General features: G+C 53.3%; 2 protein-coding genes across 3 annotated transcripts; both read right to left on the bottom strand.

Annotated features, from left to right (window-relative positions):
• Positions 1-8,130: 8,130 nt before the first annotated feature.
• PTPRA (protein tyrosine phosphatase receptor type A) lies at positions 8,131-103,395 on the bottom strand. Its single transcript, XM_029062395.1, has 23 exons — positions 103,307-103,395; positions 54,549-54,620; positions 40,302-40,380; positions 37,404-37,766; positions 33,755-33,781; positions 28,416-28,500; positions 26,835-26,908; positions 25,923-26,059; positions 22,179-22,269; positions 20,526-20,602; positions 19,027-19,063; positions 17,477-17,574; positions 16,634-16,753; positions 15,308-15,474; positions 14,181-14,316; positions 13,458-13,607; positions 12,995-13,088; positions 12,764-12,840; positions 12,488-12,622; positions 12,175-12,300; positions 11,874-12,025; positions 9,002-9,137; positions 8,131-8,433 (listed from the first exon to the last, which is right to left on the bottom strand). Exons 3-23 carry the CDS (start codon positions 40,372-40,374, stop codon positions 8,359-8,361), a joined length of 2,430 nt encoding a protein of 809 aa, XP_028918228.1. The 5' UTR covers positions 40,375-40,380; positions 54,549-54,620; positions 103,307-103,395; the 3' UTR covers positions 8,131-8,358.
• Positions 103,396-107,242: 3,847 nt separating this feature from the next.
• On the bottom strand, positions 107,243-123,075 carry VPS16 (VPS16 core subunit of CORVET and HOPS complexes). 2 transcript variants are annotated; one of them, XM_029063417.2, is made up of 24 exons: positions 122,977-123,075; positions 121,233-121,321; positions 120,183-120,280; positions 119,823-119,951; positions 119,046-119,190; positions 117,098-117,213; positions 115,575-115,697; positions 114,231-114,286; positions 113,861-113,950; positions 113,615-113,709; positions 113,433-113,509; positions 112,952-113,083; positions 112,724-112,851; positions 112,573-112,608; positions 112,073-112,181; positions 111,808-111,942; positions 111,564-111,672; positions 110,801-110,898; positions 110,582-110,692; positions 109,985-110,062; positions 109,554-109,723; positions 108,741-108,837; positions 108,005-108,108; positions 107,243-107,575 (listed from the first exon to the last, which is right to left on the bottom strand). In XM_029063417.2, the coding sequence occupies exons 1-24, from the start codon at positions 123,027-123,029 to the stop codon at positions 107,443-107,445; spliced, it is 2,511 nt and encodes an 836-aa protein (XP_028919250.1). In that variant the 5' UTR covers positions 123,030-123,075; the 3' UTR covers positions 107,243-107,442. The 2 variants fall into 2 exon arrangements, with proteins under 2 accessions (XP_028919250.1, XP_028919252.1); XM_029063419.2 differs by lacking the exon at positions 121,233-121,321 and having other exon boundaries at positions 122,977-123,065.
• Between the last annotated feature and the right edge of the window lie 4,976 nt (positions 123,076-128,051).

The raw sequence follows: 128,051 nt of genomic DNA, 5'->3' as shown, positions 1-128,051 counted from the left end.
TCCAGGCCAGTGGCAGGACATGAGCGAGGGGTTGGGGCTAGATAGACGAGATCAATTTCCAGTGTGAAGTTTGGCATTGGAGTAGCAAAGTGTGCGGGCTGTGATGTAGTAGGAGAGGAGCGAGGTGAGGTAGGGGGGCGCAAGGGGATTGAGTGCTGTGCAGGAAATAGGTGCTTTTATTTGATGCGGAGGTGGGTGGGCAACCACCGGAGTTTCCGAAGGATGGGGGAAACGTGGCCTTAACGTTTTTGTAGAAAAACCATCTGGGCCGAAAAATGAAGTATTGACCTCCGTGGGGAGAGACAGGAAGCTGGCAGGTCAGTGAGGTCCAGGACACAGGGGGAAGACCATTGTTTTAAAACAACGATTAGACTGTAAGCCCGTCAAACGGCAGGGACTGTCTCTATCTGTTGCCGACTTGTTCATCCCAAGCGCTTAGTACAGTGCTCTGCACATAGTAAGCGCTCAATAAATACTATTGAATGAAATACTATTGAATGAACAATGAAAAACCTTTTTTTCCCCTCTAGGTTGTAAGCTCCTTGTGGGCAGGGATCCTATCTACCAATGTCATCGTATTGTACTCTCCCAAGTGCTCAGTACTGTGCTCTGCTCACAGGCAGCACTCAATAAATACCAGTTATTTATCGTCCAGAAAACTTTCACTTCAGTCACTTCAACCACCCCCAGCACACAGGGAAGCAGCGTGACCTAGTGGATAGAGCACGGGCCTGGGAAGCGGAAGGAGCTGGGTTCTAATTCCACCTCTGCCACTTGTCTGTTGTGTGACCTTGGGCAAGTCACTTCACTTCTCTCGGCTCCAGTTACCTCATCTATAAAATGGGGATAAAGACTCTGAGCCCCATGTGGGATGGGGACTCTGTCCACTCTGAATATCTTGTAACTACACCAGCACTTAGTACATGACACATAGCACTTAACAAATACTATTACCATTATTATTTATCATTATTATTATTTCAGAAGGGCTTTGAAGAAGGGGAAGAGCTGTGGTCTGTTGGCTCCAGGGGGTGAGAGTGTTTCAGGCTTGGAAGCAGGCATGGTTGAGAGGTTGGAGTTGGTAAAGGCGAGAATGAGAGCCAAGGAAGAGGTTCATTTGAGAAACATGAAGAATGTGAGTTGGGGCATAATGGGTGAAGATTGAATATGTAGGCGGGACTGAGCTTCCTCGGTGCTTTAATTTCCAGGAATTTTTGCTTAGGGCAGAGGGGCATGGTCAGCCGTTGGAGGTTTCAGAGAAGTGGGGTTATGTTGTAGGAAAAGGTTATGTTGTAGAAGTCTGAATCAGAGAAGGGAAGAGACCGGAGGCAGGGAGATCAGCGAGGAGGCCGATGTGGGAGCCAGGTTGAGATGCAACAAGTTCCCGGACCAGAGTGGTGGTTGTATGGGATGGGGAGGAAGGGGGGAGTTCTGAAGACCTTGGGGAGACAGGATGGACGAGATTTGGCAGCACACTGCCTACGGTAGCTGAAAGAAAGGGAGTGCAAGGATGATGCCAACGTGGTGGGCTCGAGACATGGGGAGGGATGGGGGTATCATCAACTGGGATAGAAAAAAGTAGGGGGCGAGTGGATTTGGGGCAAATACGAGGAATTAAAAAAATGAGGGGGAGGAGTAGATTTGGGTGTGAATGTGAGGAATTAGAAAAATTAAGGGGAGGAGTAGGTTCGGGAGCAAAGATGAGGAATTCAGTTTCTGGATCTATTGAGCTTGATTTGGACGTCCCAGCAGCACTTCAATCACAGCTGCTCAACTTCCCTCCTAAACCCGCTCCTCCTTCTAAACTTTCCTGTCAGCCCTCACCATCCTTCCTGTCGCAGAAGCTCCCGGCCTCCGTGCCCTCTTCAATTTCTCGCTGTCTTTCAGCACGGCATTTTTTTCCTCCAGTGTTTCTTTGACGTCTAAGTTCCACCCCCTCCCTACCCAGGTCAAAGCCCTTAACAGTTCACGATCAGACTACTGTATTATCCCTTATTTTCCAGCCTTTAGCCTCTCCCCTCCCTAGATCACCGTCCTAAAACCTTATTTGGCTTGCTTTTTTCCACTCCTTGAAACCTCCAACGGCTGCCCTTGCGGTCCACCTGATGCTCAGGGTTCTCCACCAGCTCTTCCGTGACACCACTTGTCACTTTGTGTTCCCTCACCCACACTGAGGCTTCCTCCCTCCCAAGCTCTCCTGTCATTTATTTCTTTATATTAACGTCTGCCTCCACCTCTAGACTACAAACTCATTGTGGGTAGGAAATGTATCTGTTTATTGTTAAAGGGTACTCTCCGAAGCGTGTAGGACAGTGCTTTGCACATAGTAAGTGCTCAATAAGTCCAGTTAAATGAATCAGTAATTTTACTGTCCTCCCTACTCCCTCCCCAATCCCTTGTTTAAGCCGTTCCCCTCGCCTGGAACGTTCGGCTCCTGCGAATCCCATCTGTAAAGCCTTGCCCCAGATTTTCTCTCTTCCAGGAAGACTTCCCTGATCAGTTATGACTGATAATGATGACAATTTGCTAATGGCTTACTATATACCAAGCACTGTACTGAGTGCTTAGATATTCAGATTGGATACAGTCCCTCTCGGGGGATACCAGTTCCTCCACACCAAGCCACGTTGAACCAGCAATCACAGTTAGCACTTTATGTACCTTCATCTCTCCTTGGTTTCCACCAACTGGGGGTGCAAAATGGGGGTTGGTTATCTGTACACTGTAAGCTAATTGTGGGCAGGCAGGAAATAGGCCTACCAATTCTCTTGTGTCGTCCTCTCCCAAGTGCTTAGTACAGTGCTCTGCTTGCAGTAAGCGCTCTATAAATACCCATGATGGATTGAATTTATTGATCAGTCAGTGGTGTTTATTGGTTAATATACGTGGCTTATTTATATATCTCATCTTACACCTAGTATTCCATCTTAATACCTGCGATGTCCTTGTTGTTTATGCCTGCCAGTCTCCCCATAAGAGTGCAGGTTTTTTGAGAAGAGAGCGATAAACAGCTCTTATGTCCATATCCATAATATATTATTTATATATCAGTGTCCTTCTCCCCCTCTGGATTGCAAGCTCACTGTGGGCAGGGAACATATCTGCCAATTCTGTTGAATTGTCCTCTCCCAAGTGCTTAGTTCAGTTCTCTGCACAGAGTAAGCACTCAGCACATACCACTGGTTGACTGATTGGCACTTAGATTTTTATCTATAGATCAGTGGTGTTGAATGTTGTATATATGCTGCTTATTTATATGTTTCATCTTATATATTCTTCCTTCATACCTGCTATGTCCTTATTCTTTGTGCCTGCTTGCCTTCCCAGTCAGATTGTACATTTTTTGAGCAGGGAATCAATCAATATATAGTATTTGAGTGGGAGAGTGCAATTCTGATCTGAGTTTCCTCTGGTTGTATTATATCTATCCCAGGGTTTGGCACCAAGTAAGCACATAAATTCCACAGTTGTGATTTTCATTACAAAAGAATCTAGGAGAGGAGACAGACATTGAAACAGAATCTGGCGGTGGGAAGTAAAAGCAGTGTAAAGTACATAAGTGCTCTGGAGAGGGTCTGGACAGGAATCATGCCTGCCGATTCTGTTATATTGTACTCTCCCAAGCACATTAGTACGTACTCGATCCCACTGATTGATCGATTGATTGTAGACCTGTTGTGGGCAGGGAACGTGTCTACGAACTCTGTTATGGTGTCCTTTCCCAAGCATTGTCTAGTGCTCTGCACACAGTAAATGCTCGATTAATTTGATTGATGGATTGAGCGCCCGAGTGTTCAGTGCTAATGTGGCAGTAGAGTCAGGGGAATGGTGGGGGGAGGGAATGAGAGACTGATCAGGGAAGGCCTCTTGGAGGAGATGTGGTCTTAGTAAGGCTTTGAAGTTGGAGAGAGCAGTGGTTTGCTGGATGTGAAGGGGGAGGGAGGTAGGGTTTTTATATATGTTAAGTGCTTACTTGGGTAGCAGCCTGATCTAGTGGAAAGAGTTCGAATCCCAGCTCTACCCACTTTCCTGCTGTGTGATCTTGAGCAAGTCACTCAACTTCTCTGCCTCAGTTTCTTCATCTGCAAAATGGGGATTCAGTACCTGTTCTCCCTTCTACTTAGACTGTAAACCCCATGTGGGACCTGATTATCTTCTATCTACCCCAGTACTTGGCATATGGTAAGTGCTTCACAAATACCACAGAGAACCATGATCATTTAATTTGTGACAGTGGAATAGAAAACTAAGGTGTGAAGAAGCAGTGTGGTGTGGTGGCTAGAGCCTAGGCCTGGAAGTCAGGAGGACCTGTCTTCTAATTAGGCCCTGCCTCTTGTCTGCTGGGTGACCTTGGCCATGTCATTTCACTTCTCTGAACCGCTGTTCCCTCATCTGTCAAATGGGGGTTAAGACCAGGAGCCCCATGTGGGACCTAATTAACTTGTGCCTACCCTAGTGCTTAGAACAGTGTCTGGCACATAGCAGTGCTTGACAAATGCCATTAAATTTTTTAAAAAAAGGCCAACTCTTCCTTCTCCTCCTTTCCCAATGAGTCTTGGGGAGTGGGAGAAATTGAGGCCCCCTTGGGGAGAGAGAGTGGCAGAGGAGACTGTCACATGGAGGGAGCCAGGTTTCAGGGATGGCAAAGAGGAGCAGTGACTGAGGCAGGAACAGGTTGAGGATGAAGGAGGGGGGTGAGTTTGTCCACTGGGGAGGGTGTCGTTCCACAGATCACATTTGGAGGGGGCTTGTGGAGTGGGGATGGGAGAGGGGAGGGCCCAAGGAGTGGGGATGCCCTCCCACTTCATGTATGCCAGACCACCATTCTCTCCACCTTCAAAGCATTACTGAGGTCACAACTCCTCCAAGAAGCCTTCCCCGATTAAGCCCTCTCTTCCCCAGCTCCCTGTCCATTCTGCGTCATCTGTGCACTTCAATCCGTGACCTTTGGGCATTTGATATTCGCCCCAACCCCACCGCACTTGTGTACATATCTTTTAATTATATATTATAAATGACTTAGTTATTCACATTAATGTCTGTCTCCCCCACTAGGCTGTAAGCTTTCTGTGGGTGGGGAATGTTTATCCTAAATTCTGTTGTAGTGTAGTCTTCTAAGCTCTTAGAACAGTACTCAGCACATAGTAAGCCCTCGTTAAGTACCATTAATTGATTGATAAATAGTATTGACCGATGGAGGACATCAAAGTAAATGGTAAACGCAGAGGCAGAGGACAGGTGATGATAACTCTTTCCTCTGACCACCCCCAAGCGTATAGTTTAGAGTATCCTTCTTCCTACTCCTCCCACTGCCCCTTGGACCACCAGGTCTTCTCTCTGACCCTCCCTCAGCTCCCACGTGTGTCGGTCGGGTCAGCATCAGCCCCCAGCGGCCGCCCCTGCGTCACTCGGCACCGGGCTTAAGCAACGTGGTCTAGTGGGTAGAGCACAGGCCTGGGAGTCACAAGACCCTGGGTTCTAATCTGTCCCTGTCACTTGTCAGCTCTGTGACTGTGGGCAAGTCACTTCACTTCTCTGGGCCTTCATTCCCTCCTTTGGAAAAAGGGGATGATGACTGCGAGACTCCTGTGGGACAGGGATTGGGTCCAACCCGATTAGCTTATATCTGCTCCAGTGCTGAAACAATACCACAATCATCAGCACACAGCAGGGTGCCTGGCACATAATAAGCACCACAGTTATTATTCTTCAGGCAGAATTGCTGCCCTTGCAGTTTCTCTTTGTTGTCCTACAACTCGTGGGGGCCAGACTGGGGCCCCTGGAGGAAGAGAGGAAGGGGCTTTGGAAAGGGCAGGCTCTGCAGCCTGTTGTTGGCTCTCTGTAGGCTAACGAGGATATTTTTTCTCTTCCTTTTAAACCTTGTCGGAGGCTTTCCCTGAACTGCCGTTAAGTCCTCTGGGTTAGGATAGACTTGCTTGTACCCATCCCAGCGCTTAGTACTGGGCCTGGCACACAGTGCGCATTTAGCAAATGCCATTATTACTATTATCCGGGGTTTCCAGGTATTAGGTTCTACATCTCTGCCTGTGGCTCCTCAGGATGCTCAAGGCAGGGCTCTTGGGAGGGACACTGTGATTTACTCTGAAACCCCCCCCTTTGGTCTCAGGACCGTGTAGCTCTTTCTGGGGGCTGGTCAGCTACCCTGACCTGCAGGTGGGGCTAGGGGCCAGTCTGAATTCAGGAGCACCGGGGCGGGTGTCGGGCACGGGGACTGTCGAGAGGAGTTATCCGCTCTCCAAGGTAACCCCCCCCCACCTCCGTGGCCTCATTTCCCCTAATTCCCTCATCTTCTCCATCCTCCTTCTCCCATCCCACCTCCCCAGGCCTCCCCAAAGCAGACCCGTGCCCAGCCCCAGAAGCCAGCAGGGGCCAGGTCCTCGAACCTACTCTGAGGGGATTAACACATGTGGTTGGGCTTTAGCGGAAGGGGGACCGGGGGAGCAGGGCATGGGCCCGGTTTAGAGGGAGCTTCCGGAAAAGGGGAAGTGACTCTGGCACTTGCTGCCCACCCCCATCATCCTAGGAAACCCAGGATGGATCAGGAGTGAGGTTCCATGGACGCCAACCTAAGGGCAGCTAGAGGAGAGCCCCACCCCGCCCCGCCCATCCTCAGTGCAACCCAGGGTAGACCAGCACCCCGCCCCCATCGTCAGGCCGCCTCCTCCCCTCCATTGGACTTCCTGGCTTTGCCTCCGGTGAAGCAGAGACCACCGTTAAGAGTAACGTCTCTGTCCTCTACCCACCTCCTGCTATAGGGCCTGGTCCAGCTGCCCAGGCTCGTTGGTTGAGAAATTCAGGACACGGTTCATGGCTGGAACACTGTCCCTGCCCTGGCCACACCCGGCCCAGTACCGCGGGCTGAGATCAGGGCTTGGGCTAATGTCTCCCCCGGGCAGTGGCCATGCTGTTACTGCAGAGAGTGTAGGCTCTGGTGCCCGTCCCAGCTCCCTGTTGCTCAGCTTTTGGCCCCCAGCCCGCCACCGCCCCTCGCCAAGCAGGGAGTTCCTTGTTCTGAAGGGTTGCTCGGTTACGGCCCCCAGAGTTTAGCTGACCACCCCCTCCGCTCCAGTGTAGCGACCGGAAGGAACCCAAGAGAAGTTTTAGCAGCAATTTTAGTCTTCGTTATGGATGCTTCGCAAAGTCCGGCAGCAACAACCGGGCGGGTCCAGCTGGCTTCTCCTCCACAGCTGAGACATCTGTTTCCCTTCAGTTCTCGCCTGACTTCGAGAAACGGTGATCGTGTGAGCCCGGGCCACGCCCCACCCTGGGGACTAGGGGATCCCCCATCTGTCACTGGCCAAGTACCCCACCCTCCCCAGAGCACGGGAGCCAGGAGGCTGGTTCTGGGGAGGGTGGGACAGCGGGGGACATTGGGAGGAGAAGAGGGTTAAAGCTGGGTTCCTTCCAGAAGACCGACTCCAGCCGTGTCCTCTGGAACAGCCGGACCCCAACTCATCTCCCCCTCCCTTTGAGGGAGCTGCTTGGTCCGCCTCTAGAGTTGCGGGAGTGGGAGAGTCATGGTCCATGGCCCACAGATGAGGGACAGATCTCCTGGGAGGCCCTGCCCTTGGTTCCTGGTGGCCAAGGTGGGCAAAAAGGGCTGTCCAGCTCCCTCCCCCATCCTAGGAGTGGCAGAAGGGTCACTCTTTCCCAGAGGACGCGGCCCACTGAGCGGGCGGTTGGGGGTGGAAGGGGCAGGTGGGAAAATTTGGCATCCCCTTGGGGCCAGGAGGAGAGGTCTCTCCACAATGCCGGCTCCCCGGGGGACCCCTGGGAGTCTCAATTCAATCTCTGCCGGCAAATAGTTTAGACTGCTGCCCCTCCCAGGCGAGAGAGACCCCTCCCTTCCCGGCCCAAAGCCTTTCTGTTGGCTGAGAATTCCCCCTGGGGTGGGGCCAACCAGGAGGAGGGTTGGCTTTGCTTCCCCCAGAGTGGAAAACAGGCCTGACATGCGTGCGTCCATGCGAGCTCTGAAAGACATTGTGGTTTTTTTTTGGTTGTTGTTCCTTGTTGACGGGTGGGTGGGGATCTTTTGGAGCTCTTCTCCCTTAGGGAAAAAAATTCCCCAATAAACCCCAGCCTGGAATCCCGTCCGGCAGACGCCCCAAATCCAAACACCACGCTATTTAATTCCCCAAGAAAACACTGGAAAAGGACTTGGCCGCTACCACTTTGCTACATAGAAAATCTCCAGCTAATTACGAAGCCTAGGGTACCCACGGGGTAAACGGGTTAGGGTATATATATATACACAGATCGGGGGGTATATTAACAAAGAGAATATTACAAAATAGCGAAGAAGGCCCCTGTTGCTGGCCGGCCCCGGGGCCTCTCTTCTCATTTGAAGTTGGCGTAGTCTGAGAAAGCGTCGATGTACTCCTGCACCACCTTGTAGCAGAATTCGTACTGTTCCTGCCGGGAGGGAGGGAGGGAGGGAGGAGACGTCAAACACGGGAGTTAATGGCAGGAGGGGCAGGAGCACTGGCCGATGAGAGACAGCGAGCGAGCAGGGCCATCTGCTTGGGGTCAGGGCCCAGCCTGCTCCGTACCCCGCCCGCCTCCTGGGACAGATGGCTGCCAAGGGACCACGGGTGGCTTACAAACACCCTGGCCTCGTCCCCGGGGCGGTGAGGGGAGGAGGCCGGGATGGAACTGGGTAGCCGGATGGGTTCTAGGACCGCTCCGCTGTCAGCGTCCGCCCCCGCCCCAGGCTGCTGGCACGGCTGCCTGCCAGGCCTTCTCCCGCCCCCCAGGTTATTTTGGTCGGTTCTGTCCCCGTGGACCCTCCCGCCAGCCATGAGACAGATCTCTTTTGTCTGTGGCCCGGGGTTCCGTCCCGATGCGAGTTTCCCCCGGGGGCCCCTGCCCCAGCTCCCCATCCACTGGGGGTTGGGGGGGGGGGGGGCTCAATTCCCCGAACCTGGGACCTGGCCCTTTCCTGTCTGCCCGGAGGAAGTCCACTCAAGCGGGGGGCGCCTACCAGTGTCTGGACCATATGTGGCCTCTGCAACCTTAGACTCTTGACGGTCTGAAAGACGTCCAGGATCCCCTCGGCTTTCACCCTCTCCAGCACGGTGCTCAGTGCACAGAATGTTCCTGTCCTTCCCGCTCCCGCGCTGACAGACACAGACAGACATGGATGGACAGCTGTGAGCTTTAGCAGCCACGGGGGCCCTGGAGAAGAACCTTCTCCACCTACACCCACCTCCCAACTGCCCCCTGGGTCCAACTTGGTTCTTGCCCAGCTCCCCTGGGCCCCTCCTTTCTCACTGGGGCTGAGGCCTTTCTGCCTAGAGCTCAGTTGCCTCCTCCTCGTCCTGGTTGGCATGGACCCAGGAGTGGGCTTCACGCGGCAGTGTCCCAAGCTTAAACGGAAGCAGGCATGGCAACGGGGGAAGAGCAGCTTGGTTTACTGCATAGAGCCTGGGCCCGAGAGTCAAAAGGACCTGGGTTCTAATCCCTCTCTACCACTTATCTGCTGAGAGACCAAGGGCAAGTCACTTCACTGGGCCTCAATGACTCCCTCTGTAAAATGGGGATGAAGACTGTGAGCTCCCCATGGGACAGGAGCTGTGTCCAGCCCGATTAGCTTCTATCTTACCCTAGTGCTTAGTAGAGTGCTTGGCACTTAGTAAGCGCTGAACAAATACCAAATTTATAATTAAAAGGCCCAGCGATTTGTCAGAAGAGGGAATATGCTCTCTCCGCAGGACCTCTCCGTAGAGGGTTTGGCACGGGGGTGCCATTCAACCACTAACATCACCTGAAGCAGTACCAATTCTAGTGTGGGAACTGGGCAAGGAGGAGGGGTCAAGGAAAGAAGGGGAAGAAGCCCCAGTGTTACAAGGAGTTCAACAATGGTGGCCAGAAAGGCTGGACTGGTGAGGAAGGAGGGAACCCGTGGAGGGCGGGCCCACAGGGGAGCCGCTCCAGGAAGTAGAGCGGGGTTCAGGGGTACCACAACTGCGGAGCCTTCCATTAGGGAACAAGAAGCGGGTCGGGGATGGGCAGCGGCTCGACCTCAAGCTTCCGCCGCACCACCCGTGTCGCCGTTGACACGTCCACCTGCCGTCCGACCACTGTTATCCTTTTGCCATCCTCGTGAGGGTTTGAGTTGTCATCGTGCGAGAAGCCTGCTGATCGGGAGAGCCTCGCTCTCCCAGGGAAGATGGGGGGAGACATCTACCACCCCCTCCACCCCATCCAGGTCCGGTCCACGGCTGGTGGGCCCAGGCCCGGAGAGCTGGGACGCCTGCGGGAGCTGTGTGCCGGCCGCCTTCCTGGCCACCCGTTCTCAGAACCGGGATGGACCGCCTTGCTGCTGCAGCTCCGCTCCTTGCTTTCCCTCCTGCAGAGACCCGGTCCAGACCCTAGTCTGCTTGCCCCAGGGAAGTGGGGCTTGGTCCTGGTCTGCTCGGGGGCCTGCCTGCTCTGTTGGCTCCACTGTCCATAATCATAATTATAGCACTTGTTAAGCACTTACTATGGGCCAACCACTGTTCTAAATGCTAGGGTAGATTCAAGCAAATCAGGTTGGATGCAGTCCCTGTCCCCCGTGGGGCTCATAGTCTCAATCCCCATTTTACAGATGAGGCTAACTGAGGCCTAGGGAAGTGAAGTGACTTGCCCAAGGTCAAACAGCAGACAAGTGGCTGATCTAGAAGTCCCCCGGCAGGTAGAAGTTGCCCGATCAAGGGGTGGGGGGCAACCGAGAGGTAATCTTCTTAGGACCGGCTACGGTGGGGCCTAGCGGATAGAGCCTGGGCTTGGGAGTCAGGAGGACTTGGTTCTGATCCCGGCTCTGCCACCTGTCTGCTTTGTGACCTTGGGTAAGTCACTTCACTTCTCTGCACCTCAGGTATCTCGCATGTAAAATGGGGATTGAGACTGTGAGCCTCAGATGGGACAGGGACTGTGTCCAACCCGATTTGCTGGTATCCACTCCACATGATGTAGTGGATAGAGCATGGACTTGGGAGTCAGAAGGTCATAGGTTCTAATCTAGGCTCCAGCACTTGTCTGCTGTGTGAAGTGACCTTGGGAAAGTCAGAGAAGCAGCGTGGCTCACTGGAAAGAGCACGGGCTTTGGAGTCAGAGGTCATGGGTTCGAACCCCAGCTCTGCCACTTGCCAGCTGTGTGACTTTGGGCAAGTCACTTAACTTCTCGGTGCCTCAGTTCCCTCATCTGTAAAATGGGGATTAAGACTGTGAGCCCCACGTGGGACAACCTGATTCCCCTGTGTCTACCCCAGCGCTTAGAACAGTGCTCGGCACATAGTAAGCGCTTAACAAATACCAACATTATTATTATTATTAAGTCACTTCACTTCTCTGCACCTCTGTTACCTCCTCTGTAAAATGGGGATTGTCACTGTGAGCCACACATGGGACGGACTGTGTCCAACCCGATTTGCTGGTATCCCCCCAGCGTTTAGAATAGTGCCTGGCACGTAGTAAGCACGTAACAAATACCACCATTATTATTAAATGCTTAAAAGATACCATGTATGTATATAAGGGGTTGGGCTCCTGTGGAACCAAAAAGCAGACAAATCCAGTTTGGGGCCCTGGGGCTGAGGGGTGGATTTTATCTTTTTGGGTGCTTGTGCTTTCTTGGTGGGTTTGGAGTGGGGTTCTTGGGCTTCTCCTCCCTCAAATGTGAGCGACCCGACGGGAAAGCATCCTGCTTCCCCCTGACTCCCCCTTTCTGCGTGAGCCCCCCTGCCCCCTCCGCCTCTCAGAAACAGAGTGCTCCAGGAGCAGTAGCGGCCACAGAGCAAGTGTCCGCTGAGGGGACCGGCGGCGAGGCCTTCCTCCCGACTTCCCCACCCCCTTAGCCCCTGCCACCTCACCTGCAGTGCACGGTAATGGGGTGGTTGCCCGACTGCTGCTGCTGCTTCTGCACCGCGGCGATGATGTTGATCATCCCCTTCCCGTCACTGGGGATGCCCACCTCCGGCCAGCCGTGGAAGTGGAACTGGCGCACCTGCCGGCTCTTGTTCTCCTAAGAGGGCGGCCAGAGACGTGGAGACAATTAGCCAGAGGAGCTGCGATGAGGAAGGAGCCGGGCCACCCGGATCCCCGCGCCTCCCCCCACACGCTCCGCCCCCGCTCACATCCCCCACATCCCATCCTCCTCCCCCCGGCCCCTACCCTGGTGTTAGTGACGAGCAGGTCGCGCACGGTGTAGCTCTCACACTCGTCCTCCTTCTTCAGCTCCATGGTGATGTCTCCACAGGCCATGGGGTTGTCGCAGGGCCAGTACTGGGCACACTTTTCCTGAGGCCAGATGGGGCGGAGGCGGGCAGTGAGGAGCCTGGCAATGCCAGAGTTAGTCCCGTCCCGCGGTAGCAAAACGCTGGAGCCGGGACGGGACCAACTGCCCTCCTGAGGTGGGCAGGACTTGGCGGCATGGCAACCGACGGCAGGCTAGTCTGGGCGTATTGGGGGATTGTCCCCCACTGACCTGGCCCCTCTCCTCCAGCTCAGTGAGCATGACGATGGAGCAGGATTTCCACTCCCAGATCATCCTCCAGAAGTCCTCGATGGTGTGCTGCAGTGGGCCCTGGCTGGCAATGTACGAGTCCTTCTGACGATAACCCTGCGGGGCCGGATCGGTGACAACCAGTCAGGGCCACCCCTGGAGCTGGCTAGGACCCGAAGAGGGGGCCTGGCACCCCGGGGTGGGGGAGGGAGAGGTGGCATGGGGGCACGATGCCCCCAGGGGCCAGGTACCACTTACGTCGATGAACGATGCGTTCACGTAGTCTGTGTTCTCCTCCCCCCTCTTCACTGGAATGATGACTCTGTTGAATTCGTCTGCCAGCGGCAGGAGCGGACAAACATGGCCCGTGAGCGGGCCCCAGCCCAAAGCTCACCCGGAAATTCGCCTCCTTCCCCGGGAACCTTCCCCTCCCCAATAACCAACCCCCTCCCGCGGTGTGCGTGAGTCGGAGCAGGAGGAGGCACGTACAGGGAATGATCTGCAGAACTCTGTTCTTCTTCATGTTGGCGGGCAGGTTCCCCGTCCGCATCTTCTCGTTCTGGATTTTGATGGAGGTCAACTTCTGCGTTTGGTGGGTGGGGGCAGGGAGAGCTCGGTTACACCCCGGGTGTCCCCAGCATCCCTCTCCCAGCTTGGACGGCGGGCACGAGCCTCGGCGGGCCCACGCAGGGGCGGATGTGAGCGAGGGAAAGATGCCCGGGACTTTTTCTTGCCCGGGAAAAGGCCACCAAGTTCAGGGAGGGGACGACAGCCAGTCGGGGAGGGAGGCTGGTGTGGTGGGTTCAGGTACTACCTCCCAAGTGCCAGGGAGCTCTGGGCGTGAATGTGGGTGAACCAGGGCCGGGCCAGGCATCTCCCTCTCTCCCGCAACCCCGACTGGTCTCTCCCCAGCGCGCCCCGCTCCCCCCGCAGGGCCCCTTTTCCCACGGACCTTAAACTCCTCTTCGAGGCCGTTGCTGCTGGTCCCGGGGACTCTGGTGTAGATCTTCTGCAGGTGACTCTCCAGCGAGGTCACCTCCAGCTCCGTGTCCCCGTACAGGTAGTGCTCCAGCAGGGCTTGGTAGATGAACACGTACTGCATCTACAACAGGCGGCAGGCACGTCAACCGTCACCCGGCGGCAGCGGCCTTGGCCCCCCTGCCCGGTCTGGGACCCCAGACGACCCTCCCCGGGCTGTGACATCGGGCAGCCAGGAGATTGAGGCTCCCAGCTGGCAGAGTCCCCTCAGAGGAGGGGATATATCGGGTGTGGGAGAAGGAAAGGGTCCAGGACAGCGTGGGGTGTGTCCGGCTGCCCATGGCGCTGCCCAAGGCTTGTGCTCCCCATAATGCCCGCCCTCGTGCATTATGTTAATAATACTTGTTAAGCACTTACTATGTTCTAAGTGCTGGGGTAGATACAAGTCATTCAAGTTGGACACAGTCCCTTATCCCACATAGGGCTCACACTCTTCAACCCCATTTTATGGATGAGGTCACTGAGGCCCAGAGATGTGAAGTGACTTGCCTAAGGTTACACAGCAGACAAGACGCAGAACCAGAACTACAACCCAAGTCCTTCTGACTCCCAGGACCGGGCTCTGTCCACTAGACCACCCTGCTTCTTGCCCAAAGCCCCCAGGGCAGGGGACCACAAGAGGGAAAGCGCCACTTACGTCCGTCTGTACCATCTGGCAGCGCTGGGCCCGGATGCGGCCCACGAAGCCGTACACGTCCACCTTCTTCTCAGTGGCCATCATGTCCAGCATGGCGTCGATGACGACAAAGGTGCCCGTGCGGCCCACCCCCGCGCTGTAGCCAGAGGGTCGGGGGGGAGATGGGCAAGCGGCTGAGCAGCGCTCACACGCTCAGGTATCTCTTGGTCCCATTCCCTGCATGGCCATAGGAGGGGACCCGAGCCAGGCGCTAGCCTCTGGCCCTGCCCCCGGGACCTGATGCCTGATGCCAGAACAGAACCCATCTCCTCCAAGGCGCCTTCCTTGAATAAGCCCCCCCTTTTCTCTTCTCCCACTCCCTTCTACGTCTCCTTGACTTCCTCCCTTTATTCATCCCCCCTTCCCAGCTCCACTGCAATTTATGCACATATCCATAATTTGTTGATTTCTATTAATATCTGTCTCTCCCTCTAGATTGTAAGCTCATTGTGGGCAGGGGATGTGTCTATTTATTGTTCTGTTGTACTCTCCCAAGTGCTTAGTCCAGGGGTCTGCACACAACAAGTGCTCAATAAATACGATTGAATGAATGAATGAATGGATGAAGCCAGGCCTGTCCCTTTGCCCCAGCAGGAACTGCCCATTCTTGTTCCTTTTTTTTCTTTGAAATGGTATTTGTTAAGCGCTTGCTATGTGCCAGGCACTGTACTAAGCACTGGGGTAAATACGAACTCATCAGGTTGAACACAGACCATGTCCCACATGGGGCTCACAGTCTTAATCCCATTTTCCAGATGAGGTCACTGAGGCCCAGAGAAGTGAAGTGACTTGCCTAAAGTCACACAGCAGACAAGTGGGGGAGCTGGGATGAGAATCCAGGTCCTTCTGACTCCCAGGCCTGGACTATATTCACTAGGCCACGCTGCTTCTCTGTTCCTCGGTCCCTTTCACCCACAAACCGCTCGGCTTGCTAGGACTTCCAGTGTGGAAGCAGGCTCCTTGAAACCTGCTCCCCTCTTCCTTTCCCCCCCCACTCCCCCGGCCCCCTAGTCTAGGGTATGTGTGTATGGGGGTGATATTCCTGTCCCTCCAAGAGCAAAGGCAGCCAACTGTGGGGGAAGACAGACCTGCAGTGCACCACGATGGCCCCGGCGTACTGGGGGTTACACGTCTTCACCTTCTTCAAGAACTTGAGCATGCCGATAGGGGTGAAGGGCACGCCGAAGTCTGGCCAGCTGGTGAAGTGGAACTGCGTGACGAGACGCTGGGGCTTTTTGTTGGTCACGTCCCCCACCTGGGGAGGGCGAAGGTGGGGTGGAGGGGGCGGCGTTGGCCGGGGTGGGGACGGGACTTGGGGACGAGAAGGAAGTCCGTGCCCCTGGCGCGCAGTCCGCCCACCCGCCCCTCCCTGCCGGGGAGCTAGTCCGCACAAGGGGTGGGGGGATTCACCTCCAGCAAAAACCAGGGGGCCGGAGCCTCCTCCTGGGCTGGTGTCCATCACTGGCTTTTATTGAGCATTTACTATGTGCAGAATTCTGTACTAAGAGCTTGGGAGAGGACGACAGAACAGTATGACCATACATTTTCCCTGGGGCGGGACCCTGCAGGCTGTACAACCCAGGTGGCCCCTGCCAAGGTCCACTGAGTGGGGCTCTACTTGTCTCGGGACTGACTCCTGCTCCGAGCCTCTGGGGATCCAGCCATGGGCAGGAGAAGGGAGCGGCAGGTACGGGCTGGGTCCGCCCCCGGGCACAGAGCCATAGAGCCAGTATTGAGAAGCAGCGTGGCTCAGTGGAAAGAGCACGGGCTTTGGAGTCAGAGGTCATGGGTTCGAATTCTGGCTCTGCCACTCGTCAGCTGTGTGACTGTGGGCAAGTCACTTAACTTCTCTGTGCCTCAGTTCCCTCATCTGTAAAATGGGGATTAAGACTGTGAGCCCCACGTGGGACAACCTGATTCCCCTGTGTCTACCCCAGCGCTTAGAACAGTGCTCGGCACATAGTAAGTGCTTCACAAATGCCAACATTATTATTATTATTATTAATGCCAACTGGATGGGGCTGTGGTATTGGTGACCACCCCTATTGGCATCCCTCTGACCAAAGTTGCCCCTAGCTGGGCACCAGGGGTGTCCAGCCTATCGCTGGGTCCCGGGCACCAGGAATGACCATCATATCGCAGGCTTCCGGGCACCGGGAATGCCCGCTCTTTTGCTGGCTCATGGGCACCAGGACTGTCCAGTTTATCGCTAGCTCCCAGGAACCAGGAACACACGGTCTATCGCTAGCTCATGGGCACCAGGAATGCCCAACCTATTGTTGGTTCTCGGGCAGATCCAAGTCTCAGACCCCCCCAGGGGCGGGGCGGGGCAAGCGGGGGCCAGGGGGCCAGGGCAGGGACCAGATGCGGCTGGAGGCGGCAGAGGCCGTGGGGGGCGGGGACGACCCCCGTACCTGCTGAATGCAGAACTTGCGCACGGTGTAATCGACCAGGACAGTCACGTCTTCTACGGACACACGGATGTTCCCATAGGTCCAGCAGCCTTGGTCGGGCCAGTACTGGGCGCATTTGCACTGGGGAGAGAGGGGGAAGCAGTCCACCGGGAGCCAGCCCCCCGCCAGGTGAGACAGACAGAGACAGAGAGACCCTCGCTCCCCCACCACCCCCGCCGCTGCATCAGCTCTCGTCTGCACTATGTGCTGTCGGTCCTCCCCTTTCTATTCCCGGTCTACCCCAGGGGTGGCCAGCCGCATGTGGATTCCCACCCCTGGGCCCAAAACCCACAGCCCTGGAGACTTCTTCTCCGGAGCACCAACATGACAGAGCCCTGGGGGTACATGGTGGGGGTCCTCAGGCTGCTCTGGGACCGGATTAATTCACTCATTCAGTCAGGTTTACTGAACGCTTACTATATGCAGAGCGCTTCGGAGAGTCCAATAGAAGAATAAACAGACCCATTCTCCGCCCACAATGAGCTGATAGTCCAGAGGCTGAGGCTCGCCAGAGGGTGGCCCCCTGGGAAGCCACCCGCCCAGGTGGGATCTTGACTACCGGCACTTCGCCGCCGACTGCCACGAAGCCCACGGGCCAATGAGACCCCCAGACCGCAGCCTACCACCCGGGGCGCCTAGCCGATCTCCCTATGACCCCGCGCTCAATTTCATCCCAGTTGTCTCGCGGTTGCCGGACCCACTTCCCGCCCTCCAGCTTGTCTGGGACTAATGGCCGAGGTCAAAAAAGCCGGCCCCTCCGGCTCGGCTGGGCGGACGCTGCGGAGAGGCCACCTCCCTTCTCACCTCCTTCCTCTCTTTCAGGTTGGTCACCATCACAATGGTCGCTGTGTTTTGTTCCCAGATCATTCTCCAGAAATCGTTTACCGTTTCTTCTTTTGGTCCTATGGGCAAGCAAACCATGGTATTAATTTTAGTGTTTACCGTGGGCAGTGCACTGTGTTAAGCACTGGGAGAGGCCAGGCCAACGGAAGAGGGAGATTCGATCTCTGCCCACCAGATGTGCATGGACATAAGTGCTGTGGGGCTAGGGTGACTATCACAGTATTATGATTAACAATATTCATGATAATAATAAAGGTACTCGTTAGGCGCTTAGTATGTGCCAGGCACTGTTCTAAGCAGTCAGGTAGATCCTAGTTAATCAGGGCGGTCACAGTCCCTGTCCCACATGGGGCTCGCAATCTTAATCCCCATTTTACAGATAAGGGAACTGAGGCCCGGAAATGTGAAGTGACTTGTCTAAGGTCACATGGCAGTCGTGGTGGAGCCGGGATTAGAACCCAGATTCTTCTGACTCCCAGGCCCGTGCTCTATCCACTAAGCCATGCTGCTTCTGTTTAAGGGGTACAGACCTAAGCACAAAAGCAACAAACATAGAGAGGGCAAATCGGGCAAACTGGCAAATGGGCTCAGTCGTGGAAGACCTTGTGGAGGTGTGATTTGCATAGGGCTCTGAAGGTGGGGAGGGAGAGATGGGGACAAGGTTAATAATGGCATTTGTTAAGCACTTACTATGTGCCAAGCACTCTTCTAAGTGCTGGGGTAGATTCAAGGTAATCAGGTTGGATACAGTCCCTGTCCCACATGGGACTCAGTCTTCATCCCCATTTTACAGAAGAGGGAACTGATGCCTAGAAGTGAAGTGACTTGCCCAAGGTCATCCAGCAGACTAGTGGCAGAGCCAGGATTGGCATTTAGAAGGGCAAAATGGGTGGGTTGGTTTGGGTTGTAGCATAGTAGGAGATCAGTGAGGTGAGATAGGAGGGGACAAGCTGACAGTGCCTTAAAGCCCACCGTGAGGAGTTTCTGTTTGATGTGGAGATGGAAGGGCAACCACTGGAGGTTTTTGAGGGGTGGAAGCAGAGTGGCCTACTGGATTCTAATTCCGCCTCTGCCACTTGTCTGCTGTGTGGCCTTGGGCAAGGCACTTCACTTCTCTGCGCCCCAGTTACCTTATCTGTAAAATGGTGAGTGCCACGTGAGACAGGGACTGTGTCCAACCTGATTTGCTGGTATCCGCCCCAGCACTTAGTACAGTGTCTGGCACATAGTAAGTGCTTAACAAATACCCCAATTAAATATCATGTTGTAATAATAATAACAACAACAACAATAAATCCGAGTCCAGAGGCCTTACTGGTCAGAAAGACCTGGTGTGACAGGCCTTGGTCCCTGCCACCTTATAAGCATCCAGGGGTGGAGGGCAGCCGCCGCCGCTGCATAGCTGAAGTCTACAGTAGCGTCCAGCGACAGGACACACCGGAGGCAGGGCAGACTGCAAGGGCGGGATGGGGCCGGGGCCGGGCCCCTCAGAGATGTGGAACGGAACTCACCTTGGGCAGCGATGAACTTGTTCTTCTCTTGGTAGCCCTGGGAAGACGGGAAGGACGGGAAGAGGAGGAGGGATGTGGGCCTGGTTGTCTCCCAAGAGGACCTAACCCAGCCCCTTGCATTCCCCCCACCTCCCCGACCCTGATCAGCCTCTCTTCAATAATAATGTTGTTATTTGTTACAACAAATGTGCTGAGCACTGTTCTAAGCGCTGGGGTAGATACAGGGTAATCAGGTTGTCCCACGTGAAGCTCACAGTTAATCCCCATTTTTACAGATGAGGTAACTGGGGCACAGAGAAGTTAAGTGACTTGCCCACAGTCACACAGCTGATGAGTGGCAGAGCCTGGATTCAAACTCATGACCTCTGACTCCCAAGCCCGTGCTCTTTCCACTGAGCCGCGCTACTTCTCAAGGCCTCCACGCAGGAGGCTGGACCAGTGGGCCTAGGATCTGAGGGTCGTGGCCACGGGGCATCCAAGCAGCCCAGCGTCGGCTGTTGAATGGGCCCGCTTGTCAGTAATGATACTGATGATGGTGGCATCCGTTAAGCGCTCACTCTGTGGTAGGCCCCGTACTAAGCGCTGGGGTGGATACAAGCAAATTGCTTCATCCCCCATGGGGTTCCCACCCTTAACCCCCATTTTACAGATGAGGTCACCGAGGCTCAGAGAGGCGAAGTGACTTGTCCAGGGTCACCCAGCAGCTACATGGCGGAGCCAGGACTAGAACCACAAGGGAGAGGAGGAGAGCGGTCCTCAGGCTAGGGCCCAAGGAGACCCAGTCCCGGGCTCCAGCTGCGTCCCAGGGTACAAGTTGCCCTGCAGCTGCAATGCTGGGCGGGGTGAGGGGATGCCGGGCCAGTGTCCCCATGGCAGCTTCTGGGCAGGGCGACTGCTGAGGACGGGGGGCACCGGCCAGGAGCCGTTGAAGACCCAGAGCAGGAAGGGATGGCTCGCTCAGTCCATCTGCCAGCGGCAGGTGGTGCCTTGGGAGGCCTGGCGGGGGTTGGGGGGAGGGTTCTAATCCCAGTTCCACCACTTCTCTGCTACATGACCTTTGGCAAGTCAATTCACTTCTCTGGGCCTCAGATCCCTCATCTAGAAAATGGAGACTGAGACTGTGAGCCCCATGTGGGACGGACGGTTTCCAACCTGATTTGCTTGGATCCCCCCAGTGCTTAGTACAGTGCCTGGAACAGAGTAAGCACTTAACAAATGCCATTATTATTACTAAAAGACAGCCAGGGCAGTTGACAGGGCAGATCCCGGGGAGATTTCCTCCAGCTTCTCCTCGGACCCCATCCCATCTTTGGGGTCAGGATGGGGAACCCGTCTCCCCGCGTTGGACCATCGGCCTCTCTAAGGCAGGGATCGTGGCTTGCCCTGCCCCGGTCCTTCGCCGGGTCTCTACTGTCCACACAGGTTGAGGGTAGACGGAAGAGCAACCCCCCGCCCCCCGCGCTGAGTCACCCGCTCCCCAAGGATATGGTGGCCCTTACGTTGATGAATGAGGCGTTGATGTAGTCCGAATCCGGGACCCCTTCCACGGGCGTCAGATGCACCCGGGAATGGTCATCTGCAGGGGAAGACAATCCTCCAGTTACTTCTTTGAATGTCCACCTCCCTCTCTAGACTCTAAGCTCTTTGTGGGCAAGGAATGGGTCTGTTATATTGTTCCAGTGGGCTCTCCCGAGTGTTTAATACAGTGCTGTGCACACAGTAAGTGCTCAAGAAATGACCGACTGACTCACTCCGACTCCGAAACCCTGCCTTCCCCCCACGGTGCCCCCATCCCCACCCCCACCCCCCAGCCAGTGCCCCCATCCCCTCCCAGCCCCTTGCCCTCCAGAGCCACCTTTTGCCAGGTTGGGGATGAGGGCCTTTCTGGAGTTTAGCAGCACGGCCTAGTGGAAAGAACATGGGACTGGGAGTCTCCGGTCCTGGCTCAAGCTACTCACTCTCTGGGTGACTCTGAGCACGGCACTTCACTTCTTTCTGCTTCCGTTTCCACATGGGTAAGATGGGGATCAAGGATTTGTTCTTTCCCCCATTTTGGACTGTGAGTGCCCCCCGTGGGGAAAAAGACAAGCTCTGAACTGGTTACCAGTACCTCTGGTGACCCAGTGTTATTATTGGCAGTAGAAAGGAGGAATGGGGCACAGAGCACGGAGCAGGATAGGTGGAAAGTCGGGGGGCATGGGGTTGTCACTAAGGTCAGCAGGGGAGGCCGGGGTTAGGGAGGGAAGAGGGAGGAGCCCAGGGGAGAAAACCAGGGGCCACTCAGGGGGCCGGCAGGGTTACCTCTGTTCCTCCAGGGCTCCTCCCCTCCTTTTGATTTATTTTTTAAAATAGTATTTGCTGAGCGTTTTCTATGTGCCAGGCACGGTACTGCTAGGGAAGGTAAGAGCTAATCAGGTTGGACACAGTCCACCTCCCACATGGGGCTCACGGTCTTCATTCCCATTTTACAGTTGAGGGAACTGAGGCCCAAAGAAGCCAAGTGTCTTGCCCAGGGTCACACAGCTGACAAGTGGCGGAGCTGGGATTAACCCTCCTGCTCTGCTCGCTTGGTCTCTTGAAGGGCCTGGGATTTAGCAATAAATGGTGATTATAATACTGACACTAATTACCTGTTTGACACCTAGCCCTGTGCTAAAGGTTGGACAGGGGCCAGGTAATCAGACCGGGACAGTCCCGCTCTCACCTGGGGCTCACAGTGTAAGAGGGAGATGAGTCCCTGAGGCGCTCAGTGACTCGGCTGAGGTAGAGGCAAGAGATGGAGCCAGTATTGGAATCCAGAGCTCCGGACTCCCAGACCTCTCCCCTTTCCACCAGGCCAAGCTGCCACCCAGCTTCTCTCCTGGACTCCAGGGACTCACCCCTCCTCCCCTCCCTCTCTTACTCTCCCTCCCTTTACCTCTGTCTCTCCCTCCCTCACTCCCTCTCCCTGCCTCCCTCCATCCCTCCACCCCCCCCCCCCGTCCCTTCCTTCCAGAGTCAGGCAGTTGTCCCACAAGGTCCCAGAAAGCGGCTAGGGGCTAGTGATGACGGTTCCCCGCTCCCCTCACTCCCGGTGAAGTCCAGCCGGGACCCCATTCCCCAGTCCCAGATGCCCGCGCTGGCGGTCCGAGCCGGGAGGGCCGCGTACGTACAGGGCAGGATGTTGACGTATCGGTTCTTCTCCTTGTTCTCTTCCTTGGAGGCTGCTTCACAGGTGGCCTGGATTGGGCAGGCGGGCAGAGCCTAAAGTGAAGGAAGAGGTCGGCGCCGTCATCGTCTTTCCCATCTCCACCCCCGAATCGGCCCCCGCCGCCAGAGGCTGCTGCTACTGCTGCCCCCAGCCCCTGGAGAGGGCCCTGGCCACCAGGCCCGACGCCCTGTGGGGACCTCCGGAGGGGACTGGCTGGGGGAGGGCCGGCTCCTGGCACGCCAGCGCCTCCATGTCCTCGGCCCCGTTCTACCCGCTCCTGCCCTCCTCCAGTCAGTTGGCAGCCAGGGTGGCCTCCTCCACTGCCGTCCTCCCTCTGCTCTCCAGAGCTCAGTCTGATCACAGTCACCCCAGGTCGGCTAGGGGGTCTTGGTCACACCTGCCGTGGGACTGATTCCCCCTCCCCCTCTGACCCTGCCCCTTGCCCCGCTCTGTTGGCCCGAAGCCCAGAGTCCCAGCTGCGAGGTGGAAATGGGTGCGAGGTGAATCATGATAATAAATGACCGTGGCACCGTTCAAATGCTCTACCCCCGTGCCAAGCACGACACTGAACGTTATGGCCAACACGGTCCACGCCCCAAGTGGGGCTCAGGGTCTGAGGGCACGAGAGGGCAGGAAACGGCCCCCCACTTTACAGATGAGGAAACCGAGGGCTAGAGAAGTGAGGTGAGTTGTCCGAGAACACACAGCAGACAAGTGGCAGAGCCAGGATTAGAACCCAGGTCCTTCAGACTCCCAGGTCCAGGCTCTCTCCACTAGACAGTGCTGCTTCTTTTTCCTCTTGGGGTGGGACCAGGCAAATGGGAAAGAGGCAACGGCCCAGCCCCGAGGCGTGGGAGACAGCCGGCAGACCCGGGCCGAGACCCAACAGGCACTGGGGGGGGGCGTGGAGGGGGATGGAGACCGAGGAGCCGTGTGCTCCACGTGAGATGGGCTGAGTCTTTTCTGTGCTTCCCCTATTGCCACGCCAGAGTCGCTGGATGTCAGCTGGGGCCCAGGAACCCTGGTGGCGGGTGGGTGGGGAGTAGTTCCCATGTCGGGGCCCGCTGCCAAGTCGTGGATTAGAGGGCGCCGGTCAGGGTCAGGGTGCGGATCAGCGGCATCGCCACTGCCTGAAATGGCTCAGGAAGCGGCCGCTGCCACTACTGCTTTTAATACTGATAATGACAATAATAATAATACTAGTAATTGTGGTATTGGTTAAGCGCATATTAAGTGCCTGTAAGGATGATAACGGTAGTTGTTCAGCGCTTACTACGTGCCAAGCACTGTACTAAGCCCTGGGGGATAACAGATTTGTCAGGTTGGACCCAGCCCCTGTTCCACGTGAGGCTCACAGTCTCAAATGCCATTTTGCAGATGAGGTTACTGAGGCCCAGAGAAGTGAAGCGACTTGCCCAAGGTCACACAGCAGACCAGTGGTGGAGCTGGGATGAGAACTCCTAGACCTGGGCTGTATCCACTAGGCCGCGCTAGTCAGTTGGCGGTGTGGGAAGGGAAGCTGCAGGCCCGGACGGAGCCCGCCCCGCAGACTGGGCCCGGGATGCCACGTTGGGGGCCTGGTAGGCAGCAAGACTCACTGCCTGCAGGGGAAGGGAGCCACAGGGCCAGGAAGGGGAGGGGGTCACAGGAACGAATGGGGGTGGGGTGGCCTCGGGGCGGACGGACTGCGGTAGTGCAGTTGAGCACTCGATGAGCGCTGAGCGCTTGCCGTGTGCACAGCAGCACACCAGGTGTTAGGAAGGGAGACTAGGAGAGAGCAGGTAGGCACGATGCCCGCCCTCGAGCAACTCCCAGTGGGGGCACCTCCCCTGGCAGTAGCTGGACCGCTCGCCCTGCCTGGCCGCAGGGCACCCAGAAGACAGGTCTTGCTGCCTGTCAGTCTCTGGCTGCGCCGTGTTACTCTCCGGACTGCTCCAGGCGGGGCCTGGGTACGGTTGGCGGTGCCCACGGCTCTGTGGCTGCCAGCCTCAGGGCATCCAGTGCTGCCACTGGATCCGGAGGCTTGTCCGCTGTCCCCCCACCCGCCACATCCTGTCCCTCAGCCCGGCGCCTAACGGGAGAGAGTCGGCCCTGCCTGGCTCTGCCCACGGAGAGAGGGCCGTTCCACCCACCATGGTGTGCTGGAGCTGCCCTCTCTGGGGGCACCGGTGCCAGCCCCTTCTCCTCACTGCTCCCGGACCCACCGGACCCCCAAGGTCAAGACCGCCCAGACACAGTAAGGTGTACAGTGACCAAGTGCACAAATCAGCCCCTGGGGCACCAGACCCTCTGGGGACTTTGAGGCGTGGCAACGGGAGGGGAAGGGGTGTGCCTTATCTTGAGAATCAGTGTGGCCTAGTGGCTAGAGCCTGGGCCTGGGAGTCAGAGAACCCGGATTCTAATCCCGGCTCTGCCAATTGCTTGCTGGGTAACCTTGGGCACATCACGTCACTCCCCACTGCCTCAGTTCCCTCATCTGGAAAATAGGGATGAAGATTGTGAGCCCCGTGTGGGACGGTGACTGCGTCCAACCCGATTAGCTCGTATCTACCCCAGCGCTTAATACAGTGCCTAGCAGATAGTAAGCGCTTAACGAATACCACAATTACAGTTATTAATTAGAGAAGCAGTACTAAGAGGTAACAGCAATTATGAAAGCATCTACTCTGTACCGGGCACTACCTTAGCACCTCTCTCCAGTTCTCCACCGAAAACCCCTGAGTCCCTTGTGGGGATGGTTGGGGTGGGGAGAAGTGGGGGGAGGGCCAGGGTTGCAGCACCCCAGGGGTGGGTCTCTGAACCTACCCCAGCGCTTAGTACAGTGCTGGACCCATAATAATGATAATAATGATGGTGGTGGTATTTAAGTGCTTATTATGTGTCAAGCACTGTTCTAAGCCCTGGGTAGACACCAGGTAATCAGGTTGGACAAAGTCCATGTCCCAAATGGGGCTCCTCGTCTCAACCCCCATTTTCCAGATGAGGGAACTGAGGCCCAGAGAAGTCGAGTGACTCGCCCAGAGTGACACGGTAGACGAGTGCCGGAGCCGGGATCAGAACCCAGGTCCTTCTGACTCACCGGAGCCCGTGCTCTATCCGTGAGGCCCCGCTGCTTCTCAAGAATAAGCGCTTCAAACCAACACCGCATAAGCAGGCCCCGTGCCATCAACTCTACCCACGAGAGGGCAGCAGAGCACTTGGCGGGGCGGTGGGCGGCAGCTTCGGCGGGGCCCCGCGGGTCAGAGTGGCCACTTCTCTCCGCCCCCCTCACCAGGCAAACTACCCGCTGAAGGGCTCTGAGCAAACGCCACCTCCCTCCCCTCCCCTAGTCTCGGCCTCCTGCCTTCCTGGAGGTGGTGGCCAGCTGGGGGCTACCGGTCCTGGTGCTGGCTTATCCTCCTCCCCCAGGGTCCCACGGACCAGACCTGGCTCAGCTCAAGGGGGTGGGCACTCCAGCCCCCACGGGCGCCCCTGACCCGGACGGGGCCCGTGCTAGCAGCCCGCCCACGGCTCCCCACCGGGCCGTCGGCTCCGAAGGCCCCGCCGCCCCAACCCGTCCTTCTCCGGGGCCTCTGTAGCTGTCGGCTTCCCGCCCGAGAGGTCAGGAAAGGTTCACCCCCGCTTGGCTCGGCCCGGCCGGGCCCCACCGGGACGGGGGCCGAGCCCTGGGGCGGGAGCGGGGCTGGCCCGGTGTGGAGGGACTCACGTTGAATTCTTCCCGGAAGAGCTTGTTGTCGTCGGCCATGCGCCGGTTGATCTCCTCCTCCAGCCGGTCCACGGGCAGTGGCGGGTACTTCCGGTTGGTGCTGGGCGATCTGGCCAGCAGTGGCACGCTCTGGGGCTCTGGGGCACAAACCATCACCCTGCTCATCGTCCTCGTCATCATCGCGGAACCCGTTAATGATAACGGTGCTACTCGTTAAGCGCTTACTATGTGCCGAGCTCTGTTCTGAGCGCTGGGGTAGATACGAAGTTGGACACGGTCCCTGTCCCACATGGGGCTCCCAGTCTTCCTCCCCCTTTTACAGATGAAGTCGCTGAGGCACAAAGAAGAAGCGACTTGCCCAAGGTCACACAGCAGACATGTCGTGGAGCTGGGATTAGAACCCACATCCTCTGACCCCCAGGCCCGGGCTCTATCCACTAGGCCATGCTGCTCCGTGATTACTCCATGCCAAGTGTGGCGGTAGATACCGGATGATTCAGTCAGATCCGATCCCTGTCCCAGATGGGGCTCACAGTCTAAGGGGGAAGAGAACAGGGGTTGCACCCCCGTTTTACAGAGAAGGATACTGAGGTGCAGGGATACGAAGCAACTCGCCTGAAGTCCCAAGTCGGGCAGATGGCGGAGCTGGGATCGGGACCCAAGTCCCCAGACTCCCAGACCCGAGCTCTTGCCACGGGCTCCACGCGGCTTGTCCCAAAGGGCGAACAGGTGGCCCAGAACTGGGGGAGCTCAGGGCCAGGGGCAAGGAGCCTGCCACCTCCACCTGCTCAGCCCGAAGGACGAAACCATCCCGTGGGAAGCCCACCTGGGCCTCCGCCTGCCCCACCCTCCTACCTCCAACCAATGGCCCACGTCTCCGGACACCTCCCCCTCCGCATCCCCCAGACTCACCCATGTCATCCGTGCGGCCGTTGGACAAGCGGAAGGAGTTGGAGTGGCTTCCGGCCTGCTTGTATTTCTTGAACCTGCGGGGTGAGATGGGTGGTGAGCGTAGAGAGCACCCCAAGGGTGGGCTGTCTCCCTCACCAACGAAACTGAAGCCAGAGCATCCTTCACTCTGGTTCCTTATGTTTCCCTCCACTGTTTTTTTAAAGGGTATCTGGTGAGTGCTCACTATGTGCCTAGGAACCGTCCTAAGCACTGCGTTAGATACAAGCTAATAAAGTTGGACGCCGTCCGCATCCCATTGGGGGTTCACAGTCATCAACCCCTTTTAGAGATGAGGGAACCGAGGCCCAGAGAAGCGATGTGACTGGCCCAAGATCACACTGAGGACAAGTCGGTGGAGCCAGGATTAGAATCCAGGTCCTTCTGAATCCCAGCCCCGGGCTCCATCCATTAGGTCGCACTGCTTCTCCCAAGGCAATGGGAACTTCTCCACTTTGTGCCCCCCAAATCCTGTCTCTCTGCCACCTGCATCTGGATCTAGGCAGATGATCAGTCCTGCATCCCTCTGTTAATGCCCTCCCAGAAGAAGCAGCATGGTTAGTGGCTAGAGCCTGGGAGTCAGAAGAACCTGACTTCTGATCCTGGCTCCGCCACTTGTCTGCTTGGGTGACCTTGGGCCAGTCGCTTTGCTTCTCTGGGCTTCAGTTCCTTTATCCGTAAAAGCCCGTGAACCCCACGTGGGACATGGACTGTGTCCAACCTGATTTAGCTTGTGTCTACCCCAGGGCTTAGTACAGTGCCTGGCACATAGCCCTTTAACAAAACAATTATATATATATATATATGTAACCCTAACAGAAGGGAGGGCAGTGCTGAGAGTGGCCTCATTCAACTCCAACCTGCCCAAGGTGCTGCAGGGAGTTGAGTATGGTAGCTAAATGTAGCTTGGCCAGTAGAGATAGACACGAGTGACAACAACCCCTCTCCTACCCTCCTCTCCAGCCCAGGTATCTTCATTATTAATTGTTACTTTACTATTATTATTAGTAGTAATTCTTATTATGACACCCATTAAGCAATTACTCAGTGCCAGGCACTGCACTAAGCACTAGGGATACAGTCCCCCGTCCCCCAGGGGACTCCCATTATGTAGAAGGGAGAACGGGGACTGAATCCCCATGCTGCAGATGCGGACAATGAGGTCCAGAGACGTGAAGTGACTCGGTCAAGGTCACCCAGCGGACAAGGGGCGGAGCCGGGATTCATTCATTAGCATTTATTGAGCGCTTAGCACCCAGGTCCTCTGACTTCGAAGCTCGGGTTCTTTCCACTGGTCCGCACTGCTCCATGAACTGAATGGTCAATTCTGTCACTCCCTTCTATGCCCCGGGGACAGGTCTGTCCCGGGTTTGTCGTCTCCCCCGCAACCCCATATCTTTCCTCGTTAAGGCAGCCATGTGAGTGCTCCACCCTGCCTCGTCACTCCCCCCGGGGAGGGCCTCGGGGTGTCCTGGGCCCACAGGGCTGTGGCGGCGGCCAGGCCAGGGCAGAGACCGGGGCCGGGCGGAACCCCGGCCCGCTCACCTGAGCATGTACAGCACGATGATGATGAACACGATGACCAGCAGGGAAGAAAGGGCCACCATCACGGCAATGATAGGGGTCTCATCTGAAAGCACAGTTATTGTTATTATTACTACTACTGAGGAAAGCTATCAATCCATCACTGGTGGTTTTTTTATGGTACTTGTTCAGCGCTTACTATGTACCAGGCACTGTTCTAAGAGTAGGGGTAGGTACAAGCTAATCAGTTTGTACACAGGCCCTGTCCCACATGGGGCTCAGTCTTCAACCCCATTTTACAGATGAGGGAACCGAGGCCCAGAGAAGCCAAGTGACTGGCCCAAGTCCACACAGCAGACAAATAACAGAGCTGGGATTAGAACCTGGGTCCTTCTGACTCCCAGGCCCAGGAGTCAGCTTCCAATTGAGTGCTGACTGTGTGCAAAGCACTAGGCTAAGTGCTTGGGAGAGTCCAATACAACAGGATTAGCAGACACACTCCCTGCTCATAATGAACTAACCGTCTAGAGGACGAGCTTACAGAGCCGCAAGTTCAAAGCCCAAGTTCGGGTGGCATCCTTCCCCTCCAACTCCAGCCCCATGTACCTCCCTGCTTGCTGCCCCGCCTCACCAGACACCCAAGTGCCAGGGCCTGAGCTTTCTCCTCTGTCCATCCTGCCCTCGCCCCCAGCCTGGAGCCAGCGGGGGCCCTGGCCTCAGTCAAGCAGACGTGGCCCAGTTGGCCCGCTCCGGAGATGCCCGGGCGACCCCGGTCCCCAACTCCCACCCGAGTCGACTCTGCGTGGCCTCACTAGGTGCCCAAGCCAGGGGTGACGGGCAGGCACCAGAGGGGGCCCGAGACTCGGTCCGAGGAGCGCTACCCCATCTGAGGGATGTGCCAGCTGCCGAACCACAGAAACGGGGCGATCCCAAGGGTGGCAGCCCGGTCCGCATTCCATCTGAGCAGCAAGCCTCGTGCCAGCCTGACCCGCAGCTGGCTCAAGAACGGAAGGAGCCGGGCCAAGTCAGGTCCATGGAGACTGGATGGGGGCACTGGGTTGTTGCCGTGGGTTCCCCACCACCAGCCCCTCAGGGCTGAGCACGTTGGGGCTGCTGCCAGCCAGCCAGGACCCCGGGGGCCGCCCAGCCCTATCCCCTGTTCCACCAAGGACAACTGGCAAGGCGGGCAGCGGTGGGTGAGCAGACATTGGACCATTAAGCTCGTCGTGGGCAGGGAACGTGTCTGTTTATTGTTGTATCGTACTCTCCCAAGCGCTTAGTACAGGGGTTTGCAAATAGCAAGTACTTAAAAAATACGACTGAATGATCCATCACCCGGCTGAGGGCTCGGTGCAGAAATACAATCTCATTTATTTCTGGGACTTTTCCAACAACACTCCTCACCGCCCCGCCCCCCCCCCAATCCTGCTACCAGAATAAATACATGAAGAAATATTAACAGAGCAATGATCTGGGGGTGGATAAATACATATGCGGTCAGGGTACCAACTCTGTTTTATGGTTTTGTTAAGTGCTTTTTATGAGGCAGGCACTATACTAAGCAGTGGGGTAGATACAAGGTAATCAGGTTGGACACAGTCCCTCTCCCATGTGGAGTTCACAGTCTTCATCCCTATTTCACAAATGAGGAAACTGAGACACAGAGGAGCTAAGTGGCTTGCCCAGGGTCACCCAGCAGATAAACTGGGTAGCTGGGATTACAGCCCAGGTCCTTCTGGTACTGAGAGTTGTACTCTCCCAAGTGCTTACTTATGGTGCTCTGCACACAGTAAGCCCTCAATAAATACCACTGACAATGAGATATAAAGAGCACTTCTAAGAAGAGGGTGATTTCTAATTGAGACTGTATTCTACATATTTACAGGCTGAAATGTAGCCTTAAAATGGCTTCCCGTTCATTCAAAGGTAAGCTTGGTACGGCACTAATAGGCTCCAGACCAGAAGTGTGATTATTTGGTTTTCAGTTCAGAAGCAATTTGTTTCGGGGGGGCCCCCCACATAATCTAATAGTCCCTGACCCTGAGCCAGTCCACCAGAAGCTGGCAAAGCTGGGCAGAGAGGCTGGTGACAGATCCGTGGTGGGGGAGGGGTGAGGCCCCCAGGCTGGGGGAAGCCCACTTGCTTCAACCAGACACACAAACAGCCCGGGGTGATCTCACCCACCCTGCCCACTGGATTCCCCACAGGAAGTCACCGGTTCCAACTGACCCGGCCAGCAAGACTCAACCACCCAGGGCTTCAGCGGGAAGAAAATCCGGCCCCTCCCCCGCCAACCGTACAGGCCTAGTCCTAGATTCCCCTACCTCCCAGGCAGGCGGCAACACAGGCTTGGGCTGGGGGTGGGGAAGGGTCCTCCTCATTTGGCTGGGCTTCTCCAGGACTGAGCCATGTCTCATCGCTGCCTGCCCAGCTTGGGCGGGCAGGCAGGAAGCAGAGCAGCTTGGTGGCTAGAGCACGGGCCCGGGAGCCAGAAGAATGGGGGTTTTGACCCGGCTCTGCCACGTGTCTGCAGCATGACCTTGAACAAGTCACTTCACTTCTCTGTGCCTCAGTTCCATCATCTGCAAAATGGGGAGTAAGAGTGTAAACCCGGGAAGCAGCATGGGAAGCAGCATGGCTCACTGGAAAGAGCACGGGTTTGGAGTCAGAGGTCATGGGTTCGAACCCCGGCTCTGCCACTTGTCAGCTGTGTGACTTTGGGCAAGTCACTTAACTTCTCGGTGCCTCAGTTACCTCGTCTGTAAAATGGGGATTAAGACTGTGAGCCCCACGTGGGACAACCTGATTACCCTGTGTCTACCCCAGCGCTTAGAACAGTGCTCGGCACATAGTAAGCGCTTAACAAATACCAACATTATTATTATTATTATTATTATTAAACCCCATATGGGACAGGGACTGTGTCCAACTTGATTAACCTGTATCTACCCTCGTGCTTAGAACAGTGTTTGGCATATAGTAAGCACTTGATAAGGACCATAATTATTATCTGGCTGTGGGGAGTGAAGGGGTTGGGGTCAGGGAAGAAAGGGGAGGATTGGGGTGGGGGAGAAAGGGGAGGCAGGCTCCCCGGCCTCTTGATTTTCTTACCAGATCAACCCTGATGAGTTTCCTATGGAGTCCAGGCCAGGCTCCCCCGCCCCTCAGGAGGGTTCTGAGAGTGTGCCCCATGGGCAGCCTGCAGCCTCAGTATCTCTGGGCCCTGGATTTCCCCTGGCCAGGATCACTTCCCATCCCTTATCCCACCCTGACTGCCAGCTGGCAGGTACCTATTCCCCTGCCTGCCCAGTTTCTTGGAGGAGGAGGAGGAGGAGGAGTAGAAGGAGGAGGAGGACAAGGATGATGAGGAGGGAGGAGGATGATGAGGTGGGGGACGAGGAAGACGACAAAGAGGACAAGGGACAAATAGGACAAGGTTGAAAAGGAGGAGGATGAGTGTGATGGGAAGGAGGACAACGAAGAGGAAGAGGACGATGAAGAGGTGGAGGACAAGAAGGAGAAGGATGAGAAAGTTGAGGACGAACAGGAGCGGGGTCAAGAAGGAGGACAGATAGGACAAGGAGGAAGGAGGATGAGCCTCAATCCTTGAAGGAGATGACTCAGGTGACACCCCCAATCCCGTGGCCCATTGTGATACTGGGGCCCCAGCCTCGGGGCCTCTGTCCTTTGTGTCCCACTTTTGGCTCCTCGGGCCTACACGGCAGCCAGCCCATGTTATCCTGGCCGCTCAGCTGGCTGGTTACCCCATGGTGAAGACTTTGGCATGGCAGGCGAGCAGGTGGGCCCTGCCCTAAGACCCCGGTTCCCAGCACCCCCTGGGGAAGGCCCCTGGGCAGGTTGTGGAGCCCCGGGGTCTGAGCAATTTGCCTGCCTTTGGCCTAGTCTTAGGTTTAGCTTTCAGAGTCCACAGCCCTGCCGCCCGGGCCAGTGGCAAGGCCTCAAATAGCCTACGAGCGGTTCCCTCCCAGCTCTGAGGCCAAGCTAAACACACACAGAAGCCAGAGAAAACTTCCACACCTGGTCTGCCCTTTGCTGTCTGATGAACACTCCTTGGCCTTCTTGCTCCCCTTCCCCTAAAAAACACACACTCTCTCTCTCTCCTCTCTCTCTCTCTCTGTACCACCCCCTCCCCAAACACTTCCTCTTTCCTTCTCTTCCCCTCTCGGATGCTGACCAGGAAGAGGTGGAAGAGGAGGCAGAGTCTCTGCCTGTCCCCGCCCCTTTTATGGTATTTGTTAAGGGCTTATTATTGTTAGATTGTACTCTCCCAAGCGCTTAGTACAGTGCTTTGTACACAGTAAGCAAGCAATATAGTGGAATGAATGAATTCCAGGCACTGTACTAAGCACAAGCTGATCAGATGAGACAACAAGGGGCTCACAGCCATCACCCCCATTTTAAAGCTACAGTGACTGAGGCCCAGAGAAGTGAAGTGACTTGCCCAACGTCACGCGGGAGACGTGGCAGAGCCGGGGTTCAAACCCAGCTCCTTCTGACTCCCAGGCCTGAGCTCTATCCACTGGGCCACGTTGCTTCCCTTGAGGGGTTAAGGATGAGAGGGGAGTCAGGAACCACACCCACTCACTGACTGTACTGGTCCAGTGGGGAGGGGAGGAGAAGCACAGAGACGCTTGATATGTTCCGTGGTCACTCTCTGCTGACAAGGGAGGGCCAACTGGGTGTGCCAAGGGGGGGCCGGAAGTCCCGCTCTCCAGCATTCACTGGGCAGCGGAGGCAAGGGCTGGCAGCGAGGGAGACCTTCAGAGAGTCCAGGAAACGCCCCTGGCGGCTCCCTTCAGCCCATGGCCTGCCCTAGCCCTTTGCCCAGCAGGAAGTGGAGAACGTGACTTCTCTCCAGCTTGCCTCCGTTTACCCAGGGTGCAGATGAGAGCAGCAGAGAGGCCACAGATTACTCATCGACCTGCACCCTCCCTCCCTCCCAAGCGTATAGTGTACTCTGCTGAGTGACTCTGGGCAAGTCACTTAACTTTTCTGTCCCTCAGTTCCCTCATCTGTAAAGTGGGGACTGAGACTGTGAGCGCCACATGGGACAGGGACTATGTTCAACCCTATTTGCTTGTATCCACCCCAGTGTGCTTAGCAGAGTGCCTGGCACATAGTAAGCGCTTACCAAATACCACAATTATCATTAGTACCCTCCCAAGTGCTTATTACAGTGCTCCGCACACATCAAGGGCTCGATAAATATGACTGAGAGTAGTTCAGAAGAGCAGGGCTGGGCTGGGAGACGGCGTGCCCAGGCGTGCCCCCGGCCCCCTCAGACTGGGGTGGGTGGATGCCCAAAGCCACGTGCCTGGCAACCAGATGGGGATTCTCACCTCTTCTCTCGGTCGAGTCGGTGTCACCTGCACAGGAAAGGGAGAAGAAGAAGGGTTACCGGCTGGCGGGCAGGAGAGGTGCTGTGGGGCTTGAGGCGGATGATATACGGAGCACCCTCACTCCCACCCTTCCTGCCAACTCGCCGGCCCGTCGGGGAGGTGCCCACTGGAGTCGAGGCTCCTCTTTGGCTGGAGAGCACCCTAGAGGTCATGTCGTCCAGTCCCCTGCTTGCAGGCAGGACCACACCAAACCCACAGAAGCTGTTTCCCTGCTTGGTAGTCCCCATGCCAACCCCTTCCCTGCTGGGGGTGGGGGCAATTAAAGATGCCTTGCTGTGAGCCCCGTGTGGGCCAGGGATTGTGTCCAACCTAATTACCCTGTATCTACCCCAGCGCTTAGAACAAGGCTTGGCAGATGGTCAGCACTTCACAAGTACCATAATTAGTGAGGATATAAGTGGTTGTTAAGTCCTGGGGGGAACCCAAGTTAAAGATCGGGACTAAACTATAGCCTGTGGTCTCTAGGTACTAAAGCCTGTAGCTGATTTGCTGACTCCATTCCAGCTGAGAGAGACTTACATTTTGGAAATTTTGTTACGGTATTGGTTACACGCTTACTGTATGTACTAATCACTAGGGTAAATACAAGACCATCGTTGTGGACACAGTCCATGTCCCACGTGGGGCTCACAGTCTCCATCCCCATTTTAAAGATGAGGTGACCGAGGCACAGAGAAGTAAAGTGATGTGCCGCAGGTGACCCAGCAGAAGAGTGGCAGAGCTGGGATTAGAAACCAGGTCCCTCTGACTCCCAGGCCTGGGCTCCAGCCTCTGGGCCATGCTGCTTCTCAACTCCTTGTTAAGTAATATTTAAGTACTTTTGTGTGCCTAGTAAATGGTGTGATACCTCTTTTCTCTAAAGAGGAATTCCTGTGAGTGAGCTCACTGAATCTACGGAGAGACCATTATAATTAACGTCCGTCTCCCCCGGTAGACCGTTAGCTTGTAATAGGCAGGGAATGTGTCTGCTAATTACTCTCTCAAGCACTTAGTACAGTGCTCTGCACATAAGTGCTCAGTAAATACCACCGATCGATCAACTGGTCATCGGTCTGTCCCAATGCCTCTAGGCATACAGGGGCCACCGACGCCCCAACGGGCAGAAGACGGGATGGTATTCAGGGGACCGGGGTCAGATGGGTCATTCGATCTAGGTAGGACTGAAGGTTCAGAGCATGGCAAGGGTTCCCCCGCTTTGGGACGGCTCTGAGCCTTGCACCCACTGCAGTGGGAAGTGGGGCGGGGGACACGCCCAAGGGCCCTGGGAGACTTAGTCCAGTGTGCCAACACGAACGCTTAATGCACCCAGAATGGGGGTCTCCCCAGAGTTTCCCCTCCAACTCTTCCTCTGCCAGGTGGCGCGGGGGAGAGCGAGGAAGGAGTTCCAGATCCCCCAGGGCTGGCCGAGAGGGGGCCTTGGCACCGCCCTGACTTTGCCCCTCACGGGGTGCCACTTTCTGGACTGCCGACTGAACACCTGACCCAGCCACCCCTCAAAGTCTGGAACCGCCTCGCCTCTGCCCACCCAAGTAGGGTGGGGCCCCCACCCCCATCGCAGGAACTCTGGGCAGTCTGTCCTAAGTGCTCTGCACGATGCTGTCACTGGAGCCCCGGGGGAAGCAACCCTGGCCGAGTGGCTATAGCCCAGGACTAGGAGTCAGAAGGATCTGGGTTCTAACCCTGGCTTTGCCACTTGCCTGCTGGGTGACCTTAGGCAAGACCCTTCACTTCTCTGGGCCTCAGTTACTTCACCTCTAAAACGGGGATTAAGACTGTGAGCCCCATGTGAGATGGAGACTGTGCCCCACCCAATTTGATTATATCTACCCCAGCGCTCAGTACAGTGCCTGGAACATAGCAAGCGCTTAACAAACACCACAATTATTATTATATTATGATCTCCCAAGCGCTTAGTACAGTGCTCTGCACATAGTAAGTGCTCGATAAACATTATTAATGTATTAGAATAGTTGTACGATCATTATAATTATTATAATAATCAGTAAATATGATTGATTAATTGATTGAGCCTTGGCCATCGGGGGTAGGGCAACCTGGGCCCACCTCTCCTAACGGTGGCGGAAGAGCGCCAGTGGTCAGGTGAAGAGAATCAATCCGGGATGGAACCCTGAGCCCTCTCCCCGGGCCCAACCCCTATGAGCCGGGCAGGCAGCAGGTCAAAGCTTGGAGCAACCGTTTGGATTCCTTGCCGATATCAGCGGGAGAATTCCAGGCGCCGTCACCGTGGGAAACACCGCCAGCCAAGATACTAAGCCGGGGAGAAGTCGAGAGCGAGGCCGAGGGTTGCATTTTGGGTCCTGGTGTTATTTCCGGTCTTGTCCCCTTGTTCTCTGATGCGAATTTGGACTAACTTGGCTGCCGTTTTGCTCTTCCTTGGACTATAACCCGGAAGTCTATCATTAGCTTTGGAAGAGATCCAAGCTGTTCCTATGAGACGTGGAGAGCCTGGGAGGGCTGGCTTCTGGGTGCCCAAGTCCATCCCGAGGAGGAGCCAGGAAACCCCTCAGACCAAAGGGGTTTCCTCTAGGCTGTAAGCTCCACCTCTAGACTTTAAACTCCTCTAGGCTGTAAGCTCCTCCTCTAGACTGTGAGCTCATTTTCTAGACTGTAAGCTTGTCTTCGAGGCTATAGTTCACCTTCACACTTTAAGCTCCTCCTGTAGACGGTATTCTCCAGACTGTAAGCTTGTCCTCTAAACTGTAAGCTCGCTATAAGCAGGGAATGTGTCCATTCTGTTGTTATAGCATACTCACCCAAGTGCTTAGTACAGTGCTCCGCACGCAGTAAGCTCAATAAATACAGCTGACTGAGACTTTCCTGGTTGGGGGTGGGGGTGGTGGACGCACCCCGAATGATTCCCTCGCAGGCTTGAGGGTGGTGACGGGGGTGGTGGTTTCTGGGGGAAGGAGGTAGAACAGCGACACATCCCTGCAGGGTGTGGAATGCCGGGGGTGCCGGGGTTTCCCCATCTGTATCGGGTTCACGCTGGGGAAATCCTGGCCCAGTGTGCCTAACTTCTGGCCCCTCTCCAGTCTCCAAACAGACCATTGTGGAATTCGAACCTGGACAACAGGCGCGGCCTGGCCTAGCAGGCCACAGTGGGGAACGAAGCCTTCGCTAAGCAGTGGCTCTGGCAGAGTGGAAAACAGGGCCAGGGGCTCTAGCCTGATGCCAGCCCCTTTGTGGGTGCCGTACTGAAGGGACTACAGAGTGGGTATGTTTAAGTGAGTTGGGGGTGGGAGGTGGTCCGTAGGCGACTAGCCCACGGCAGTCTGGCCAATCCGAGGAACTCAGAGATACTCCCGGAGCACCCAGAGTGAGCAGCGCCCACTTTGGACCAGTGCTGGTCCTCCCCGAGGAGGCCATTCCAGCGCCCCCCGCCCCTGACATGGGGCACCGCGGAAGGTGAGAAACCCGGCCCCCTTGGGGAGCCGGGGACCCAGGGCACACTGGTGTTTCTGGGATGGTGGTGGTGGGGCACGCTGCTACCTGACTTCCAGACCAACTCCCGGTATGACCTCCCCAGCTTTTCTGCAGGTTGGCTCTGAGCCCCCGGAAGGCCACTTACCGGGCGTGGTGAAGGCCCCGGAGGTGGAGGTGGCCCCCGTGCTGGAGTTGGCCTCCCAGGGCTCAGCCCACGTGCCAGAGGAGTCCCCCTCCGGGAGCGGTGTGGCGTTCGGGGATGGCGAGGTGGGCCCCGTGGGCCCCGTGGTGGCGGTGCTGTTGACGGGGGCAGAGGGGCTGAACGTGGCCCCGTGGGTGGGCGGCGGGGTGGCCCCCGGGCCGAGGGTCGGTGTCCCAGGACGGAGGGAGATCGGGGGGCTCGGACTGGCACCCTCGGTGCTCCGGGTCACCTCCTCTTGGTCGGGGGCGGCCACTGTGGTGGCTCTAGCTGAGCTTGGGAGAGCAGAGACGCCTGCCGACGATGACACTGGGAAGGATTGAACACAGGGCGCCGTCAGTGAAGGTACGGGGGGCCCAGCAGAATTAGCATGGCCCAGTCTCCTCCTTAGGTTCCTCCTCTGCCTCCTGCCCCCTAACTGTGGAGGTCCCTCAAAGTTCAGTTCTGGCTCCCCTTCTATTCTCCATCTACACCCACTCCCTTGGAGAACTCTTTTGCTCCCTTGGCTTCAACTACCGTCTCTATGCGGATGACAAACAAGTCTACATCTCCAGCCCTGATCTCTCTCCCTCTTTCCAGTCTTGCATCAGCTCCTGCCTTCTTTACTTGGATGTCCTCCCGTCCTCTCAGACTTAACATGCCTAAACAGAGCTCCTTATCTTCCCGCCCAAACCCTGTCTTTCCCCGACTTTCCCATCACTGTAGACCACACCACCATCCTTTCTGTCTCACGAGTCCGTAACCTTGGCATTATCCTCGATTCCTCTGTTGTTCCACCCGCTTACTCAATCCATCGCTAAATCCTATTGGTTCAACCTTCACAACAGCACTAAAATCCACCCTTTCCTCTCCATCCAAACTGCTACCACGTTATTAGAATCACTTATCCTCTCCCACGTTGATTACTCTATCAGCCTCCTTGCTGATCTCCCAGCCTCCTGTCTCTCCCCACTCCAGTCCATACGTCACTCTCCTGCTCGGATCATTTTTCTACAGAAACGTTCGGGCCATGTCTCCTCACTCCTCAAGAAACTCCAGTGGTTGTCCATCCACCTTCACATCGAACAAAACTCCTCACCTCACCTCACTATTCTCCCACTACAACCCAACCTGCACACTTCGCTCCTTCCACTTGCCAACCTTCTCACTGTACCTCCTTCTCATCTATCTTGCTGCCGACCCCTCGCCCACGTCCTCCCTCTGGCCTAGAAAGCCCTCCTTTCTCAAAGCTGACAAATAATGACTCTTCCCCCCGTTCAACGCCATCTTCTCTAAGAGGCCATCTCTGACTAAGCCCCCCACTTCCTCTTCTCCCACTCCCTTCTGCGACACCCTTTCTCCCTTTATTCATTGCCCCCCCTTGCCTCCCCGAACTGTAAGCTTGTTGTGGGCAGAGAACGGGTCTGTTTATCGTTATATTGTCCTCTCCTGAGAGCTCAGTTCAGTGCTCTGCACACAGTAAGCGCTCAATAAATATGACTGAATGAACCTGCACTGGGTTTCCCACAGAGATGCTCATCCTCTCGACTGTAAGCTCACTGTGGGGAAGGAATGTGTCTGTGATATTGTTCTATTGGCCTCTCCCAAGTGCTTAGTACAGTGCTCTGCCTACCAGTAAGCGCTCAATAAATATAATTCTGTTGTATCGTGCTCTCCCAAGCGCTCAATACAATGCTCTGCACACAGTAAACTCTTAACCAATACCACTGATTAAGTGATTGATTTTTAATCTCTCTACATTCTATCCTATATCTGCCACTTCAGCACTTCTCTGGCGTCTAACCACTGAGAAGGGTTCCCACAAATCTCTGTGCCACTTGGTACACATTTTGTAAACTCTGTTGCTTCCTCCTTTCTGCAATTTCTCTCTCTCTCTTACTCTCCCCCACCAGACCGTAAACTCCTTGAGAGCAGGGATTGTATTTGCTTTGCCAAACATTTAGGAGAGGGCTCTGCATACGGTAGATGCTCAATACATATTACTGATTGGCTGCCTCCACTGCTGCTGCAGCGCCAGGGAAATCTGATCTTTATTCAGTTTTTTTTCCCCTTTATGGTATTTGTTAAGTGCTTACTATGTGCCAGGCACTGTACTTAGCGCTAGCGTAGATTCAAATTATTCAGGTTGGACACAATCCCTGTCCCACACGGGGCTCACAGCCTTCATCCCCATTTTACAGATGAGCTAACAGGCCCAGAGAAGTGAAGCGACCTGGCCAAGGTCACACAGTAGTGGAGTCAGGACTAGTACCCAGGTCCTTCTGCCTCCCAGGCCTGGGCTTTATCCACTGGGCCACACTGTTTGGCAGACTCCAGGGGCCCAAAACTGATACAGTCCAACCATTTTCACCCATCTGAGTAATTTTCCAAGTCCCATTTTGTGCCCCCCATTGGGCACCCCTGGAAATCAGACTGAGACTGAGCTTCCCCTTTTCCCCCTGTTCCCTCTGCTGCCTCTCTGCCCCCCCCTTCACCTCCCCTCAGTAAGCCCCCTTTCCCTCTGCTCCTCCCCCTCTCCCTTCCCCTCCCCTCAGCACTGTGCTTATTTGCTCATTTGAATATATTTTTATTACCCTATTTACTTTGTTAATGAACTGTACATCCCTGGATTCTATTTATTGCTATTGTTTTTGTCTGTCTCCCCCGATTAGACTATAAGCCCGTCAGTGGGCAGGGACTGTCTCTATCTGTTGCTGAATTGTACATTCCAAGCGCTTAGTACAGTGCTCTGCACATAGTAAGCGCTCAATAAATACTATTGAATGAATGAATGAAATGCAAATGAATGAATGAAATCACACAGGAACCTTGTCCTTATGTAACCTTACGCTGGCGTTACCTTACCTGTGGTGACATTGCTGGCACTGAGGCAGGTCAGAACACCGCTTAGCCAAACCAGAATGAGCCATGTGTCCATGTTGACCTGGAAAAGAACGAGATTATCGTTACTATTATAATTATTGTACTTGTTATTATAGAGAAGCAGCGTGGCTCAGTGGAAAGAGCACGGGCTTTGGAGTCAGAGGCCATGAGTTCAAATCCCAGCTCTGCCACTTGTCAGCTGTGTGACTGTGGGCAAGTCACTTAACTTCTCTGTGCCTCAGTTACCTCATCTGTAAAATGGGGATTAAGACTGTGAGCCCCATATGGAACAACCCGATTACCTTGTATCTCCCCCAGCACTTAGAACAGTGCTTGGCACATAGTAAGCGCTCAGCAAATACCAACATTATTATTATTATTACTTCTTACACGCTTACCATATGCCAAGCACTGTTCTAAGTGCTGGCTGGGGTCGATGCAAGTTAATCGGGTTGGACACAGTCTCGGTCCCACAAGGAGCTCACACTCTTCACCCCCATTGTCCAGATGAGGTAATCGAGGCCCAGAGAAGTGAAGTGACTTGCCCAAGGTCAGAAAGCAGACAAGTAACGGAGCGAGGATTAGAACCCAGGTCCTTCTGACTCCCAGGCCTGGGCTCTATCCACTAGGCGGCGCTGCTTCTCTGTGGTGCTTCCCTTGCCTCTTTGACGCCTGCACTTTCCCTAACCCCGCCTCCCGGTCTAGATTGTAAATTCACCATGGGCTGGGAAAGTATCTGTCAACTCTGCTGTAGTGCACTCTCCCAAGGGCTTAGGTCAGTGCTCTGCACCCAGTGAGCATGCAGTAAATACCATGGATTGAAAAACTGTTTGATTGACTGACTGTCTCTTTAGACTCTAAGCTCATCGTATGCAGGGGATGTGTTTGCCAGCTCTGCTGTAGTGCCCTCTTGCAAGCACCCAGTCCAGTGCTCTGCACATGGTAAGCACTCAATCAATACCACTGATTGACTGATTGGTGGATTGACTAGACTGTCCCTCCAGACTGGAAGCTCCTTTTGGACAGGGACCGTGTCTACCAACTCTGTTGTACTGTAATCTTCCAAGTGCTTAGTACAGTGCTCTGCATGGAGTAAGTGCTCAGTAAGTACCATTATTTGATTAACCAAAAGCTGACTAAGATGTAATCAGCCCTGGAAGGCCCTGCCCTGTCCCAGACCTGCCCAAGTCAGCACCACCCTCCCTAACTCCTCCTCCCTCTGCCTCTGCCATTCACCCCTCTAGACTGTAAGCTCATTGTGGGCAGGGAATGTAACTGTTTACTATTCTATCGTACTTTCCCAAGTGCTTAGTACACTGCACTGCACACAGTAGGCGCTCAATCAATATGAATGAATGAATGAACGAACGAAAGGAGCAGAGAGAAAGGAGAAGACAGGAGAGAGAAGGGGAGGGGAAAAGGAGAGGAAATACTTCCACAGTTATCAACGCAAACCCCGCCCTTGGCTGCCTGTCACATCCTGTGGGCTTGAGAAGAAAAACAGCCTGACGTCATGTCCCTGGGCCTGTTTGCAGGCTAGGAGGCGGAGGAGGACGGGGGCCGACCCATAGCCCGCATGAGCAATGGTGGCCGGGAGGGGCAGCTGCTGGCCCCAATCATGTCCAACCTCTCCCCAGGCACCCGATCCATCAGTCTGTCGTATTTATTGGGCTCTTACTGCCCTAAGTGCTTGGGAGAGTACTCTGTGACAGAGTTGGTAGACACGCTTCCTGACCACAGCGAGGTGCCCAAAGGTGGGAGCGGCTTGCCCAGGCCACTAAAGAGTTAACAGGCCTCTCTCGCCCTGGTGGTCTCCACACTTCACCCCCGGTGGCCACCCTTGGCTTTCTCTGGGCAGAGACAGACAGACAGACAGACACAGACACACACACACACACACACACTCACTGGAAATGGAAACAGGGACCTGACCCAGAGCCATCAGCTTCCTTCTAACCCCGGAGGTCCTAAGATATGCCCCCATTTTTTTAAATGGTATTTGTTAAGTGCTTACTATATGACAGGCACTGTATTAAACCCTGGGGTGGATACAAGTAATCTAGTTGGGCATAGTCCCCATCCCTCATGGGGCTCCCCATTTTACAGTCAGGGTAATTGAGGCCCAGAGGAGCGAAGCAACTCATCCAAGGTCACACAGCAAATGGGGCGGAGTCGGCATTAGAACCTAGGTCCTTCTGACTTCCAGACTAGGGCTCTAGCCACTAGGCCACGCTGCTTCTCAGTTCTGCTCTTCTCTCCACTCCCACGGCAAACACACTATGGAAAGGGTCCTTCCCTCCCCCTGTGGAGAAAGAACAACACCCCGCCCCAAAGCACATTTCTGCAAGAGTGCGATGCCACAACTCACAAGGGAAGCAGGACACGGCACCAATCCTGAATGTAACAACTCAGAAGCACCAGAATTCATTCATTCAATCATATTTATTGAGCGCTTATTGTGTGCAAAGCACTGTACTAGGCACTTGGGAGAGTACTGTACAACAATAAACAGACATTCTCTGCCCCCAAAGAGCTTACAGTGTTGGGGGTGGGGTGGGGGATAAAGATGTCAATATAAATAAATTACTGATATGGTCATAAGTGGTGTGGGGCTGGGACGGGGGAAGAACAAAGGGAGCAGGGTCAGGGAGACGCAGAAGGGAGTGGGAGATGAGGAAAGGTGGGGCTTAGGGAAGGCCTCTTTGAGGAGATGGACCTTCATTAAGGTTTTGAAAGGGAGAGAGTCATCTGCTGGATGTGAGGAGGGAGGGCATTCCAGGCCAGAAACAGGACACGTGCCAGGGATCAGCGCCAAGATGAGAGATGGAGGCACAATGAGAAGGTTAGCACTAGAGGAGCGAAGTGCGAAGTGCGTGAGCTGGGCTGTAGAAGGAGAGTAGTGAGGTGAGGTGGGAGGGGGCAAGGTGGCGGAGTGCTTAGGTTTGTTTGATGTGGAAGTGGATGGGCAACCTCTGGAGTTTTCTGAGGAACGGGGTGACATGTCATGAACCATTTTGTAGAAAAACGACCCAGGCAGCGGAGTGAAGTATGGCCTGGAGTGGAGAGAGACAGGAGGCTGGATGGACAGCAAGGAGGCTGATGCAGTAATCCAGGCAGGATAGGACAAGTGACTGTATTTAACGTGGTAGCAGTTTGGATGGCAAGGAAAGGGCAGATTTTAGTGAAGTTGTGAAGGTGGAACCGACAGGGTTTAGTGATGGATTGAAGGAGAGAGAGATGTCAAGGATAATGCCAAGGTTACAGGCTTGTGAGACGGGAAGGATGGTGGTGCCATGTACAGTGATGGACAAGTCAGGGGAAGGACAGGACTTGGGAGGGAAGATAACGAGTGCTTAGAACAGTGCTTGGCACATAGTAAGCGCTTGACAGATACCATAAGAAAGGTGAATGACAACTGAGCTTAGGCCTCGACACTGTGAAACTAAAAACTGGGGCAAATCAGCATCCCTCCCCGATCTCTCATCCTGTGGTCGTGTCCCCGCAGAGACACAGAGGGCATCAAGTGAGGAGATGGCACGGTTGGGGCACATTCCAGTGGGTACAAAAAGATGATGGGGGTTTTTTGTTTGTTTTTGGTTTTTTTTGGAACATGAGATCGTTGGCATTCTTCAACCCTGCAGCAGTTGGCCCCCTCCAAACCAGTGTTCAGCAATTGAGGATATTTCCCCTTTTATCATTGGATTGTAGGGAAATGCACAAATCCTGATCTGCTGGAGTTGGGATCAGCGGGTCTACCCGGCTGACAGGACAGAGTGGGAGGCCACCGAAGAGGCAACAGATGCAGCCTGGGATCGGTGCATAATTCAATTCCGGTTGGCATGGCAACGCTTCCGCCATGCTCCTAATTGCTAATCAGGACGCGGCTGCTTGTCTCTTAAGGGCGCATGGGAACTGCCCTACCACCCTCCCTCCGCCAACTACCAAGGGCAAGAGGGAGCATGTCAGGAACAAACCGCCTGCCTCATTCATGGCCTCAGAGCACAAGAGGAAGGGGAAGCAAGGGGAACCACCATGGCCTAGTAGTTAGATCCCAGGCCTGGGAATCAGAAGGACTTGGTTTCTGATCCAGGATCCACCGCTTGCCTGCTGTGTGACCTTGGGCCGGTCACTCCCCTTCTCTGTACCTCAGTGACCTCATCTGTAAAATGGGGATGGAGACTGTGGGACAAGGACGTTGTCCAACCCAATTAGCTTGTACCTTCCCTGAGCTTAGGGCAGTGCCTGACACATAGTAAGCCCTTAAATACCATTAAGAAATGAAAAAGACAAAAAAAAAAAGGAAGGCAGCCACAGAAAATAAATGTCGCCAAGGAAACAATCCAACTGCAGTATCCAAACACGGTGAAAGGGGAGGAAAAGGAGAAAACTCCTTTTTCGGTTGCTTAAAGCACGATTTAGGTTGATCAGCTACATGGATAGAATTTCCCTATGTAGCACTTGTATTATCAGTGACTTCATTCAGTCAGTCTTATTTATTGATTGCTTATGGTGTGCAAAGCACTGTACTAAGCACTTGGTGGCATACAATCTAACAGCAGGCACATTCCCTGCCCACAACGAGCTCACAATCTAGAGGGGGAGACAGACATTAATATGCATAAATAAGTAAATAAATTACAGATATATACAAATATATGCATATGTGCTGTAGGAATGAGAGCGAGGATGAATGAAGGAGCAAGTCAGGGCAATGAAGAAAGGAGTGGGAGAGGAAGACAGGAGGGCTTAGTCAGGGAAGGCTTCTTGGAGGAGATGGGCCTTCAATAAGGCCCTGAAGTGGAGGAAAGCAATTATCTATCTGATAGGAGAGCAAGTGTTCCAGGCCAGAGGCAGGATGTGAGGGAGAGGTCAGCGGTGAGTAAAGGGAGAGGGGCAATGGTGGTGACCAGCGGGGCCGCGGGGAGCCCCTATGCCCGCCCTGGGAGGAGCAGGGAGCCTCAAGTGGGTGGGTGGGGGGGAGGCAGCTGTTGGGAGAGAGGAGGGAGGCTGAGGGGATGCCCGGGGGCAAACCGGGCCAAATAACATATAATAATAATGATGATGACATATGTTAAGCACCTACTATGTGCCAAGCACTGTTCTGAGTGCTGGGAGGGATACAAGGTCATCAGGTTGTCCCATGTGGGGGTCCCAGTCTTCATCCCCATTTGACAGATAATTTTGGTATTTGTTGACTATGTGCCATGCACTGTTCTAAGCGCTGGAGAGGATACACGGTAGTCAACTTGTCCCCCCTGGGGCTCACAGTCTTAATCCCCATTTTACAGATGAGGTAACTGAGGCACAGAGAGGTTAAGTGATTTGCCCAAAGTCACACAGCTGAGAAGTGGCAGAGCTGGGATTAGAACCCATGACCTCTGACTCCCAAGCCCTTGCTCTTTCCAATGAACTACATTGACAGATTCATTCAATAGTATTTATTGAGTGCTTACTATGTGCAGAGCACTGTACTAAGCGCTTGGAATGAACAAGTCGGCAACAGATAGAGACAGTCCCTGCCGTTTGACGGGCTTACAGTCTAATCGGGGGAGACAGACAGACAAGAACGATGGCAATAAATAGAGTCAAGGGGAAGAACATCTCATAAAAACAATGGCAACTAAATAGAATCAAGGCAATGTACATTTCATTAACAAAATAAATAGTGTAATGAAAATATATACAGTTGAGCAGATGAGTACAGTGCTGAGCGGATGGGAAGGGAGAGGGGGAGGAGCAGAGGGAGATGGGGGGAAAAGAGGGTTAAGCTGCGGAGAGGTGAGGGGGGCGGTAGAGGGAGTAGAGGTAGAAGGGGAGCTCAGTCTGGGAAGGCCTCTTGGAGGAGGTGAGTTTTAAGTATGGTTTTGAAGACGGGAAGAGAATTAGTTTGGCGGAGGTGAGGAGGGAGGGCGTTCCAGGACCGCGGGAGGACGTGGCCCGGGGGTCGACGGCGGGATAGGCGAGACCGAGGGACGGTGAGGAGGTGGGCGGCAGAGGAGCGGAGCGTGCGGGGTGGGCGGTAGAAAGAGAGAAGGGAGGAGAGGTAGGAAGGGGCAAGGTGATGGAGAGCCTTGAAGCCTAGAGTGAGGAGTTTTTGTTTGGAGCAGAGGTTGATAGGCAACCACTGGAGGTATTTAAGAAAGGGAGTGACATGCCCAGAGCGTTTCTGCAGGAAGATGAGCCAGGCAGCGGAGTGAAGAGGGATGAGGGACAGATGAGGGACAGATGAGGGAACTGAGGCCCAGAGAAGTGAAGGGACTTGCCCAAAGTCACCCAGCTGACGAGGGGCGGAGCTGGGATTTGAACCCATGACCTCTGACTCCCCAAACCCGGGCTCTTTCCACTGAGTCACGCTGGCAAAACCCCCTCCCTCTGGGGTCGAGGGGCTGGGGCCGAGGCTGCTCCAGGCCCCTCCATTGTCATCCCTGTAATCGGGGCATTTGTTAAGCGCTTACCCTGTGCCAAGCGCTGTGCTGAGCCCTGAGTATGGGCAGATCGGATGGGACACAGTCCCTGACCCGTAGGGAGATGGATACCGTCTCAATCCCCATCTGACAGATGAGTGAACTGAGGCCCAGAGAAGTGAAGGGACTTGCCCAAGATCACACAGCAGAGAGTACTTGTTTTGTCACCAGACTACTTGTTTTGTTCTGTTCTGTTTTGTTTTGCTTTTCTGTCTCACCCGTTTTGACGGTGAGCCCGTTATTGGGCAGGGAAGGTCTCTCTCTCTGTGCTGAATTGTACATTCCAAGCGCTTAAGACAGTGCTCTGCACATAGGAAGTGCTCAATAAATACAACTGAATGAGTGAAAGATAGGCAAGATTGAGGCAGTGAAAAGGTTAGCATTAGAGGAATGAAGCGTGCGGGCTGGGTTGTGGCAGCTGTGAGGCAAAGTGGGTGGCCGTGGTGACCTCCAGGGAAATCACTCCTTCCTCCACAACACTCCGGTTCACTTGTCTGCTTCCAGGGGGGATTGGGCCCACTATCCCCAGCTCAAAAGATGTTATACTGTACACTTCCAATTGCTTAGTACAGTGCTTTGCACACAGTAAGCACTCAATAAATATGACTCAATGAATGAGTGAAAGGGCCCAGCTTATCCTCTGGGGAAGCGGGGTGCCAGGCTGAGGATTCAAGGGCAGCCGATATTCAACATCCAGTGTATACACACACACACACACGGATTTATTGAGCGTTTACTGCATGCAGAGCACTAGGCTAAACGCTTGGGAGAGACCAACAGAACAGAGTCGGAAGACACTTTCACTGCACACAACAAGCTTCCAGTCTAGAGGGACAGTCAACAGTCATCAGGGGTATTTACTGAGCACTTGTTGTGTGCTGAGCCCTGAACTAAGCACTTGGGAGAGGCCAATACAACAGATGTGGTAGACACATTCCCTGCCCATAAGGAGCTTTCAGTCTAGAAGAACAGTCTGTAATTAATCAATCAATCAGGCTGTTGGTGAGCAGGGCCCCGGGTCGCCAACTCCAATCTGGGACCACCGTCTCTCTCCGGAGCACCTTTTCCCCTACTCTCAACCTCGTCAGCCTCCTTCTAAAAACATTATTCCTTAAAGGCAGGGAAGTAATCCCAGCTCCACCACTGGTCTGCTGCTGGGTGGCTTTGGGCAAGTCACTGTATTTGTCTGGGCCTCAGTTCCCCCATCTGTAAAATGGGACTCAGAAGGACTTGGGTTCTAAACCTGGCTCCACCCCTTGTCTGCTCTGAGACCTTGGGCAAATCACTTCACTTCCCTGGGCCTCAGCGACCTCATCTGTAAATGGGGATTGAGACTATAAGCCCCCACAAAGGACAGGGACTGTGTCCAGCCAGATTTGCTTGTATCCACCCCAGTGCTGAATACAGTGCTGGCATATAGTAAGCGCTTAACAAATACCACTGTTTTTACCAACTCTGTTAGACTGGACCCTAACAAGGGCTTAGTCCAGAGCTCTGCACACAGTCAGCACTCAATAAATACCACCGATGGATAGGCGATTACACCTGGAAGGGCTTTTCCTCACTCCCTATTTCAAATGCCTCCATTTCTTCCCGCCCACGAGCCGACTATCTACTCCCCCGGCCCCCGCCAGCGATGAGGAAGGGATTTTTTCCGGGTGAAGCCCTGGCACATTCTATCAGCCCTGAAATCCAGGCGGGCCCAGCATCTAAAGGCCTTAATGAGGCCACCTCCCCTTGTTGACATTATTATTATTATTACAATAATAATAATAATGGTATTTGTTAAGTGCTTACCTTGGGCCAGTCACTGTTCTAAGCACTGGGGTAGCTCCAAACTAATCAGGTTGGACACAGTCCCTGTCCCTCATGCAGCTCACTGTCTTCATCCCCATTTTACAGATGAGGCAACTGAGGCACAGAGAAATTAAGTGACTTGCCTAAGGTCACCCAGCAGACAAGTGGCAGAGATGGGATTAGAACTCAGGTTCTTCTGACTCCCAAACCCAGGCTCTAACCATCAGGCAAGCTGCTTCCAAGCACTAGGGAGAGGACAAGTCCAGAGACACATTCCCTGCCCGTGACCAATCTTACTTCCTTGCTCACAAACAGTCCCCAACCCACTTGACCATCTCGGGTTTTTTTTTTTGGTTTTTCAGCATGGGAGGGAGGGGAGAAAGCGGGGAGGAGAACCAGGGCCTGGTTTTCATTCTCCGTCCCTCCTTCTCCTTTGGGCTTCAGCTAGCGCTGGCTCCCAGCCCGGCTTCTCAGAGCGGGGCCAGTCCCGGGGCCCAGGAGAGCAGAGAGGGAGAAGCGAGGAGCGGCAAGGGAGGGGCTGAGATGAACCACCCCCACCCCGCCAGGCGGCTGTGAACGAGTCCTAGAGACACGAAGAAAGGAAACGGAAAGATTCGGGGGGTGGGACCGTGACTTCTTTGTTTCTCTTCCACCGATTCCCCCATCCCTGGACCAGTCCCCGCCTCTACCGCCATGGGAAAACTGGCAATTTGAGGAAAACATAAACCATGCAATGAAATCCTGCATTTGCGAATGAAAACTCAAGGCAGACATAGTTTCCACTACTGGCAGTTTCCCCTCTCTCGGAGTCTCTCTGGCCTCGTTTTCCAAAACGAGACATCGCTTCTTGCCAGACGAGGGTGGTGGGTTGTCCGGTGGTGGGGAGGTGCCCGGCCCAGAGGGCCCCCGCCCCCAACCCCCAGCCCCAGCTTCCTGGGGTTTACAGCTGACGATTGCTATTTTCAACTTGGAATCCTCCCCTGGTTTCTCCTCAACTGGAAGAAGCCGCAGGGGTTTGCCAGGGCCTAGTAATGCCACCTGTGCCAAGGCTGGCTGGGAAACAAATGGCAGGAGAGGGAGGGATGGACTCATCTTCCTTGACCAGAACCCCAACTTGGGCGGGAGGCGGGCGGCGGGAGGGGCAAGCCTGGGGGCTGGGGAAGGTGCCCGCTTCCTCGCTTCCCAGAATCCTCGGCAGCTCCTGAGACGGGCAAGCAGGGAAGTCCCCTCTGAAGTGTGATGCTCTGCTGGGGGCCGAGCCAGGACGCTCCCCTACTTGCAACGGGTTCCAGACCTCTCAAATCCCTCCATCGATCAATGGTATTTATTGAGCATTTACTGTGTGCAGGGCACTGTACTAAGCACTTGGGAGAAAACAGGTCAATATAGGCGGGAGATACCCTCGCTACCCATCAGGAGCAAAGAGCCTACAGTCTACCGCACTCTCCTGCCCCAGGATTTCAAGCAGTGTGGCCTAGCGGATAGAGCCCGGGCCTGGGAGTCAGAATGACCTGGGTTCTCGTCCCAGCTCCCCGACTTGTCTGCTGTGGGACCTTGGGGGAGTCACTTCACTTCTTTGGGCCTCAGTTCTCTCATCTGGAAAATGGGGATTGAGACGATGAGCCCCACATGGGATGGGGGTTGTGTCCAACTCAATTTGCTTACAACCACCCCAGTGATTAGTAGAGTGCCCTGCACACAGTAAGCACTTAACAGATACCACTATTATTATTACTATTATTATTTATCGAGCACTTGAGTGGGTAGGAATGATCCCTGCCCGCAATGAGCTTAAGGCCTTTCTAGGGCCCTGCTGAGGGGGACTGGCAGCCCTCTCCCGCTCCAAAGGGAAAGATGCCCCAGGCACCCCGCATCTTCAGGGAACAGTCTCTGCTCAATTTGATTTTTTTAACATATGGTCTTTCTTAGGGGCTTACTATGTGCCAAGTACTGTACTGAGCGCTGAGATCGATTCAGGATAATCAGGTTGGATACAGTCCCACTTAGGGCTCCATATCTCAGTTTTCATTTGACAGATGAGGTAACTGAGGCCCAGAGAGGTGACTTGCCCAAGGTCACACTGCAGACAAGTGGCGGAGCTGGGGTATGAGTCCGGGTCCTCTGACTTCTAGGCCCATGCTCTACCCACCGAGAAGCAGCTTGGCCTAGTGGAAAGAGCCCAGGCCTGCGAGTCAGAGGACCTGGGTTCTAATCCTGGTTCTGCCAAATACTTGAGGTGGGACCTTGAGCAAGTCACTTCAGTTCTCTTTGCCTCAGTTGCCCAGTTCTCCCTCCTACTTAGACTGTGAGCCCCATGCAGTACCTACAAGAAGCAGTATGGCTTAGTGAGAAGCAGCGTGGCCTGGGAGTCAGAGGCCGTGGGTTCTAATCCCCGCTCAGCCACTTGTCAGCTGTGTGACTTTGGGCAAGTCACTTAACTTCTCGGTGCCTCAGTTGCCTCATCTGTAAAATGGGGATTAAGACTGTGAGCCCCATATGGAACAACCCGATTACCTTGTATCTCCCCCAGCACTTAGAACAGTGCTTGGCACATAGTAAGCGCTTAACAAATACTGTTTAAACAACAACAGCTAGGCCATGCTGCTTTTCTATTCTGCTCAGGAAAAAACATGAGAAACAGCATGAGAAGCAGTGTGGCCTAGTGGAAAGGGCCTGGGCATCAAAAGGACTTGGGTTCTAATCCCGCCTCCTCCACTTGTCTGCTGTGGGACCTTGGCCAAGTCACTTCTCTGGGCCTCAGTTACCTCATCCGTAAAATGGGGATGAAGACGGTGAGCCCCACGTGAGACATGGACTCAGTAGTGTCCAACCTAATTAGCCTGTATCTACTCCAGTGCTTAGTACAGTACCTGGCAATTAGTAAGCGTGTAACAAATATCATAAGAAAAAAAAGGAGGGGAGGAAACGCTTTCTTCTTCCAAAGACCTGTGGTGAAGTCGGCAACCCTGGGAGTCAATAACGTCCATGAAAGGCTCTTTATTAGGCAGGCAATGGCGTGAGCCAGGAGGAGAGTCAGATGACCTAGTTTAAGATGCGGCTCTTCCCAGGGACAATTAACTCTTCTCATTCCAGAAGCCATCTGATACACCAGGAGGGGCAGTGGGGCTTCCTGACAAGCTCCTAACCCAGGCCACCCACCTCTCTGCCTCCCCCCCGCCCCCACCCCAACACACTCACGGCTACACGGATAGAGCACGAGCCTGGGAGTCAGCAGGGCATAGTTCTAATCCCAGCCCTGCCACTTGTCTGCTGGGTGACCTTGGGCAAGTCACTTCGCTTCTCTGTGCCCCAGTTACCTCATCTGTAAAATGGGGGTGAAGACTGTGTGATGTAGAACAGGGACTGTGTCCAACCTGGTTTGCTTGTTTTGTCCCCCAGTGCTTGGTACAGTGCATGGTACGTTGTGGGTGCTTAACCAATACTACAATTACAATTATCATCACCCACCTATGTCTTCTGAACTCCCTGAAGCTGGGAGAAGCAGGGTGGCCTAATGGATAAAGCCCAGGCCCGGGAATCCGAAGGACTTGGGTTCTAATCCCAGCTCCGCCAACTGCTTGCCGGGTGACCTTGGGCAAGTCACTTCACTTCTCTGGGCCTCAGTTTCCTCAACTGTAAAATGGGGATACATGTTCCCACTCCTGCTTAAACTGTGAGTCTCATGTGGGACAGGGATTGTGTCTGATCTAATCAACTTGCACCTACCCCAGCATTTAGAACACTGTTTGATACATAGTAAGTGCTGAACAAATACCGTAAACACCTCCCCCCCTTCAAAAAACAACCACACAAAACCCAGCATGCTCACTTCACTTCTCTAAACACCACCCTTTCTCACTGTACCTCCATCTCATCTATCTCGCCATTGATCCCTCACCCATGTCCTGCCTCTGGCCTGCCCTTCCCCTTCATATCCGACAGACCACCACTCTCCCCTCCTTCAAAATCCTATTAAGAGCCCATGTCCTCCAAGAGGCCTTCCCCAACTAAGCCCTCATTTCCCCTACTCCCTTACCCTTCCATGTCACCCTTGCGCTTGGATCTGTACCCTTTATTCACTCCTCCCTTCATCCCATGGCACTCGTGTCCATATCCGGAATTTATTTCAATGCCTGTCTCCCCCTTTAGACTGTGAGCTCCTTGCGGGCATGGAATGTGTCTGCCGACTCTTTTTTTTTTTTTTTACGGAATTTATTAAGGGCTTACTAGGTGTCAAACACTGTTCCAAGTGCTAGGGTAGATCCAAGTGAATTAGGTTGGATGCATTTCCCTGTCCCAAATGGGGCTCACTGTCTAGGGAGGGAGGGAGAACAGGAGGCCTGAGGCCCAGAGAAGTGAAATAACTTGCCTAAGGATAGAGCACAACCTAGGAGTCACAAGAATCTGGGTTCTAATCCCGGCTCCACCAGTTGTGTATTTATTTAGCACTTATTACGTGTCAAGCACTTTTCTAAGCCATGGGGAGGATATAAGCTAATCAGGTTGGACCCAGTCCTCCTCCCACACGGGGCTCACAGTCTTAATGCACATTTTACAGATGAGGGAGCTGAGGTCCGGAGAAGAGAAGTCAGCGGCTACCTGGCAGAGCCGGGATTAGGATCCAGGTCCTTCTGATTCCCAGACCGGTGTGAGCCCCTTGTGGGACAGAGATTGGGTCTATTTACCTGTTTCCAACCTGTTTAGCTTATATCTACCCCAGAGTTTACTACAGTGCTTGGCGTACATTAAGTGCTTAACAACTTCTCTGCCACTTGTCTACTCTGGGACCTTGGGCAAGCCACTCTATTTCTCTGGGCCTCGGTTTCCAGATATGAGAATTCCAGGATTGAGACTGAGCCCCAAGCGGGACAGGGACTGCATATAATCTTGTTAGCTTGAATCTACCCCAGTGTACAGTGTTTACAGTATTTGGCCCATAGTAAGCACTCAACGAATACCATAGTCAAAAAAACCCCAAAAACAAACCCCATAAACAACACCGACATGAAGGGAGGTGACACTTTCTCACTGGCTTTGTGTTCTGAGCATGGGGCACTACGAGTGAGTTTTCCCAGTGCTGTTCCAAACAATTTCAAGTCAGGGACTCCAGCAAACAGAAAAACTCCATCTCCCCCTGCTATTTTTCATTTCATGCCACTGAACCTAGCTGCTGGGTTTTCTTTGCTGGACCGGATCTCAAAATTATCGGTTGCATTTCTTATTCGGTAGGAGCTCATTTAAAATTGAAAAAAAAAGATACAGAAAAACACAAAGCCAGAAAGGTTCCATATTGTAAAGCTTCATTGGAAAGATGTTACTTTAGAGCTTGTTTCTCTGCAATCCCTTGAACAAGACAAAGGACAAATGATGTGGAGGTGGGAGGATCTATGCTTATAACCATACTGAAATCAAACAGCGGTATTTACAGAGTGTTTACTCTGTAGTAGACTGTAAGCTTACTGTGGGCAGGGGTCATGTCTACCAACTCTGTTCTTGTATACTCTCCCAAGTGCTTAGTCCAGTGCTCTGCGCACAGTAAGCGCTTAATAAATACTATTGATCCACTGATTGCTACAGACTGTCCCTCTGGACTGTAAGCTCGTTGCGGGCAGGGAACGTGCCTACCCACTCTCTTCTGTTTTCCTCTCCCAAGTGCTTAGCCCAGTGCTCTGCACACACTAAGCACTCAATAAATACCATCGATAGACTGATGGACGATAGACCATCCCTCTAGACAGGAAGCTCATTGTAAGCAGGAAACGTGCCTACCCACTGTGTTCTATGGTCCTCTCCCAAGTGCTTAGTCCAGTGCACCGCACACAATAAGCGCTCGATAAATACGATCGACTGATCGATAGATACCGAGCACTTGGGTGACGCAGTCCGTGGTCCACAGGTTCCCTGGCCATGGCGAGCTTCTGGTCTAGACGGCGGAAAGCCAGAGAGAGAACGAAAGCGTTTCCCCTACCTTGGTTACCGTCACCGCTTCATCTGCCGCAAGTTGCTGGGATCCTTGTTAAAGGTCTTCCGGGGAAGGCACCTGCAACCAAGAGCAGAGCCAGTTAGGGAACCCGGGGCCGGAGAAGCGCAACGCTCTGCTCAGTGATTGTCCGTCCGGGTCCTGGATGCCCCGCTGTGTGCGGAACACCATTGGGAGCATTTTGGAGAGGACGAGGGAGTTAGAAGACATGGTCTTTTCCCTCAAGGAGTTAACGTCTGTCTCCCCCCACCTTGACTGTAAGCTTGTTGTGGGCAGGGGATGGGTCTACCAACCCTGCTCAGTTGGACTCTCCAAAGTGCTCAGTACAGTGCTCTGCACACAGGAAGCACTCAAGAAATACCACTGATTGATGGATAGGGAGAGACGGAGACTTACATAAATTAGGGCTGGGCTCTCCTCTACAGTCTCTAGACGGCAAGCTGATTGTGGGCAGGAGTGGGTCTACCAACTCTGTCGTACTGTCCTCCCCCAGCACTTAGTACAGTGCTCTGCACTTAGTAAGCACTTGAGAAATACCACTGATTGACTGGAAGACAGAGACTGACAGAAACTACGGAGAGGGTCTTGTCTACAGTCTCTAGACGGAGAGTTCGTTGTGGGCAGGGAACGTGTCTACCAACTCAGTTACACCGTTCTCTCTGAAGTAGTATAGTGCTCTGCACCCAATAAATACCACTGATTGACAGATTCCCCGGGTTGCGTTAGGCATCTAGTGAAGGAGGTGCAGGCCATCACGAAGCTTTCCTGCTCTCCAAAGAGTGGGACCTTCAATTTTTGAGGTCCCTCTGTCAGGAGGCACCTCTTTCCTTTTCAGTCAATCCATGGTACTTACTGAGCGCTTATTGTGTGCAGAGCACAGTAAAACAGATGCATTCCCTGCGCACAATGAGCTTACAGTCTAGAGGACGAGCTTACGGTCCAGAGCAGGAGCTTACGGCCTACAGAACGACCTTCATTCATTTCCCTTTTGCTTTCAGAGACTGTGTCAGGGTACAGTTCTCCCCTGGGGGCGCAGGTGCCTTTCCTCCCAGGGGCCAAAAATCCGGAATGAAAACGGTGGGCTGATAAAGGGAATCGCTTTCCGCTACTGAGAATCTGCCCGAGGATTCAGAAGGGAGGCATTGCTTTCTGGCCTCTAGACTGTAAACACGTTACAGGCAGGGAACGTGTCTGCTAATTCTAATGTACTGGACTCTCCCAAGCACTCGATCCAGTGCTGTGCAGATAGTAAATGCTCGATAAATACCCATGATTGACTATAGACTGTGTCTAATAATGTTGGTATTTGTTAAGCGCTTACTATGTGCCGAGCACTGTTCTAAGCGCTGGGGTAAACACAGGGGAATCAGGTTGTCCCACGTGGGGCTCACAGTTAATCCCCATTTTACAGATGAGGGAACTGAGGCACAGAGAAGTTAAGTGACTTGCCCACAGTCACACAGCTGACAAGTGGCAGAGCTGGGATTCGAACTCATGAGCCCTGACTCCAAAGCCCGTGCTCTTTCCACTGCGCCACGCTGCTTCTTTGTCTCTAGCCTGCAAGCTCATTGTGGGCAGGGAATGTGTCTTCCAATTCTGTTCCATTGTCCCCTCCCAAGCACTTAATCTAATGCTCTGCACACCAGAAGAGCTCAATAAATACGACCGATTGATTCCAAGGGGCAAAGAATCACAAGCATGGTGGAGGGAGTGGGCAAGAGGCCAGTGGCAGGACCAAGTCCAGGGAGAAGGTCGGCTTGAGAGGAATGAAGAGCACTAGCTAGACTGTCCTTCTAGGCTATGAGCTCGTCATGGGTAGGAATGTGTCTGTCTGTTGTTACACTGTACTATCCCAAGCACTTAATACAGTGCTTTGCACACATGTTAAGTGCTTAGTAAATACGATTGAATGAACGAATGACTGAATGGGATGGAGGAGGAGAGGGTGGAGAATAATAATAATAATGATGGCATTTGTTAAGCGTTTACTGTGTGCCAAGCACTGTTCAAAGTGCTGAGGTAGATACAAGGTAATCAGGTTGTCCCACATGGGGCTCACACTTTTAATCCCCATTTTACAGATTAGGTAACTGAGGCACAGAGAAGCTAAGTGATTTGCCCAAGGTCACACAGCAGACAGGTGGCAGAGGCAGGATTAGAACCCACGTCCTCTGACTCCCAAGCCCGCACTCTTTCTACTAAGCCATGTTGCTTCTCTGAATCAAGAGATTTGGCTATCAATGGTCTATATTGAGTGCTTACTGCATGTAGGGCACCATAGGAAGCGCTTGGGAGAGTCCAATAGAACAGAGTTGGTAGGTACGTTCCCTGCCTAAAACAAGCTTACAGTCTAGAGGGACAGTCTATACCAGTCAATGAGGCAGTGGTATTTACTGAGCGCTTTCTGTGTGCAGAGCACTGGACTAAGCACTTGGGAGAGTGCAGTAGAGCAGAGTTGGTAGAAACGTGCCCTGGTCACAAATCGGAGGGCGAGAGAGCTGATGGTGTCTTACAAGCCAAAGCCCCAGTTTCCGCCGGGGACGGCAAGGGAGCGGGGAAACCACTGAAGATCTCCAAGGAGCATGGGACCCGTGTGCGGAACCCAGTTCTCATAAACTGGCCCAAGGAGTGAGGCCTGGTAAGGACTGGAGAGGGAGGGTCAGTGAAGCGGCCGATGCGGTGGCGGAGCCGGGCTGTGACAGGTGTCTGGACCGACTGGGGTGGACGTTCAAATGAAGAGCAATGGGTGGATTCTGGATCCTCGCCATCGGTTTCAAAGTGCTCCATCCCCCTGCCCCGTCCTACTCCAGCCCAGGCTGCATGCTTTGTTCTCCTAATACCAACCTTCTCACTGTACCTCCATCTCGTCTATCTCGCCATCGACCTCTCGCCCAAGTCCTGCCTCTGGCCTGGAAGGCCCTCCCTTTTCTTATTTGACAAATTACTCTCCCTACCTTCAAAACTTTATTGATGGCACAACACCTCCAAGAGGAGTTCCCTAAGCCATCATTTCCTCTTTTCTCACTCCTTTTCTGCATCTATCTGCTACAACGCCCCAGCCCGCACACTGTGCTCCTCTAGTGCCAGCTCACTCACTGTTTCCCCATCACATCTATCTCACTGCTGACCCCCTTCCCACATCCTCCCCCAACCTGGAACTCCCTCCTCCTGCCTATACGCCACACCACCGCTCTCTCCACCTTCAAAGCATTACTAAGGTCACATCTCCTCCACAAGACCTTCCCTGATAAATCCCTCTTTTCCCCAGCTCCCTCTCCTTTCTGTGTCATTTATTCATTCAGTCATACTTACTGAGCGCTTACTGTGTACAGAGCACTGTACTAAGCGCTTGGAAAGAACAATTCAGCAACAAATAAAGACAATCCCTACCCAACAACGGGCTCACAGTCTCTGCACTTGGACTGTGACCTTTGGACATTTGATATTATCCCCAGCCCCAACCCCAGAGCACTTATGTACCTATCTTTCAATTATATATTATAAATTACTTATTTAGTCACATTAATGTATGCTCCCTACCCATAGAGTGTACGCTCATTGTGGGCAGGGAATGTGTCTGCCAATTCTATTGTATTGTGCTCTCCAAAGCCCTTAGTTCAGGGCTCTACAGAGAGTAAGTGCTCAAAAAGACCACTGATTAATTGACTGAGGAAGAACCAACAGAATCCAATGATGGGGGCATGAAAGTCTGTGATTGGTGAAGTGGGTTTAGAGATCAGAGGATTGTGTCGATGGGGAGAGAGGGTAATTTTATGGGAAGGGGTGGTGTGGGAGAGAGAGGCGGATTAGGCGGCTGTGGTCGGAGAGTGATAATTTAGAGTCGGTGTGGTCAGGGGACAGTACAGTGACAAGTGATGACAGCATCCTGGTGTGGGAGGGGGCCCGAGCTGGTGAGTGGGCGGGGTGGGGTGGACCAGGAGGCTGACGAAAGTTGATGTGTGAGAGGAAGTGGGCATCAGGAATGCCCAAGCATTCGCTGAAGGCCCCACAGGCCAGGACAGGACTGGAGAGGAAGAGAGATGAAAAGTGAGAAGGCAATCAGAGGCGCTCAGCAAACTCGAGGGGGAGACGGGGTTGGGTGGGAGGTCGAGTAGAGCTGAGCTGAGACAGTAAGTGGACACTGAGAATGCCCAGGTGTACACTGAACAACAATAACAATAATAATAATTGTGGTATTTGTTATGCACTTACTATGTGCCAGGCACCGTATTAAGCAGTAGGGTGGATAGGAGATAATCAGGTCGGACAAAGTCCCTGTCCCACATGGGGTTCACAGCCTTCTTCCCCATTTTACAGATTAGGAAACTCAGGCCGGGAGAAGCCCTCTCCATCCAAACTGCTTCCACTTTAAACCAAGCACGTAGCCTGTCACACCTTGATTGCTGCATCAGCCTCCTTGCTGACCTCCCTTGCCTCCTTTCTCTCCCCACTCCAGTCCATACTTCATTCTGTTGCCCGGATCATTTTTCTACTGAAATGTTCAGGCCCTGTTTACCCAGTCCTGCAATGGTTGCCCATCCACCTCAGCATTAAACAGAAACTCCTCATCATCAGCTTTAAAGCTTTACCCCTTCCTACCTCACCTTTCTTCTCTCTTACTCCAACCAGCCTACGGCACTTCACTGTAATGCTGACCTTCTCACTGTGCCTCCAACTCGGCTATCTCACCGCCGACCTCTCACCAGCATCCTGCCTTTGGACTGAAACACCCTCCCTCCTCAAATCTGACAGATGATCACTTTCTCCACCTTCAAAGCCTTATTGAAAGTCCACCTCCTCCAGGAGGCCTTCCCTGACAGAGACCTCCTTTCCTCTTTTCCCACTCCCTTCTGTACCCTGACTTGCTCCCTTTATTCATCCCCCCTTCCCAGCCCCACAGAACTTATATCAATACCCTTAATTTCTTGATTTAGATTGTCTGTCTGTCTCTCTAGACTGTAAGCCCATCGTGAGCAGAGAAAGTGTATGCCAATTTTATTTTGTTGTCCTCTCCCAAATGCTTAGTCCAGTGCTCTGGACCCAGAAAGTGCTCAATAAATACCACTGATTGACTGATCGCTCACCCGAAAATTCCACCCTAACTCTGATCCGCGTGGCCTGGGCTCTGAATTCCTACCTGGATGGCCTAGTGGCTAGAGCATGGGTCTGGGAATCAGAATATTGCAGCTTCTAATCCTGGCTCCACCCCTTGTCTGCCCTGTGACCTTGGTTAAGTCACTTGACTTCTCTGGACCTCAGTTACCTCTTCTGTAAAATAGGAATTAAGACTCTGAACCCCATGTGGGACGGGGGGCCGTCGCACCCGAATTCCTTGTATCCCGCTCCAGGACTTAGTACAGTGCCTGGCACACAGTAAGAGCTTAACACGTACCATTAAGATTCACTACTCAAGGCAGGGGATGCTAATTCCAGGGCCGAGAGAGAAAACACGTCACGAGAGGTGGGCAAGCAGGGCCAAAACTCCTACCGTTCACCCCTGGCAGAGGGTGGGAATATGGTGAAATCGGGAGGTGATTTCTTTCGGCCTGTGAGTTCCTCCTCCCGGCCCTCGGTCCCAAGCAGGGAGGGCCTGCGTTGGTCTGAATCATTCTGGAAGACCGGCCAATAAAGGACTTTTCCTGTTATGTAGTCTGAAACTGGCAGCAGTTCATCCAATGTCCTCTGTCTCCATGGGAAAAGTGCAGACCTCCACTAGAGGGATCGTGGACACCTGCTCCATACCCCCACCCCCCCAGGTGGCTGTTTTGCTGAAGCAGTGAGTGCACCAGGACTTAATAATTAATAATAATAATTGTGGCATTTGTTAGGCGCTTACTATGTGCCAAGCACTGTTCTAAGCCCTGGGGTAGATTCAAGGTAATCAGGTTGGACACAGTCCCTACCCCACATGGGGCTGTCTTCATCCCATTTTACAGACGAGGGAACTGAGGCCCAGAGAAGTGATGTGACTTGCCTGAGGCCACACAGCAGACAAGTGGAGGAGCTGGGATTAGAACCCAGATCCTTCTGACTCCTGGGCCCGGGCTCTATTTACTATTCATTCATTCATTCAATAGTATTTACTGAGCACTTACTATGTGCAGAGCACCGTACTAAGCGCTTGGAATGAACAAGTCGGCAACAGATAGAGACAGTCCCTGTCGTTTGACGGGCTTACGGTCTAATCGGGGGAGACGGACAGACAAGAACAATGGCAATAAATAGAGTCAAGGGGAAGAACATCTTGTAAAAACAATGGCAACTAAATAGAATCAAGGCGATGTACATTTCATTAACAAAATAAATAAGGTAATGAAAATATATACAGTTGAGCAGACGAGTACAGTGCTGAGGGGATGGGAAGGGAGAGGGGGAGGAGCAGAGGGAAGTGGGGGGAAAAGAGGGTTAAGCTGCGGAGAGGTGAAGGGGGGGCGGTAGAGGGAGTAGAGGGAGAAGGGGAGCTCAATCTGAGAAGGCCTCTTGGAGGAGGTGAGTTTTAAGTAGGGTTTTGAAGAGGGAAAGAGAATCAGTTTGGCGGAGGTGAGGAGGGAGGGCATTCCAGGACCGCAGGAGGACGTGGCCCGGGGGTCGACGGTGGGATAGGCGAGACCGAGGGACGGTGAGGAGGTGGGCGGCAGAGGAGCGGAGCGTGCGGGGTGGGCAGTAGAAAGAGAAGGGAGGAGAGGTAGGAAGGGGCAAGGTGACGTAGAGCCTTGAAGCCTAGAGTGAGGAGTTTTTGTTCGGAGCAGAGGTTGATAGGCAACCACTGGAGGTGTTTAAGAAGGGGAGTGACATGCCCAGATCGTTTCTGCAGGAAGATGAGCCGGGCAGCGGAGTGAAGAATAGACTGGAGCGGGGCGAGAGAGGAGGAAGGGAGGTCAGAGAGAAGGCTGACACAGTAGTCTAGCAGGGATATAACAAGAGCCCGTAGCAGTAAGGTAGCCGTTTGGCTGGAGAGGAAAGGGTGGATCTTGGCGATATTGTAAAGGTGAAACCGGCAGGTCTTGGTAACGGATTGGATGTGTGGGGTGAACGAGAGAGACGAGTCAAGGATGACACCGAGATTGCGGGCCCGAGAGACGGGAACGATGGTCCTGCCATCCACGGTGATAGGGAAGTCTGGGAGAGGACTGGGTTTGGGAGGGAAGATGAGGAGCTCAGTCTTGCTCATGTTGAGTTTTAGGTGGCGGGCCGACATCCAGGTGGAGACATCCTGGAGGCAGGAGGAGATGTGAGCCTGAAGGGAGGGAGAGAGGACGGGGCGGAGATGTAGATCTGCGTGTCATCTGCGTAGAGCTGGTAGTCAAAGCCGTGAGAGCGAATGAGTTCACCGAGGGAGTGAGTGTAAATGGAGAACAGAAGAGGGCCAAGAACTGACCCTTTTACTAGGCCATGTTACTCCTGCTTGGTTGGTTTGGGACCAGAAAATGACTGTGCTATGACCCAGAAGAATTGGGCCTTGTATTTTAGCTGCTTTCTTCAGCATCAAATGTACTGTTGTCTCCTAACCCATGACCATTTAATTGCAGCTGAGTGGCCTCCTCGTGCTTCAGCATCTGCTCACCACCCCATTCATTCATTCAATAGTATTTATTGAGCGCTTACTATGTGCAGAGCACTGTACTAAGCACTTGGGATGAACAAGTCGGCAACAGATAGAGACAGTCCCTGCCGTTTGACGGGCTTACAGTCTAATCGGGGGAGACGGACAGACAAGAACAATGGCAATAAACAGAGTCAAGGGGAAGAACATCTCCTAAAAACAATGGCAACTAAATAGAATCAAGGCGATGTACAATTCATTAACAAAATAAATAGGGTAACGAAAATATATACACCCCCCCGTCCCCCCCCGCCATTTTTTATGATATTCGTTAAGCACTTACTATGTGCCAGCCACTGTACTAAAAGCAGGAGTAGATGCGAGCTAATTAGGAGTGGATATAGTCTATGTCCTACATAGGGCTCACTTTTACTGATGAGGAAATCGAAACATAGAAAAGAGAAGTGACTTTCTTTTTTTAAATGTCATTTGTTAAGCACTTACTATGTGCCAGGCACTGTACTAAGCACTGAGGTTGGATAGATGCTAATCAGGTTGGACACAGTCCGTGTCCCACATAGGGCTGACTCTTCTCTCTCCCCATTCAGACTCTAAAGTCTTGGTGGGCAGGGAACGTATCTGCTCATTCTGTTCTCTTTGTATTCATATCTGCCTCCCCACCTAAACTTTAAGCTCGTTGTGGGCAGGGAACCTGTCCTCTAATTCTGTTGTAGTGTATTCTCCCCAGCACTTGCACTAAGCGCTCAGTAAATACCACCAATTTGATGGATTGACTATAGACTTTCTGTAAACTCCTTGTGGGTGAGGAGAATGTCTACCAACTCCGCTGTATTGAACTCTCCCAAACTCATTCCAGCGCTCCCCACACACGAAGCGCTCAATAAATACCACTGATGGATGGATTGACTCTAGACTAGGTTGAAAGCTCCTTGTGCGCAGACAGCATGTCTACCAACTCTCAGTCGATCATCTTTACTGAGCATTTACTGTGTGCAGAGCATTTTCCTAGGTGCTTGGGAGAGTACAATATAACAATAAATTGGACTCTCCCTACTGCTTAGTACAATGTTAGGCACACAGAGAGCATTCAATAAATACCCTTGATTGAGAATAGCAAATCAATTTTTTCCTCAAAGATGGAGAGTCTTCCCCTTTCCAACGTGCTATCAGCCCCTGACAGTACAAGTATTCTTTCCCGGGTCCAACCGAGATCTTCCCTGTGCAGTTTTATCTAATTCCCTGTTACCATGGACAGCCCCAGCCTCTGCCCATAAAAACCCTTTGTATCGATCGATCAGTTGATCGATCATATCTCTTGAGCGCTTTACAGTGTGCGGAGAACTGGACCAAGTGCTTGGGAGAGTCAAAAAGCACAGAATTAACCATCACATCCCCATTTTACAGATAACTTTCTTATTATTTAAAAACAGTACAGTCACTCCCCAGCCCTCCCTTCGTTGAGACCTTCCCCCCGCCCCAAGTTCCAACACTGAGTCTGTCCACTCTGTTGTAACATATTCCCCCAAGAGCTTAGTATAGTGCTCTGCATACAGTAAACACTTCATAGATATGATTGAATTCAGAGGACCAATTTCCATACTCTCGTTAAGGGCAGGAAATGTGTATGTTTACTGTTAATTGTTGTACTTTACCAAGTGCTTATGACAGTATGAGCTCTGCGCAAAGTATGAGCTCAATAAATATGATTGAGCACATCTCTAAAATCATTTGGGGCCATTCTGAAGTAATCTTATTAATAATAATAATAATAATAATAATAATGGTATTCATTAAGCACTTACTATGTGCCAAGCACTGTTCTAAGCGATGGGGTAGATACAAGATAATCTGGTTGTCCCACATGGGTTTTACAGTCTTAATCCCCATTTTACAGATGAGGTAATTTAGGCACAGAAGTTAAGTGACTTGCCCAAAGTCAGCTGACGTGGCAGAGCTGAGATTAGAACCCACGACCTCTGACTTCCAAGCCTGTGCTCCTTCCTCTGAGCCACACTGCTTCTTATTCAAACTATCGCGTTTATATGTATATATACCAAATTTATCAAGATGACAGTTTCTATTTGATTTGCTTATATACCTTTTTTTACCAATTTACCAAAATCTAATGCAGTAGAATTTCAGAAATGGCGATTAAACCACCACCCCTCAGTTATTTTTAGCCCTGGAGAGCAATGGCAAATTCTCTCCCAATTATCTCCATCGTAGTTAACTCTGGAGAAGCAGCGTGGCCTAGCAGAAAGAGCCCAGGCCTAGGAGTCAGAAGGGCCTGGGTTCTTATCTTGGCTCCACCACTCACCTGCTGTGTAACCTTGGGCTAGATGCTTTCCCTTTTCTGAGCTTTAGTTCCCTCATCTGTAAAACTGTGTGCCCCACGTGGGACATGGACTGTGTCCAATCTCATTACCTTGTATCTACCCCAGCGCTTAAGAACGGTGCCTGGCACATGGCATGCGCTTAACAAATACTATAAAAAACAAATCACAAGTAGAGCTTACAGTCTAGACTACCAGTGTTAGTGAGCCATGTTCCTGGGATGTACTGCAAGCGATGGGCTAGAAAGATTCAGGAAGAGGGAATCTTGCTGGCCAGTCAATCGGTCGATGGTATTTATTGAGTGCTAACTGTGGACAGAGTAGTGGGCTATGGGTTTAGGGGAGGACAGCGTTGATTCTGAGAGAAAAAGGATAGAGGCATCAAGGGCATTTTTAAAAATCTCTTTAAAAATAGTATTTGTTAATCGCTTGCTATGCGTCAGGCACCCAGAGAAGAGAAAAATGAGATGGACAGCAGCTATCCACAAGTACCCAAAGGGTTTTTAGTGGACTGGAAGCAGGCTTGGTCTTCATATCAGCCAGTGATCAAAAGCAGGAGACAGAGAGAACGTCCTGGATATGATATATTCATGTCTGTCTCCCTGTGTCTGGACTGGAAGCTCATTGTGGGTAGGGATCAATCATTAATGGCATTAATGGAGCGCTTACTGTGTGCAGAGCACTGGATTAAGTGCTTGGGAGAGTCCAGTACAACAGAGTGGGTAGTCATGATTCCTGCCCACAAGGAGTTTACAGTCTAGAGTCAAGAGTCTAGAGTTTACAGTCAATCAGTCAATCCATGGTTTTGATTGTTCGCTTCCTATGCACAGAGCACTGGACTTAAGCGCTTGGGAGAATCCAGTACAACAGAGTTGGTTGGACACGTTCCCTACCCACAGGATGCTTCCAGAGTAGTCTCTACAGACAGGTAGACTTCTTGGAGGCCCTGCCGACTCTAGGAATCTATGATTCCCACTGAGTCTCCAGAAGGAAAGAGGGATAAAAAAAATTTGCTGAAATGAGGAGCTAAGGAAATGAACAAAATTCACTCTATTGAGGGACAGGTCTGAAGCTGACACGGCTGTTGCCAGCAAAGACTGCTCCATCTGGCATAGAAAATCTGTCACGTCCCAGAGTACTCATGGCATCACTTAAAAACCAAGTAACGGCATTAACAGTTCTTTCTGTGTGTGTGATTTCTCTTAAGTGCATACTATGCGTCAAACACTCTTCTAAACGCTGAGGTGGACACCAATTAATTAGGTCAAACACAGTCCCTGTCCCGCACAGGGCTCCCAGTCTAAGGAGGAGGAAGAACAGGTATCCCCACTTTACAGATGAGGGAATTGAGGCCCAGAGAAGTGAAGGTCACCCAGCAGGCAAGTGGCAGAGTAGAGCTTAGAACCCAGGTCCTTCTGACTCCGAAGCCCGAACTCAGCCCATTAGGCTATGCTGCTTCTCCATTTCTCCCATAAAAAGAACAGGCCAACTAGCCACCAGCATGAGGCCTCTACTCGCTCTGCCCAAATCTACAGTGTGTGCTCGACGATGATAATAATAATAATGATAACAATAGTAGTATTTGTTGAGCACTTACTATGCTGAGCACTGTTCTAAGCACTGGAATAGATACAAGGTAATCAGGTCCCACATGGGTCTCACAGTCTTAATCCCCATTTTACAGATGAGGTAACTGAGCCACAGAGATGTGATGTGGTTTGCCTGAAGTAGTAATACGGACATATGGCAAAGCCAAGATCAGTACCTGGGTCCTCTGACTCCCAGGCCCGGGCTCGTTCCGGTAGGCCACACTGATAACCAACCCATCCCACATCCTGGCTGCAGTAGTCTTAACTCCAGAAGGCCCCGGTCACGACTCTTCCAGCTGGTGGCCCCTCCGGGGAAGTGAGGGACCAGATGGATCATCTGGGGGACAGAAAGTGGGGTCCTCATGTGGGGCAAACCGCCAAGACCAAGGGGTCTCCAAGCTGGGCCAATAGCCCACGGGCTCATACTGTGACCTGGCAATTATGGGGTGGCCTCCGGGAGAAGCTCACCCATGTCTGCATCCCAAGGCGCTGACAAGTGCGTTTGGCTTTATTTAATATTTGTTAATTGCTTACTATGTACCAGGCACTGTACTGAGTATCGGGGTAGATACAAGCTAATCCAGTTGGACACCCTCCAGGTCCCACATGGGGCTCACAGTCTTAATCCCCATTTTCCAGATGAGGGCCTGAAGCATGGGTTGGCTAGTCTTTGCCCCAGCAGATAGAACTTTACCCTTTAAGTGCTCCCTTCCAAGCCCATCTTGGAGCCCATGTCAGAAGGTGGGAGAGACGCCACAGGGCAGATGGCTGTTTTGGGGGACTCGCGGGACTTCTGCCCTCAGTGGCCAAAAATCAGGAAAGCCTTCTTTTGCTCCCCGTGTGAATTGCGCCTGTAGTCCTTGGGGAGAACTGAGGTAATCTTGGGGCTAGACAGTGGCCTAAAAGACGTCTTTTCCTCCTCAGCTCCCACCATCTCCCTGTTTCCTCAAGCTCTCTCCGGTATAAATCTGAGCGGGGAGAGGACCAGCATATATTGGTCTGCTGCCTTCTGGCCCTCCAACTGATAACAATAATAGCATTTTTTTTTAAACATTTACTATGTGTCAAGCACTGTATTGTGGGCTGGGGAAGATGCAAGCTAATCAGATCCTACACAGACCCCTTTCCCACACAGGGCTCCTGATCTATGTAGGAAGGCAAGTGGGAACAATCTCTCCCCATTCCAGTCCGTACTTCGCTCTGCTGCCGGATCATTTTTCCACAGAAACGTTCAGACCATATTTCTCCACTCCTCAAAAAGCTCCATTGGTTGCCCATCGACCTCTGCATCAAACAGAAAGTCCTCATCATCAGCTTTAAAGTACTCAATCCCCTTGCCCCCTCCTGCCTCATCTTGCTTCTCTCCTACTACAACCCAGCCCGCACACCTCATTCCTCTAGTGCTACCCTTCTCACTCTACCTCGATCTTGTCTCTCTCATTGCCGACCTCTTGTCCCTGTCCTGCCTCTGGCCTGGAACAATGTCCCTCCTCATAGCTGACAATGACGGCTGTCCCCTCCTTCAAAGGCTTACTGAAGGCCCATCTCCTCCAAGAGGCCTTCCCTGACTAAGCCCTCCTTTCCTCTTCTCCCTTCTGCGTCACCCTACCTTGCTCCCTTTATTCATCCCTGCTCCCAGCGCCACAGCACTTATGACCATATTTGTTACTTATTGATTTAATAATAATAGTAATTATGGTATTTGTTGAGCGCTTACTGTGTGCCAGGCACTGTACTAAGCACTGGGGTGGATACAAGCAAATTGGGTTGGCCCAAGTCCCCATCCCTTGTTGGCACAGTCTCAATCCCCATTTTCCAGATGATGTAATTTAGGCACAGAGAAGTAAAGTGACTTACCCAAAGTCACACAGCAGATAAGTGGTGGAGTCAGGATTAGAACTTATGACCTTCTAACTCCCGGCCACGGGCTTTATCCACCACACCATCATGTCTGTCTCCCCGTCTTGACTGGAAGCTCATCGTGGGCAGGGAGTCGTTACGGTGTTCTACTGTCCTCTCCCAAGGGCCCAGTCCAGCACTATGCACACAGTAAGTGCTCCATAAATATGACCCCTTGCCTGCGGAGGACCTCGAGCGTTGCCCCCTGGGGCGGCTGGCAGAGTCGGAGTCCCCCCCGCCCCCCCGGGGTCTGACGTCTGTCCTTCGGTCGGGCTTTTTGGTGCCGTCTGGACCTGGGGGAGGGGATCTAAACCTCAGGTGAAGGCGCCCCAAGGCAGCCCCGATGAGGGAAGTCCCACAGGCGTGGCTGCTCACTGTCCCTTGGTGACTCATAGCAGAGCCCAGTGCCCCCAGCTGCTCATTCCCCAACTGGGGCCCCAAAAGCACCATCCCGGTTCCTCCCTTAATAACTGGGTTGGAACTTCCCCACAGGCAGGCAGGATCCCACGGGGCTCAGGGTCGGACCTTTCCCCGGGCACACCTGGAATAACGTATGCTAGTCATCATCATCTGTTTTTTTTAAATCGTCTTTGTTAAGCGTGCTTACTATGTGCCAGGCACTATCCTAAGAACTGGGTTAGAAACAAGCTAATCACATGAGACACAGTCCCTGTCCCTCGCGGGGCCCACAGTCTCCATCCCCATTTTACAAATGAGGGAATCGAGGCCTAGAGAACCCAAGGTCGCACAGCAGTCGTGCCAGAGCCAGGATTAGAACCCGGGTCCTTTCTGACTCCCAGGCCTGGACTCTAGCCATTAGACTGCGCTGCTTCTCTGAGCTGAATGTCACAGGTAGCGTTGCCCTTTCCTAGCAACACATCCGAGCTGAACGTGTTAACCTGTATGTACCCCAGCGCTTGGTATAGGGCATGGCCCCCAGAAAGCACTTAACCAATACTGTAAAGCCTCCCACACCCAAAAAACCCAAAGAAACTGGGGCCATGTTTGTCATGCAGTCTGACAAGAGGCCTGGGAATGGGGAAATGCCAAAGGGACATCCATTCTGATTATTGTTATTATTCTCATATTTGTGAAACACTTACTATGGGTCAAGCACCATTCTAAGCAGTAGGGGAGATACAAGGTAATGAGGTTGGACACAGTCCCTGTCCCAAAAAGCATTCACAATCTGAGTAGGAGGGAGAGCAGGTATTCATTCAATAGTATTTATTGAGCACTTACTATGTGCAGAGCACTGTACTAAGCACTTGGAATGTACAAATCGGCAACAGATAGAGACAGTCCCTGCCCACTGATGGGCTTACAGTATGGAAACCCTTTTTTCCAGATGAGGAAATGGAGACCCAGAGCAGGGAAGTGACTTGATGGGCACACAGCAGGCAAGTGGTGGTACAGAATTAGAACTCAGGTCCTCTGTTTCCAAGACTTGTGCTCTTTCCACTGGACCGCGATGCTTCCTTCTGGTTCCCTGTTCTCCCCCATGGATGTTTTGGGCTCGCTCACTGTGGGCAGGGAACGTGTCCACCAACTCTGCTCTAGTGTCCTCTCCCAAATGCTTAGTCCAGTGCTCTGCACACAGTAAGCACTCAATAAATACCTTCGAGTGACCGATGGGTTGGATCGGAGAGTTTGCCTGCCAGGCTTGCCCTGATTGCCCAGCTCACCGAAGCTGGGCTACTGCCTTTCCCCACAGTCAGGGAACCCTTGGATCGGTTATCACCCTGGTCAATCAATCAATCAATCAATCAATCGTATTTATTGAGTGCTTACTGTGGGCAGAGTGCTGTACTAGGAGCTTGGGAGAGTATACTATAACAACATAACAGACGTATTCTTTGCCTGCAAAGAGCTTAAAGAGTCTAGAGGGTCAGCCTATATAGTCGGTTGGTCAATGGATGGTATTTATTGAGCGCTTCCTGCGTGTTGAGCACAGCAGACAGACGTTAATATAAATAAATAAAACCCCGCACGAAGAATACCTTACACCCGGATCACCTGGGCACGGGAAAACATTTTGGGCCGTCGATTTCAGACTCCTCCAATTACTCTCCCAAACCTACCAATTAGCTTAATCAGTTCATCTCCTTTTGGGATTTACATAACCTGAAAAAAACCCTTGTGTTCAGGCAGGACTTCTTTTGGAAACGATTCTCCCAGGCTCCCGGGCTTCCAGTGGCTGGCTTCTGCCGAGGAATATTTCCCACAACAGACTTCTGGGAAGCACAACCTGCACCCCCCCAAGCTCCCCATCCGAGTCGGGAAAAAGGGGGCATCCAGGGCCTGGACGGTGACTTTCTGCCTTGACCGTTTGCTACGGTCAGTCAGTCGATGATATCTGTTGAGCGCTTAGTGTGTGCAGGGCCCTGGACTAAGCGCTGGGGGAGGACAACGGAATATATAACAGACATTCCCGGCCCCCAACAAGCTTACAATCTAGAGTAAGTTGGTCAGTCGTATTTACTGAGAGTTTAGAGTGTGCAGAGCATTGGACTAAGCTTTTGGGAGAGGATAATCAGCCCGAGACAGTGTGATGATTTGAGCGCAAAGGGAAGGAGCCTACCAATTAAATGGGGCCAGTGATGATCCTCGGCTGCTGGAGTTGGGGGATCAAAGCACTAATCTCAGCTCCACCACTTGTCTGCTGTGTAACTAGGGGCAAGTCACTCCACTTCTCTCGGTCTTAGTTACCTTGTCTGTAAAATGGGAACGATGACTGTGAGCCCCGAGTGGGACAGGGACTGTGTCCAACTTGCATATATCCCTGCGCTTAGAAGAGTATCTGTCCCATAGTAATGGCTGAACAAATACTGTCATCATTATCGTTATTACACTGATAGCATCTTGTGGAACGCGTCCAACCGGAGAATCGCCAAGCACCGCCAGTGACTATTAGACGTTACAGACGGGGGAAGGCTGAGTTTGGGGCCTTGAGCGAAGGGAGGAAGGTAATGATGATGGTGGTAATTTAAGAGCTTACTCTGTGCCTTGCACTGTACTCAGCACTAGGGTAGATACAAGTCAATCAGTTTGGACCATGTCCCACAAGGGGCTCACAGTCTTAATCCCCATTTTACAGATGAGGGAACTGAGACCCAGAGAAGTGAAGCGACATGCCCAAGGCCACACGGCAGGCAAGTGGCAGTCACGGGATTAGAACCCAGGACCTTTTGACTCTCAGGCCCTACTTGGCCATGCTGGCAGAAAGGCTGCTCTGGGGGGACACCGTTCCCTATGGATTGTCATCCACATTGTGTTGTGATTTTGTACTTGCGTTTGTTAAGACAGACACTGGGCTTAATGTCAGGGAATGCCTTTTTCTTTTCTTCTTTTTTTACGATATTTGTTAAGCACTTACTACATGCCGGGCACTGTTCTGAGCGCTAGGGTAGATCAAGTTAATAGGGTTGTATGCAGACCCTGTCCCACATGGGGCGCATGGTGTTCGTCCCCATTTTATAGATGAGGGAACTGAGGTGTAGAGAAGCAAAGTGACTTGCCCAGTGTCATGTGGCAGACAAGAGGCAGGACCGGAATGAGAAGCCAGGTCCTTCTGGTTTCCAGGCCCGGGCTCCATCCAGTAGGCCACGTTGCTTCTCTTCATAGCAGCACTTGTCTCCTGAGTAGCCTTGAGCAAGTCACACAGATTCCGTGTCTCAGTCACCCCAGCTGTAAAATGGGATTTAAATCCTCCGATTTACACTGAGAGCCCCTTGTGGAGCAGGGACTGTGTCCAACCTGATGAACTGGTCTTCTCCCTCAGCACTTAATACAGTGCCTGGCACTATAGTAAATGCTTAATGAGTGCCATAAAAAGCGGGGAGGGAAGGGAAAGCCATAATCATTCTGGGGCCTCCGATTCACAGCATGAAAAGGTGAGGGGTGGTAGACAGTCCGACGGGAAAGACATGGGAGAGGCCAGTAGAAAACAATCAATCAGTCTCTGGCTGCTGGAGGCAAGCAGCCCTTGATCTAGAACTACCTCATCTTCCAGTCAGGCAGCCAGACTCATTTACTGAGTGCTTACGGCGTGCAGAGTACTGGACTAAGCGCTTGGGAGAAGTACAGTCTATCAGACCCATTCCCTGCCTGCAACCAGCTGACAGTCTAGAGGGGGAGGCAGACATTAACAGAAATCAATACGTGACAGATATGGACAAAAGTGCCGTGGGGCTGGGAAGCGGGGATGAATAAAAGGGGCAAGTCAGGGTGACGCAGAAGGGAGTGGGAGAAGAGGAAAGGAGGGCTGAGTCAGGGAAGGCTTCTTGGAGGAGATGGGCCTTCATTAAGGCTTTGAAGTAGGGTCGGTCATTGTCCTTTGGATCTTTCTCAGTGTTTGAATGACTGATCGAAGGAAATGCAACCTACATTCTCTCTCTCCTGCCTGGAGCTTCTTCCCCCTTCGTATCTTACCCACCCCCCTCTCTTCAAAGCCATAATAACTGATCCCCTACCTCCTCCAGGGAGCCTTCCCTGACTAACTTTTTAAAAATTATTGTATTTTTTAAGCACATGTACCAGGCACTGTTCTAATTGGAGGAGTAGACACAGGCTAATCAGGATGGTCACAGTCCACATCTCACAAAGGGGTCACAGTCCTCACCCCCATTTTACAGATGAGGGTACTAAGGCCCAGAAAAGTGAAGTGACTTGCTCAGGGTCACCCTTGAAAAAAGGGGTGGAACTGGGACTAGAACTCAGGTCCTTCTGATTTGCAGGCCCGTGCTCTATCCACTAGAGCCATGCTGCTTCTCACTACAGCCTAAATACCATTGATTGATTTGAGTGATTCCCGCGTGGAAATGTCCAGGCAAAAGGCCTAGCCACTAGAACATCTCCAAACCACAGCCTCAGCCCTAAGAATCAAGTTTGGTTTGTATTGTTCTACTGTCCTCTCCCAAGTGCGCTTAGTCCAGTGCTCTGCACATAGTAAGTACTCAATAAATACCACTGACTGATTGATTAACTGACTGATCTTGCTCCTCAACTGAGGATTTTTTTTAATGGTATTTGTTATGGGCCATGAACTGGACTGAGCGCTGGCGGTAGGTAGAAGTTTGGACACAGTCCGTGTCCCACATGGGACTCACCTTTTACAGGTGAGGTGACCGAGGCACAAAGAAGTGAAGTGACTTGCCCCAAGTCACACAACAAACCTGTCGCGAAGCTGGGACTAGAACCCGGGTCCTCTGACTCCCAGGCCCGTGTTCTATCCACTTGACCGCGCTGCTTCTTCAGATTTAAGATTGTGAGCCCCATGTGGGACAGGGACTATGTCCAACCTGATTAGCTTGGATCTACCCCAGCACTTAGTACAATGCCTTGCCCATTGTATGTGCTTAACAAATACCATTAAAAAAAAGACATCTTAAACACTTACGATCAAGGTTCATGAGTCTCTCGCCACCTCCTACTTGTAGCAGCCTGAGGTCGGGGGTGGAGGGGGGAAGCGTGGGAGGTAATACCTCTGAGAAATCATTCTGCCTTTTAGAGTTCTTTGTAAAAAGCCAACACTCGTTTTTGTCATATGAAACCTTTGGTAACAATCCTGTTTGGAGCCACTGAACTGAACTGGAAATGAATCAAAGAGGTTTTTTATCTCCAGTTAGTTACGCCTGGCACAGGCCAAAGACAATGGAAAAACAAACAAAACAAACAAAAAGATGAATGTCTCCTCAATCTTCAGGCTGCAATCCCCAAAATTACAGTCGGAAGATGTCACCTCAAGGGAGCAGTCATGTCCAGGGAGACCATATAGGGATCCCAGCCTTGTCCCATCACCACAGTAGCTGCTCTGGAAAGAACAGAATCTTAGGAAACTGTGAATCTATTGATGCTATTTATTGAGTGCCTACTGTGTGGCGAGCACTGTACTGAGCCTTTGGGGGAGTCCAGTACAACAGATTTGGGAGATGCATTCCCTGCCCACCAGGAGCTGACAGTCTAGACAGACGGTCTATAGTCAATCAGTGGTATTTATTGAGGGCTTACTGTAGGCAGAGCACTGGACTAAGCACTTGGGAGAGAATGATGCAACAGAGTTGGTAGACGCAGTCCCTGACCACAAGGAGCTGACAGTTTAGAGGGATAGTTTACTGCCAATCAATCATCAATCAATGGTATTTATAGAGCACTTAGTGGGTGCAGAGCTCTGTACTGAGCGTTTGGGTGAGTACTATACAACAGAGTTGAGAGATGCTTTGCCTGCTCACAAGGAACTGACAGTCTAGAGGATAGCCATCTGAACTCCCAACCCAAACAAAGGGGCCGTGCCACTCTGGGAGTGGAAACCATGCCATGTTCCTTCTTCCGCAGCCTGGCCAGGAGAGCAAATTCTTCCCCAGTCAATTCATTTATTATATCTAGGGAGAGTTTACTGTGTACAGAGCACTTGGGAGAGTGCAGTTCAGCAAAAGTTGATCGACACGTTCCCTGTCCACAATGAGCTCATGAACTAGTTGGGAAAACAGATGTGAATATAGATAAATGACAGATGTGTGTGGAAGAGCTGGGGGCTGAGGGAGGTTTGAATAAAGGGAGCAAATTCGAGTGCAAGGGTGATGCAGAAGGGAGTGGGAGAAGAGGAAATGAGGGCCTAATTGAGGAAGGCCTCATGGAGGAGCTCAATATTATTTATTGAGACCTTTTACTACATGCAGATCACTGTGCTAAGTGCTTGGGAGAGGACAATCCACCAATTAGCAGACACGTTCCTTGCCCATAACCAGCTTGCTGTGCTTCTAATAAGGCTGACGACCAAGCGAGGAGCCACCATGAACCTTCTGGCAGAAGAAGGGCCCTCAGAGGGACCCAGTGCTGAAATCTGACCTTGCCCAATTTCCCACCAGGAAGCCATTTGGAAAGAAAAGCTGGGGCGGGGAGATGGAGCTCGGACACCTGGGAGAGCATTGCTGCTTACCCAGTTACAAAAGCTCACCTGAGCTCCCACCCGGCCTTGATCAATGAGTCAATAGTATTGAGCGCTCTCTGTGTGCAGGACACTGTACTCAGTGCCTGGGAGAGTGTGATACATGAATAAAGAGTCAGGTATCCTGTCCACAACGAGCCCACAGTCTAAAGGGGGAGAGAGGCATTAATACAAATAAATCAATTACAGATGTGGACGTAAGCGCTGTGGGGCTGGGGGGAGGTGAGTAAAGGAAGCAAGTCTAGGCGACGCAAAGGGAGCAGGAGAAAAGGAAAGGAAGGCTTAGTCAGGGAAGGCCTCTTGGAGGAAACGTGCCATCAGTAAGGCCTCCCAAATGCTTTGTGTTCAGATCGGACTGTCATCTGTCCGGAGCCGGACATTATCAGCGCTGATGCTCCTAGGAGACAGAGGAGGCTGAGGACAAAAGCACATTCTTGGAAGTGGGGGGGCGGGGAGGGAGTTGAGCTCTGTCTGTTGTGTGACCTTGGGCAAGTCACACTTCACTTCTCAGTGCCTCAGTTCCCTCATCTGCAAAATGGGGATTGAGACTGGGAGCCCCACGTGGGACAGGGACTGTGTCCAACCCAATTTGCTTGTATCCACCCCAGCACTTAGTACAGTGGCCTGGCACACAGTAAGCATTTAACGAACACCGCAATTATTATTTACTATTATTATTATTCATTCCCCAAACCCCCCACCCCTGCTTTCTCTTCACAGTCTGAACAGAGCCAGAGCCTTTTTCTCTTGTACACATCCCTGACACCCGCCCAGGTTAGGGTGGGGAAAGCAAAAGGTCACAGTCTGCTCAACTCTGTTCCTGCAGCTCTACAGGGTTCGAAATCCACCTCCACATCCCCCTTCCAGCCCCTCAGCACTTACATTCATGTCCATCATTTATTGATTTATATTAATGTCTGTTTCCCCCTCTAGGTGTAAGCTTGTTGAGAGAAGGGAATGTGTCGGTTATATTGTTGTATTGTCCTCTCTCAAACACTTAGTACAGTGCTCTGCAAACAGTAAGGGTTCAATAACTACAACATTGGCTGACTGACTCCAGGGAACTTAGGTTTTTGATGGGCCCATGCCCAAAACATGCCATATAATAATAATAATAACAATAATAAACTGTGGTATTTGTTAAGAGCTTACTGTCTGCCAAGCACTATGCTAAGTGCTGGGATAGGTACAAGCTAATCAGGTTCCACGTGGAGCTCACAGTCCAAGTAGAAGGGAGAACGGCAACCGAATCCCCATTCTGCCGATGAGGGAACTGATGCACTGAGAAGTGAAGTGACTTGCCTGGTCACACAGCAGACAAGTGGCAGAGCCGGGATCAGATCCAGGTCATTCGGATTCTCAGGCCCAGGCTCTAGCCACTAGGCCATACTGCTTGCATAAGCTCCCCTTCTAGACCGTACAACTGTATGAAGAGAGTAAGCGCTTCACAGATAGCACAGTTATTATTATCTGACCCTCCTAAATTCCCGGAAAGAGCACCACCTAGGACCTATCGACCCTTCATCTCTACTCTGGAGGCACAAAGAATTAGAAATAGCAGACCAAGTCTGCAAACTGTAAAACCTTGTGAGACACCTCCTAAGCTCAACTCCCCTCGTGCATCAAGCACGGGACTCTTTCTCAGGCAACGGTGACCAGGGCGCTTCTATGACAACGGTGACCAGGACGTCTCTAGGACAACGCCGACCAGAACATTGCTATGACAGTGGTGATCAGAACATTTCTATGGCAACGGCACCAGGATGTTTCTAGGACTGCAGCGACTAGGTTGCCCTCCCAGTCCCCCACCCCAACTTTTCAGCATCCTGAACTTTTTTTTATGTTTTTTTAAAATTCATGGTGTTTGTTAAGCACTTACTATGTGTCAAACACTGTTCTAAGCGTTAGGGTAGGTACAAATTATTTAGGTCAGACACAGACCCTGTCCCATTCATTCATTCGTATTTATTGAGCACTTACTCTGTGCAGCACTTACTGAGCGCTTGGGAGAGAACAGCGTAACAACAAAGAGCACATTCCCTGCCCACAACGGTCTTGCATGGGCCTCACAGTGTAAGGAGGAGAGAGAAACGGTATCCCCATTTTACAGTGAGGCACAGAGAAGTCAGTCAGTCAGTCAGTCATATTTATTGAGCACTTACTGTGTGCACAGCATTGTACTAAGCACTTGGGAATGTACCACAACAGAATTAACAGACACATTTCCTGCTCACAACGAACTTACAGTCTAGAGGTGAAGTGACTGGCCCAAGATCACATAGCAAGAAATTGGCAGAGCTTGGATTAGAATCCAGGTCCTTCTGACTCCCAGATCCATGCTCTCACCACCAGGCCACGCTGCTTTTCCTTTTTAAGCACTTAAGATATGTCCAACACTATTCTAAGCGCTAAACTAGATGCAAGTTAATTAGGTTGGACACAGCCCCTATCCCACATGGGGCTCACAGTTGAATAACTCATCATGGACTTATCCAGGTGGTCATCTAAATTCATCTTGAATCCACTGATAAGAGAATTATCATTAACAACTTGGCAGGTCTCCCACTTACAACTTTTTGAGCGCAAGCAGTGTGGCATAGTGGATAGAGTCCAGATCTGGGAATCACTCCTCCATTTATCTGCTGTGTGACCATGGGCAAGTCACTTCACTTCTCTGGGCTTCAGTTCCCTCATCTGTAAAACGGGGAGTAGGACTGTGAGCCCCGTGTGGGTCAGGGACTGTGTCCAACCTGATTAACTTGTATCTACCCCAGCGCTTACAACAGTGATTGGCACATTGTAAGTGCTTAATACCATAATTATTATTTTTTTTAATTATTAGTGTCATTATCTGCCTCGTCCTTCCCTTGCAGGGATGGATGGGGGTCTCCTCAGGGTGAGGAGAGTCCAAGAATCTGCCACCCCCTGCCCTTCTGGGTGGGGGGGTAAGAGAGGGTCTCCTCAAGGAGAGGTGTTTAGGCAGGATATGGTTTTGTTAAGCAGTTGACTCAAATGTCCATCACCAGAGTCTTTTCAACCGGATTTCGACCCTTGAGGCAGAGTTTTCCCACAGGCCTTGGTCATGCCAGGTTTCCAAGTCCAAGGAAGAGAAGAAAAGCCAGGCTCCAGCCAGGCCTTGGGGGGTCCAGGCGGGGGGACAGAGGGGCCCTTGGTTCAGGGTCTGCACAAATGGGAGGCTGGCATCAAGCGGGGAGGTGGGGAGGAGAATCAGAGGAGGCACCGTATCCCTTGGAAACTCTTGTTCCCTTATTTTGGGAAAAGAGGGAGGAACACAAAAGGCAGAAAAGGAAGCTTTGGAATCTTAAAATGCATTTTGAATGGGCTGATGGTGCAGGGGAAGATAACAGGCTAAAGACCCATCCCAAATGGCTGCCTTTTGGTGTCTTGGTATTTGTTAAACACTTGATATGTGCCAGGCACTGTACTAAGCACTGGGGGAGATACGGGATTGGACACGGTCCAAGTCCCACGTGGGACTAACCGTCTTCATCCTCATTTTACAGATGAGGGAACTGAGACACAGAGAAGTGACTTGCCAGATGAGGTCACAGAGCAGATGAGTTGGCGGAGCAGGGAGGAGAACCCAGGTGCCTTTGGCTCCCAGGCCCGGGCTGAATCCGCTAGCCCACTTACTTACAGTTCCACCTTCTTTGGGGGGCTCCAAGGAGACCCCGTCCGAGACCCCATCCCACCCCACATCCTGAGGAGCTGCACCTAGGGCTGGGCATGACACCTCTCACACCTGTCACGGCTCTCCACACTGAGAAGCAGCGTGGTCTAGTAGCTAGAGCCCGGGCCTGGGAGTCAGAAGGTTCTGGGTTCTCATCCTGGCTCTGCCACTTGTCTGCTATGTGGCCTTAAGTAAGTCACTTCACTCCTCTGGGTCTCAGTTCCCTCATCTGTAAAATGTGAGCCCCACCTGGTTCAAGGATTGTGTCCAACCCAATTTACTCATATCCACCCAGCACGTGATAAGCACTTAACAAATACCATCATTATTAATACAAGGGTTCTCTTTCCCGCTTCCCCTCAGCCTGCATTCCTTGTTCCCCTCAAGATTACCATCTAACTGCACTTCGCACTCACCTGTTCCACCTCCATCACTCTGCCCGGAACCCGCCCATCTCACCTCTCCCTATCTTCAGAGCCCTCCTAAAATCCCATCCCCTCTAGAAAGTTTCCCCCCCATTCATTCACCAACCCTTCAATCGATGGTATTTGTTGAGCACTTACTGTGTGTGCAGAGCTCTGTACTAAGCGCTTGGGAGAGTACAATATGACAGAGTTGACAGACGCATACCCTGACCAGTAAAGTGCTTTAACAACAGCATAAAAATAAGTGTTGTCACTTCAGGTTTCTGGGCCTCAGTTACATCATCCATAAAATGGGGATAAAATGCCTGTTCCTGTTGCCCTTTTAGATCATGAGACCCATGTGGGACAGAGACTGTGTCCACCCTGATTAATTTGGAGCTACCCTGGTGCTTGGAACAGTGCCTGGCACATAGTAAGCACTTAACAAGTACCATCATTATTATTATTTATTACCGCCCCTTGCTTCCCCCCTTAGCCCCGAGGCTGCTTGCTTGACTGGACTGTTTGTCGCTCAGTTTCCCAAAAGAGGGTCCCAAGACAGAGTGGGCAGGGAATGTGTCCATTTATTGTTCTACTGTCCTCTCCCAAGCGCTTAGTCTAGTGCTCTGCACACGGTAAGCACTCAATAAATACGAGTGAACGAACTGAATGATTTCTATTCAATCTTATTTATTCAGTGAATTCAATCTTATTTAATGAGCGCTTACTGCGGATAAAGCACTGCCCTAAGTACTTGGGAAAGTCCAATACAATAATTAACAGACACATTACCTGCTCACAAGGGTCACCCCCATCTGCCATCCACCCTCCGGGAGGGACCAGGGAGGTCTTTTGGTTTTCTCCCTTCCTCCGCTCGGGGCTCGAGGAGAAGTGGAAGAAGGATTTCTCCCGCTGGGCGGCTGAGGCTTCCGGATGTCGGGGAACTGGCGAACACAGGAAGCTTGTAAAGGGCTGTTGAAGCCAGGCCCAGAATCACGCTCACGCATTCAGTTCAACAGCTTCCAAGATGACTAATTAGTATGAACAAACTAAGCGGGTGTGGGGCAGGGCGGAGATTTCAGTCAGAACGGCATCTAGAAAGGTTGGGGTGGGGGGATGCCTGGGCAACCCAGAGGGGGCTCAGAGGCCCTCTGCCACTCAGTCAATCAATGGTATTTATTGAGCGCTTTCTGTGCACAGAGTACTGCACTAAGCATTTGGGGAAGGACGTTAGAACAAACAACAGACATTCCCTGCCCACAACGAGTGTACAGTCTGGTCCGGCAGGCACTTCGGAAAAATGCGACGGCAAAGCCCTTTCCTGCCCAAATGCCAACTAAGAGCAATAATAATAACTGCAATGACCAGTCAGTCAATTGTGTATACAGCGCGCTTACTATGTGCAGAGCAGTGTACTAAGCACCTGGGAGAGGACAATAGAAGGAGTGGATACATTCTCTACCTAATAATAAAGGTGTTTGTTAAGCGCTTACTATGTGCCAAGGACTGTTCTAAGTGCTGGAGTAGACACAAGATCATCGGGTTGGACAGAGACCCTGTCCCACATGGGGCCCACACTCTTAATCCCCATTTTACAGATGAGGGAACTGAGGTCCTGAGTAGTGAAGTGACTTGCCTGAGGTCACGCAACAGATAAATGGTGGAGCCGGGATTGGAACCCAGGTCCTTCCAAATCCCAGGCCCAGGCTCTATCCACTAAGCCAGGCTGCTTCCTAGTGCTTGACACGTAGTAAGCGTTGAAGAAATACCACAATTATTGTGATTATTATGAATAACTAATACCATTACTATTACTGTGATTATGTCAGACCCAAAGGCCTCTGGGGGCTGGGGAGGTCCCTGCAGCCTCGGCAGTGGAGAATGTAAATAGGAAAGTCTTCCTCTAGACGGTAAGCTTCTTGAGGGGAGGGATCGTGTCTACCACCTCTGTTGTATCATACCCTTCCAAGGCTTAGAACAGTGCTCTGCACACAGAAGCCACTCCACCAATATGGAGTTCTGAAATATGGACAAATATGGAAATCCTGATGGATCGAGATTTCCTACTCTCTGCTACGGTGCCCTGATTCTCTCCCTCTAATTCAGCCCTTCCTCCCCTCTGTTGTAATCGCTGGGGTGGATACAAGCTCATTGGGTTGGACACAGTCCCTGTCCCACATGGGGCTCACAGTCTTCATCCCCATTTTACAGATGAGGTCACTGATGCCCCAGAGAAGAGTCTCTTCCCGCCCAAGGGCTTTATACAGTGCTCAGCACACAGTAAGCCTTCAATAAACCCAATCGACTGACTGACCAATCTAGTCCCCGAGGTATATTTCCCAGTCTCGGCCATGACTCAGTGACAAGCTAGACTGTAAGCTCAATGTGGGCCGGGAATGTGTCTGTTCATTGGTATGTTGTCTTCTTCCAAGTGCTTAGTACAGGGCTCCGCACACAGTAAGCCCTCAATAAATATGACTGAATGAACGATGGAATGAAGCTTCCCAGTCCTGTACTTAGAAACTTGGTACCGCATCTCAAATGAGGCTCTCAAAAAAGACTGGTAAGGCAGTTTCTGTCACGATTCCTTGCCAGCTTTTCTCTTTCCAACAGGGAACGAGAATGCATCTGGTGTGTAAACTGACGCTAAAACTGGTATCCCCTCCCCCCAGCCCAAGCCACACTGACAAGGAACAGGAGATCTTGCTCCTCTACAAGGAAGCTTTGGAGGGACTTAGTGTTGGGGGGTGGGGGGGAAGGAGGGAGGGGTGTGTGTGTGTGTGAGAGAGAGATATTTTTGAATAATTGCAAAACTAATCTGTCGCCCAAACTCCATTTCTATGATCCTCGCTGTGCCAGTCTCACATCATCATTCTTGAGCCTTCTAAAAGCTTTCCTAAAATGTCTTAAAATTTTACTAATTTAACAGATTGAGAAGCAAAGAGGGCTAGTGGACTGAGCCCAGGCCTGGGAGTCAGAAGGACCTGGGTTCTAATATCAGCTCAACCACTCATCTGCTCTGTGACCTAGGGCAATTCACTTCACTTCTCTGGGCTTCAGTTTCCTCGTCTGTCAAAGGGGGATGAAGACAGTGAGCCCCCTGTGGGACAGGGACTGTGTCCAACCTGATTTGCTTGTATCCACCCCAGTGTTGATTACAGTGCCTGGCACAGAGTAAGCACTTAACAAATATCACCATTATTACTGAGCGCTTTCTATGTGCAGAGCACTGTACTAAATGCTTGGGAGAGTACAAGAGAATGACAAACAGAGACATTCCCTGCCCACAACAAGCAACCGCCCCCAGGGCTTAGAACAATGTCTGGCAAATAGTAAGTGCTTAACAAATACCAGAAAATGGGGGGCATGAATTCACAATCGCTGGCCTAATGTGACCACCTAAACGCTTTCTTAGAGTTGAAGCAGATAGGGCTTTTTGAAACAGACTCACTCCTCTGCCCTGACAGGGAAGATTGAGGGTCTTGTTCCCCGCTGATTTCCACCCCACGCAATACCCAGGTAGAGTATTTATGAGGTATCCCTAAAACTTTCTCCCCCGGCAAGAACCAGATGGAGGACGGAGCTAAGTGGGGGTGAGTCCGAGCCAGGCTGAGAGTCCGGGGACAATCATTCATTCATTCATTCATTCAATCGTATTTATTGAGTGCTTACTGTGTGCAGAACACTGTACTAAGCACTTGGAAAGTACATTTCGGCAACAAATAGAGACAATCCCTACCCAACAACGGGCTCACAGTCTAGAACGGGGGAGAGAGACAACAAAACAAAACAGACAGGCATCAAGACCGTCAATATAAATAAATAGAATTGGAGATCTATACACTTCATTAATAAAATAAATAGAATAATAAATATGTACATATTTACCCAAGTGCTGTGGGGCAGGGAGGGGGGTAGAGCAGAGGGAGGGAGTCAGGGCGATGGGGGAGGGAGGAGCAGAGGAAAAAGGGGGCTCAGTCTGAGAACCAGACTAAGAGACCGGAGTGGGGGACAGCACAATGCTGGACAGCAAACCATTACTGGGATCGCAGCCATGGTATGGAGGATAGGGATGGGGAATCCCAAAATTTAGAGAGGCAGCATGGCCTAGTGGATAGAGCCCAAGCCCGGGAGTCAGAAGGACCCGGGTTCTCAGCCACTCAGCTGTGTGACCTTCAGCAAATCACTTCTGGATGGCTCAGTTACCTAGTCTGTAAAATGGGGATAAAGACTGTGAGCCCCATGTGGGACATGGATTGTGTCCACACTTAGTACAGTGCCTGGCACAGTGTAAGTGCTTAACAAATACCATAAAAAAATCAGAAAGGAAACATCAAGATGGCTAGCCAGTCGAGCTGGGGAAAAAGGAGGGGGTTAGGCAGAGGAGGGAAGGAGGGGGTGGTCAGAAAAATGAGATAGAGAAGGGGTGAACAAAGTAAGGGAAAGAAGGAGGATGGGTCTAAAAGAAAAAGGGAAGTACCACCTCAGTTCCTGAGATGGTGAAGAAAATAGTTATATATATATATATATATTTTTAGTATTTCTTAAGCACTTACTATATGCCAGACACTCTAATAAGCCCCCTCTAGACTGTGAGCTTGTTGTGGGCAGGGAATGTGGCTGTTAGTTGTTGTACTGTATTCTCCCAAGCACTTAGTACAGTGCTTTGCTCAAAGTAAACTCAGTAAGTGCATGTGAATGAATAAGTGCTGGGGTAGATACAAGCTAATCAGGGTGGACATAGTCCTTTTCAGACATGGGGCTCAGGATCTTAATCCCCATTTTACCGGTGTGGCCCAGAGAGGTGAAGAGACTTACTCAAGATCACACAGCAGACAAGTGGCAGAGTCGGCATTAGAACCCAAGTCCTTCTGACTCCCAGGCCCGGGCTCTATCCACTAGGCCACCCTGCTCCTCAGTGGCAGAAAGAAAAGGAGGCCAGGGCCACAGGGAGAAATCACTGGACAAGAAAGTTGGCAAGCAGAGGAGAGGGAAAAGATGGAAGAGAAGCATGGACGTGAATTCCTCTCTCGCCCCGCTCCAGTCTATTCTTCACTCCGCTGCCCGGCTCATCTTCCTGCAGAAACGCTCTGGGCATGTCACTCCCCTTCTTAAACACCTCCAGTGGTTGCCTATCAACCTCCGTTCAAAACAAAAACTCCTCACTCTAGGCTTCAAGGCTCTCCATCACCTTGCCCCTTCCTACCTCTCCTCCCTTCTCTCTTTCTACCGCCCACCTCGCAGGCTCTGCTCCTCTGCCGCCCACCTCCTCACCGTCCCTCGGTCTCGGCTATCCCGCCGTCGACCCCTGGGCCACGTCCTCCCGTGGTCCTGGAATGCCCTCCCGCCTCACCTCCCCCAGGCTAATTCTCTTCCCCTCTTCAAAACCCTACTTAAAACTCACCTCCTCCAAGAGGCTTTCCCAGACTGAGCTCCCCTTCTCCCTCTGCCACCCCCCCCAACCTCTCCGCAGCTTAACCCTCTTTCCCCCCATCTCCCTCTGCTCCTCCCCCCTCCCTTCCCATCCCCTCAGCACTGTACTCGTCTGCTCAACTGTATATATTTTCATTACCTTATTTATTTTGTTAATGAAATGTACATCGCCTTGATTCTATTTAGTTGCCATTGTTTTTACGAGATGCTCTTCCCCTTGACTCTATTTATTGCCATTGTTCTTGTCTGTCTGTCTCCCCCGATTAGACTGTAAGCCCGTCAAACGGCAGGGACTGTCTCTATCTGTTGCCGACTTGTTCATACCAAGTGCTTAGTACAGTGCTCTGCACATAATAAGCGCTCAATAAATACTATTGAATGAATGAATGAACTGTGTCCAACCTGATTAACTTATATCTACTCAAGGGCTTAGTAAAGTGCCTGGCAAAGAGTAAACAAATGCCATTTAAATTTAACAAATAAATAAATAAAAAGAGGGCGAGGATTAGAGCCTGACGGGAACACTATGGAATGGGTAAAGTGGAACCAGGAAGGAGGGGGAGGGAGAGGGGCGCGGAGGAGGGGAGAGAAACAGATGGAGAAACGCTTAAATCTCGCGAATGCTTCCCAGATCTCTGCTGATCGATACATCTGACGATGGCGCTGGTGGCAGCTGCAGACTCCCGATTTAGTGCCACTCGCCCGCCAACTGGTTGGCAGATCTCCGGGCTGCCAGGAGACATCGGCAATGCCCGGCCCAGCCTGGCGGGTGGCACTCGGTCCCGAGGGTCGGTTTGAGTGGAGGCACAGGGTGTAGGAGGAGCCAGAAAGGACTGAAAATAGTACCAGGCACAGCACCTGGTGCCTCGCCACCTCTAGACTGGAAGCTCCTTGTGGGCAGGGAACATGTCTACCAACTCTCTTCTAGTGTCCTCTCTCAAGTGCTTAGTACATTGCTCTGCACACAGGAAGCGCACAGTACATACCATTGATTGACTGATCGACTATAAGCTGTCACTCTAGACTGGACACTCACTGTGGGCAGCGAATGCATCTACCAACTCTGCCCTATTACACTCTCCCCCCAAAGCTTAGTACAGTGCTCTGCACATAGTGCTCGATAAATACCATTGATTGATGGATTGATTACAGACTGTCCCTCTAAAACGTAAATGTGTTATGGGCAGGGAACGTGTCTACCAGCTCTGTTCCACTGGGCTTTCCCAAGCGCTTAGTACAGTGCTCAGCACCAATAAGCACTCAATAAATGCGATGGATGGATTGCTGGAACTCGTCATGGGCAGGAGTTATCACTGTTTATTGTTGTATTGTAGTTTCCCAAGCACTTAGTACAGTGCTCTGCAAACAGTAAGCGCTTAATACGACTGAATGAATGAATGAGTGATAAAGGCTTCCCTGGCACCAAGAACGATCTTTTTGTGAGCCATCAGTTATTTTCAGATACAACTGCCCCCGTAGACAGAGATGTTTGTCGGGGCTCGATCTAGCTACTGCCCCCTGTATACTCTCACTGCCCTCCCCACTACCTCAAAAGCCTCACACACCCTTCAGTAAGCCCTTCAAAAAGCAGCAACACGAAGAATAAGCACTGTGGGATTTGTTCAGCACTTACTATGTGCCAGCTACTCTAATGAATGCTGGAGTGGATACAGGGTTAGACGCAGTCCCTGTCCCAAATGGGGCCCATCCCCATTTACAGTTGAGGTAACTGAGACCCAGCGAAGTTACATATCCAAACCCTCCCAATAATGATAATAATAAGTGTGGTATTTGTTCAATGCTTAACTATGTACCAGGCACTGTTCTAAGCCCTAGAGTAGATATGATGTAGTCAGGATGAAGACAATCCCTGTCCCACATGGGGCTCACAGTCTTCCTCCCCATTTTATGGATGAGGTCACTGAGGCCCGGAGAAGTGAAGTGACTTGCACAAGGTCACACAGCAGACAAGTGGCAAAGTCGGAATTAGAACCCAGGCCCTTCTATGTCCCATTTGACAGATGAGGGAACTGAGGCATGGCCTAATGGAAAGAGCCCGGGCCTGGGAGTCGGAGGACTGGGTTCTTCTCCCCGCTCCGCTATTTGTCTGCTGTGTGACCTTGGGCAAATCACTTCACTTCTCTGGGCCTCAGTTTCCTTACCTTTAAAATGGGGATTAAGACTGTGAGCCCCATTTGGGACACGGTCCAACCTGATGGACTTGTATCTACCCCAGCACTTACTATAGTGCCTGACGCATAGTAAGCACTTGAGTACCGCATTGAATAAAAAGATGAAAGAATAGGGCCTAGTGGATAGAGCCTAGACCTGGGAGTCAGAATCACCTGGATTCTAATCCCAGCTCCACCAACTGCTTGCTGAGTGACCTTGGGCACGTCACTTCATTTCTCTGGACCCCTATTCCCCTTATCGGTAAAACGGGGATTAAGATTGTGAGCCCCATGTGGGACAGCATCCAACCTGATTGGCTCATATCTACCCCAGCGCTTAGTACAGTGCCTGGCACACTGTCTTGCCTTATGCTGTTGAGTCGTTCCAACCCAGAATGACTCCCATGGACACATCTGTCCCAGAAGGCCCCACTTCATCTGCAATTGTTCTGGTACAGTAAGCGCTTAACAAATACCAGATAAATTAAAAAAAGGAAGAAGAAAGGGGTAACGGCCGCCAGCAAACAGTGGAAACATCCTCATTCGATTCTGCCTCCCACTGCTCATCGCGGACGACCTAGGGCCGGACAGTTCTGCTTCCCACACACTCTTCCCACTTTCAAAACCCCAGAGCTTCCAGGGCCTTGTGGGGCCAGAGGAAGGAGGGCAGCATAATAACAGTAAGAATGATGGTATTTATTAAGTGCTCACTATGCATCGAGCACTGTTCTGAACCCTGGGGTAGATACAAGCTAACTAGATTGGTTAGGGGGCTCACAGTCTTCATCCCCATTTTCCAGATGAGGGAACTGAGGTCCAGAGAAGTGAAGCAGCTTGGCCGAGGTTACACGGCAGACAAGTGGCAGAGCCAGGATGAGAACCCAGGTCCTCATGACTGGGGGTGTACCGACTAGGCCAGGCCCCTGCCTTCAGACAGGCAAATGAGCAGACCATCCAGGTCAGGGAGCGTGACTGTTAGTTCTGTTGGAGTGTCTTCTCCCATGTGTGTTCTGCACGCAGTAAATGCTCAATAAATACCATTGGCTTGACTGTAGATTGTCTCCGTAGACTGTAAACTTGTTCTGGGTAGGGAGCGTATCTGCTACTTCTGTTTGGATTGTCCTCTCCCAAGCGCTTAAGAAGTGCTCTGCACACAGTAAATGCTCAGTAAATAGTACTGAATGATAAAGATTGTCTCTCTAGACTATAAGCTTGTTATGGGCAGAGAGTATGTGTGCTAATTGTGTTGGGTTGTTCTCTCCCAAGGCTCTGCGTGGACACAATCAGCGCTCAGTTAATACCACTGATGGACTTTAGACTGCCTTTCTATACTGTAAGCTCGTTGCGGGCAGAGAACGTGTCTGCTTAGTCTGTTGGATTGCCCACTCCCAAATGCTTAGTACAGTGCTTTGCACGTCCATACAGTAAGCGCTCAGTAAATACCACTAATGGACTACAGACTTGCCCTTCTAGGCTGTAAGCTCATTTCGGGCAGGGAGCGTGTCTACTAATAATGTTGGACTGTCCTCTCCCAAGTGCTTAGTAAAGTGTTCGGTACATAGTTAGTACTCAATAAATACCATTGGTTGACTATAGACTGTCTCTCTAGACTCTAAGCTTGTTATGGGAAGAGATCTTGACTGCTAATTCTGTTGGATTGTCCTCTCTCAAGGTCTTAGTACAGTGCTCTACACACAGTAAGCGCTCAATAAATACCACTGCTTGACTGATGGACGGGTAGCAAGCTGTTCTTTCCTTAAAGTGCTCCTGGGATGGAGACTCCACCTCCTTTCTCAGGAGCCTGTCCTAGTGCTTTTTATAGTCCAATTCTTCCTCAGTCTTTCCTGAGCTCATCGCTAGTGGAAATAAAAAGATGAGCCGATCAAACGGAAATCCTGTTGGACGGCAAACCAGTGACGTTTCCAGCGGTCAGCAGTGGGTTTGGGGGCGGAAGGGAGGCCTCCTTTAATAGACAGAGTTCTCGCTTCAGGGAAAATAGGAAAGCCCATAAAGAGCAGCAGGTCAGGTTAAACAGGAAACTCTGCTCCTTTTTGGCTCATCTGAGGAGAACGATGCAAGGCACATGGACATGCCTATAAATGGTTCTTCAAATATATCAAAAGCAGGAAAGCAGCAGAGGGAAACATTTGATGCTTATGGTACAAAAGGAGCATTCGGGGTTTAAAGGAGATGGATTAAAGAGTGGAATATTCTACAGTGTCTTTTTTAATGGTATTTGTTAAGTGCTTCCTATGTGCCAGGCACCGTACTAAGCGGTAGCGTGGATATAAGCTAGTCAGATTGGACACGGTCCATGTCCCACACAGGGCTCACAATCTCTTTTTTGGTGTGTGCTTTTTTTAAAATGATATTTGGTAAGCCTTCCTAATATGCCAGGCACTGTACAAGCACTGGGGTGGTTAGAAGCTAATCAGGTTGGACCCAATCCATGTCCCGCATAGGGCTCAACATCTTTTTTCTTGTTTACTTGTTTTTAAATGACATTTGTTAAGCACATCCTAGGTGCCAGGCACTGTTCGAAGCACAGGGTGAGACACAAGTTAATCAGATTGGACGTTATCACATTGCCAACTTCTCGCTGTACCTTGATCTCGTCTTTCTCACCATCGACCTCTCACCCACGTCCTGCCTCTAGCCTGTAGTGCCCTCCCTCTTCATATCTGACAGATAATCACTCTCCCCAGCTTCGGAGTCTTATTGAAGATACATCTCCTCCAAGAGGCCTTCCCTGTCTAAGCCACCCTTTCCTCTTCTCCCACTCCCTTCTGTGTAGCCCTCACTGGCTCCCTTTATTCATTACCCCACCAAGTCCCACAGCCCTTATGTACATAGCTGTCATTTATTTATTTATATTAATGTCTGTCTCCCCCTCTAGACTGTAAGCTTGTTGTGGGCGAGAATGTGGTTGCTATACTGTACTTCTGTACTCCCCCAAGTACTTAGTACAGTGCTCTGCACACAGTAAGTGCTCAATAAATACGACGGACTGACAAAGTCCATTCTCCACATGGGCCTCACAGTTTTAATCCCGGTTTTACAGATGAGGTCACTGAGGCCCAGAGAAGTGACGTGACTTGCCCAAGCTCACCCGGCAGATAAGCGGTGTAGCCGGAGTTAGAACCCAGGTCTTTCAGACTCCAGGCCCGGGCTCTCTCCACTAGGCCACACTGCTTCTCTTAGTAAGTCTTTTCTAAGTAAGAAGTTAGGAAGGTGCCTCTGCTTCAAACTGTTTTTCACTGCAGATGGGTCAGTTGTCCTAGATTAAACTGCCCAATGCAGGGGGATGTTTTAGACTAAACTGGCAAACTCGATTTTAAAAAAATAAGTAAAAATTAAATCACCCAGGCTTCGATGACATCCATCTCCGAGTTTGGGAGGGAGCTGGAAGGGAAGTTCCTAAACTCCTAGCACTAGTGTACACCCTATTGTTACAGAAGGCCACCAGGTTGAATGACTGACTAAATTCAATATAACGTGCTCCAGGAGCAAGCCTGAATAGCCCCCCTTCTCCCTCCCTCTGACTGTGAGCCCCCCTGTTGGACAGGGATCGTGTCTGGTCTAATTAAATTTCCAAGCACTTAGCAATAACAAGAATAATGATAACAATAATTATAATAATAATGACACGAATAACAATAGTACTTGTTAAGCCAAGCACTCTTCTGAGCGTTGGGGTAGATTCAAGTTCAACAGGTTGGATAGAGTCCCTGTCCCCTGTGGTGTTCACCATCTTCATCCCCGTGAGTCAAGTGACTTGCCCAAGGTCACTGAGCGGACAATTGGCGGAGCTGGGATTAGACCACAGTAAACAGTTAATGAATACCAGCATTGTCATCATCATCAAAACTGCGGTCTTGCTGTCCTCCCCATTAGACTGAAAAGGCAGGTCTTTATAGAAGCCGCATGGCCTAATGGGTAGAGCACAGGCCTGGGTCTTAGAAGGACCTGGGTTCTAATCCCGGCTCCACACATTTTCTATGTGACCTTGGCCAAGTCACTTCACTTCTCTGTCCCTCCGTTCCCTCCTCCGTCAAATGGGGATGAAGACTGTGAGCCCCATGTGGTACAGGGGCTGTGTCCAACCTGCTTAGCTTGAATCTACCTCAGTGCTCAGTACAGTGCCAGACACAAAGGCAGCGCTGCACAGATACCATAAAAAAAACCCCACAGCCACAGACCGCTGCCCCCCTTCCCTGTGGAAATCTTTGTCACTGAATGGAAGGAATATACATCCTCGTAGACATAGGTCCTTTCTTGCCAATTTCTGCATATGTGGCTTGTCCACTCTCTTCCATTAGACCATAAATCCCTCAGGGAAAGGGTAAGGACTACGTCATCCCTACCTTCTTTAGAAATGCCCCCAGCATAGGGCTCTGCACTCAGTAGACCTTCAAATCCTGCTGCTAAACAAAAAATAATCCCATTTTATCCAACAGTTCCATTAAACCTCGTATGGGAGTTGCTGGTTAGCAAGACTGACTGGTTTTGGGGCTTGCAAAGATCTCTGGCCCACAGTGGCCAGGACAATAATGGGAAATAAAAATCATTGGTGCTCACTGAGCACTTACTATAATAAAAATATTAATAATATGTGTTACATTTATTAAGCATTTACTGTGTGCCAGGCACTGTCCTAAGCGTTGGGGTGGATACCAGCAAATTGGGTTGGACCCAGTCCTTGTCCCACGTGGGGCTCACAGTCTCAATCCCCATTTTCCGCACATGGGAACTGAGGCACAGAGCAAGTGGCTGAGCTAGGATTAGATCCCTCAGCATTCCGACTCCCAGGTCCGGGCTCTATCCACTATCCCATCCTGCTTCAGAAAAACTCAGTTACCAGACAGAAAAACCACCCCACCATGACACATATGTGCTGAAAGAGGAAACGGAGCCCGCAGCACCCGGCTGAGATTCCTGGGACAGTCCAGGCGAGCTTGACGGAACGGACTGGGGGGAGGCCTTTGGCTGGAATCATCTGACCGGCAGAGTTCCAGGCGGACTGGACACCCGTGTCCACTGGTCATCAGTGCTTAAAACGTGCTCGTCAAAGGGTTTCATTCCAACAACCGGAGTGAAAGGAGAGACAAGCCAGATCCGGATGTGGCCGTCCACATCCCCCTCACCCCAAGCTGGATGTGGTGACAGCATGGCCGCAGCCAGTAACCACGGAAACCCGGTGTCAACCGGTGGGATGGCAGAAACTGGGAACCACTGATTGACAGCCAGCCCCCTGGCCTTTTAAGGCTCCAGCGTCAACCCCGAACCTGAAGGGACGCCGGGAAGACTCTTCTCAGGTCATGTAGGAAAGCCGGGAATGAGAGGGGACACGCAGTGTACAGAGGCAGCGTGGCCTAGTGGAGAGAGCCGGGGCCTGGGAGTCAGAGGATCTCCGCCACCTGTCTTCTGTGTGACCTTGGGCAAGTCACTTCACTTTTTTGGGCCTCAGTTACCTCGTCTTTAAAATGGGGATGAAGACTGTGAGTCCCATGGGGACAGGGACTGTGTCCAATGTGATTACGCTGCCTCTACACTAGTGCTTAGAACAGTGCTTGGCACATAATAAGCTCTCAACAAATACCATTATTATAATTATTAATATCGTTATCCCAGCTCTGCCACTTGCTTGCTATGTGACCTGGGGCAAGTCACTTCACTTCTCTGGCCTCTGTTTCCTCATCTGGAAAAAGGGGATTCAATCCCTGTTCTCCCACCTACTTAAACTGTGAGTCCCATGAGGGACAGGGACTGTGTCCAACCTAACTGATCTGTACCTACTCCAGCGCCTAGAATAGTGTTTGACACGCAGTGAGCCCTTAATAGATAACACTAAAACAAAACAAAACAAAAGGCCTTTGAGCCACTTGAGAGTTTATTAGCAAAGATAATCTCGAATTGACATCTGCCCTCTAGACTACCACCTCACTGTGGACAGGGAACTGCACTCTCCCAAGCACTCAGTCCAGTGCTCTGCACACAGTAAGCGCTCGATAAATACCTTTGATTGAGTGATTGATCTGCCCAGGAGAAAGTGGAGGCTCTCAAACCACCCCCACTGACAGCAGGCCCGACCATTAAGGAGTACTGTGGAGCTTTCTGTACATGCACTGGGAATAATCATGGCCTGTAGAAACAGCGTGGCCTAGTCATAGAGAACAGGCCTGGGAGACAGAAGGATTTGGTTTCTAATCCCAGTTCCGTCTCTTGCCTGCTCTGTGACTTTGGGCAAGTCCTTTCACTTCTCTGTGCCTCTGTTCCCTCAACTGCAAAATGGGGATTAAATCCCTGTTCTCCCTTCTGCTTAGATTGTGAACCCCGTGTGGGATAGGGGCTATGTCTGACCTAACTAACCTGTATCTACCCCAGCACTTAGTGTTTGACACAGGGCACGCACTTAACAAATACCGTGGCGGGGGGGTGGGGGCGGGAAAAAAAACTGGGAACAGATTGTGTGAGTAAAAGCAGGTTCAAAATATTGTTTTCAAGAAGGGAGTAGTCCACAGTGGGGACGGTGGTGAGAGGCCAGGGAGGAGTAGGAGAGAGAAGAGCCCAATAAGTCTGGCAAGAAGACGGTCTTTGATGTTCTGGGAGCGAGCAGACACAGCAGAGAAAAGGGAGCACTCCTCATGCATTAATAATAGTATTAATTGTGGTATTTGTTAGGCACTTTCTATGTACCAAACGCTATTTTAAGAACTGGGACAGACCCAAAAGAATCAGATCGGACACAGTCCCCATCCCAGACGGGACTCGCAGTCTAAGAGGGAGGGAGGATGGGTACTGAATATCCATTTGATGGATGAGGAAACTGAGGCCTAGGGAAGGTGAAGTGACTTGCCTAAGGTCACCCAGCAGATAAGTGGTGGAACCTGGATTAGAACCCAGGTACTCTAACTTCCAGGCCTGGGCTCTATCCACTAGGCCACGCTGCTCCAATTCTTCGGAAATGAATGAGGAAACAGAGTCCTCCTTACTGGACCAAGTTGGAGGAATTACTCCATGGAATAGTAAAAAGGACAGGGGGTCTGGGAGTAGGGAGACCTGGCCTCTAATAACAACAATAATACTAATAATTGTGGTATTTGTTAAAGTGCTTACTAGGTGCCAGGCACTGTACTAAGTGCTGGGGTGGAACAAGCAAATCGGGTTGGACACAGTCCCTGTCCCAGGTGGGGTTTACAATCTCAATCCCCATTTTACAGATGAGATGAGGTACAGTGAAGTGATTTGCCCAAGGCCACACAGCAGACAAGTGGCGGAGCCGGGATTAGAACCCATGCCCTTCTGATTCCCAGGCCCGTGCTCTCACCAGTACAGCATGCTGCTTCCCACTAGCCTGTTGTGTGATTTTTAAACAAGTCGCTTAACTGAGGGCTGGGCCCCGGTTTTCTCATCTGAAAAGTGGGATAGTAATGCCCCTACCTCTCTCGGACATTGTGTTAAAAAAAAAAAAAAGTGAAAGGACTTTGGAAGACAAAAGGACTCCAAACACTTAAGGACGGGCTACTGAAATCCCAAATTCCAGCAATTTAGAGTCCCCACCCACCTGCTTCTTCCACGGAAAGGGAAAACAGGAAGAACTGGAAGCTCTAGAAGGGGGCAGGGAAGGTGCCAAGGAAGGAAGCATAGGGGTCCCCCAGCAAATAGGAGGACCTGGGTTCGAGTCCCAGCTCCTCCACTTGTCTCCTGTGTGACCTCGGGCGAGTCATTTCACTGGGCCTCAGTTCCCTTGTCTGTAAAATGGGGATTAAGATCCTAGGCCCCACCTGGGACATGGCTTGTGTCCAGACTATTTAACTTGTATCTATGCCAGCGTTTAGAAGACTGACTGGCACACAGTAAGCGCTTAACACATACCATTAAAAAACAAAAGTAGGCCATGGGAGTGGGAGTAGCAGTAACAGTATTTACTAATAGCTTACTGAGGGCAGAGCAGAGTACTAAGGCCCATCTCCTTCAAGAGGCCTTCCCTGACTAAGCCCTACTTTCCTCTTCTCCCACTCCCTTCTGCGTCACTCTGACTTGCTCCCTTTTTACATCCCCCTTCCCAGCCCCACAGCGCTTACGTTCATATCTGTCATTTACTGATTTCTATTCATGTCTGTCTTCCCCTCTAGACCGTAAGCTTGTTAATGGGCAAGGAATGTGTCTGCTTATTGTTATTTCGTACTCTCCGAAGCGCTTAGCTCAATAAATACGCCTCAATGAATGAATATTATGCGCTGACAGAGAATACAGAGGTGGGCATTAGAGGTAGGTCTCTGTCCCGTGGCCTGGGGAAGGGGGAGGCTCACAACTGACAGAGGGAAGAGGCTTACAAATCCAGTGTTGTTTGAAACCACCAGGAGCCTCATGAAGCTGATTCACATTCTTAAAAAACTCACTTAAGGAGCTGGTTCTTATCCAGCCCTCTGTCTCTGATCCCTACCTCAGGCAAGCCAAGTTCAACCCTAGGGGGAGGAAGCCAGGCCTGGCTCCCCGAGGATCCTTTCTTGCCCATTCAGTGGTACTCACTGAGCACTTACTCTGGGTAGAGCCACGTATTCATCCAGTCGCATTTACTGAGCGCTGACTCTGAGCATAGCATTGGACTAGGCGTTTGGGAGAGGATGATCCAACAGAATTAGCAGGAGCACTGAGAGTCAGAAGTAATTGGGTTCCCCTGCCGGCTCCACCACTAGTCTGCTGGATGACCTTGGGCGAGTCACCTCCCTTCTCCGGGCCTTAGTTCCCTTGTCTGTAGAATGGGGAATAAAGATTTTGAGACCCGTGTGGGACAGGGATGGTGATATCTGCTAAGAGCTTGCTTGTATCTACTCCAGTGCTTAGTACAGTGCCTGGCAAACAGTAAGCGCTTAACCAGTACCACAGTTATTATTACTATTCCTCGTAACAAGCTTACATCTACTGAGAAGCAGAGTGGCCTAGTGGATAGAGCCCAGGCTTGGGAGTCAGAAGGACCCGGGATCCAATCCTGTCTCCGCCACTTGTCTGCGGCGTGACCTTGGTCAAGTCATTTAAAAGCAGCGTGGCTTAGTGGAAAGAGCACCGAGGCCACTGCAGAGTACTAAGTGCTTAGGAGTCAGAGGATGTGGGTTCTAATCCCGGCTCTGCCACTTGTCTTAAGTGGCAAGCCACTTAACTTCTCTATGCCTCAGTTACCTCATTTGTAAACCGGGGATTAAGACTGTGAGCCCCAAGTGGGACAACCCGATTACCTTGTAACCACCCCAGTGCTTAGAAGAGTGCTTGGCATATAATAAATGCATAACAAATACCATAATAATAATAATAACAATAACCTGTCTGTGCCATTGTTACCTCATCTGTAAATTGAGGATTAAGACTGTGAGCCATGTGGGATAGGGACTGTGTCCAACCCAATTACCTTGTATCTACTCCAGTGCTCAGTACAGTGCTCTGCACACAGTAAGCACTCAATGACTGAATATCATCATTATCCACTTTGGTCCAATCCCATATCCGGCTCTAAACCCTGCTAAAAAGTGGCTTCTCATTTATGCACCAGTGAACCCATATGGAATGGGGGCATCCTCACTGGCTGCTTCAGAGCCGGCTGTTTCCACCAAAACCCAGAAAGGAGCTGTTAAATACTGGGAGGACCAACACGTTCTCAAAAACACCCCCCCCCTTTTTTTTTTCAGGCCAGCCCGCTAGAAGCTTACAAACCCCTAGGAAAGCCTGCCATTTTAACTGGCATTTTCCAAAAATCACTTGTATTTATTAAGCACTTACTCTGTGCAGAGCACTGCCTCAGAAGAGTCCAATCAATCCCATCTATTGAGTGCTTAGTATGTATAGAGTACTGCACTAAGTGCTCAGGAGATTCCAATCAATCTCATCTCTTGAGCCCTTACAATATGCAGAGCAGTATACTGAGGGCTTGGGAGAGTACAATTCAGCAGAATCAGCGGACACATTCCCCGCTCCTGACAAGTTTACATACTAGAGAGGGGCACAGACACGAATATGAATAAATACATCCTTCATAATGTATAATTTAAAGCAACATTCGTAAGTGCTGTGGGACGGAGATGCCACGCCTTTCATTCAACCGTTGAGCGCTGTTTGCATGGCACTGTACTAAGCACTTGGAAGAGTACAATACAACAATAAACAGACACATTCCCTACCCACAACGAGCTTACAGTCTTTCCCCATTCCAACCCCAAACATGGAGGGCTCACATCTTCCACAGACTGTGAGCCCCACATGATGGGGCAGGGACTGTGTCCAACTTGATTTGCTTGTACCGCCCCCCCCAGCGCTTAGTACAGTGCCTGGCAAACAGTAAGCACTTAACAACTACCACAATTCTTCTTCTTCTTCTTCTGATTGTTCTCAGACTGCGCTGCAGTCATCTCATCGCACTCTGTGTTAAAAGTCTGGCATAAGACCCCAAAGTAACAGGCCAACATGTTTGGAAGAGCCCAGCCAGTACTAGCCATTACTCCTGAAGGTTGTTTCCCCAGTGAATGTCGAGAAACTAGATCACTGCATGTGAGGAAAAGCGTTTCTGGGGGGCCTCTGGGGCAAGATGGAGAGTTGGAAGTGAAAATCCATTAAAACAATTCCACCGAGTACCGACCTGCCCTGCCCTGCCCCCCTTCCCTCATTAACTGAGCTCAAAGGAACCGTGCTTTTCCTTTTTCAGAGCTGCTCTTCCCACAGGGCACAGCCCACCCCATATTTGGCAGTACAGGAAAGGGGGAAGCAACTGCACGGCCTGGTGGATAGAGCCGGGGCCTAGGAGTCAGAAGAACCTGGGTTCTAATCTCTGCGCCGCCCCGCCGCTTGTCTGCTCTGTGACCTTGGGTGAGTCACTTCACTTCTCTGGGGTTCAGTGTCCTCATCTGAAAAATGGGGGTGAAGTCTGTGAGCCTCATATGGCACAGGGACTGCATCCAGACTGATTAGCTTGTTTCTGCCCAGCACTTGGAACGGTAATTGACATGTACAAAGTGCTTAACAGGTACCATTATTATTTATTAGCACCCCTTCCCTCCTTCCTTCCTTCCTTCCCTGTTCTGGAGGGCATCCCACATGATCACCCACAATCAGATCTGCACAATATCCCATTCCCACTATCTTAGATGATGATGGTACGGGGCTCACAGTCTTCATCCCCCATCTTGCAGCTGGGGTCACCAAGGCAGAGATGTGAAATGACTTGTCCAAGGTGACACAGCAGACAGGTGGCAGACAAGTCCCTTTGCCCTGGCTCGACCAAGGGACACATCAAACCCTCCCTGAAACCCAGGAGCAAGAGGCTGGTAGACCCTGTCCACTGGTGGACTTTCCCCCAACGCCAGCTCGAAGCCCAGTCCCCTCCCAAACCTCTTGACAATGAGATGGAGCGCTATGAGATGGAGCGCTAGGGATTTGGAAACAGGGGCCTTAGAGGATAGGGCAGATCCCCTAAGCTCCCTGCTGTAAGCCACTTATTCTTCCGGATGAGTGCCTTCTGTGGAGGCAGCACCGAACTAAGCCGGGAAAGGGTACAGTTATACCTGGCAGGCGGTGAGGGCAAAGTAAGATAAGGGCAGAGGAGAGGAAATGGGGGCGGTGGGGAGGTGGTGGTGGGGGAAACAAAAGGTGGGAAGTCCCAGAGGGGGAGCATGGTCTCCTGGAAGGGGGATGGGGGGTGGGGGAAGAGGTGTATTGATTCATTCATTCAATCAATCATATTTATTAATAATTAGGGCAATTATGGTACTCGTTAAACCCTTACTATGTGCCAGACTCTTTTCTAAGTGCTTGGAGAGATACAGGTTAATCAGGAGCTCACACTCTTCATCACCTTTTTACAGATGAGGGAACTGAGGTACAGAGAATTGAAGTGTCTTGCCCAAGGTCACCCAGCAGACACGTGGCAGAGCCAGGATTAGATCCCAGGTCTTTCTGACCCCCAGGCGCAGGCTCTATCCACTAAGCCACGCTGCTGCTTACTTTGTGCAGGGCAGCGTACGAAGCACTTGGGAGAAGACGATAGAACGATAAACAGAACACATTCCCTGTCCACAACGAGCTAAGAGTCTAGAGAGAAAACTTCCGCCGGTCTCCTCGGTTTACATGGGCTGGGCCTGGAGAATTTGAGCGAAGCGGGAGGAGGGAAGGGGAGTCTTTAAGAAGGAAACTGAAAATGTTGGTTTACCCCCTTGATGTATTTTCTTCACAAGATAATGTTGGTATCTGTTAAATGCTTACTATGTGCAGAGCACTGTTCATTCATTCATTCAATAGTATTTATTGAGCGCTTACTATGTGCAGAGCACTGTACTAAGCGCTTGGGATGAACAAGTCGGCAACAGATAGAGATGGTCCCCGCCGTTTGACGGGCTTACAGTCTAATCGGGGGAGACGGACAGACAAGAACAATGACAATAAATAGAGTCGAGGGGAAGAACATCTCGTAAAAACAATGGCAACTAAATAGAACCGAGGCGATGTACAGTTCATTAACAAAATAAATAGGGTAATGAAAATATATACAGTTGAGCAGACGAGTATAGTACTGAGGGGATGGGAAGGTAGAGGGGGAGGAGCAGAGGGAAATGGGGGGAAAAGAGGGTTAAGCTGCGGAGAGGTGAAGAGGGGGTGGTAGAGGGAGTAGAGGGAGAAGAGGAGCTCAGTCTGGGAAGGCGTCTTGGAGGAGGTGAGTTTTAAGTAGGGTTTTGAAGAGGGGAAGAGAATCAGTTTGGCGGAGGTGAGGAGGGAGGGCGTTCCAGGACCACGGGAGGACGTGGCCCAGGGGTCGACGGCGGGATAGGCGAGACCGAGGGACGGTGAAGAGGTGGGCGGCGGAGGAGCGGAGCGTGCGGGGTGGGCGGTGGAAAGAGAGAAGGGAGGAGAGGTAGGAAGGGGCAAGGTGATGGAGAGCCTCGAAGCCTAGAGTAAGGAGTTTTTGTTTGGAGCGGAGGTTGATAGGCAACCACTGGAGTTGTTTAAGAAGGGGAGTGACATGCCCAGATCGTTTCTGCAGGAAGATGAGCCGGGCGGCGGAGTGAAGAATAGACTGGAGCGGGGCGAAAAAGGAGGAAGGGAGATCAGAGAGAAGGCTGACACAGTAGTCTAGCCAGGATATAATGAGAGCCCGTAGCAGTAAGGTAGCCGTTTGGGTGGAGAGGAAAGGGCGGATCTTGGCGATATTGTAAAGGTGAAACCGGCAGGTCTTGGTAACGGATAGGATGTGTGGGGTGAACGAGAGAGACGAGTCAAGGATGACACCGAGATTGCGGGCCCGAGAGACAGGAAGGATGGTCGTGCCATCCACGGTGATAGAGAAGTCTGGGAGAGGACCGGGTTTGGGAGGGAAGATGAGGAGCTCAGTCTTGCTCTTGTTGAGTTTTAGGTGGCAGGCCGACATCCAGGTGGAGACATCCTGGAGGCAGGAGGAGTTGCGAGCCTGAAGGGAGGGGGAGAGGACAGGGGCGGAGATGTAGATCTGTGTGTCATCTGCGCAGAGATGGTAGTCAAAGCCGTGAGAGCGAATGAGTTCACCAAGGGAGTGAGTGTATATGGAGAACAGAAGAGGGCCAAGAACTGACCCTTGAGGAACTCCAACAGTTAAAGGATGGGAGGGGGAGGAGGCGCCAGCGAAGGAGACCGAGAATGACCGGCCAAAGAGGTAAGAGGAGAACCGGGAGAGGACGGAGTCCGTGAAGCCAAGGTGAGATAAGGTATGGAGGAGGAGGGGATGGTCGACAGTGTCAAAGGCAGCAGAGAGGTCAAGGAGGATCAGAATGGAGTAGGAGCCATTGGATTTGGCAAGAAGGAGGTCATGGGTGACCTTAGAGAGAGCAGTCTCGGTAGAGTGGAGGGGACGGAAGCCAGATTGGAGGGGGTCCAGGAGAGAATGGGAGTTAAGGAATTCTAAGCATCGACTGTAGACGACTCGTTCTAGGATTTTGGAAAGGAAGGGTAGTAGGGAGATAGGGTGATAACTGGAGGGGGAAGTGGGGTCAAGAGCGGGTTTTTTTAGGATGGGGAGACGTGGGCATGTTTGAAGGCAGAGGGGAAGTAGCCATTGGAGATTGAGTGGTTAAAAATAGAAGTTAAGGAAGGGAGGAGGGCAGGGGCGATGGTTTTAATAAGGTGAGAGGGAATGGGGTCCGAGGCGCAGGTGGAGGGGGTGGCACTTGCGAGGAGGGAGGAGATCTCCTCTGAGGATACTGCAGGGAAGGATGGAAAAGTAGGGGAGAGGTTTGGTGGGGGGGAGGGGAGAGGCGGAGGGGTGACTTTGGGGAGCTCAGACCTGATTGTGTTGATTTTTGTGAGGAAATAGGTGGCTAGATCATTGGGGGTGAGGGATGGGGGAGGGGGAGGAACAGGGGGCCTAAGGAGAGATTTAAAGGTCCGGAACAATCAGCGGGGGTGACGGGCATGGGTGTCGATGAGGGAGGAGAAGAAGTTTTGCCTGGTGGAGGAGAGGGCAGAGTTAAGGCAGGAAAGGATAAATTTGAAGTGTGTGAGGTCGGCTTGGTGCTTGGATTTTCACCAGGAGCGCTCAGCAGCTGGAGCATAGGAGCGTAAGAGGCGGACAGAGGAGGTGATCCAGGGCTGTGGGTTAGTGGAGCGAGTTCTAAGCGCTGGGTAGATACAGGGTAATCAGGTTGTCCCACGGGAGGCTCACAGTTAATCGCCATTTTACAGATGAGGTAACTAAGGCACAGAGAAGTTAAGTGACTTGCCCAGCCACACAGCTGAGAAGTGGCCGAGCTGGGATTTTCTTCATTCACTCATTCGCTCGTATTTATTGAGCACTTACTGTTACCACAGCACTGTACGAAGCTCTCCGAGAGAGTACAATACAGCAATAAACAGACACATTCCCTGCCCACAAAGAGCCAACAGTCTAGAGCGGGGATGGGGGGAGACAGACATCAGTATAAGGAAATATAAATGACAGATAGGTATGTAGGTGCCGTGGGGCCGGGAGTCGGGGTGGGGGGGGAGCAAAGGCAGCAGGTCAGGGAGACTCAGAAGGGAATGGGAAATGAGGAAAGTTGGGGCTTAGTCAGGGAAGGCCTCTTGGAGGAGAGGTGCCTTCAATAAGGCCATGAAGGCAGGAGAGAGTGATGGTCAGTCAGATTTGAAGAGGGAGGGCCTTCCAGGACAGAGGTGGGATGCGGGCTAGGGATCGGCGGTGAGATTTGTCCATTCCAAGCGCTTAGTACAGTGCTCCGCACATAGCAGGCGCTCAATAAATACTACTGAATGAATGACGGGCGAGATGGAGGCCCCGGGAGAAGGTCAGCACCAGGGAAGTGAAGTGTGCGGCCCCGGTCGTTCCAGGGGAGGAGTAGGTAGCAGTAGGAGGGAGCAAGGTGGTGGAGCGCTTTAAAGCCAACGGCGAGGAGTTTTTGTTCGATGCCGAGGTGGCTGCGTAATCACTCGAGTTTCCCGAGGAGAAGGAGGAGGAGGAGGAGGAGGACGACGACGACGACGACGACGACGACGACGACGCGTCCCGAAGGTTTTTGTAGAAGAAACGATCCCGGCGGCAGAGGGAACCACGGACTGGAGTGGGGAGAGGCGGGAGGCCGGCAAGGCAGCAGGTGGGCTAGGAGGAGCGGCAGTATTAAGGCGGCAGCGTTTGGGATGGAGAGGAACGGGGGGGTGTTTTGGCGATGTGGCGAGGGGGCGACCCCCCGGATTCAGCCCTAGATCGAATGTGCGAGTCCCGCGTACGGCCGGGTCCGAACCGCCGGCCCTCCCAGTCTCACCGTCTCTCCCCCGTCTCCGTGAATCGCGCGAACCGGCCCGACCAGTCCCGAAAGCCCGCTCGCTCCACTTCCCATCCCACGGAGCAGACTTCCGTCACGGGGCGAACGAAGCGAGCCGCCGCTCCTTCCCAAGGACCTCCCAAGGAGGCCGCCCCCGGGGCCCTCCTTCCCCCGAGGCTCGCGGGAGCGGGGTGGGGGCAGCGGAAGGGCGGCCCGCCCCGAGTTGGAGCGGCGGGGAGCGGCGGGGAGCGGCGGGGAGCGGCGGGGAGCGGGTTCCTTCCTCCGGGCCGACCACTAGCCCCTTTCACGACTCCCGCGCGGTTCACTGCCGCCACGCCGTCCCGCAGGATCTGACTAAACGCACACCATTGTTCCTTTCTCAGACAAGAGCAGTTTTTCTCCCCCTCCCCTTCCCCGTCCCCCTCCCCGCGTGTGTGCGAGCTGTGAATGGCGGAGGACCGGCCCCTTCCAGAAGGCAGCCCCCGCCGACCCCTCGCCTTTCCCCGGGGCTCGGGCGGCGGTGGCGACCGGGTGGTCATCGGCTTCCCGGGGGGCCGGGGGAGGGTGGGAGGGAGGACGGGCGGCTCCGCCCCTCGCCAACCCCCGCCGGGGGCCTGTCCGTGCCAGCTCCGCCCCATCGGACGCTCGGCCCGCCTGTCTCTCCCGGTGGACGGTAAACGGGGGAGGGCAGAGGGAGGGAGGGAAGGAGGGGAGGCCGGGCGGGACCGGCGGACGTCTCGCCCCCCGCCCCAGCCAGCTCATCCCCGGATGGCGGCAGCCCCCCCCTCCTCCTCCTCCTCCTCCTCCTCCTCCTTCCCTCCCTCCCTTCCTCCCTCCTAATTGGAAACACGCACAGGGTGGTCGCCGTTGGGGGAAACGGGCGCCCCGGGCCCCCTCTCCTCTGCGCCCCCCGTCCTCCCTCCGTCCCTCCGTCCGTCCGTCCCGCACTGACCGTGTCGGTGTGGTGGTGGGCGGTGTTGGTCCCCGTGGCTCCGGTCCGCCGCCCCCCCGGGGGGGCCTCCCCTCAGGGCCGCCGCCCCGCCCGCGCCGCCCGGCCCCGACGCCCGGGCCGGGCGGCCATGCCGGGGAGGGGGGAGCCGGCGGGCGGGCGGGCGGGCGGCTGGGGCTGGCGGGGCCGCCTTCCTCCCCGCTGTCCCTCCCGGCTCGGCCCGACTCGGCTCGGCCCGGCTCGGCTCGGCCCGGCTCGGCTCGGCTCGACTCGGCCCGCCGCCTCCGCCTGGCGCTGTGGCCGTGGTTGTGGCCGTGGCTCCCCTCGGCCGCTGGCGCGGGGCCGCCCACGCCCATTGGGCCGCTCCCAGGCCCGCTCCCATTGGCCGCCGCTCGCCCCGCGCCTCCCCGCGGGCCCGCCAGGGGGCGCGCGCTCCCCGGCCCGCCGCCGCCGCCGCCGCCGCCGCCGCCGAGGAGACGCCGCGCTTAACCCACCGCCGGCCTAATGGCCGCGGTGCCCATTTGGGAGGCGCCGGGCGCCGTTCAGTTCATTCGTTCATTCAGTGCTATTTATCGAGCGCTTACTATGTGCGGAGCACTGGACTAAGCGCTTGGAACGGACAGATGGGTAACAGAGACGGTCCCTGCCCTTGGACGGGCTGACCGTCTAATCGAGGTCACTCAGTCGCACCCCCGCCTTCACCTCCCCGCAGCTCAGCCCTCTTAACCCCCCCTTGCCCCCTGCTCCTCCCCCTCCCCCTCAGCACTGGGCTCGTCCGCTCGAGTGGTCAGGGGTTCGAATCCCCGCTCCGCCACTCGTCGGCTGTGTGACCGTGGGCCAGTCACTTCACTTCTCTGGGCCTCAGTTCCCTCATCTGTAAAATGGGGCTGAAGACTGTGAGCCCCACGAGGGACAACCTGATGACCCCGTGTCTACCCCAGTGCTTAGAACGGTGTTCCGCACATAGGAAGCGCTTAACCAATACCGACGTTATCATCATTATCATTTCGTTAATGAGGTGTACATCCCCTTGATTCTGTTTATTGCTATTGTTTTAATGAGATGTTCATCCCCTTGATTCGACTTATTGCTATTGTTCTTGTCCGCCTGTGCCCCCCGATTAGACCGTGAGCCCGTCGGTGGGCAGGGACCGTCTCTAGCTGTTGCCGATTTGTACATTCCAAGCGCTTAGTACGGTGCTCTGCACATAGCGAGCGCTCAATAAATACTACTGAATGAATTCACTGAGCGCCTACGGCGTGCAGAGCGGAGCGCGGTACCGAACGTTTGAGCTCGGGGGCGGCCGCGGGATCATCGCTTACTACGGTGCTCTGCACATAGTGAGCGCTCAATAAATACTATTGAATGAATGGATGAATGAATCATCGGCTCCCACGTGGGGCTCATGGACTGAGGCCCCATTTCGCACAGGAGGGAACTGAGGTCTGTGCATCCGCTCACCCGGTCACCGGTACTTCTGGAGTCCTCACAGCGTGCGGAGCGCTGACCGAAACCACTTGGGAGAGGATGCCACGACAGTCGACAGGCACATTCCCCGCTCACCAACACCTTACGGTCTAGAGGGGGAGACGGGCTCTAACAGAAATGGATAAATGACAGATGGGGACGTGCAGCTGTGAGCCCGTCACTGGGCCAGGATCGTCCCTCTCCGTTGCCGAATTGTACGTTCCAAGCACGATCGGTACAGTGCTCTGCGCGTGGTGAGCGCTCAGCCGATACCCTTGAATGACCGAGTGCCGTGGGGGCCGGGAAGGGAGGGATGAATAAAGGGAGCAAGTCACGGTGACCCGGAATGGAGCGGGAGAAGACCAGAGGAGGGCTTAGAGAAGTGAAGTGACCTGCCCAAGGCCCCCCGGCTGACAAGTGGCAGAAGCGGGCTGGGAATGCCGGTGCTCCGATTCCCGGGCCCGCGCTCCTTCCACTGAGCCGCGCTACTGCCCATGGAGCAAGATGTCAGGCACCATACTCTCTCCGGCACTGAAGTACAGTGCTTCGCACACGGTGAGCGCTCAGTCAATATAAATGAACGAACAAAGGGGAGGATAGCAGGGTTGAAGCTTTAACGGGTCAACCATCAGGGTAGGTACGACAAGAGACAGGCTTGCGGAGGGCACTTCATCCATTGCAGTGCCCGCCTCCGGGTCTATTCTCCCTTATCCCTCCCCTTCTACACTGTCAGCAGGGAGGGTTTCCACCAACTCTGTTAGACTCTTTTCTCCCAGGCACTTAGCAGAATGTTCTGCACACAGCAAGGATTCAGTAAATACGATTGATCCATCAGTTGATTGATAAGAGGAGTCAGTCCTGGACCCCGATTGGGGCACAGGAGCAGGAAAGTTCTCGCCCCTTCGTCTCCAACCCCTTCGGCACTGTCACGGTCCAAAAAGCCCTTCCCGTCCTGGCTCGACTAACGTTTAAGCCCCCTCCTATTAATAATAATTGTGACATTTGTAAAGGGCTTACTACGTGACAAGCGCTGGGGTAGATACAAGATAACCAGGTCCCACATGGGGCTCAGCGTCTAAGTGGGAGGGAGCACAGGTATCGAATCGCCGGGTTGCAGATGAGGGACTTGAGGCACAGGGAAGCCGAGTGACTGGCCCAGGGCCACCCAGCAGGTTTTGTCATGGAGCCGGGATTAGAACCCAAGTCCTCTGACTCCCAGACTCTTTCCACCAGGCCATGCTGCTTCCCTCATCTCCCAGAGTCTCTTCCCCACTCCAGTCCATACTATACCCTGCTGCCCGGATCATTTTTTCTATGGAAAGACTCAAGACACCTTTCCTCATTCAAGAGCCGCCACTGATTGCCCGTCCACCTCCGCATCAAAAAATCACCATCGGCTCCAGAGCACTCAATCACCGCATCGGCCCCTCCTACCTCACCTTGCTAACTCTCCCTGCTCCAACCCAGCCCGCGTACTTGGCTCCTCTTAAGGCCGACCTTCTCGCTGCCCGTCTCTCACCCACCCCCTGCCTCTGGCCTGGAATCCCAGCGCTGCCACTTGTCAGCTGTGTGACTGTGGGCAAGTCACTTAACTTCTCTGTGCCTCAGTTACCTCATCTGTAAAATGGGGAGTAACTGTGAGCCTCATGTGGGACAAGTGATTACCCTGTATCTACCCCAGCGCTTAGAACAGTGCTCTGCACATAGTAAGCGCTTAACAAATACCAACAGCAACAAAAAAACTCACAGACCATGATTCTCCCCCGACCCCCGCCCTTCAGAGCCTTACTGAAGGCCCATCGCCTCCAACAGGCCTTCCCTGACTAAGCCCTGCCTTCCTCTTCTCTTACTCCCTTCTGTGTCGCTCTGACTTGCTCCCTCTCCCAGCCCCACCGCAGTTGTAACCATATCTATCTTTTCTTTCTATTCATGTTGGTCTCCCACTCTAGACAGTAAAGGTGGTTGTAGGCAGGGAAGCCACATGATTTCTGTTATATGGTATCCTCCCGAGTGCTTGGTACAGTGCTCTGCACACGGTAAGGGCTAAGTAAATATGACTGATTGGGGATAGGGAAAGCCCCCGCCCCCACTCACACCCACCTACACTTACACAGGGGTGGGATCTTCCCCAGATCACTGGAGGACGGCAGGAGCAAAGGGCAGAGCCAGCTTCGACACTCATGCCCGCCCCAGGAAAAGCGGCCCGGGCGGGGAGGAAGTGACAAAGCGGGTTTTCCCGTGCCCCAGTGGACAAAGGGCAAGGCTAGGCCCCGTGCACTGCCACCCCCCCCACCACACACACACACCACGGCTGCCCCCTGGGCTCCAGGCCGCAGCAAGGTGTGGGGGGCGTCTGCCACGGGGCCAGAGCTAGACCCAGCGGGCAGCGCTGGTGCGGGGCATCTTGGTCCCAAGAGGAGGGGGCTGGGGGTCAGCTGTCCGCCCGGACCAGCACCTGAAAGAGGCCAGAGAACCAGAGCACCCAAACTTTATTTACAAGAGCTCCCCGCCAACCCCCTTCACGCTTTGCCCTTGGGCTGGGGGGTGGGGCCGGGGAGGGGCACAATCCCCGGTTCCCCTTGAGGGAGTCCCAGGGCTGACCGGGGAAGAAGAGATCCTTGGGGTGGGGGGGCGGGGGGAAACGACCCCAGACCAGCAGCCGGCCGTGGGCCTCACTTCTTCTGGGCCTGGGCCCGCGCCCGCTGAATCCGCTCAGCCAGGGTGGGGTCGCAGCGGGAGAGGACCAGGCTGAGCTCTGCCTCGTTGCGGTGTTCCAGGGCCACCTCTGCGGCTTGTTCCAGGTCCCTGGGCACAGCCGGGAGGGAGGTGGAAGGAGAGGAGAGGCGAGGGGGGTGGGGGGGTGGCGAAAGAGGGGAGCGTTCCAATGGTAGGGCGGCCCAAGGCCCAATTTCCTGCCCAGATCAGGGAGTCAGCCTTGACTGACACACTGCCCCCCGCCCAGCCCCGCAACAGACCCACCACATGGATAAGGGGGGCATTCCAATGGTAGAGTGGCCCAATGCCTAACTTCCTGCCCCAAATCAGGAAGTCACCCTGGGGGCACACCACACACGCGCACACACACGCACACCTCACCCCCCCACCCCCCCCGCCCCGTATGCACTCATAGCTGTTCTCAACAAGGGGTCTTGACTTTGCATGCCTCATCCTTCTCTCCCCCAGTCCCATACCCAACCGTGGCCCAGGGCAATGCCCGCCCACTCCCTTCCATACCCGATGAGGATGGCCGCCTTGACCTTCTGCTCCGGACTCACACGCAAAGCGAACTTCTTGGCCTCAAACTTGTTGTGGTGCTTCATGCAGATTTCCACGAAGGGCTAACGAGAGGGAAAAGTGAGGTGGCGGGGAATCACTCCCAGCTAGTAACAGCTGGGAAGCAGCATGGCCTAGTGGATATTGCCCGGGCCTGGGAATCAGAAGGAATTGGGTTCTGATCCTGGACTCGCCCCTTGTCTGCTGGGTGACTCGAGGCAAATCACTTCACTTCTTTGGGCCTCAGTTACCCTATCCGTAATATGGGGATGAAGACCGTGAGCCCCGGGGTGAGTGACCAAGCACTCAGTACGGTGCTCTGCCCACGAGTGCTCGATAAATACCACTGACCGACGGAACTGTGTCCAACCTGATTAGCTTGTAAAAGGCCCATCTCCAAGTGGCCTTCCCTAAGCCCTCCTTTCCTCTTCTCCCACTTCCTTGTGTGTCACCCCAACCTGCTCGTGGTGTTCATTCCCCTCTCCCAGCACCATAGCACTTATGGACACATCCGTAATCTCTTGATTTATATTACTAGTTACCTCCCATTTCTCCCTCCTTGCCACCCTTGCCCACTACCCCTGCCACCCAGGAGGACAGACCTGGGGCTGAGAAGTGGGGTCCCATGGGAGCGTTGGGGGCACTGGCTTCACTCCTCCCTCGGGCCCCCACCCCCGCCTGCCTCTCGGCCCCTCACCAGATAGCCGATGGGGGATTTCTTGCTCTTGGAGAACTTTTCCAACTCTTCCCAGTCTTCTCGTTGGGCCAGGGCTGTGAGCTTCAGCCACCAGAACCTGTGGGCACAGAGAAGGGGTGAATTAGGGGTGGGAGGGAAGAGAGTGTATAGCAAAGCGAAGGGGGGTGGAAGCAGCGGGGCCTAGTGGATAGAGCCAAGGTCCGGGAGTCAGAAGGCTCTGTGCTCTTCCCCCCTCTCCCAGCCCCACAGCACTTATGTATCTATCTGTAATTTTATTTATTTGTATTGATGTCTCTCTTCCCCCTTCTGGACAGTCAGCTCGTTGTGAGCAGGAACTGTTACTCTTTATTGTTGTATTGTACTTGCTCAAGTGCCTAGTACAGTGCTCTGCAAACCCTAAGTGCTTAATAAATATAACCGAATGCATGAATTAGCTTGTATCTACCCCAGTGCTTAGAACAGTGCGTGGCACACAGTAAAGGCTTAACGAGTACCATAATTCTATACTGTACTAAGCACTGTGGTAGATAACAGTAATAATAATAATTCAGAATTACGGTACATCATAACTGTACAGCCTGGCACATAGTAAGGATTTAAAAAATACCACAAATCCTATATGCTACCCCAGCACTCAGTACAGTCCCTGGCACATAATAGATGCTTAACCAATGCCATGATAAAGAAAAAAGAGGGGGTAGGTGAAGAGTATGTTGGCAGGAGGGTAGAAGAGCTTGGAGTATGGAGAGGAAGGGAAGGTGAGAGAGGGCCTTGAGGATCAGGTGTCCATGGTCTCCCCCCGTCACAACCCACCTCTTGTCCGGGATACGGAAGTCGCGGGCGAGGTGGTCGGCACGCTTGTGGCTGCCGGCCAGGATGAGGGCGGACACGGTGTCGTGAAGCGACAGGTCCAGGAAGCGCTCACCCACCTCCTCCTCCAGGCGACGCTGCAGGCGCAGCAGCTTCATCTGCTCCTCCGTAGCCTGCCCGCGGCGGGCCACCCGTCAGGGCAGGGTGGGCCCGGGGGCAGGGTGGACCGGGGGCTGAGTGGGCCGGGGGCAGGGTGACGTGGGGGCAAGAGTGGAGCTGGGTCCAGGGCTTCTGGACACAGAGGTGGGGCCCATCTTCCCCAACCCCACTGGCTGGGAGGAATTCCCCTGGTCCCAGTAGGTGGGCAGCACTGGGACTGGGGATGGGGGGACGGGGAGCTGGGGGGGGATGGGGAAGTCCCTCTAGGGCCGCACCTTGGCTGCAAACTCATTTCTGGCCTTGGAGAACTCATCTGCTGCTGCCTGCAGAGCTGCCACACGCCCCTCAATCCTCTGCAACACGGATGACCTGGGTCAGCCGGGGGGGTTTGGGGTGGGCTGGGAGAGCCTGGGAGGTCAGGGGGTGGGGAGGGTGGGAGGTGGGGTCTTGCTCCTCAGAGCCTGACCCCAGTTGGCTGGCACAACTGCCCATTGGAAGCTTACCCCAACCACTCAGTCACAGGGATGGGGACGGAAGATTTGGTGGGGGGAAACAGGAAGTAAAGACATGAGGAGATGGGAGGGGAAGATGCAAGGAAACGGGAGGGAAAAACGGGACAAAACGGGAGGGAAAGACGGGAGGAAACGGAACGGGAAGACGGGAGGAAACGGGAGGGCAAGACAGGAAGGAATCCGGGGGGGAAGATGTGAGGAGACGGGAGGGGAAGTCAGGGAGGAATCTGGAGGGGAAGATGGAGAGGAAGCAGGAGGGGAAGAAGATGGGGAGCAGACAGGAGAGGAAGATGGGGAGGAAACGGTAGGGGAAGGTGGGGGCCAAGTGAGGGCACCCGTCAGGCTGGGCACCCCCTGCACCTTGTCACTGCCGGAGTAGCTGTCGCGGACATGGAAGTCCCCGAGCTCCTGGTGGTTGTCGTCCTGGTTGTACAGATCACGCAGAGTTTCCAGCTCCTGGTGCTTGCAGAACTAGTGGAGTGGGGTTGGGTCCGAGGAAGGGTCAGGGAATGAGGTGGTCACACCTCAGCCGGCCCCTGGGCCCGCCCCCCCATAGCCACAGATCACCCCCCGCCTCACCTGGCGATAGAGGCTGAGGGCGGCCGGCTGGCTGCGCAATGTCATGAAGAAGTCCCCACGGTTTAGCTCGTTCTTGAGGTGCAGCACCACCGTGAACACTGCCGGGGTGAGGGGCAGGGTCAACAGTGATCTTCGTCATCATCACCATAATGATGATAGTGATAGGATCTGTTAAGCACTTACTATGTGCCAAGCACTGTTCTGAGCACTGGGGGAGATACGAGTTTATCGGACACTGTCCCTGTCCCACATGGGGCTCACAGTCTTTACCCCCGTTTAACAGATGAGGGAACTCAGGCACAGAGAAATGACTTGCCCAAGTCACACAGTAGGTCAAGGAAGGCAGGCTGGGGGTGGAGGGGGGATAGTAATGATAATGATAATGATGATGATGACGGTATTTGTTAAGCACTTACTATGTGCAAGGCACTGTACTAAGCACTGGGGTGGATACGTGCAAATCAGGCTGGACCCGATCCCCGTCCCATATGGGGCTCACAGTCTCAATTCCTATCTTTCAGTTGAGGGAACTGAGGCCCAGAAGGGAAGTTACTGGCCCAAGGTCACAACAGACAAGTGGCAGAGCCAGAATTAGAACGCTTGATCTTCTGATTCCCAGGCCTGTGCTCTAGCCACTATACCTTGCTGCTTCCACTGGGGATGGGGAGGATGTCTGGGGTCCTTCCTGGCACCACCCCCACCCCGGGGTTGGGGGTGGGGTGGGGGCCTGGCCCACGTGACCACCCCTCGAGCCCGTCCTCACCCAGATCGCTGTCCCCGCTCTCGAGCGCTTTGCTCAGGGCCAGTTTGCTTCTCTTCATGCTGAGCAGCAGTGGGACCTGCTCCCCAGAGCGCGGCTCGTACTCCAGCAGCTATGGAGAGGATGTGTGGGGAGTGGCCATGAGGGGAGGGGATGGGACACCGGGGTGGGGGAGAGAGCATTAAGGGGCAGGGGGCACCTCCCACCTCAGACCCAGAGGCCCAGCCCTGCGGCCCCAGCCCCAGACCTTGATGGCCAGCTCCGAGCGGCCGCAGTGGCATGCACGGGCGGCGATCTCGGAATAGGAGATGCCTGGGGTGTCCCCCAACTTCTGATTGATGGCCCGAGCCACCTCCTCATCAGACTTGTCCTTCTGCTGCACCTGGGGCCGGGGGAGAGGGGCAATTGGGGGGGCGGGTCCATTCACTCATCCCGAGCCCCAACGGCCCCTGCCCCAACCTCGCAGCCACTGCAGCCCCGACCCCGGCCAGCTCCCCACCCCGAGGTCCCACCTTGTAGCAGGCCCAATGGGCCAGCACCCGGCTGGCACCCTGAGACTCCGGAAGCCGCAGGTACTCGCAAATGCGGATGGCCAGAGGGTACAGACGTCGCAACACCAGTCTGGGGGTGGAGGGAGACAACCGTGATGCACAGGGGGCCGGGGGGGAGAGGGGAGCTGTGATGGGGGAACCAGGGGGCGCCACAATGGGGAGCCAGGGGATGGATGTTCTCAGGGATCAGACATGATGAGAGACCAGGTGTGATGGGGGAGGCGGGGCGCGGGCCTGATGGAGGAACAGGGGGACTCCATGATGGGGGCACGGGGGGATGCCGTGATGGGTGGGCGAGAGGGATGGCCGTGACACTGGGGCGGGGGGGAGGCAAGATGAGGGTCGAGGGGCGCAGTGATGGGGGATAGCAGGATGCCATGATGGGGGCTGGGGGGACGCTGTGATGGCGGGCAAGTTGGGATCTGAGCACCCCACCCCCGCCCCTCGGATCTCACTCTTACCTGTCCAGCAGGACCTCAATGGTGAGCTGTTTGTACCTGGGGTGCACGTCAAGGAAACCACCTCACGCAGCCCACACCACCCAGCCGGGGACCGGACCCCTATTCCTTCCCCTCCCCCAGGGGGGACACCGGAAACCAGATGGGGGGATACTGGGCATAGCTGAGGGGGATGCCGATCTGGTAGTCCCTCACGGCGTTGAGCACCCGTAGGTCCCGGCAGGTCCGCACGAAACCCTCAGGCGGGAACTTGTCGATGAAGCACTTCCCGAAGGAAGCCGCCTGCCAGGCACGTAGGGAGCGGGTAAGGGTGAGGAGTGAGGCCCAGCTCCTCCCTGGCACCCCCCCGCCTCTGAGCCCAGTGTGGCTCCCCAGGACTGACCCTGAGCAGGCTTTTTTGGATGGCAGGCTCCTGTTCACAGGCCGCCGCTTGGATGCACTGCTCGACGGCGTCGGCCAGCAGGTCCTGCTCCCTGATCTCCCGCAGGTACTCGTCCGCCTTCTGGCTCTCCTTCTGCACACAGAGGGGCCGGGGGGCACGGTCTGTCGGACCCTCCTCCGCCCCGGAACCCCCTCCCTCGCTCCTGAGGCAGTGTGGGTCCAGGGAAGGAGAGCAGGCTGACTGCCGGATGGAAGGACGAGCAGTGGCGGGGGAGGGGGTGGGGTGGGGACAGCAAGGAGGTTGGCACGAGAGGGAGTGGCAAGTGGAGGAGAGAATGGATAGGGTGAGGGGAGGACAGAGAATGGGGGGAAAGAGCAGGGGAGAGGGAAGATGGAGAGCGGGGTGAGGGGGCAGAGTTATGGGGGAGAACCTGGGGAGGAGGCCTGGCTCAGCCCAGTCCAGCCAGGTTGGGGCGCCTCACCTCGTACTCCCTCTGGGCCTCTAGGAGGAGAGCGCCGGGGGCCATAGAGGCGATCTTGAAGATTTCCTCACTGGCCCCTGGGAAGGTGGTGAAGGGGGTGTGGTGTCAGGGAAGGGAGGCGCCTTCGAGGAGGCCCGGCCCAGCCCCCTGGCACGCCCACCCGTGGCCCCCGCGGTCCGCACCGGGGACCTCCTGCAGGAACTCGTGGTGGGTCCGGGCCAGGATACGGACCCCGTCCAGCTCAGGCACCAGGTAGGAGTCCTCATCCAGGACGAATCTGCCTCAGTTAAGGCTCCACGCACGATGGGGGCATCCCCTAACCCCCCCAGCCCCCCATCATGGTCTTCACCTCTCCAACCCAGGATACAGGCTGCTCCCGCCCCCCAACCATACTGGACGGTCTCCTCGCCCCCTCAGGCCAAGGATACTGGATAGACTCGGGCGCGTCTCCTACCACCATGAGGCGCCGCTCCCAGGCCAGGACCACCGCACGTTGTTGACTACGTGGACGGCAGCACCTGCCCGACACAGACCCCAGCCCCACTATCCCTCAGCACCTTCTTCCTGCCCCTTCTCCAGAGTCCTCTGCTCACGACATCGTCAGCTCCTCAACCCACACCCCCGGCCCACCTCCTCTCCCCTCTGACCAGCTACCTCTGCCCCACACCCAACACACACATGCAAACACACACACACTCTCTTTCTCTTTTTCTGTCTTGGTCTATTTCTCTTTCTCTGCCTGCCTGTCTCTCTGCCTCTATGTGTCCCTGTCTCTGTCTGTCTCTGTCTCTCACTCACCAGGACATCTGCTTCGGAGGGGCTCGGATACTGCAGTTGAATTCACACAGCTTTTCCTGGAAGGCACAGTGAGGGCATAGGGGATGGGCAGAAGCTCACTGGGACAGGAGGGAGTTCCCTCAATCGATCAATGGTCTCTATTGGGCGCTTGCTATATATAGAGCACTGTGCTAAATGCTTGGGAGAGCACAATACAACAGAATTAGCAGATATGTTCCCTGCTCACAACCAGCTTACAATCTAGAGGGACAGGCTAGAGTCAATCAATCCATCGGTGGTATTTATTTGTTGAGCGCTTACTATGGACATGCATTCATCTGATCATATTTAGTGATCCAAGGACCAAGTGAGGTGATCCGCGAGGTGGCCAGGGGCCACTGTGCTCCTGCCCACTTACCCGCTCACTGCCCACCTACCCACTCACTGCCCACCTTGCCCCTGTGGGGACATGACTGGCTAGAGAGGCCAACTGGCACCATGCGAACCTATAGCCCTAGAGACAACTCCTTCACTGGGTTCTTGGTCCTGAACTCTCAGAAGAGACAACTATCCTTTGAGAGAAACTCCATCATCACCACCGATCTCCGAGGCACTTAGTATCCCACCGTGCTCCAAGGAAGCCCTCGATAAACACCACTGACAATGACTCCCTGACACTGTACCTCGAGCTCGTCTACCTCGCCGCCGCCCTCTCGCTCTCGCCCTGCCGCTGGCCTGGAACGCCCTCCCTCCTCATAGCTGACAGACGATCACTGTCCCCACCTTCAACGACTTCCTGAAGGCACATCTCCTCCCAGAGGCCTTCCCTGAATAAGCCCTTCTTTCCTTTTTCTCCCACTCCCTTCTGTGTCACCCCGACTGGCTCCCTTTATTCATCTCCCCTCCCAACTCCACAGCACTTAAGTATGTATCAGTCATTTATTCCTCTATACTAATGTCTGTCTCCCCCTCTAGAATGCAAACTGGCTGTGAGCAGGTAATATGTCTACCAACTCATATTGTACTCTCCCAAGCACTTAGTAAAGTGCTCTGCACACAGTAAGCGCTCAGTAGAAAAGGCTGACTGAAGGCAACTCCTTCATCAGTTCTTGGTCCTGAACTCTCACAAGAGAGAGGCAACAATCCTTTGATGAGAAACTCCATCACCACTGCTCTCCCAAGTGCTTAGCATCCCGCTGTGCCCCCAGGAAGCCCTCGATTAAAACCCCTGACATCCACATAATGACCCCCCTTCCCCCCAGCCCCCCGCACCGGGATGGACCCCAGGCCTTCTCTCGTTCCCTGCCCCTGGTACGAGTGCTAGAGGAGCAGGAGGACTGGGGGAGGCATGAGGCACCAGCTGACCTTGAGTGAGGCTGTGCCCATCCAAATGAGGCCGGAGTCGGTGAACAGCGCCAGGTAGCGGTAATTGAAGGAGACGGCCATCTGCAGGACGCTGCCGGCCCCAGGGGCCAGACCGGCTGGAGTCTGAGGGAGGGAAGGAGGTCGTCAGAGGGCAGGGGAGAGGAGGACTCACACCTTCCTCTAGTCCTCTAAGTTCTTCCTCTAAACCCTAAGCTCCTTCCTCTAGACCGTAAGCTCGTTGTGGGCAGGGAATATGTCTGTTATCTTGTTTAGTGTCCTTGCCCTAGCGCTTAATACAGTGCTCTGCACACAGTACATGTTCAATAAATACGACTCACTGACTCTAGACTGTAAGCTCATCGTGGGCAGGGAATGTGTTATACTGCTCTAGAGTCCTCCCCCAAGCACTTAGTACAGTGCTCTGCATCCAGTAAGCACTCAGTAAATACGAGTGACTGACTAGTCTGCATCGATGTGGGCAGGGAATGTGCCTGCTATATTGTTGTAGAGTACTCCCCCAGGCTCTTAGTAGACTGCTCTGCAACAGCGCTCAATAAACGTGACTGACTGACTGATAGATCTGGGACCCAAAGCAGTCTCAGGGATGACCCAGTCACAAGCTAAACTGTAAGCTTGTCGTGGGCAGGGAATGTGTCTGTTCATTGTTATAGTGTCCTATCCCAAACGCTTAGTACAGTGCTCTGCACCCAATAAGCACTCAAAAAATACGAATATGAATTAACCATCCAGGGGTTCCTCATCATGTATGTATGCATGTGGTTGTTCCCCTCTCCTGCCTACCCCACTCACTCGCTATGTTGAGAAGCAGTGTTGCCTAGTGGGTAGACCCCGGGCCTGGGAATCAGCAGGACCTGGCTTCTCATCCCGACTGCCACTTGTCTGCTGTGTGTGACCTTGGGCAAGTCACTTCACTTCTCTGGGGCTCAGCTACCTCATTTATAAAATGGGGATCAAGACTGTGAGTCCCAGGTAGGACAGGGACTGTGTCCAACTTGATTATTTTAGATTTACCCCAGCACTTAGAATCATGCTTGGCACAAAGTAAGCACTTAGCAAATACCACAATTACTATTTATATTGTTCTATTGTACTCTCCCAAGTGTTTAGTACAGCGCTCTGCACACAATAAGCGCTCGATAAATATGATTAACTGATTGGACACAGTCCCTGTCCCATACGTGGCCCACAGTCCTAACTGAAGTATACCTCCTCCAAGAGGCCTTCCCTGACTAAGCCCTCCTTTCCTCTTCCCCCTCTCCCTTCTGTGTCACCCTGACTTGCTCCATTCATTCACAGTACTTACGTCCATATCTGTCACACTGATTTCTATTCATATCTGTCTCCCCCTCTACACTGTAAGTTATTTGTGGGCAGACAATGTGTCTGCTTATTGTTATTTCATACTCTCCCCAGCACTTAGTACAGTGCTTTGAACACAGTAAATGCTCAGTAAATACAACTGAGTGAGCAAGAGGAGCCCCCTCCACAGCCCAGTCACTCACCACCGGAGAGCAGACTGTGTTGTCCAGGAGGAAGAGGTCCGTCCCCATTGCCAGCAGAATCAGAGTCAGTCGGTCCTGGGACAACACGGTCCAGCAGGTCGGTGACTGCTGCAGCCCTAGGGGAGACCGGGGAGAAGATGTTGGAGAAGCAGTGCGGCTTAGTGGGTGGAGCATGGGCCGGGAGCCCGAGGGACCTGGGTTCTCAACCCGGCTCCGCCACTTGTGCGCTGTGTGCCCTGGGGAGAGTCGCTTCTACTGTGTCTCAGGTCCCTCATCCGGAAAACGGGGATGAAGCCTGTGAGCCCTATGTGGGACAGGGTCTGTGTCCAACTTGAGAAGCCTAGTCGATAGACCCTGGGCCTGCGAGTCAGAAGGTCATAGGTTCTCATCTCAGCTCCACCACTTGTCTGCTGTGTGACCTTGGGCAAGTCACTTCACTTCTCTGGGCCTCCGTTCCCTCATCTGTAAAATGGGGATTAAGACTGTGAGCCCCTTGTGGGACATGCACTGTGCCCAACGCTTTTATTTTGTATCTGCCCCAGTGCTTAGAACAGTGCCTGGCACATAGTAAGCACTCAACAAACACCATAATTACCATTATTACTAGCTTGTATCTCCCCCAGTGCTTACTGCCTGGAACTTAGTAAGCACTTAAAAAGTACCACATAACTTCCGCTGCCCAGAACGAAGGGCTTAGGCTACTGGCCTTCTCGCCAGGGGCACCATGGGGCAGACTGCCAGCACAGACTGGAGGGCCAAAAATGGCCTGGCAACCAAGAGGAAACCAGGGTGAAACTCAACTGGGTGGAGGCCGGGTGGTGTCCGACAGGATGGCAGTAAACCCATTTAGGGCCAGGGTATGGGAGGTGAAGACTAGCTCGTTGCCCAGAGGGCAAAGAAGGGTCTGGGGACGGGCAGGGAAGGGTAACTCAGGCGGCCTTCCTGGAGGTAGGAATTGGGCCACTGATCTCCCGCCAGCCTTGGCCCAGGTCCCAGGCCCTTGGGGTGCTGAGCCCACTGAGGATCAGAATACTTCAGTCCCAACCAGAACACTGTAATTTATTTATTTATATTTTTGTTAACTCCCATCTCCCCTTCTAGACTGTAAGCTCACTGTGGGCAGGGAATGCATCCGTTGTATTGTCGTGTTGTGCTCCCTGAAGCGCTTAAACCGGTGCTCTGCGCACAGTAAGTACCCGATAAATACGATCGAAGCGAATGCACGAACGACACCGTCAGAGAGCCGTGCAGGGAGGAGGAGAGATGGAACGTGGTCCTACAGACAAGGGGAGAGCGCAGACAAAGTGACTGTCCAGTCTGGGGCGGTGGGGGGTGAGGGGAGGGGCAGGCATCTTACTTCCCACCCTCTGAAGGGGGTCTGAGGGGAGGAGGCTGACCAGCTGCATGACGATTGGATGGGAAGAAAAGGAAGAAATGCCAAAGGAAAGAGGGTAGTTGGCACAAGGAAGGCTGGTGGGGGGAGGTTATAAATCCAGGCTAGGGATGGAGGCCTCTGTCCCTGAGATGATGATTATTATTAATAATAATAACTATAATAATCATAATAGTACTTGTTAAACCCTTACTATGTGCGAGGTACTCTACTAAGCGCTGGGGAAGATACAAGATAGTTAGGTTGGACCCAATCCCTGTCCCACATGGGACTCACACTCTTCACCCCCATTTTCCAGATGAGGTCACTGAAGCCCAGAGAAGTGGAGTGAAGTGCCCAAGGTCACACAGCAGACACGTGGCACAGCCAGGATGAGAACCCAGGTCCTTCTGACTTCCAGGACCGTGCTCTTATACACTAGGCCACACTGATCTGAAAGAGGGGAACAGACCCTGTCTGCCCTTGGCAGCCGGGGGGCAGGAGGCTGGACTGAATGACATCGTCGGCCCCGCCCCTCATCTGGCAGTTGGGGGAGGGAGGAGGAGAGACTGAAACCTGGGACGTCGGGCATCCTGCGGAGTGTGAGGTGGTCCACGTTGGCGGTCAGCGTGAAGCGGTGGGCTCCCGTGAGGACGGCGATCCCGGACCCAAACTCGGAGTGGAACACGCGGGCCTCCAGCACCCGGTTCTGCAGCACCTCCTGAGGGCAGGTACGGACCGACCGACCGACGGAGGAAGGGGGTGTCACGGGGGTCCCTCAGTCAACTGCATTTACTGAGCGCTTACTGTGTTGTAGAGTACTGGACTAAGCGCTTGGGAGAGGACAGTCAAACAATAACCACATTCCCTGCCCACATGGAGCTTACAGTCTAGAAAGGGAGACAGACATTAATATAGAGAAACAAATGACCGCTATGAACCTAAGTGCTGTGGGGCTGGGAAGGGGAAATGAATAAAGGGAGCAAATTGGGGCAACAAAGAAGGGAGTGGGAGAAGAGGTGAGGTGGGGCTTAGTCTGGGAAGGCTTCTTGGAGGAGATGGGCCTTCTATACGGCTTTGACAGCAGGGAGAGTCACTGTCGGATTTGAGGAGGGAGGGCGTTCCAGGCCAGAGGCAGGATGTGGGTGAGGGGTCGGCGGCGAGAAGAGGAGAGGGAGGTCCAGTGAGAAGGATAGCATCAGCTGCAGCTCTGCTGGACCCTTGGGTCCCTGCCCGGTGCCCAGGCGAAGGCGTCTCCATCCCCACCGTCTCGCTCCCCCTAGGGCCGCTGGTGTTACCCGGGGCTGCCCCCCAGCCCCTCCCCACCCCCCACCGCCACCCCAGCGCCCTCACATTGCCCAGGCTGAGGTGCCGTTTGAAGTCACAGAAGAGGTCGTAGACGAGCACAGAGCCGTCCTCCTGCACGCACAGCAGCTCCTCACTGGCCGTCCAGCCCAGCTGGGCCACCTGACCACTCTTCCACTGCAACCGCAGTGGTGGAGGGGTGGGAGAGAAACCATCAGCCCCTGTTCTCTCTCAAGTCCTCAGTACGGTGCTCCGCACACAGTAAGCACTCAACACGACTGAATGACAGATTGCCAGTCAGCCCTGGACCCCACACTGCCCAAAACAACAGCTTCTCCCTGCCTCAACCCCAGACCCATGGGCAGCCCCCTGAGGTGGGTCACCATGGAGGAGGAGGGGACGGCTTACCACCATACTGGCCAGCGCTACTCCGGATGCTGAGTACGTCTCCAACACAGGCCTCCCGCTGGGGGACTTCTCTTTCCTCCACGGGTTCCTTAGCAACGCTGAAATGAATGAATGAATGTCTGCGAAGTGCTTACTGTGCGCCAGACACTGTACTAAGCACCGGGATGGATACAAGCAAATCAGGTTGGACACGGCCCCTGTCCCACATGGGGCTCACAGCCTCGATCCCCATTTTCCAGATGCGGTCACTGAGGCCCAGAGAAGTGAAGTGACTTGCCCAAGGTCGCACACCGGATATGTGGCCGAGCCGGGATTAGAAACCAGGGCCTTCTGGCTCCCATACCTGGGGTCTAGCCACTAGTACACGGTGCTTCTCATGGAAGGCGTGGGGTGGGGGGGTTGGAGGAAACCTGTTTATGAGACTATTCTCCTCCTGCTTATCTGGGCACTCCACTCCCTTTCCTGTCCTTTCCTGACATTCAGGTACCTCTGCAGCTTTCAAACTGTAAGCTTTTGTGGGCAGGGAATGTACCTGTATATTGTTGTATTGTCCTCTCCCAAGCGCTTAGACCAGTGCTCTGCACACAGTAAGCGCTCAGTAAATGCGAATGAATGAACAGGAGGGGAAGACCTGGGGAACCGGGGCTAAGGCAGAATAGCCACTGGTTCAGACCACTTGTGGTCAGTCTTAGCTCCCGCGTCGCCCCAGGAGAGGACAGCCCAGGTGCCTCCCTGCTTTGACGCCTCAGTTTCCCCCTCCCTGGACCACCCCCTGTGGTCCCTGCACTCCCCAAACCCACTGCCTCCCTGCCCTGCCCCTGACCCCAGAAGTCCAGCTAAGGGGATATAGGAATGTGTCTATCAGCTCTCATATTCTCCATTTCCAAGGGCTTAGTCCAGTGCTTTACACATAGCAACCGCCCAGTAAATGCCATCGACGGACCGACGGAACTGGGGGCAACTTGGGCAAGCCAAAGGGTCCCGGAGCCCTGCCCTAACCCGTGGGGCTAGAGGGAGGTTAGGGGACTTTGGGGAGCAGGGCTGGCATACCTATGGGGCCCCCATAGGGCGCGGCGGCCATCAGACAGTCCCGCAGCTCCTCCGTCAGGTTCCAGTCCATGCTGTACAGCTCGGACTTCCTGTGGAAGTGGCGAGGGGTCGGGGGTTAGGGCTGGGATGGGGAACCTAGGACCAAGAGCTGGGATGGGGCCGAAGAGTCACAGGAATGGTGTGGGAGAGAGGGACAGGTGAGAAGTGCCCACGTAGGTGGTCACAGCAGTGATCAAGAAGTAGTGTGTCCCGGTGGACAGAGCACGGGCCTGAGAGTCCCAAGGCCCTCTTTTTAATGGTATTTATAAAGCGCATATCCTGTGCCGGGCCCCGGGCTAAATGCTGGAGTCGAAACAAGGTAACTGGTTTGGACACAGTCCCTGTCCCACCTAAGGCTCCCAGTCTTTCTCTGCATTTTACAGATGAGGCCCAGAGAAGTGAAGTTGACTTGCCCAAGGTCACAGAGCAGGTGAGTGGGAGAGTGGGAATCGGAACCCGGGTCTTCAGACTCCCAAGTCAGGGCTCTAGCGACTAGGCCATGCTGCTTTCCGTTCTCCCCCCTCTTAGACCGTGGGCCTGTGTGGTACAGGGACTCCGAATGATTTGATTACACTGTATCTACCCTCAGTGATTCGCACGGAGTAAGCGGTGACCCACCTAAACGCAGTTAGGATAATAGCCTGTTTGAGTATTTGGGGCTGTCCCGTCTCCCCCCATCAGCTCAGCTTGTTTCTTCTTTAGGAATGCCGCAAGTGCCCAGCTCAGGGCAGGAGCTGGCAGGGGGAGGCCTGAGGGGGTGGCGGGTACTGAGGAAAGGGGGACCCAGGAAGGAGGAGGAGCCATGGTGGGGGGGGGGGAGGAGGGAGGGAGAGAGGGGGAGAGAGAGAGAGATAGGGAGGCCTTTCCAGAGTGAGCTTCCCCTTTTCCCTCTGCTCCCTCCCCCTTCCCCCCTTCACCTCCCCTCAGCTAAGCCCCCTTTCCCTCTGCTCCTCCCCCTCTCCCTTCCCCTCCCCTCAGCACTGTGCTCATTTGGATATATTTTTATTACCCTATTTATTTTTTTAATGAGGTGCACCATCCCCTCGATTCTATTTATCCTGACTAAATCGTCTTTTTTTGTCCGTCTGTGTCCCCCGATTAGACCGTGAGCCCGTCATTGGGCAGACTGTCTCTATCTGTTGCCGAATGGTGTATTCCGAGGGCTTAGTACAGCGCTCTGCACATAGTAGGCGCTCAATAAATACTACTGAATGCCACACACAAGACCCCCAGGAGGCTGTGGTTACAGAGACGGGAAAGAAGCGGAAGGTTGCCGGGGGAGAGACTGCCGGGGAAGGGAAGGGGACGTTGAGGAGGGGGAGACGGGAGAGAGACGGAGGAGGATAAAGCAGCGTGGCTCAGTGGAATGAGCCCGGGCTTGGGAGTCAGAGGTCATGGGTTCGAATCCCGGCTCGGCCCCTTGTCAGCTGGGTGACCGTGGGCGAGTCCCTTCACTTCTCTGGGCCTCAAGTTCCCTCATCTGTAAAATGGGGATGAAGACCGTGGTCCTCACGTGGGACCACCTCATTCCCCTGGATCTCCCCCAGCGCTTAGAACAGCGCTCGGCCCGTAGCAAGCGCTTCACAAATACCAACATTATCATTATTATTATTAAAGGGGGATGGGGAGGCGAGGAGGGAAGGAGGAGAAGGGAGGGGAGGAGGAGAGTGGGCAGAGGCCTGCGGGCGCGGCCGGCGCCGCTCACCGGTAGAAAGCCGCCTCGCCGAGCGGGTTCCAGTTGGCCGTGTAACAGTCCATGGCGGCGGGGGGGAGACGGCGGACGGGACGGGACGGGACGGGAGGGCCGCCACCGCCGCCGCCTCTTGCTCCTCCTCCGCCGCCGGCCACTTCCGCTTCGGGCCCCCGCGCCCGTCACGTGCCCGTCACGTGCCGGTGCCGCCGCCGCCGCCGCCGCCGCCGTCACCGCGGAGGGAGGGCGGGGCGGCTCGGGGCGACCATCGCCGCCATCTCAGCTGCGGGCGTCGCCCTGCGCCCGCCCCCTGGCGGCCGTTGGGGCGGCGACGCTCGCTGCCCGGGGGGCTGGGCTGCCCGTCCGCCCCCTGCCGGCCGGGGGGAGCCCCGCACCCCCTCGGCCCGTCTGGGCCCCCGACGGGGATCGTCACCCCCACTTCCACGGTGGGGGGGCGCGGGCCTGACAGAAGCAACTCTCCACACTAATAATGTTGGTATTTGGTAAGCGCTTACTATGTGCAGAGCACTGCTCTAAGCGCTGGGGGAGATACAGGGTCATCAGGTTAAATCCCCATTTTACAGATGAGGGAATTGAGGCACAGAGAAGTGAAGTGACTTGCCCACAGTCACACGGCTGACAAGTGGCTACCTTACTGCTACCTTACCACGGCTACCTTACTGCTACGGGCTCTCGTTATATCCCGGCTAGACTACTGTGTCAGCCTTCTCTCTGGCCTCCCTTCCTCCTCTCTCGCCCCGCTCCGGTCTATTCTTCACTCCGCTGCCCGGCTCATCTTCCTGCAGAAACGATCTGGGCATGTCACACCCCTTCTTAAACACCTCCAGTGGTTGCCTATCAACCTCCGCTCCAAACAGAAACTCCTCACTCTAGGCTTCGAGGCTCTCCATCACCTTGCCCCTTCCTACCTCTCCTCCCTTCTCTCTTACTACCGCCCACCCCACACACTCCGCTCCTCTGCCGCCCACCTCCTCACCGTCCCTCGGTCTCGCCTATCCCGCCTTCGACCCCTGGGCCACGTCCTCCCGCGGTCCTGGAACGCCCTCCCTCCTCACCTCCGCAAACTGATTCTCTTCCCCTCTTCAAAACCCTAGAGCTCACCTCCTCCAAGAGGCCTTCCCAGACTGAGCTCCTCTTCTCCCTCTACTCCCTCTGCCATCCCCCCTTCACCTCTCCGCAGCTTAACCCTCTTTTCCCCCCATTTCCCTCTGCTTCTCCCCCTCTCCCTTCCCATCCCCTCAGCACTGTACTCGTCCGCTCAACTGTATATATTTTCGTTACCCTATTTATTTTGTTAATGAATTGTACATCGCCTCGATTCTATTTAGTTGCCATTGTTTTTACGAGATGTTCTTCCCCTCGACTCTATTTATTGCCATTGTTCTTGTCTGTCTGTCTCCCCCGATTAGACTGTAAGCCCGTCAAACGGCAGGGACTGTCTCTATCTGTTGCCGACTTGTTCATTCCAAGCGCTTAGTACAGTGCTCTACACATAGTAAGCGCTCAATAAATAAATACTATTGAAGTGGCAGAGCCGGGAGTCGAACTCAGACCTCTGACTCCGAAGCCCAGGCTCTTTCCATTGAGCCACACTTCCACACTAGCGGATTCCCCCCCGCCCCGATGCTCCCCTGCCAAAGCTGCCCAGAACCCTCTGGCCCGGGGGCTGACCGGCCGGCCCGCTCCCCTCCACCTCCCTGCAAGTGCTCCCCACCCACGCGCCCCAACACTGCTCCCCAGAACCCACCCGGCGCACCGCTCGCCTCATTTTATAATGCTGGTATTTGTTAAACGCTTACTATGTGCCGAGCACTGTTCTAAGCGCTGAGGGAGATACAGGGTCATCAGGTTGTTCATTCATTCATTCAATAGTATTTATTGAGCGCTTACTATGTGCAGAGCACTGTACTAAGCTCTTGGGATGAACAGGTCGGCAACAGATAGAGACAGTCCCTGCCGTTTGACGGGCTTACAGTCTAATCGGGGGAGACGGACAGACAAGAACAATGGCAATAAATAGCGTCAAGGGGAAGAACATCTCGTAGAAACAATGGCAACTAAATAGAATCAAGGCGATGTACAATTCATTAACAAAATAAATAGGGTAATGGAAATATATACAGTTGAGTGGACGAGCACAGTGCTGTGGGGAGGGGAAGGGAGAGGTGGAGGAGCAGAGGGAAAGGGGGAAAAGAGGGTTTAGCTGCGGAGAGGTGAAGGGGGGGTGGTAGAGGGAGTAGAGGGAGAAGGGAGCTCAGTCTGGGAAGGCCTCTTGTCCCACGTGAGGCTCACAGTTAATCCCCATCTTACAGATGAGGTAACTGAGGCACAGAGAAGTTAAGTGACTTGCCCACGGTCACACAGCTGACAAGTGGCAGAGCCAGGATTCGAACTCATGACCTCTGACTCCCAAGCCCGTGCTCTTTCCACTGACCCACGCGCCGCTGCTCTCTTCGTTTCCCAAACCCCCTAACGCTTAGGGACGTATCTTTAAATTGTATCTTATGAATTTTTTTATGGTATTGGTTAAGCGCTTTCTATGTGCCAGGCGCCCTACCCAGCGCCGGGACAGTTACGAGCCGAGTCGGACACAGTCCCCACCCCGCATGGGGCTCACAGTCTTAATCTGCATGTTAGCGTTGAGGAAACTGTGGATGGAGAAGCGAAGTGACTTGCCCGGGCTCACACAGCAGATGAGCGGCAGAGCCAGGATCAGAACCCAGGGCCTGCTGACTACCAGGTCCGGGCTCTATCCGCCGGGCTGCAACGCTTCTCGTTAACGTTCACGTCCGTCTCCCCCTCTAAACGGCAAGCTCGCGGTGGGCAGGGGATGCGCTCGCCAATTTTGTCGTACTGTGCTCTCCCAAGTGCTCACTACGGTGCTCTACACGTAGTAAGTGCTCAAAAAATACCATTGATTGATTTTCTTGATGGCTGATTGACCCTGCACAGAAGCCGAGCGCCAATAGCATCTCAGAGGCCGACCCCAGCCTAACCGTGCGCCACCGTCAACATTGCCGTCCAACCCCCCCAAATCTAAACCTGTTCCCCTCGACCTCATCCTGCTCTCCTCGATCGATCCACCGGTGGCATTTCTTCAATCAGTCGTATTTATTGAGCACTTACCTTATGCAGAGCACTGAACTGAATGCTTGGGAGAGGCCAGTAGAACAGAGTGGATAGACACATTCTCTGACCACCGGGAGTCTACGCTACAGTCTTGAGGGGGAGGCAGCCATTAATATAAATCGAGAAGTTCCAGATGTGTACTTAAGTGCTGTGATGCTGAGGGAGGGATGAATAAAGGGAGCACTTCCAAGGGCGAAGGTGAGGTACACAGAAGGGAGTGGGAGAATAGGAAAGAAGGTCTTAGTCAGGGAAGGCCTCTTGGAGATGTGCCTCCTATAAGGCTTTGAAGTGGGGGAGAGTCATTGTCAGATACAAAGGAGGGGGGCCATTCCAGGCCAGAGGCGGGATGTGGGCGACAGGTCACCCGAGAGGTGGACAAGATGCTCTGGGGGCGGGGAGCTGGTTGCTTAACTTTCTTGAGGCCCTACTGTGTGAGACACTGCTGGCAGAAATATGCTGCTGGTGGAAATCCAAACACCCAGTCAACCTCGTCCACTTTAAGTTTGTCCTTACTTGTCTTAACTCTGCCCTCTCCTCTGCCCAGCAAAACGATTTCTCTTCTCTTATTGACACTCGGGCCCATCACCCTTATCAGTTGTTCCGGACATTTAACTCCCTCCTCAGTCCCTCCTCAGTCACAGGGGTGTCCTTCCCCCTCCCCCATCCCTCTTCCCCAACGATCTGGCCACCTACTTCATTAGGAAAATTAACACCATCAGGACTAAGCTCCCTGTGCCAAGGTGGACCTGGGCACCGGCTACCCAAAGGTCAAAATGCCATCAGTGATGTAACCTCTCTGGCCAGAGGAGGCAGGACGGGAAGATAGGTGTCCCTCACCTCCGTGCCCACCCAATAAGATATGGAAGGGAAGGGAGCGGAAGGGGGCGGAGATTGAACAGGAAGGAAGTGGGGACCACCCAAACCAAAGGTAATAGATACCTGTTGTCTCTGGTGCTCGGGTCTCTCTGGGAACATCACAGCAGTAGCAACGGCCACCCACGTGTCTTTCCCTGTCCCAAGCACCAGACGCCATTCTGCCACCAGGAACAACGCACAGAGACAGGGGTCGCGGGATGGGTGAGTGTAACGCATAACTGGGTTAAATGCATAAGTGGGTAATGTATGAGTGTAACGCATATGTGAGCTTAGTGTATAAGCGGGCAGTTTATAAGTGAGTATAATGCACATGTGAGTTTAGTGCTTAAGTGGGTAGTGTACAAGCCAGTGTAACGTGCAAGTGAGTTTAACGCACGAGTGAGTGTAACGCATAAGTAAGTCTAAGGCCTAAATGGGCTCCGCGCATAAGTAGATTGAACGCTTAAGTGGATTCCTCCCAAGTGGGTGCGCACATGGTGGGAACTAGCCGCCTCACCACGTTGTGAGTAAACCATTAACGAGCTCTTCCTGGGCGGGCCCTGGTGTCCGCCCACACTCGAGTAACATACTAGTGTAATCCTCCCATCAGGGAAGCTTTAACACCAAATTCCTCCCAAAGGGGAAGCTTTAACACCATATTTCCCCCAAAAGGGAAGGCCGATTGCCGCGTCTAAATAATTAATTAATTCAATCCTCCCCGCGGAATAAATTCTATACAAAACTCAGGTTTTCCATTCCCAGCCTCTCTCTCTCTCTCCAAGCCGATTCCGAAAGAACCTGTCCCCGGCGACGAGTGACACTCCCCCAAATCACCCTCCCCCTTCTCCATCCTCCCTCCTCTCAGCTCCCTCTTCTACTTTCCCATCCTTCCCACCAGTATCTGCAGAGGACATCGCCTCTCTCCTCCCAAGTGCCACCCCCTCCATATGCGCTTCAGACACCATTCCTTCCCACCTTATAAAAACTTGCCCCTTCCCTCCTCCCTGCTTAACTTCCATCTTCAACCGCTCACTCTCCAATGGCTTCTTCCCCTCTGCCTTCAAACATGCCTGCATCGCCCCCAT

Source organism: Ornithorhynchus anatinus, chromosome 4 (genome assembly GCF_004115215.2).
Source record: "Ornithorhynchus anatinus isolate Pmale09 chromosome 4, mOrnAna1.pri.v4, whole genome shotgun sequence".
NCBI lineage: Eukaryota > Metazoa > Chordata > Mammalia > Monotremata > Ornithorhynchidae > Ornithorhynchus > Ornithorhynchus anatinus.
The sequence above is the reverse complement of the archived record's forward strand: the minus strand, read 5'-3'. Positions and strand labels throughout refer to the sequence as shown.

Coding starts and splice junctions, on each gene's coding strand:
- PTPRA (XM_029062395.1), bottom strand. CDS start 40,374: ATGGACACATGGCTCATTCTGGTTTGGCTAAGCGGTGTTCTGACCTGC. Junction 20,603..22,178: donor ATACGTCAACATCCTGCCCT/GTACGTACGCGG, acceptor CTTCCCCTGCAG/ATGACCATTCCCGGGTGCAT. Junction 17,575..19,026: donor CAAGTTCATCGCTGCCCAAG/GTGAGTTCCGTT, acceptor GCTTGCCCATAG/GACCAAAAGAAGAAACGGTA.
- VPS16 (XM_029063417.2), bottom strand. CDS start 123,029: ATGGACTGTTACACGGCCAACTGGAACCCGCTCGGCGAGGCGGCTTTC. Junction 114,287..115,574: donor TGGGCACAGCCTCACTCAAG/GTCAGCTGGTGC, acceptor TGTGCCTTCCAG/GAAAAGCTGTGTGAATTCAA. Junction 113,510..113,614: donor GTTCCTGCAGGAGGTCCCCG/GTGCGGACCGCG, acceptor CCACCTTCCCAG/GGGCCAGTGAGGAAATCTTC.